The sequence below is a fragment of the Lampetra planeri genome, chromosome 3 (genome assembly GCF_965212315.1).
Source record: "Lampetra planeri chromosome 3, kcLamPlan1.2.h2, whole genome shotgun sequence".
Lineage (NCBI taxonomy): Eukaryota > Metazoa > Chordata > Hyperoartia > Petromyzontiformes > Petromyzontidae > Lampetra > Lampetra planeri.
Window position 1 is genome coordinate 6,611,438 of NC_136109.1, and position 121,572 is coordinate 6,733,009.

The 121,572-nt window shown below is 46.1% G+C and overlaps 4 protein-coding genes across 8 annotated transcripts; 3 read left to right on the top strand and 1 right to left on the bottom strand.

The window, feature by feature from the left end:
- Positions 1-4,743: 4,743 nt before the first annotated feature.
- LOC144736944 (uncharacterized) lies at positions 4,744-15,252 on the bottom strand. Its single transcript, XM_078619647.1, has 4 exons — positions 14,680-15,252; positions 10,930-11,071; positions 9,340-9,621; positions 4,744-7,631 (listed from the first exon to the last, which is right to left on the bottom strand). The coding sequence occupies exons 1-4, from the start codon at positions 14,731-14,733 to the stop codon at positions 7,312-7,314; spliced, it is 798 nt and encodes a 265-aa protein (XP_078475773.1). The 5' UTR covers positions 14,734-15,252; the 3' UTR covers positions 4,744-7,311.
- Positions 15,253-17,129: 1,877 nt separating this feature from the next.
- LOC144736955 (uncharacterized) lies at positions 17,130-41,614 on the top strand. Of its 2 annotated transcripts, XM_078619650.1 has the most exons (19): positions 17,130-17,233; positions 18,859-18,925; positions 20,594-20,706; positions 24,082-24,207; positions 25,652-25,737; positions 26,322-26,532; positions 28,009-28,148; positions 29,135-29,191; positions 29,596-29,632; positions 30,773-30,889; positions 31,675-31,792; positions 32,990-33,165; positions 35,698-35,779; positions 36,358-36,542; positions 37,531-37,610; positions 37,966-37,999; positions 38,869-38,982; positions 40,283-40,400; positions 41,371-41,614. In XM_078619650.1, the coding sequence occupies exons 1-19, from the start codon at positions 17,224-17,226 to the stop codon at positions 41,597-41,599; spliced, it is 2,100 nt and encodes a 699-aa protein (XP_078475776.1). In that variant the 5' UTR covers positions 17,130-17,223; the 3' UTR covers positions 41,600-41,614. The 2 variants fall into 2 exon arrangements, with proteins under 2 accessions (XP_078475776.1, XP_078475777.1); XM_078619651.1 differs by lacking the exons at positions 17,130-17,233; positions 18,859-18,925 and adding an exon at positions 19,139-19,255.
- Positions 41,615-42,747: 1,133 nt separating this feature from the next.
- LOC144736981 (uncharacterized) lies at positions 42,748-74,705 on the top strand. 2 transcript variants are annotated; one of them, XM_078619652.1, is made up of 20 exons: positions 42,748-42,855; positions 43,382-43,539; positions 45,042-45,118; positions 47,098-47,134; positions 49,486-49,552; positions 51,064-51,176; positions 52,257-52,367; positions 53,372-53,488; positions 54,184-54,301; positions 57,040-57,173; positions 58,314-58,385; positions 59,220-59,337; positions 60,622-60,797; positions 62,838-62,925; positions 64,866-64,992; positions 66,297-66,347; positions 68,062-68,103; positions 68,766-68,792; positions 69,675-69,746; positions 73,458-74,705. In XM_078619652.1, exons 1-19 carry the CDS (start codon positions 42,842-42,844, stop codon positions 69,744-69,746), a joined length of 1,719 nt encoding a protein of 572 aa, XP_078475778.1. In that variant the 5' UTR covers positions 42,748-42,841; the 3' UTR covers positions 73,458-74,705. The 2 variants fall into 2 exon arrangements, with proteins under 2 accessions (XP_078475778.1, XP_078475779.1); XM_078619653.1 differs by having other exon boundaries at positions 57,067-57,173.
- A 9,125-nt stretch (positions 74,706-83,830) lies between these two features.
- Positions 83,831-102,624, top strand: LOC144737007 (epithelial-stromal interaction protein 1-like). 3 transcript variants are annotated; one of them, XM_078619657.1, is made up of 13 exons: positions 83,831-83,955; positions 84,272-84,451; positions 86,393-86,451; positions 87,183-87,266; positions 89,784-89,857; positions 91,881-91,964; positions 92,820-92,893; positions 94,203-94,284; positions 95,009-95,098; positions 98,051-98,124; positions 98,526-98,653; positions 99,407-99,464; positions 101,091-101,357. In XM_078619657.1, exons 1-13 carry the CDS (start codon positions 83,849-83,851, stop codon positions 101,218-101,220), a joined length of 1,224 nt encoding a protein of 407 aa, XP_078475783.1. In that variant the 5' UTR covers positions 83,831-83,848; the 3' UTR covers positions 101,221-101,357. The 3 variants fall into 3 exon arrangements, with proteins under 3 accessions (XP_078475783.1, XP_078475799.1, XP_078475793.1); XM_078619673.1 differs by lacking the exon at positions 98,526-98,653 and having other exon boundaries at positions 101,091-102,624; XM_078619667.1 differs by lacking the exon at positions 83,831-83,955 and having other exon boundaries at positions 83,986-84,451.
- The last annotated feature ends 18,948 nt before the right edge of the window (positions 102,625-121,572 follow it).

The window sequence follows — 121,572 nt, forward strand, 5'->3', positions numbered from 1 at the left end:
ATTATAAAAGTATGCACATCACTAGTACGTACGTATGTTTAAAATAATAGTGCCGATGGTTTAGCCAAGACTCATTTAGGAGTATTCAACTTCCCAGGCAATTTTTTTTGTATTAAATAATGAGGTAGTTGGATGACTCGGGGGTGAGGAGGCTGAGCTGGCACTGCTGATATCGCGAGTGGAATCCAGACACCACCCGTGGTTTAGTTAGATTCTCATGCGTGATGAGCCAGTGTTCTCAACTTGGTGACACTTAGCTGCACAACACCCATCCCATTATATTAAGCTTGATTTTGAACATTATTTGAATGTATGTATGTTGAACTTCTTTCCCGCCGTACGTAGCTAACCGGGCTAATCGGAGGTGCGGAGGAAGAACAGACTGAACACGAAAAGAGCCCTGCGAATTGCAAATGTGTTTTTACACGCTTTTATTTAACCCACTGTCTGTTGTTGTATCCTCAAATCGTGTAACTCAATTTTTACCCACTTCCCAATGTGGTATCGACTGCAAAATTAGTAAACGTATGTCATACTGATGACAATACTATATTCTATCATAAACATTTAATATTTTTAAACAATCTGTTTTATATGTTATGTTTCGGTTTGGGTCTAATTGTCCACGCTCAACTAACGTTGGCTGTAATTGACCACGGTCCCTTACGTTATGGCAAGTTTCGGGGCCACTTCCTGGAGTCTTGGGAGTTATTCCATTACTAGTACGGTACATTTCATTAAAGCGTATTTTATTTATTTATTTAAATATAACTTATTTATTGCCATTTGGCTAACGTTACGAACGTTACTCTTTCTAGAAGGATGGGGTTAAGTGGGGGGGGGGGGGGGGCTTGTCCCCCCCCCCACTTAACCCTTCGGTAAGCAATTTGAGTGCGAACCCTTACTGTTCAAAAAATTATTAAATTAGTACGTGGTGCAATGTGTAAACATTAGCACTGGGAACACAACGGCAGCCGAACGTGGTTTTTGCCACAACACTCATACGGACCTTGAAACAATTATATATGCGCAGAGTGCCCACTGGTAATCATGTGTGTGTGGTGCTTTACAGGGTATATTGTTTATTGTCTTTGTGTTTTCAATCTGAAGCAGAGCCCCTGAACTTTGTTTGCAATGACAAGTGTCAGATGTGTGGTGCAGTGAACATCCGAGCTGGGGATACAACATGGGCTGTTTCCATCCTATCCCGGTTTATACTTGGATCGTCCTCTCTTTAAAGTAGAAGCTGTCCTTTAATAAGTAATATATATAAAAAATATTTTTTTTTAAACACGCTTTAATGAAATGTACCGTGCTAGTAATGGAAGAACTACACGACTCCAGGAAGTGGCCCCGAAGCTTGCCATAACTTAAGGGACCGTGGTCATTTACAGCCAAAGTAAGTTGAGCGTGGACAATAAGACCCAAGCTGAAACATAACATATAAAAAATGTTTAAAAATGTTTTTTATGATAGAATATAGTATTGGCATCAATGTCATAAGTATACCAAGTTTGCAGTCGATACCACATTGGGAAGTGGGTAAAAATTTAGTTACTAGATTTGCGGATACGACAACAGTGAGTTAATAAAAAGTGTGTAATAAAAATAAAATGTCTTTCCGGGACATGAAAAGGCCCCGAGTGTTGTCATTTGCGCAGTAGTAATAATAATACACCACTCAGGACAATGCATATTTATACGCAGCGATCACTTCCCAATGTATCGTGAAATAAGCTTCCTCTTTTGGCGACTACTATAAATACCCACATATGATAAGCCACTTCGATGTGCTATCATGTATTTCAAGGTCGCCTCGTGGGCTTTATCTGGTAAATACAAGTTTAGATTTGAGTTGTGTTTACTGTCACGGGGTTTTTTTGTATAGTACTGTAGCTCAGAAGTGGCACTCATAGACACAGGTGTGGGCATGCCAGAGATTCATAGATGTTCGATAATTGCGTTTTCCCATACAAAAAAACATGCATTGTTGGGTCAAAGTTCCACGTTTACTGTGCAAAAAAAGTTCAGGGTAACCCGGGGTGTGTCTACGCATCTCTTACGTGCAACTGTTTGAATACGCATTACATTTGAGCGATGGCGCAGTGGTAAGCGTACACGGGTCTAGAATACAATCCCGACCACTGCTAACGTGCGTGGCGGCTGATAAGATAACTAAACCCGTTCTAAGCCCTTCGGCATCTTCACCAACCCGCACGAACCAGTGGAGTGAAGTATGATCAAAACACCTCCTCCCCCGTTGCCAACACGGCGTTGGGATGCCTTCAGACAGCAGGGTTGCTGTACATTTCGTCCGAGCACCCGGGTTAACCTCAAAAGGGGAATCCCCCGATCGACCGCGTGGCATGCCAACCGGCATGTGGTAATCTCGGTCGTCTCAACGACACCCGCTGGTGCTGTTCGGTACTGAACCCATGGCCCCTGCCAATTACTCTGGGTTCTCTTATTAAAAGTTGGGTCCCGCAACCTCTGTAGTTAAACACCCACAACTGCTTTGTCAACATCTCAGTGAGGTAGTTGAAAACAAGGGAATTAAACGGGCTTGTAATAGCACGTGGTGAAATGCATCACTACCTAGTACACATGGAGCGTTGTTGGGCTGACGTTGCATGTTTACTGGGTACAAATCAAGGGGCGGATCGCTTGAAAGTCGAGTGTCTGCTGCGAGCAACCGGTTGCGCAATGGCTTGCAACTGGTTGTCGAAAAGTTCACACGTAAGCGATTGAGTTGTAGCCAATCCAGTTGTGGAGCCGGCAACACGGGAAGTATGGAAAAGAACGCAGCTTAAATGTCATTGCGCGAAACTCACAGGTTCAATGAGTTACCGCGATGACATTTTTTACGATACATGACATTTCACGATGACTTATTACAGATGTTGTGACATCGCTGTTTGTCAACATGCTGGGTGCAGTGCCGGCCCCAGAGGGGCATGGCGTGCGGTGTAGTGACATCGCGGATACCACAATGGTGTGGGTGTAGTACCGGCCCTAGAGAGGCCCGGTGAGCGCTGAATAGCACTCGATGGCACCACGATTGACGTGCAGTTCCGAGCCTACATGACAGGGTGTGTGGATGCTGGCCAATGGATGAGGTTATGCGAGGCCATGGCACTCTGGTTTACCCGGGAGGACACGTGACCAGTTAAGTTGACAAAGGGACCCCAAGAGGGGGCTAGGGGTGGTCATGTGATTGGGACCCAGATCCTTCCCGAGGATTCTGGAAGGTGGACGTGGCCAAGGTTGGAGCCGGCCACGCCACAGAGAACATCAGCCGGGTCCCGAGAGAAACCCTTCGTCTACGTTCTCCTTTTAACGAGTCTCCAGCACGTGGACCTGGGCTGAAGCTGTTGGTCCCGGTCCGTAGTAGTTACATTGTAACTATTGTAGTTAGCCTGGTGGTCACCACCATGTTGTTATTCTGTGAAGGGGAAAGTTAACATGTGTTGGAACTGAATAATTGTGTTGCCTCTCAGTCTCCATCTGCGACTCAGTTGAACCCATTACACATACATTCGTAATAACCTTTAATTTGTTCGTCTTGTGTTTTGTACTTCAAGTATTGTACTGTTGTTCCCTCCCAGCGAGCATGAAACGTGGGCGCAAGATTGCACGTTTACTGGGGGAAGCACTTCTGGTAGATACAACACATAAATTCCATAGCCTCCAGATGTACATTCCTTTTGTACATGTGTAGTGACATAGAATGGGTCACTACGGCACGTAGCGCTGGTTACTGACAGGGGAATTGTAGGCATAACAGCTGATCTGCCAGCAGAGCAGGGTGGAGCAGCCGATCTGCCAGCAGAACATGCAATGCCATGGAATGGGTCACTAGGGTGCGTAGCACTGGTTGCTGGCAGTAAGGGGCATATGAGGATGGAGCAGTGCCGCTGGCTAAGAGGGCAGGTGATAGGCCGGGGGTAGGGGATGTGGGCCAAAGGTGACTGAGGGGACACGTGGGGTATAGCTCATAACCTTCTGGTGGGTTCCAGAAGGGGGCGTGGCCGAGGGCAGAGCCAGGCCACACCAGGGGGCATAAAAGGAAAGTCCCGAGGCTGGATCAGGGCTGTCTGTCGTTGAAATGCAACCTGTCGTGCTTCGTCCGGCGTCGTGGGCCAGGCAGCGTGCCGACTGTCCTGACCCGTTTATAGTTATCCCGTGTGTGAACAAGTGTTTAAAGTGTAGAAGAAACGTGTGTTGCCTTCTACTGTTAGTGTCTCAGAAGTGACTCACTACACATGCAGGGAATGTTTCTCAGAAACAACCTAAAACGACGACAGTGTATAATCCAGTATGTAATATGACTAAGCCACTATCAATGTCTCATGAGATTCCAGAAGCTAAGCCTGGTTGGTACTTGGATGGCAGACTGCTCGGGAATACCATGTGTTGTAGGCATGAGTTGAAAAATTACCTAGAGAGAGCGGTACAGCAGCGGATTCCTGAATTTGTCCTTGTGGATATTAGTGTTATGCCCCTTGTATGCGTGGCGATGTCTCCGGCACTCGGGTTTCCCCTCGCATGTCAAACATGCGTTAATGGTAACCAGCAGACATATCAATGATGGACTCTAAAAAAGTGTCGAGAATTGGTGAGGCATTTGCTGGGTAAAGGGACTTTAAAAAAAAATATTGATAGCGCCCTTTTGTCCTAGGAATTATCGTTATTATATATTCGTTTTAACTAAAACTGTGGCAATAAAGGAAAGAATGCACCGACTGTTTAAATAATTGTATTTAATGCACTTTGTATATGCTTTGAATTATTCGGAAGTAAATGTCTTGTACACGTTACATTTGCCAGTGCGGCCACAACCACTGGATTACGATTTCAACTTGACTGTGCCTATCGGGGTGTACCCCAGTCAGACAACACATAGCACCTGGGTCTGTCTCGTGACCTGCAAGCGAGAGTTTGACACTTCACGTAGCCTCAAGGTGCACCTCGTCTGGCACAAGTCCCGTGGTGACGTCACCACCATTTCTTGGCGAACGGCAGTTCTACTCCTGGGTTCGATTCCAAAAAAATAACGCATCAGCGGCATGCAGTATGTGAACATGACTTGGGTCTCGCCTAGGTCGAATCAGCCTTAAATTAGTACTTTTAGTTCAGTGTGCAAAATATCAGCAATTGGAAGACAAAGGTGAGTGTGGTCCTGGCAACACACCATCCACCCCTCGTGCCCTATGCCAGCTTCAACAGGCGCTCGCTAACAGCACTGAATCAGCATGTAAGACTAAATGGAAGATCTTTGAGGGCACAGTAAACATACAATTTGACTAAAGCAGCAGATTATAAGTCATGGTATATGCACACACATACATTTTGTTAATAATTAAATACATCGCAGTATTGCAACTGGTATAAAACACAGCAGTGGTATTCTCATGACCAACTCAACTTCCAGTCAATTTGCAATTCATGATTGACAACACGACGCCTCTGTCTGTCCAGTACATCCAGCAGAGCAATATCATGACGTAATAATATTAATAAGTCATGTTCTTTGCCGAGGAAAACCTCACTGTTTAAAGACTCTTTATTCAAGTGAGAAGTTTGACCAATTCTCTTAAAGAGCCTTTGGCATGTACAAAGAAACTAAGCGGACATATAGAGACATCAACCACATGAGCGAATAATGCTTAAAGATGGATACAACAATCCATTTGATGTGCAGCCATCTTCTGGCCACCTCACAGCCAAGTGGATTCAGAAAAGTTTGAGATCTCGACACGATTCATCAACCCTTGCCCTCCCCCCCCCGGCAAGCGCTGGATTGCAGACGTTTGCCAAGCCCGACTTTGTAAGACTCATTTGCATCATTCACAAGAAGATCACACGATGTTATACAAGGTGCCATAGCTGAAATCCAAATGTTACCTGTAATTAAATGAACAATGATAGGGCGAAGTAAATAATTGTCTTAACTGTGGCCATTCAGGTCCTGCAAAAAGTGCTCCAGAACGTATGTAGACTGACACTTGGTTCGATAAAATGGTTGGACTAATGATGCAATTTCAGGAACCTTTAAAGTAGTGTTACACAAAAGTTGATGAATGCTCCCGAGAAAGAATATACATAATTTTGGTGTTCAAATAACTGGCCAGGTGGCTCAGCGGTAGTGAGCAGCTCGTGAATTGGAAGATTGAGAATTCAAATCACGTTTGAGGGTCCACTCAGCCCATCATCCGTCCACAGTCAATACATGTATTATGATAAACTTCTTTTGCACCGTACGGAGCCAACCGTGCTAAGCCATAGAACATCACATTGCTGGAGGTACCAGAACTTGACCGAAAAAAGATTGTTTTTCATTTCTGAGAATAATTTCTAATTCAGTACAAATACATATTATTTATTGTAGCATCCAAACCTCGGCACTCTAAACAGATATCCAAGTGCATCCAGAGGAACACTGCGCACCACACTACTCGACTGCCTTATCAACAAAGCCAAAATTATGAAAAAAACCCATTATTGAATTGAAGTGTTCCTAGAGTTGAAGAAACACAAGAGATTCCTACTTTGAGAATAACCTTCCCACTTCTCACTTTGCCCAACTGCAAGGATCATGCGCACCACGTGTTAGTAAACAAGCCTCAAGGCACAGGGATTCTCATCACATTGCACCGTCCATGAGATATCTCAAAGTGAGCACGGCAACACATTTTCGCGCACACACATAAATGAGACCCAACCATTCCAATCCTCAGATCCCTAAACTGGCCCCAGATCCAGTCCTAGATCAATTATAAGATCATCCTCAATGTTGTCCTCAAGATCTTCTATGGACTCCTCCCTGCATACCACCCCCCCTGTCATTCTACTCTGCCCCCCCTTCATGTGTTCAACACCCCAGCAATGAAGGCTCTCTCCAAAAATCCTTTGCTCAATGAGTCGCTCCTTTTATGCTTTTGGCCATGGGCGTTGCCACACTATGAAAGTTGGGGCATGTCCTACGAGGAAACAGACCCTAGTAATTATTGGTTAGATGGCTGATACAATCAACGGACTTCTCTATTCAAACGATGGGAGGGCACTTTGCGGAGAAGTCAGATGTTCAACTTCGTTTGGTCATAAAAGGTTTGCACCAACTTCACTGCCCGACACAAAGACGTTCCTACGGGCCAATAAGCATTCTCAAAGCAGTGTGCAAATTACAGATGCCAAGCATTTGGGAATCTCGTCCTACTGTCTCCAGACTCTCCCCCCTGCTGATAGAGCCACACTGTGGACTGCTCCACCCAAGCACTTGGTTGCCATTGCCACCTTTGGTGCAGTGTCAGCCTATGAGGGGTGACAAGGCCACGGATATCCTGTGCCGCTGTTACAACCCATCCTGCTGTTCTCTGGCCAGCTGCTCCCGGGTGCGCGGACGGGCAGCTTGCCGCGCAGGTACGAGGCCGCCGCCATTATGGCACTGCGGTTCTGCCGGCAGTCGTAGAGGCCGTGGTGCTCGAAGAAGAAGCAGTCGAGGATGAGCTGGAAGCCGGGGCTACGGTCTCCGCTCTCGCTGCCGCCATGGCACGACAGGTGCAGGCTGCTTCTGGGGTCCGTGTGGTTGGGGTTTGGCGTGTGGTGCATCACCACGAGGACGGGTAGCTCACCTGCACAGCCAGGGAGACAGCGCCGAGCATAGCCAGCATCAGTATAATGAGCGGGGATGGGGGAAGAGGTGGCCACGCCTACGTTCACCAAGTCATGTCGCAGGTGACAAATGATTCGTGATCTCTTCTGCCTGGGAGTTTTATGTAAATATAGTAAGGTGTGCTAATGAAGACATGTGCAATGTTACGTATGATTGCACCAATGTTCTCGCCTGTGTAAATATAGGGGCAGCATAGGCAGTTGTTGGCATGCGTGCTGCATGATGACCGTGGCAACTCGAGTTAGATTCTCACCCATGGTCAACTCCAGTAGCGAGTAACACCTGAACCAATCCTGAGTACTCACCTACACCACCCCGCACTGACCAATGTAGTGAAATATGATCGAATGAACCCCCATAACTGAGAGGACATGGGGAGGCCTTCCTCCAGCAGTGGATTGACAAAGGGATATAAATTATTATTCTTCGGTATGTAGAACTAACAAGGAACTTCTAGATTGGGTTCAGGAGAAACGTGCAATTATAATAAATGATGGAAAGCAGAGGATCTGGATGGGACATACTGTGAGAGGGGATGGCTTGCTGAAGGATGCTCAAGGAGTAAGAAAACTGGGCAAAGGTCAAGAGGTAGAAAGGAAGGTGGTACTTTAAGAGAGGGCAGTCATGTGAGAAAACCAAGAGAAAAGTGCATGCTCTGACAGGAAGGAGCAACTCGATCCTACACTCAGGCAGATAACTCATGAGAGAAAGAGTTAAACATAGGCTACATCACAAGTGAAGTAAACATAATAAATATTATTTTAAGCTTCCTATTTGAGATTTGGACTGTGACAATAGCAAGCCCTGGTCTACTTTTGTAAATAATGCGAACGAGTCTTAAGCATACATATTACAGCAGGCAGCTGTAATAACAGCATCACTACGAAGCCAGTGCACAGTGGCTTTGTCGGCATGTCGCAGACCACTTGCCAACAATTAAAATCCAAATTCAGCTCTGATCCAAGCATGCTTTACAGGTCACGAGCACCGATTATATTCCATGGTGTACCACATGTTGCTTCCATGCTGGGACTAAGATGGGCACCCTAATCAAACCAATCCCATGGAATCTCAGACCTGGGTCCTCAGGTTACCTTCTGACATCACTCACTTTGTTCAGCTTCAGGGCCATGTTGGTGTGCCACACACGAATAGAATTAGAAAACAGATTTTAATTTACATAGTCAAACCTAATACTTGTCTACATTAAATATATGAACTTTCTTATTTTTTCAAGAAAGCTCCCATGATGGAGTGTAGAGACCCGGGCGAGCGTTTCTTGATCATTCCTGGGCCATTGAAGCCCCTTTTCCCAGCAAAAGTTAAAATAATACACAAACGATTCATGGGGATAAACGTAATCCTGAGTATCGCTTAAATTATGAATTGATTAAATTGATTAGATGTTTAAAGTTAAGTGAATTTATTTTTAAATAATGGTACGTGGGGAATATGGCCTCTAGACTATGGAAAAATCACTGCTGTGCGTGCCACGCGTGACGCGGACATGGGCGATGATGGTGATTGCATCACGTTTTGAGCTTTCAAATTCACACAAATCGATTTACCGGTGAATGGAAGCAGTAATCTACAGAGTAATTGATTATTAAAACATCAGATTATGACCAAGTGAGGCGAGCCGTAGGGAGCAAACTTGCTGCATGTACCTGGGCTGAGCTCACGGCGTGCCGGCTCCGTGTCGCTGGCAACGCGCGACACGTTCACGCAGAACACGAAAAGCGGCAGTGCAGGGGAAGCGGCGGGAAACTGCGACGCGGCGTTGGCCGGGAGGGCACAGGGTGACCGCTCAGCCGACGCGGGTTGGTACGTGGGCCTGAAATCCAAGCCTTCCGACCTGAACGGCTCGGTGAGCCAGCTCAAGAAAATCTCCGCAGCCCCAAACATCTGCCCGTAACAGCGGTAGGGGAGTGGCACTGGAAGAGGCGGCTCTGTGCACATAGGAACAAGTCGTAAAGTCGTTCATGTGCTCATATCACAATTGTCATCATTGCCATGAGCATCACCTTCATCTTCAATTTAGTTTAGAGTTATCATTCTCAAAGCAATCGCTGAACTGTCAGTTTCAAGAATATATATTTTCGTGTCTCGTTTTTACCATCAAATTGATCTGAATTATTTTCGGTTTTTATTTTTCTGAATGGAGCCGGCTGGGCCAAGTGCTGCCCACTTCTAATGTCAAGGGCACGGCTCTGGTCCATAAATAACACTGAGTAACACCGTGTACAGCAGACACTTAAAGGAAAGGAAGCAGATTCAAAAGAACATGTTATCCATTCTTTGACAACCTATTTAAACCCCCCACCCACCCCTCAATCGTTCGGGACCCCTGAGCCCAACGCCCCTTGAGGCATCATCTTGTTAATTGTATGAGATCCCCCTCAACTAACATGCGCAGTTCGTTACTCTATCAAATGTCAGCCCCTCCATCAGAAAAGGGCAGTGTAGTGAAAACAACTTTTGTACTGTACTATGCTCCAACGTACATGCATCCCGCATTCACAAACCCGCACTGAAAAAAAATTCAAGTATGGTTAAATAATCTTCAACCCGCATGGCATGGGGAGGCCCTCATCCAGCAGTGGATAAAAAAGAGGTATAATTGTACAAATAGTATTGTTTTACCAAGGTCTCTCTTTAAAAAATAGAGACTTAAATTGGTCGAAGTGGGCTCTCAGCCAACTACAAATAAAGCACATGTAGACGAGTGTCGGTGTAATAAATTATAAATCTAAAGCTTCTACCGATTCCTCGACCATCTTTAAAATATTTCTGCCCTTAAAAAGGCACCTCCTCTTTTGAAAAGTGGCGACTCCACAAGTCCATCATAGTATTGATGACCCGCATTGTATTTGAGATTTGAGTCCCAGGTGTTTGCCAACATCTTGGCCATGATTGTTTCAAATGCCTCTGCCATGTGTTTGGGAAATTCTGGATGTGCAGAATCAAGCCAACGAATAAACCGTCACTGTGACTTCTTATTCCAGTCACAACTTAAACAATTACCGTGAGCTTTGTGGAGTCTTTTCATTTGAGCGATTTCATTTCTTAAAATGTTTCTTCAAACTCTGAACCAGGCAAATTATCTTCAATTAACGACACTGGGCGTTCCACCTGAAGATGCTGACTGGAGGCAAATAATCAAGCTCACAGTCCTCATGAAGCCCTCTCACTTGTACGAGTAGAGATATCCACAAGGCAAGAGACTCGAGCTCACAGCCCTCATATAACCTGCTCACCTGATGTAGGCAGGGATGCTCTCTGCAGGCGAGCCACCTCGTTCCGCAGCTCTCTATTTTCCTTCGTGAGCAGCTCGATCACATGATGCTGACACTTCAACATGCACAGAAACTTCTCTCCGGCCACCAATGTGTCCTCTTCCTGCCAGGCAAGTGAAAATGGCACATTGTTAAAAATAAGCAAAGCCATAGACAAATTAATTGATTTTGGCCAATCCTTTGATTACCTGGTCGTCTATAGAATAAGTCTTTTATAGCAACACTACTTTTATTAACTTAATATTATTTACAGAAGATCATCTTTTTGAGAGCTATTGTTTCCCCCACACCTCAGGATAGCCAGACGGATGGACAGCGGTTATTCATTAACACTTACACCCAAAGTTGGTAAGTGTTAAAATATGAGATATAAAAACAAGCTGGTAGTAAACGAGACAAAACGAGAATCGATTCTTGAATCTAACGATGACCCCAAATCCTGGCAGTTCATTGTGGTGGGAAAATCACACCCCTAAGTATAAATGAACAAACCTGGTCATCAAATATACTTCATAATGACTGAGGTTACCCTGGCTGCGACAGGCCTGGACATTTCCTCTAAGTCTCTAACATACACTGTCAGGGTTATGGCTAAGTGCATGCGGCTGTATTAACTGTGATAATACTACACATACTCTGCTTCACAGTGAACTTTCAAGATCCCATGACATAATTGGCAAGAGTAGGTCATTATTTGCCGGTGTCATAGTCCCAATTTGTTACATTTGAAAAGTTAACCACAAGCGTAGAAGTCATCTCCCCCTCCTGCAAAAAAACATGTTCGGAGACTCAGGCTCTCTTGAGTAAACAGGCATAATAGTTATCATACTGGAGTACAGCAAAAAAAACAACACCATGAAAAACGAAATACATTTTCAAATTTATAGTAAACTGATATCGTAATAATCAGATCGTGAAATATGACATCGTTCTGTGAAAAATTATATCGCAACAACCCTACGAGCAATCCACCACTGTGTTCAATCTCATCTGTGTGGACGTGAAGAAATCAGGGCTGTGTATATGTGCCTGGCTGTCCCACGTCACCTTTTTTTAAATCTCGTTTCCACCGTCTAAATTGTATTGTCAATTCCTTCTGCAACCATACACTCGTGTTCACTCCATTCACCTGTGACACCGCAATGCTATGTATCAGTCAAGCAACACCTAATTTTACACACGCGATTGAAAGCGTATTCTGAGCTGTTAGAACGAATATTACTCTATGAATAACTTTATCTTGTATATCTAAATTAGCTCAAGCCCAGCTCTGAATGCCTCGCCTCTCCCAACCACCCCCCCCCCCCCTGTGAAAACAGATGCTGCTCCTCCGTAGAACTCACTTCTTGCTGCTATCCTTCCTCTCTTTTCTCACCTCTCATCACGCTCTGATCCCTGACATAATGTCCCCGTTCCATCTCTACCTACACCTCTTTCTGCTGCTCATCTTGAGCCGTTGCCCTCTTTGTCTGTTTTGGGACTTCCGTACCAGAATCCCTTCCCTTCTTTTTCTCATAGATTAGAATATTACATTTCAACTTAGAACGTGCACAGTATCCTCTCACTCTCATAAAGAGAGAATGACTCTGAGGCATGAGGAACCACAGACAAGCAGGAAAGTAGCTACGCGGTGAGCCGGCACTACCAACAATTGCGGTCCTCTACACAAAATATGAAGGTGTTAGCGGCCAATTATTGAGTGTTTACATGTGGGAGGAAACCGTAGCATCTACAGAGAACACATGTGCTCAGGGGAAACACTCAATCCCATACAAGACAGAACAGGCGGAGTCCACATTTGTTTTCCTCCTCGACGGCCACGAGAAGGGAGTTTCACAATCATGTTTGCGATCTACCAAAACCCTCACTGCCTCGACTGTGCTGGATTACAGGCCACGCGCATAGCCACCACTGCCCGGCTATAAAATATCCGTGACTCTACTGTCTCTCTCCGTGGTGTGCATTGGGCAGGCTCGGACTGGCCATAGGGCAGTCCGGGAAAATGTCCGGTAGTCCAGTCCATTCCGACAGTCAGTGTGCCGGTCTGTATCGGGAAATTGCAAATGTGATCAGAGTAAAAAAATATATTTCTCTAACTAAAATAATGCATTACCTCTAATATGTACGCTTCATTGCTTATTTACGCTCTTAGTTGGCATTACGTCCCATATTCGGCAGCCCCAAAGATTATTCCTCACTGGCCCATTCGTTTTTCGGACCCAGCCCAAATGGGTCAAAGAGATCGCACTTAATTTGGACGGGTGTGTTTAGATATGCCTGGGCCGATTTTTTTGTCCCAGTCGATCACTGACTACGGGATAAAAGGTTTCTTCTCTTCTACTCCTTGCATTCATCGCTACAACATGAAACGTTCTTTCCCACCCACGGCACGGACACGAGGTGGTCACAGTGAAAGCAGAAGCAAGCCCACATCTCACGGCGTCACTCCACCACCAAGCAGCAAGCTCAGCACACACAACAACCGCCGTTCGCCGCTAAGTGTTGGTGACGTCACCACGGCACTTGTGCCAGGCTAGGTACACTTTGAGGCCACGTGAAGTGTCGAAGGCTCGCTGGCAGGAGGTCACGGGGCAGACCCAGGTGCCACGGGTCGACTGAGATGACTGACAGATTCACCAACTGTACTCCCCACACAGCCACTGCTGTAATGTTACACTTCTCGCTGAGCAGAAACCGCCAGTCGAACTATAGGATCGACATCTTCAATAGAGGAGTCCTTGTCTATACTGTAACGTCTGTCAGTTCACCGGTATTGATTCAAGCAAGCCTGACTTATGCTGCTGCTGATGAGACGGACTGTCCAAACCGGTCCGGAGTTTTGCTTGTGCTGATGGGCTTTTGTAATGATTTATTTTTGATGACTGATATTTGAAGGAGACAAAACGTATTTAATGTTATTTATATTTTTCACAATTATTTAGTAAAATGTCCTTCATTCACATCTAACCAACAGCTCGCAGCTTGGCTGGTTGGGAAGTTTCTCAACTCTCGGCGTGATTCACCAACCCTCGCCTCCAAAGGCGACTGGTGTCAAGGGCTCCCCATTCTTGCATGCGGCAAATTGTTCAGAAGCTAAATGGCAATATCGAGGCATGCTAGCTACGGGAGTGCTTCAGGAGGAGCGCAGACTCGTGGTTTAATTACACGGCCCATAGTTCGGGTTGCATGGCCACAACCGCCTTACCGTGGCCTGTCCGTCTTTATTTTCCCCATTTATAATATAATTAGCATGTTTGGCTACGTACGGCGCGAAAGAAGTTTTTAAATATGTAATTACGGAATGCTTTGATGGTGTCTGCTTTCCCAGTCGCCCTTGAAAAGCGCTTCTCGGCTCAATGGGGCATTTTGCTCGGGAAATAAACTTCCGATTTCGACGTTCTGCTGCGTTTGAGGGTTAACCCCCCGACAGTGTCTTCAAGAGGGGGGTGGGGGACGTCAAAGCCAGCGCCGTTGTGGGTTTTGAATTCGGTGTTTATTCCGGAATAACCCATACACCATGGGGGGAATAGGGGCGTCCCGTGCCAGATGCGCGAACCGACGACGGAACCCGGCGAACGACCCATGCCTCGAACCCAGCAAAATCGCCCGCTGGCGAAGAGCCCTCCGGACAGCCCAAAAACCTCTGATGACCGACGACCATCCCCGTGTCTTCTCCCTCTCACCACCCCCTTGCGGGTCCGCCTCGCTCACCTTCAGCTGCAGCAGCAGCCGCTGCAGCTCGGGGTTCTCGCCCGACGCCGCCATCCGCGTTGCGTGCGCGGCGACTCTTCCGGGGTGGCGACTCGTCCGGGAATGGGGCGGGTGCCTGCAACTGGCCCACGGCCACAACGTCGACTTCCGCGTGACTTCTGGCTGCGAGTTAAAGCGCACCGAGCCTGGCCACGAACCCCGGCGACAAGCGCGGGTTCGGATCCCACTCGCGTTCCAACGCCGGTGACGATTATCTGAACCAGTCCCGGCGCATCCCCATCGGTGGGTGTGTTAAAAGTAAAAACATCGCAAGATCGAGAGACACAGCGGGCTGGGACCTGGTTACTGACCGCCCCCGTCCCCTCGTGTGCCGTGCCGGCCTTCATACGCGCTGCAAGGGCATCTGTACACGTGTGAGTCGATGGGCGCGGTGTCACAGTGTGTCCCTCTCTCTCTGTGTACTAGCAAATGAATCAGTTCTCTCGCCATGCCCCCTCGTTGCGAGAGAACGGAGTCCCCGGGGCGATCAACGCAATGCAACCAAATGGGGCAGGGAGCGATTGCCACAAAAACACGAACCCTCCCCCCCAGGGTCGATTCTCACGAGAATTGTTGCAACGATTCACAAGGAATCGAAGTCGAGTGTGATGCAAATCGCTAACGTTTGCGTTATGAATTCAATGCAAGTGTAGTTTAACACGTAGGGGCTTTCGCGACCAATATCAATCATCCATAATGCAGGTTTCTTTTTAAAATAAATATGTCGTTGAACCCGCCACCACCTGACAGCCAATGAGTAAGGGGCCGTCCATAAAGACGTCACGTGATTTTGGACGATTTTTTACCCCCCCCCCCTATCGTCACAGGGGCCGTCCATAAATGACGTCACGCGATTTTGGACGATTTTTGACCCCCCCCCCCCATCGTCACACGGCGACCACAAAAAGTCGCCCCCCCCCTCAAATATGACGTCACAAAGCTCTGCCCCCACAAAAAACATGCTTCAAATCGCTTAAACTATTGTCATTGTCGTGCGTATTTAATGTGGCGCTGCACTCTGATGTTGTAAGAGAATACATTCATTAAAAAATATATTTAATTAAGTAGAACGCGTTGCCTATATTTAAAGTTTCGCATTTTTATGTGACGTCACATTTCTCACCCCCCCCCCTCGTCACACATCGTCCCAAATGTCTGACCCCCACCCCCCCCCCCCCCCAGGTGCGTGACGTCATTTATGGACGGCCCCTAAGGTTTGCCACGTAAACAAAACGTGTCAATTCGTTACTAGTACAGCAACACCGGTGTGTTGGAGAGCAATGCCACAACGTTTACGATCTGAGTACGACGTTTTCGCCAGTAATTACAACTAGCACCATCTGATGGGATATGCAAAAATTTGTATACAGACTCCACCCCTCCCTCCTCCGTGTCCCAGCCTGGAAAGCCCCTGGGGCAGGTAGCCAAGCGAAGTGAAACTCCCCGCCCCACTCGCACCTCCCCGCCTCACTGGGCGAGAGACGCTCACTCAGCGTTGATGAGCTGGTGAGGAGGAGGAGGACGAGGCGAGAGTAGAAGCGGAGAGCGAGCCAGAGCTCAGGAGAGAGTCGCCCGCACTGAGCTCATCGCTGCGTCGCCTGCAGATGCCGGGACAGGAGCAGCAGGAGCCGCCGCTGCTGCTGCTGAGAGCGGTGAGAGAGCTCCGAGTAGTTCCAAGTCGGGGTTGACCGAATCGTCAAACCCGGTGGCCCGGTTGTGAGCTGTGTGCTTTTAGTGGGGGGGGGGGGAACCTGCTGTTTGTCTGACAGTACCTGTTGGACCATAGTTTAATTAATTCCGTGTTCAATTGGCACAGCCTCTTGTCACAGTGCAGGTAAAAGCCACAGTTCACCATTTGTCAGAGTTTAAGCTCATGTTATTATCGATGACAAATATTGATGACAAGTCATGTGAGTACGTCGTTGAAATAGGAAGAAGTTACATTGGCACTATTAACATTCCAATTATGGCTGTGCCTTATACTGGTAGGAACCCACTGGTTCCACCAGCCCACAGGGGATTATTGTGTCCGTCCGTCCGTCGTGCAGGGAGGGGCTGGGTGGGGAGGGAGGGGCTGGGTGGGGGGGGAGGGTGGGGAGGGGCTGGGAGGGGAGGGAGGGGCTGGGTGGGGAGGGTGGGGATGGGCTGGGTGGGGAGGGTGGGGCTGGGCTGGGTGGGGGGTGGGACTGGGTGGAGAGGGGCTGGTCACCCCGTGGTGCCCTTATAAAACTCAACGTTTAATCTACTCACGCCGGCTTGTGCTCGCCCTCACAGTCGGGCATATTTTCGGAATACACCACGCCGCCGTTGACCCTGGCCATTGACCGAGCAACCCGACGTTCCTACCAGCTCCCTCTGCAGGAATGTGTTGCTCTCCCACAACTGTGCCACCCCCTGCGTCGCTGGAGTTCTGTCTCCCTCACTGAGTTCTGTCTGTTCCCACAGCTCTGTGGAGGAAGGACCGAATCCCCACCCCGACAACGCGAGCTGAGCACGCAGAAAGCCATGGCCGCAGGTTTTTGTGCAAGAACACCAACGCAGGGTCACCTGGCTGAGCCTCCTCAACATATCCCCATGCCTCCACTCTTGCCTCTACGCACAGCATGTGTGAACATATAGCGTGTTCGTGCACGGGCCTGCATTTTATTAAAAACTGTTTTTTTATTTTATTTTACCAGGTAGGACATTAAAGTGGCTTATCATGTGGAAATTTATAGCAGCCAAATACTCTAAACACATGTTTATAAATGTGGAGGGCAAAACCGGAAGACCCGGAGAAAAATCCACGCGACCACGGGGAGAACATGCAAACTCCAAATATACAGGCGTCAGGGTCGGGCTCAAACCCACAACCGCCTGTATACCAGGCGAGGTAGTTAACATCTCGCCACCATGGCGCCATTCATACATGGCCTGAGCACAAAGCCCTGAACATGAGCACAAAGCCCTAAACATGACCTCCACACACGGACCTGTTCATGCATGGCCTGTGTGTTTTCACAGCCCTGTGAACACAGATAGCCCAATGATCTAAACCTCTATGTAGACATGGCATCCTGTACAAGTAGCCATGAATTCATCGTATGAATCACATCACATTATTATTCTGACATCACATGTAAAACATATACAGGTATCCCTCGATTCGTTCTTAAAAAAAAATACACGTGTAAAACGACACATTCATTCAGAATGGCTTTTCCCATAAATTTAATTAAAAAAATAGGGATGTCTTTCAGACAGTCATTGCATCTCTACTGCTAACCTAAAAATATACACCTATATCCCTTTTCACAATACAAAATTAATAATGAACATAAATATAAAAACTAATGAATAATAATGAATAAAAAACAAAAATAATTTACTTTTTCAGGGAACTGACCGTAATATATCCATGTTGGAATGCCTGGAAAGGTCCTCACAGCTCACTCAGCACTGGGCACTCACAATCCGCCCGGCCACTCGCAGGGGCCTTTCGAGCAGTCCCATGCATCCTACTGTGGGTAGAGTTCTTTCTCCCTCCGTGCGAGGCACGCTGCTCGCAGGCTTGGGGGGTTGCGCTCACGCTGTTCTCCTGCGGCTCCCGTATCACGGCGCGACGCGGTGTGTGACGGTGTTGCCACCGGGAGTTATGGGGAGGATGTGGCCACTGCACATGGGGGTGCAAGCATATCTGTACCACGTATGGCCTGTGGAGGGCACTTAATGGTGACTCCAGTTCCTTTGCATGCTATCGCAAGTGTCGTGTTGAGCTCTCAGAGCCCTACCCTGAAAAACTCGAGCCTTGTAACTGGGGCCTGGCTGGGACCCTCATACCATTTGAGCAATGGGATTGGTAGTCAATGCTGTGGTAGCAGTACTGCATTGAAATTGGGTCCATAATTTTGAAACACCTTGTAGAATGCGACTGGAGTTGTAAAGTTGAGATCAAACCTTATTGGCAACAAGTTGTATTCCTGTTGAGAGAATCACATCTGCCATTAGAATGTGGAATTTCTACCGTGAGCTCAGGGTCCTAGTGGAGGTGAACGTTGTCCAAAACTCCATGAAGATAGGGGACTTGAGGCAATGGACTCGAGTGCGACCCCAGTAATTTGGCTTGAGTTGACTTGAGTGCTTGCGCTGTTGCTGTGATAGACGAGAGATTCAAGAAGAAGTCGGAGCAGGTGCGGATTCTTCTGGACGACCTGAAGAAGCTCTCCAGGTGAGAGGAACAGTCTCCTCACCCGCAAAGGGCTTAACTGCACCTTACATTTTATTCTAATTAATGCAACTGTAATAAAGCACTTCCACGACGACTTCTGACTGGCGTCTTTCTTTATTAACAATAACTGCACAGCTCTGCTCCTTCTCTTTCTCTCTCCGGATGACTCCTCTCTATTCTCTGCCATGGCTTGAGTTGACTTGAGTGCTCTCTCTTTCACTGTCGCGGATCGCCCCTCTCTCGCTCCGGTCCCGCCGCTGGCTGGCGGCGTACTGGGAGGAGAGGAGGCTTCGCTGGAGGAGTCCTCCACGTGGTCGGTGGCGAGTAGAGGTTGGCGGTGCTGCAGTACGGACTCGAGGCTTCCTACGCCGACCACGAGTCCTTTCCTGCGTCTCCTTATATTGCGCCCGGCGGAGATAAGCTCCGCCTCTAGCCACGCCCCCTCGTGGAACCTTCCCGATGGTTCCCACACGTTCTCGCTAACTCCGCCGTCACCTTTGGCCCAGATGGAATCCCCACTTTGGATTGGATACCAGTTAGCCGAGAGTGCCCATGCAGCTACTCCTTAGCATCCAGCAGATGGCGCTTTCTCATTACACAAGCATTTTAGATTGATTCAGTGTGTATGCTGAGAACTGCCTCTTACATTTGAATGGCAAATTACGTTACGAGCGCAGAGTAGTGCCTGGTAAACTCTTGGTGAGAAGCAGGAGCCAGAAGTTAATCCAGAAGCAGCATGAGCTGGAGTCGCACAGTGCGGCGCATTAACGGGTTGGGTGAGAAAGTGCATTGGGGAGGCTGCAACGATCAAGGCAGAGAAAGTGCAAAGGCCACTGTGGAGGATGTGGCAAGAGATGCAAGGAAGCTCTATAGACATCGGGAAGACAACGGGGTAACTCAGGTACACAAGTTAAGAAGCAGTGACTCCACTCGTAATGTGCAACGACAGGGAGAACAGTGGGAAAGACGGATAGACATAAGTACATGAAGAGAGATATGGGGACATGGGGAGAATGACAAGAAAGAAACAGGGATATGAGGAGAGATATGCAGAGTGACAAAGAGATATGAGGAAAGACATGGACACAGAAGAGCATGCGAAGAGACACGGGGCCATGTGGAAGGAAATGGGGCAAAGATTGATTCACAGAAAGAATGTAGAGAGAATCGAGAAAGATAGATGATTCACATGGTGAATGGAGAGGAATGAGATGTGGTGATATGGGGAATTTATGGGGAGAATGTAGAGCAATGAGACAAATAGAGAGGGGAACGTCAGGAAGTTTGAAACTGTGCGGAAATCAGCTTCTCAAATGATTGCAGGGCGCTTTCGCTGAGTTGAGCTGTGTGAGTGACAACTGTGTAACTCCTAAATATACATACTGCACATTTATGATCATATCACTTTGCAGTACTTAATTGTCTCAATAAAATAGAGTGTTTTTGTCTGAGTGGAGAAAGGTTTTTACCAATATAAAACCTTAACATGTAGGGTGGCAGATTTTATAGTTCATGAAAACACATTGAAACACAATTATATAAACAATAAATAATAATAAGCTACATACACGTTGATGATTTTTCTTAAATGAATAATGTGTATATTGGCATTCCGTTGTCTTTAAATAATGTCAGTTTAATCTTAAACTGCACCGCTTGTTTTTCCAGGTATGACAATTCAATCGTCCCAACCCTGCAGATGATTGATGGCATAAAAGATGCATACAACCGGGAGGAGCGGCAAGCGCTATCACGAACCTTCCACAAGGAGGGGGGTGTAGGTGAGTGCTGCCCTCACTGCATGTCACAACCATTGTGTAATGCGGGCGTAAGCGACCTTCCGGATGTGACGTCACGGGGAGGTGGAGTCATGTGACGTGGGAGGAAGGTTCGGGTCCTTAAGCGGTAAAACCGGAAGGAGAGGGGAGTTGGGTTGTGACTGGAAAAGGGTGAGGCCACGCGGGCGAACGAGAGGAGGGGTGGCACCGTCGGCCAGCGGGGGCCAACCCCAGAGACAGTAGTGGGCTACTGGGTGGTGTGAAGCTGCAGAGAGTACAGCCCGGAAGGCTGTGTGATAGAGGCAGTGGTGTGGCTGCCAGGAGTTGCGGGGGCGACAGAGAGAGAGACAGCCACGAGGCTGTCAGAGTCTACGGAGTGACCGAGAGAGAGGAGCTGCAGCGAGTACAGCCAGAGAGGCTGTGTGAGAGTAACAGCAGCGGAGCTGCCACGGGTGCTACGGGAGCGACGGAGACCAACAGCGGGGCTGTTGGCGGTGACGGGAGCAACAGCGGAGTCAGCACCATGGGGACTGAACAAATAAGAGACAGCCGTGTGGGAAACAGAGTACGAACCAAATAAAGGACACTGAGCCAGACATCGTGGTCAAGTCTTTTATTACAATTGTAACAAAACACCTGTGGATAATGTCCATCTTTCCATGTGAACGAACCCTTGACAATCGGACGTTGACATCCACAATAATTAAAATCTCAACGTGTAATACATCACGCCTCCTCCTATCCCAGCCATGGGTGGCCAGTGCAAGGGAACTAATACAAAAACACGGAGATTACACAAAAAGATGGACTCATTTTGTTAAAATAGTCTATAGTCCTCCCCCCCACCTCCAGCACGGTTGGCTTCGTACGGTGCGAAAGAAGTTCAGCATACATACATAACGTGCCACACAGTATTCGCTCGCTCTCGAAGAGAAAGAATGATTTGAGGCACGAGAAACCACAGACAAGTGGGGGTTGGTAGCCACTCGGTGAGCCGCTGTCAACGATTTACCAAGATCTGCGGTCCGATAAATAATAACATATGTCCATATGCCTCCAGGTTACCTCAGTGGCACTGGCAAGGCACCACTTATCATGCTTAAAATATTGAACGAACAAATTATGCAACAATTTTTTTTATTTTACCAGGTAAGGCCCACTGATCTATATAGCTATTTTTCAGAAGCGACCTGGCCACAAATGATAGCCTATTGAAGTGGCTTATCACGTGGAAATTTATAGCAGCCAAGTACTCTAAACGCATGTTTATAAATGTGGAGGGAAAAACTGGAGGACCCGGAAAAAAATCCACGCGACCATGGGGAGAACATGTAAACTCCAAATATACAGGCATCAGGGTCGGGCTCAAACCCCCAACCGCCTGTATACCAGACGAGGTAGTTAACATCTCACCACCGCGGCGTTATGCAGTCCCAGCAATTTGGCCTTCAGAAGCTCAAGATGTGAGAGCAATGGTGGTCAACGGGCCTCACTGCAGCTTTTCCGCTTCAACGAGCTATAGCTCTCACCTAGCATTCAATTCTCAGCACCAATAACTGGGAGCTATTGTATATAGAAGGTGCAGGATTTGTAGCAGTTGTTTGCAAATAGATGCCTGTATTTTGTACAAGTAAAACATAGTGTCGTTAAACTTTGTCCCAGGGCACAGAGGATGATAATGGTGGTTACTTAGGAGTATTGTTAAAGCTGTTGTTTTTTTGCATCACCAGTAACCGCATGAAATAACTGCGTACATGTAAACCCCAAAGGGTTCAAATTAGTGAGACCCCTACTGATAAACCTCAGGAAAAACCCCCACAAGAAACAGAGGCAGAAACACAATGAATTGAGAGAGAACCACAAGAAACTGAGGCATTGTAACATTTAACTTTCAAGCATGCATGGGTGAGTCTACTTTTAGAGAAAAGGTAGAGAGGGGATGATTACTAAATATGTGTATGTAGCAGCAATGGGCTAATGCCCCACCATCACTTCGTGAACACCCCCGTATTGAATGCAATAATAATAACCTTGAATAGTTCTAACTCTATTTGTTTCCCGCTTATGTCTCATTGAAAGGCTGTGAGAAAAGACAACATTTTTGGAGATAACCCTTACACAAGACTTGAACCAATGGGCAGCAGCTGTCAATGCAACGCAATAAACAAATTTATAGATCTGAGTTCATTATTTTCAGGTCAGCAACAGAAAATAAATTAAATAACTGTGAGTCTCAATGATAATCCTTGAGACTTGACATGTATGTGAATGGTAATAAACCACCTACTGTTTTGCCACACATAAACATGTTTCGCAAATAAACATCACATTTTTATCTGTTTAACTGAGGAACAAAGGGGGGCTGCAATGGGGTAGTGATGGGTATCAGCAGCACATTTGAGTCGTGATCCAGAGATCGCTGGTTCGAATCCATCCTCTGGCACGGCAGTTGAAATAAAGGCGCAAGCTTCTTATATAACTCCACCTGGCCACTGAGCAGTATAAATGGGCACCCCAAAGTCGATCGGCAGATGTTGCCATTGGGGCTATGCACTTTTTAACTCTAGGTTGAAAACTCATTTCTTTAGAACTGCTTTTTGTGTTTAGTTTGTTGCCCTTGCCCCGCACCTCCGAATAACAAGGTTGGCAACGTACGGTGAAAAATAAGTTAAACATACATACATACAGATGTCTGGCCAGCATGGAAGTGTAGGCCAAATGCCCTCTAGAGCTTCCTCCAATGGAGGCCCTTCCACGAGCAGTGTTGTGAGCAAAAAAGCAAGCAATTGTCGAGTTGCACCTTTACCTTTTAACTGAGAAATGAGGGAAAATGTACCACAGGGTCACTCATGTAGGCCGCAATGCCATTTGTATGTTCACACGAGCCAACCAGTGCATTTATTACTAACATTTGAATGGAAATGGTTGCTGGTTTCTGACTTTCAGAATCGGTGATCAATTCTGAAGATGGTCACCGGATTACCAGTTATCATTTATCAACCCTACTCGAGAATAGAATCACAACCAGGGGAGTGAGACCCTGCTGAGATGAGCATATCCAAGCTTCTCACTGCTCCTGTTCCTATCTGCAGAATGGAATAAAATCCTAGAGGACACGTGATCCATGGGTGCTCATTGTTGTGGTTTCTGGACAAGTTTCACCATGATCTTCAAAAGACTAGTGAGGCAGCAGATAACCTTGCGGATGTCAGAGGTTTCATTTATTACAAAATAAAGAGAATATTTATAGATATGTCAAATCTGTTCATTGTTCAAACATGTACATGGAACTTCCCTCTTTAATATTGTACATAATACATAAATGAATACTATATCATGAAGTTTACATTTTGTGTGATGAGTCGTATCATCTCGCAGAGCTCTACATGAAAATTTTAACGAGCCTCTCCCCGGATGGCTCGAACATCCCGGACTCCCTACAGAGACCCATGGAGTGGAGTACAAGGAACGTACTGGCTTATGTTCAGATGTACTCCGATCCGAGTGAGTACCATACCCACACGGCTTGTGGCACATGCCAGCACTTTGGAGGCAAGGGTTGGTGGATCACACAAATTTGTGAAACTACTTACCTGTGGGTTTTGAGCTCATGATCTCTTGACTCGCCAGTGTGCAGTAGTACAGCAAGTGGATTAATTTCGATCTGTATAAGGATTGAGAATGTGACTCAAGAGTTGTAAAGTTGAGCTCAAACGTTATTGGGGGGTCGACTCTGTGGTCGCTAAATTGAGTACTGTGTTTTGGGAAATAAGTTATCTTATTGAGAGACTGTCCTCCTCTGCCAAAAGAATGCAGAATTTCCACCGTGAGCTCAGGGTTCCTAGTGAAGGGGACTACTGTCTCATCGTCCTTGAAGCCGGATGACTTGAGTCAATGGACTCAAGTCATCTGGCATGTGCAAACCCTTGCATGTCTGGGTTTCCATCCAGGTACTCTAATTGTCTCCCACATTCATAAACACACATTCATAGACATGGTTAAAACATCCGAATATGCAGTAGGACCACAGAGTTTTGGCGTTGGTTGGCGCCAGTTCTGGGTCCCTTCCCGCTTGTCTGTGGGTTTTCCCGCACCTCTGCGCATGTTATAATTTCTACAGAGTTTTAAGATGTAATTTGCATGATGCTATGTAAAATACAAATATTCTTAACTGTAATTGTATTATGCTTGTGAATTTTGCCTTCTTATCCACTTGCAACAGTGGAGACCCCAGCAGGTTCCTGCATCAGATTTCCTATGCCTGGAGATTGTGTTAAAATCGGTGTCGATGCCGGCTACAAAATATCCTACTTAACGTGTTGTTGAGTATGTTGTGTTAATAGATTACAGCTATTGAGTGTAAAGTAGTCTGACGATATTATATGTATACCATATTGATAGTCTTGTTTGTTAGTAATGCCTGGATAGTTGAGGCTCACACAGCTTACATGTAACATGTTCGTAAAGAAATGTCTAAGATCGCCATCAGCGGAAAGGTTTCACGATTTTGCTTGTGTTTGACATGAGCCAAAGCTCACATGGTTTATACAATCTCACTGGGTCTGTGTCACCCCATATCTGCAGTGCTGCTCTAGAGTGGGTGATGCAGTAGACTACTGTAGCTCCTATGGTTTACAATTGTTAGGCTCTTAGCTCCTTTACCTGGTAGAGCGCACACAAAGTTAGTAATGGGCATTGTGTTAATAATGGACATACTGAGTGATTACTGGACACAGGTTAAGTGTTGGACACACTGAGTGAGTACTGGGCACACAGTACTGGGCACACATGTTGAGTTCTGGACACACAGGGTGAGTACTGGATAAACAGGGTGACTGCTGGACACAGGTTGAGTACTGGGCGCACAGGTTGAGTGTAGGACACACAGGGTGAGCACTGGGTTGAGTGGAGGGATCTCTGAGTCTGGTTCTTCTCTGTCTGGTTACAGTGCAGGCCCTCGTGGACTGCGGGGGTATCAAGTACCTGTTGGGCTTGCTCAAGCATCATGCCTGCCAGGGCCTCATGCTTCGCTTCGTGAGTCTCCATGGGGGTTAGGGGTGAGGTGGTGGTAGTGTTAGTGGGGTTAGGGTCTGGTTGGGCTGTGGGGTTAGATTATCAGAATCTTTATTTATCTTAGAGAAATCCGATGAGCTATGAAACTATTTTTCACAGATGTCCTGTAGGGGTGGACATTGGGGAGGGGGGTGGGGTCTGAGTTAGTGGGGTGGAGGTGTGGTTCATAGGGTTGGGGTGGGGTTGTAGTAGGGTTGCGGTTAGTGGAGTTTGGTTAATGGGGTTCGGTAAGGGTGGGGTGGGGGTGGTTTGGGGGTGTGGTGGGGCCCTGTGCATGGCTGCTGGATGCTGCTGGACTCTGATGGGGTCAAGACTGGCACTGAGCAGCGATTTCAGTCCATTTCAAATGTATATAACTCTACAAATTATCCCATTTCCCCATAACACTCCCTCTGTTCCTCTCAAACTCCTATTTAGATTAGTTAGAGGTAGCAATAAGGAGGATTGGGGGCTCGTTTTACGATTTAATATTAGGCATCGTTACACAAACATATAAAATTAAGCTTTCAAATGTAGCCGATGCACTCTGTCTGGACTCATTTCAGGAATCCAAAAACACACTGAGGTACGCGGTTTCCATTCTCGCGAACCTGACCATGGAGCCAGAGCTGAAGTCGTGCTTCCATCAGGAGAGGGCGGTAGACGTGCTGGCCTGCTACCTGGACGTGCCCGATGCTCCCTGCAAACTCTCCGCGCTACACAACCTGGCCAGGGTCGCCACTGAGCAGGACCTGGACATTATCTGCAATGCACAGGGTGAGGAGGGGTAGGCACCAGGCCCAGACTGGCCATAGGGCAATCCTGGGAAATGCCTGGTGAGCCGGTCAATTCCGAGGGCTGGTGGGGGCTGGTCTTTGTGGGGAAATTGCAAATGTGATCAGAAGATTTTTTAAAAATTAAAATAACCTAATGCCTCTAATGGGTATGCTTCATTGCTTAGTTATGCTCTCAGTTGGCATTAAGTCCCATATTTGGCAGCCCTAAAGATTATTCCTCACCGGCCCATTTGTTTTTTGAACCACCCCAAAAGAGCCAATGAGATCGCACAGAAAAATCACACTAATATGTCACACTGCAAATCTAGCTACTATACAGTTTGTCACACAAGCCATAAAAAAATGCCCAAAGCCCGAATTTTGGCCGGTGTATTTACAAATGCCTGGGCCGATTTTTTGTCTCAGTCCGTCACTGGCAGGCACAAAGAGTACGTTGCCCAGTTTCCCTGCAGAAGCTGGGCGATGTACTCTTTGATTGCCTCTTTCTATAAAAGGGACTCGACTGAAATGTATACATTTTACATTGAAAGTCTTGCAGCCCCATCAATGCAGATCCATTTCTGGTTCATTCGTGCATCTTCATCGATCATAATTGGGGAAGAATTCATAAGAGGCTGCATTACCAAGCAGTCCTCGATTTCCCTCTAATGCTGGGGTGGGGAACCTTTTTTCTGCCAAGGGCCATTTGGATATTTATAACATCGGGCCATACAAAATTATCAACTTAAAAATCAGCCTGTTATATTTGGTCAAACATTTAATTAACTCACCCCTAATGTGATGGCTGGAACTGCTTCTCTTTGGTGAGGCGTGTGATGTTAGCTGGTATTGATAATGTTGCTACTCACAACTGCTTTTACAGGTTTGCGCCTAGATTTATTGAATTTAGAGTCCCGCCTACGGTTGCCTTGGCAGGGCCAGACTAAATTATTTTGCGGGCCTTATACGGCCCGCGGGCCGGATGTTCCCCACCCCTGCTCTAATGTAACTCAAGTCTGAACATGAATTTACATGTAAAGGCACTGCTGAGTTTAGTCTAATGTCACCATGATAATAGATAATAGAGTGCCGGATCACAAATACTGCAGTTGCAATTGCTTCAGCATAAATATATGTGTATTTGTGTATGTTTAAACTACGTGTGCTGCTACACGTTCTGCGAGCATCCTCTGTGTGTGCTGCGGGTCCTGTCTGTGTGCGCCGCTCATGTCCCAACACCAGTGACGATTATATATCTGAACCAGTCCTGGACCTCCCTTAGGTCGACTCAACCTGAAATTACTACCTGGTGCGGGGTGTAAACATTGCCACTCGGGAGACAAAGGCAAACAGGCATGTGCCATGCCGGCCTTCGTAGGCGCTCGCTAACAGCACTTGCCCCAGAAATCTGTTTTGGCTATACAGCAGATTTTTGTCTATGTGTGAATGGTGACTGTGTGGACTGTTACTGCTGTAGGAGCCATCTCGCTGCTGACGGACATGGTGAACCGACCCTCGCATAAGAACTTTACGGCGCTTGAGAACATCGTGTATCCGGCTGTAGAGCTAGTGAAGATTCTCACCTTGATCTCCATCACGGCTGGAATACGCAGGAAGGTAAGGCCTTGCGCTTCGTTCCGCTGACTCCTGCCCAGGCAATATCGGTCAGTCTCTTATTCAGATGAGAGCCCATTGAGCAAACATTGATCTTTTAGAAATAGAGAGCTGAGGGAAGATAAAATGTACAGGATTTAAAAATTGGAAGATGCAATGTTCTGTATAAGGGTACAAGGATTCAGGGGAAAATATAAATTGTGACAGATAAACAGCAAATGGTACTATATTTAAATACTATATTCATTCATCATGCATAGTCAGCAAAGGACCATTGCGCCAAATGCATGACCTCTTGCGAGAGCATTCGCATACACTGCTCTTGCTGCCATACCAGTGTCTCGAGTAATTTGTTTGAGTCACGCATCGTGGTGGGGGCGACCATGGGGGTGGCGCCATTCCTTAGAGGGTCGCAGTCCACTTCGAACGTCAATCGCCAACTCAAGTGCGCAATTTGCTGGAGTTTGCGCATCGAAATGGGCCACGTGTCCAAAAGTGACAGCCGTCTCCCTCGAACTAAGCTCTCAATCGCTAGGAGACCGGTCGCAGATGCATAGGTGACATTCCCGATGAAGTCCAACCATCGGATGCCAAGAAGGCGTCTTTGGCATCGTATGTGGAAGGACTGCAGCTGATCCAAATCAGCTTGAAGCAATGTCCAGGCCTCTGTACCGTACAACAAAACTGACAAAACACAGCACTGGTAGACTCTCAATTTGGTGCCCAGACTTAAACGTTTCTGGGACCAATGCGGTTCACAGCTTCATGCACTTAATAATATTACCTGTTCAGCTGATTGATACGTGGATTTAAATAAAGTAATTATGTATTTCTAAGTATTGTTACTACAATTGTTTAACATCATTTTCAAGTGCAAATACAGCATAATATGATTGAGAGGAAGAGGATTACTCGTCCTTTGCTCACACCACACACGGATCTCTCCGGGTAGAGAGGGGGAAGATGACTCGTCGCTGTTTTGCCCTCAGATGTTGAAGCCGGGAGCCGAGTTGGAGGAAGAGGCGCTGCAGGAAATCCTCCCCGAGGTGAGACGGCTCCCAGGGCTCCCGTAGCTCCACCAGTCGGGCATCAGCAGTCATTAGTGGAGTAATGTGTAATTACGATTTATTTACAAATGAAGCAGTTGAAAGTATGGAAAAGATGTTAGAGGAACTTTCGAGTGCAAATAATACAGCAGCACTGGCAATAAATATAAGTGGTGACATACATGTATGTATTCTAATTTCAGTCTTGATTAATCGGGGCTCGTGATTAACATTATTTGTATTATCAATTAGAACTAATGATGCATCTATTAGCCTACAGGCATGGTAAGTGCGACACTTGGTCATAGAATTACGTGGCCTAACACGAAAAAAATATTATTAATCATGTCCTGTGTCTCTAAATCTTAACTCTGGTACTCTCTCTCTCTCTCACGTGAGTGCAGCTGAGAGAGAAACTGAAAGTCGAGGCTGAGAAACGTGGTGAGGAATCCTATATAGTTTGTGTGTGTCTCTTGCAATCAAGCATTGTCACACAACTATCAGAGAGCACTCAGTGTGTATCACTTACAATCGGGAATAGTTTTTTTTTCCTTTTTTTATTCTATGGTTCTTTCGGTAAAGTCACGTAGATAGAAAAATTATGATAACAATAAAAGAATAAAAATAATAAAACATATTTTTCTTTTTTTATTGTTATTATATTTTTTTCTATCTACGTGACTTTACCGAAAGAACCAAAGAATATGAATTCCTGCAGTCAAGAAAGTTTTAAGTCAAAATGTTTTTTTTGTGTTTAGTTTGTTGTCCTTTCCCCGCACCTACGACTAGCTAGGTTGGCTGCGTACGGTGCGAAATAAGTTCTAGATACATTGGCACACAACTATCACAGAGCACTTGGCGTGTAACACTTACAATCAAGCATTACCACGCAACTTTTTACGGTTACTAAGTGCTGGTTTACCTGAAGTAGTAACGCTTATATTCCATCTGTCACAGCTAATGTGTTGTGAGTGTTTCACAGTCCAGTGTAGTGAGTCTCTTATAGTGAGTGCAATACGTGTCTCACTCTGAGCGGGGATTTCTTACGCATGCAGTTAGCGCACTCCTCAACTAACCTGACCACCCACGCTCATGACCAAGTATGTGAAGAATATCTAAACCGGTTCTGTGCCTCCCCAAGGTTGACTCGATCATATAGGAGTACCTAGTAAAGTCTTTAATGGACAGCAGCACAGGGGAGACAAAGGTGGTTGTGCATGGTGCTCATCACACCAGCCCCTCGTGGGCCATGCCAGCCTCCAGAGGTGCATGCGAACAACACTTTCCCAACAGTCTGTGCAGTTATTTATGGGTATCTTTGTCATGTGGTGTTTCACAGTGTGAACGTTATGCCTCACAGTGAGTGAATGTTTCACAGTGTGTGTGAAAGAGAGTTCAGTGAGTGTCTCACAGTGAGTGAGTGGCGTTCTCCCTGCTCACCCAGACCACACGCTCGAGTGGGGAGACACCGCTGTGAATCCCATTGTCACAGTGAGTGTCTCACATTGGGTGAGTGAGTGTAGGAGTGCCAGTGAGGGAGTGTGAGTGAGTGAGTGAGTGGAACTGTGCCGTCTCACCCAGACTACACGCTCGAGTGGGGAGACATCGCCGTTCACCCCATGCGCCGATCCGTGCAGAAGTGGCCCAAGGCCAGGGATGGCCGAATCTACGTCCCGTACAAGGTGTCCCTCGCCTTCTGTGAGTGGCCTCCTCCTGCTTCTTGATCCCCCAACTCGACCTCACTCTGTGCTCCCCCTGCCGGAACCCCCCACTCACCTTCACTCTGAGTGTCCTGCCTCAAGGGGTCTCTCTCAGCATACCGACGTTTAATTCTGTTTGTAGGCATAGCTTTCTCACTGTGTGTTTTCAAATGTCACGTATTTTTTCCCAAATTCAAACAAATATGCGTAAAGTCGTTGCGTGTTTCACGTATTTTCCTCGGGAATTATGGTTCACCGCTTCACACATGTGGTGGTTAAAATGTACACCTCTAATTCCTTGTTTCGCTTCCATTGTAAACATAATTATCCACGACCATGTTATTTCATTTATGCATACATATTTAGTGAATGCTGCTAAAATTTGTTTTAACAATTGGTCCTGCTTCTTTGATCATGTCAATGGTTATAACATTTTATGCAGGAGCTTTCCCCATCTTCTTAAAGCAAAGATTAGATTTTCTTCAAGTGTGAGATTTGGAACCTACTCCTCTTCATCTGAAATACATTCTGCATCATGGGCTATATGAGATTTGCATACACATGTAAGGGACACCAAGAGGTGAACTCTATTAATAAATATTCACCGGCTATATGAGATTTGCATACATGCAAGGGACACCAATAGGTGATCTGCCCTGTGGTTCACCCTTGCTCACCTTTGCTCACCAAATGGCTCTCACTGTGCTGCTCTCACTGCCTGTCTTTGCTGCTATTCTACTGAATAAGGTCACCAGGCACAGTGTCTTGTTGCGTCTCCTGTAGACGACAGCGACGTCAAGAAGATTGAGGAGGCTGCGTTGGAGTTTGAGAAGAAAACGTGTGTCCGGTTCATCCTACGCTCTGGCGAGACCGACTACATCTACATCCATGCGTGGGATGGGTGAGGCACGGATACACGGACATACAGAGACACGGACACGACAGAGACATGACGAATAGAGAGACACGGCCAATACAGTGACACGGACACAACAAAGACACAGCCACTCCAGAGACAGAATCGTGGAGGGGAGTAGAAGCAGGGGATGGGGTCAGGGCGGGGTCACGGCTTGGGGTTCATGATTCATGAGCTCCAGCAGCAGCGGGGGCCAGGGATGCTGAGGCCATTAGGGTCCAGCACCACTGAGGCCTAAAGCATCGACAGGGTCCCAGTGAACCAGGCACATACAGCGTGAGTCAGCAGTAGCTCTTACAGTTCTATCCATCTGTCACGAGCATAATGATCAATTTGAATAAAATATTTGCTCCATCTCTATGATTATACTCGTGGAAGTGGCCGTCTTAAAGAATCTGAACTGCTGTTGATTTGATGTTAATTTATCCGAGTGCATTCCTAGGTTAAATATATTGTTTTAAATTACATGTAAAAATGATATACAAAGAACAGATAATATAATTAATAATTGATGTATGGGTCAGATTGCGAAAGTTAAATTTCTGTCATCATCATGCTGTAACTACCATCGTGAAGCTGTAACTACCAGCAAAACGTACCTAATTGTTAAATTATATTAATTGCTCTCCAACACACCAGAGCAGTGCGGAAGCAGTAATACATTGCCATGTTTGTTTACGTGACAACTGTAATAATTGGCTGTGTCGGCCGGACGAGTTATGACACACATTCAACTCTCTCTAGCTGATCCAAAAATCAATAATGAATTATAATATTGATTGTGAAAGCCTACGTGTTAAATTAAACATATGGATATGATGATACAGAAAATGAAGATCGGGTGGACTGGAAGCTCTAATGCTATAGAGGGCTATTTAAGCAGAGGAGTTTGAATAGTCACATTCAAGGTCTTGTGTCTGTGTGATGAGTTCTGAGTGAATGGGGCCCGGTGCTCAGGCTGGTGTTTTCTCTGTGTGATGAGTTCTTGAGTGAATGGGGCTTAGTGCTCAGGCTGGGGTTGTCTCTGTGTGGTGAGTGGTGAGTGAATGGGGCTCCGTGCTCAGGCTGGGGTTGTCTCTGTGTGGTGAGTGGTGAGTGAATGGGGCTCCGTGCTCAGGCTGGGGTTGTCTCTGTGTGGCGAGTGAATGGGGCTCCGTGCTCAGGCTGGGGTTGTCTCTGCAGGAATTGGTCGTTCCTGGGCCGTCAGGGCGGGGACCAGGCACTGTCCCTGGAGCCCGGCAAGGTGACCAAGGGCGTCGTTCTGCACGAGTTCATGCACGCGCTTGGCTTCCACCACGAGCACTGCCGTAGCGACCGCGACGACCACGTCTGGGTGCTGAGTGACAACATCGATCCAGGTGGGGTGCGGGGAGAGCTGATGGATGCACATCTGCAGCAGTTGGTGTCTGGACCTGATCTAAGCGTCCTCTGAGTAAATTGAACTCAATAAAGTATTTTCCACAATGTGCTGTCATCTCAACTGGAGAGACATAAGTCATAAGGAGTGAAGCTAATCCACCCCCTCAACATGTGCTGTATCTGCTATACTGTTTTTCATCATAGGCCCTTGTGTATACAGCTTAACATTCATGATATAAAATCAGTTATGTTTTTGTGCCTTTTTAATCTGATATTTTGTGTGTCCGGATACCTTAATATCTTTTTTATACCTGGATATAGCTTATATCTATGGGACTTTTTTGCCAGTATCAAAATGATGAAAAAATAAGAATATGCTTTATCCTTCAGACAATAAAACAGGTGTCAAGATGTTCAAACACAAAATAGATACCTATTGCATTGTCATTTAAACTGATTGGCCTACACGTTGCATATATTATAAGAACATAATTTGTTTGCATATTTTGCCACAAGTATGTGTGGTTAATGCAAACCCGATGCCTTTAAATAGGTTTATAGTTGGTGTTTGAACATCTTAACACCTGTTTCCGTGCCAGAAAAGGTAAAACCTATTCTTAATTTTCATTCTTTCATACTGGCAAAAAAGGTTTCATGATATACTGCTCATCACACATTTTTTTGATCATTTGGATATAGCTTAAAAACATGAGCCATGTATAAAGGCTGCATCATCGCTCTGGCCCTTTTTCTGCCTTTGCCATCGCCTGGATTGTGTCAAGATGCTTGGGGGACAGAACTATTCAGAGACTTTGACAATGCCAATGATGCGGTCCCCTTTATGGAAAGCCCGATCGTGTTGACCTTTACATTAGCTAGCTTCGACCCAGTGGCCAGCACTACGGGTATCCAAAACGTTGGCTACAGTACCGCACTGTCTCCTGTTTCTGTGACTGGCCAGGCAGTTGAAGCCACAGACAAGTTCACATTGCTTGGGTCCCGACATCCATCAACGGATAATCATCTATAGTGGGACAGCTCGATAATTTGTGGCAGTGAAAGTGGTTGAGCCTCACCACAAAACTACGAATGTATGACAAACTGCGTCGTGCTCATCGTGCTCTTATGGGACCAAGACATGGAGGCTACGGGAAGCCAATGCGTTAAGCTTGGAGGTGTCCCACATGTAATGGCTCAACTTCGTAACTAACGACGCAATGACAGCAGAAACGTCAACCACGTGACCGTCAAGAGGCAGTTAAACTCTGTTCGGCCATGTGAGATGGATGCGGAGAAGACCCTGTCCGCTAACGAGTCTCTACAGGCTAGTAAAGAGCATTCTTTCTACGAGAATTTGCAATAACGAGCAATTTGAATTTAGACCCACTTTTTCCAGAAACAAGCAAAATGTTCGCTTAGCGAGCTGAGACCGTGGCGGAACCGGGCGCACAACGGCCCACTGCTGTTTGTTTACCAGATTTCTTGTGCTGTGTTCCCACAACCTGGCCATGAATAATAGCTCAACGAAGTGACTTATCATGTGGAAATGTATATCAGCCAAATACTCTAAACGCGTGTTTCTAAATGTGGAGGGAAAACTGGAGGACCCGAAGAAAAATCCACACGACCACAGGGAGAGAACATGCAAACTCCAAATATGCAGGTATCAGGGTCGGGATCAAACCCACGACCTCCTGTCTACCAGGCGAGATAATTCATATATTGCCACTACGGTGCCCTGTACTCATACTAATGAGTGGGGGAGGGGCCTCGTGGTGGCACTGTAATGGGTGGATGGTGTGAGGGGTGAGTGGCGGCGCCAATTAATTGCAGACTTTAATGAGGACAGGGAGTCGAGCTCCATCTCGCATCCCCGTATCGTGACTATGAACCAAGCAACCCTGGTTTGATTCTCAGCCACTGCTAACACCATTGGAGAGTGATATTTAAACCAGCGGTCCTGCATGGCTTCTGGTGCTCCCTCCCCCCACTACTATATACCCTTCAAATTACATAAATCCCAGGCTCTTGCAAGAACTGTGGTTCTTTATGTGTGGTGTTACATTTGATGTTCTCTCTTGTTAAGTGAGATACGCCTGTACAGCCCGTGTTGAGTTGAGGTGCGGAGTGAGACATCTCGTGGCGGAAACTGGAAGCATCATGTGGACATGGGCTACTCTCTGCTGCTGCGGAGGCGTGGACTGTTGCAAGTGACTGGCTGAGATGCAGGGTGCCACGACTCTTTGCTGGCCAAGCACAGCTGTAGTAGTAGCCTTTGGTAGGCGGTGAGGGCTCATTTGGTATGGATATGAGTTACTCCATTATGCAAATCCATATCCCCTTGGTCTGTCTTATGATCCATCAGCGAGCCTTCACCGCTAGTCCACCAAGCCTAGCACAGACACCGTTGGAGGCGTCGCCACCATTGTATAGTGAATGGGGAGCTCTGATTGTATGCGTGATTTAAGATATTCCAATGAATGTGGTGGTTTGTGCAAGTCTGTATACGCTGTGTTTTGTGTATGTTTCAGAGTGGAAGGATGCGATTGAGAGGAAAACGTCACAAGTTCATACGACCCCCTACGACTACAGCTCCATCACCCACTACAGCACGTGAGTCGCACGGTCTTGGCTTACGGGCGCACGTAGGGTGACTGTAAAGGGTTGTCCGCTAATATCCACGTTGACGTCCCCAAACCGGTGTTAGAAAGTCCACATTCCCATGGCAGGCGGAGCCAGTCTCTTCTTTAGTGCAACTGCTGTTGATGCATCACAAAGTTTTTTTTTTTGTCAACCTCGGAGTAGGGTTGCCAACTCTGAATGAAGCAATTTCGGGATTTTTTTTTCTCAAACAACGTGACAAAATGTCATCTATAGTTATGGTAGTATGTCTGGTTTAGATTACGTGTTACTTCATCACGCTGTCAAGGGACGCAATCAGATGACACTGTTATGTTTTCACAATGAATGAACATATGTTTGAATTATCTGCATTCATTATATTAATTACATTTCTTAAATATCCTATTCTTAAAATCTCCAGGATATTTTTCAGTCGTCACCAGGATATTGATGCCATATCTGGTAGAGACTCCCAGCCAATCTATGAGGGTTGGTGACCCTACCTAGGAGGGATGATGGACCGAGTGACTCCCGACCCTGAGTTGCACTTCTCATCCTTGTGCCTACAGAATGGCCGGCTCCAGAGATGGGCAGAGCCCGACCATGCTTCCCAAAGACAAGAGCAGCACGCGCCGCTTTGGAGGCGGCCACAGCCTGAGCGACGGAGACGTGGAGAAGATCAAGGAGATGTTCGAGCGAGCACCGGCAACAGCGACACCCAGCAGAGCCGCGTCACAGCCTGGCTCCTTTACAGGTGCGGGGCAGCAGCAGCCACTGCAGTCACAGCGGTGGCAGCCATAGCAGCAGCAGCAGCCATAGCAGCAGCAGGTGTAGTCAAGAGTGGTAGTGGCTGTGGCAGCAATAGCTACACCTGCAGCAGCAGTATCTGCAGCAGCAGCAGTAGCAGTCATAGAAGTCCATAATAAAGGTTTTTGGGGTAAATTGCAGAAGGTTTGTCACGTAAATAAAATGTGCCAATTAGTTACTGCTTCAGCACACTGGGGTGTTGGAGATTAAACCCACGTAATTTTCAATTTTAGTACGAAGTTTCGCTGATGGTTACAACCTTACTAGTTGGCTGTCTCGGGTGGTGGTGTGTCAATAACACATTTATATTTTAGGCGATCTAACACAAAAACCTGTATTATGCATATTATAATTGGTCGCAAAAGCCTACGTGTTAAGCCACAGAAGTAGCTGCAGTAGCAGCAGTAGCAGGAGTAGCCGCAGCAGCCGTAGCATCAGCATCTGTGAGCTCAGGGAGCAGTTCCAGCGTGACTGCCCTGCGAGATAGTCACAGCGTCTCCTTGCTTCATGAACAATGGCACGGCGCTCACCACTGCTGGTGGCCCTGAGCCAGTGGTGCACTCGCCATCCCCCCACACACAGCGGCTTCCTTGAGTGCATCGCATTGTGCATTACATTTGGCGTGTGCGTGTGCGCGTGTACGTGTGTCGAGCTGTGCTATGAACCCCGCAACCCGAGTTCGATTCCTGCTTATGGCCAACATAGGTGACGATTATCTGAGCTGGTCCTGGACCTCCCCTAGGTCGACTCAGTCTCAAATCTGTACCTGGTGCGGTGTGTGAACATCGTCACTGGGGAGACAAAGGCGGTCGGGTGTGGTACTGGCCAACCTACCCCCTCGTGTGCCGTACCAGCCTTCAAAGGTGCTTGCTAACAGCACATGCCCCAACTGTCTGTTAAGGCTATACAGCTGATTTTTTTCGTTGTGTGTGCAGGAGCCGGAGCAGGAGCCGGTACCACGCACAGAGATGCTGGTGCCTGCACGAAGGAAGACGCGATGAGATTGTTTAACAAGGTACGTGCACGGGTGGTGTCGCCTGGGCTCCGTTCATAAGGAGCCGGTGTACCTCATTGTGGGGCTACATCGTGAGCAGCAATGGGAAGTGCAGCAAAACCCATTGTTGTACTGTACTTCTACGCCCCCACGTGTATGCTTCAGCAACCCGCACCGACCAGCGCGGTGAAGTATGGTCCAATGACTCTTACGGCCCGCATGGTGTGGAGAGGCCCTCATCCAGCAGTGGAGTGATAGAGGGTTCGACACGTGCACACCTCGCCACCTCTTCTGTACAGCAGCGCTTGCAGTGGCTGTGAGCAAGTGCAGCAGTCACGTGCGTTTGTGTTGACTCAGCTCTGTCTTTGTTTTGCAGCTGCCCCAGGAGGTGAAGGGTAGCGGCATGAGAGGTACTCGCAGTTATGGTTATTCTTTAGTTTTAAGAAGCTGATTTTGAGGATAGCCATGTCTGCAATGAACACATCACCACCACTGCACAGCAATAGGCAGTGGCACTCAGGTGCAGGCAGTGCTTTCTTGTAATACACAATTGTAATCTGTACTGTTGTCATTTTTTGTTTATTAAATGGAATGAAACACACTCTAATTTTAGCGGTATTGTCCTGCTACACTCACATATTTTATATCATCCGTATTCAAATGCCCTAATACCAGAATATAGAATTCTTCAGGACACATACATTTACACACATCTCATCATTTAAAAACCTTTCGCATCACCCCAATACTTCTGCATGAGGTATGCATATCACCAAACTGTACAGATAACAATCCTTCTGCACATTGTAGCTGCACTGACATTTTCCTTAACCAAAAACCTCAGCACATGTTCTGGAATCTCACAGCACATGACACAAACTGCTTGTATGTATGTTAAACTTCCTTCTCACTGCACATGGCCAACCGTGCTAATTGGAGGTGCAGAGGAAGGACAACTATCTTGAAAGTACCCAGGCTGTATTGCACAGCCGTCATGTCGCCACTACGACCCCACAGGCTGGCAGCGATCTGCCCCTCAGTTCCGGTCACCTTGAGCACAGAGTGCAGTGACCCTTGAACCTCGCTCCCAGGTTTTTTCCTCGTCGCTGGCTGGGAGGGCAGAGTTGCTGTACTAGTTGAGCGCGCTGCAGGGCTGTGGTGGTGAATGTCGCAGTTATGCGGAGACGCTCGCTCGCCGTGCCACCGCTGCTGCCGCTGTGGTGAGAGCGGCGCTCTGGAGTGCGTGCCGAAGCCCTCCCCGTGTGCCGTGTCTCGGCAGGAGCGCCCTCGCCTTGTGGAGTCAAGGACGGCGTCTCCACAGGCAGAGTGGGACGCTGGCCCCAGGGCCCGGGTGGCCAGGTGTGCATCCCGTACAAGCTCTCCGCTGCCTTTTGTGAGTGCCTCCTGCACCACAGCATGCTCATTCTGCTCCATGCTGCAGGGTTAACACTGCACTCATCTCCTACTTTATGTTTCAGTGTAATCACTACAATATCGCCTTGAATCCAATTAATTGTTGATGCTGGTCCGACTTTTGGATGAAATCACATTTTTATTTAATGGCCAGTCCATCCATGGCACACCTGCTGTTGACATGCAACAAAACAATTTTCACTTAATTTACCCAAGAGGGATGAGGGGCTAGTTGACCATCAGTCAGCTTGATGTTGAGCAATCCAGCGTCCTATTGTGTGCAATGCGCTTTGAGTACAGGGGCACCCGGCCTGGTGTAGATCCCAGTTGCATATTGGCAGGGCCATTGCCGTTTTGTGTTGAGATACAAAATAAGTGACTACTTTTATTTTACCAGGTAAGACCCACTGAGCTATATAGCTCTTTTTCAGAAGCGACCTGACCACAAATGATAGCTTAACAAAGTGGCTTATTACGTGGAAATGTAGAACAGCCAAATACTCGAAAGGCATGTTTCTAAATGTGGAGTGAAAAACTGGAGGACCCGGAGAAGGATCCCCGCGACCATGGGGAGAATATGCAAACCCCACATTTACAGATGTCAGGGTCGGGATCGAACCCACGACTTCGTTTATACCAGGTAAAGGAGTTAACATCTCGCCATATAGGGGTGCCATGACCATGAAGAGCTGTCGCAGCGAGCGACATGGAGTGGCGCGTAACCTCGGGGATGGCTGCTCGATAGCCGAGGCCCCTTCGGTCAGCATATTGCATCCCACACTGCATGGCACTCGCTCATGTCCTCATAATCTCATGGCATCCCAGTGACGCCTGTATTCATCATTGCGGTTATATACAAATATATACCCATGTAGGTCAAATCCCAAATACAGGTACATTGCGATTGGGTTTCATGACAGCTATGAGTGTTCGGGTAGAAACCATTACCTCACGACACTTGAGAACCCAGTTTTATCATGGGTGACTGAAACCCAGGTTGGATCCCAGGTTCTCAGTGCTGTTGGATCAGCATCTCTAAAACAGAAATCACCTCTGAGGCACTGAGCCACCACCACCATAACTTTTCATGGCGATGCCAAAGCCAAGAAAGCGAGCTTTTGCCTCTCACTGGAGTTTTTTTCTGTAAGAGTGGGGCTCTAAGGCTACGGTCCTGCATACGAGTGGATTCTAACACAGCTTTAATGATTCTAACACTATGTCGGTGGACATACCACTCATGTGCCAGTAATAAATATACTTGGGCATTGTGTTTTTCTCAGACGACTATGACGTGGAGGCGGTCGTACAGGCGACACAAGAGTTTGAGAAGAAAACCTGCGTCCGGTTCCAACCCCACGCTGGTGAAACGGACTTCATTCACATCCAGGACTTGGGCGGGTGAGGGATTCACATCGAGCATCGACATCCAGCATTCACTCTCAGTATTTACGCCCACCACTCACACCCAGCATCCACTCCTAGCATTAACTACCAGCAATCACTTCCAGCAATCAGACCTAGCATCCCATCCAGCAACCACATCCAGCATTCACTCTCAGTATTTATGCCCACCAATCGCATCCAGCATCCACTCCTAGTATTCACTACCAGCAATCACTTCCAGCAATCAGACCTAGCATCCAGCAACCACATCCTGCATTCACTCTCAGTATGCATGCCCAGCTTTCATGCCCAGAATTCACACTGAGCATTCACACCCAGTATCCACTCGCAGAATTCACATGCAGAATTACCACCCTACAGTGTGGAGGGTGGGGGGGGTCTCAAAACAGGTATTACACCTGCAAAGTAAATGCCCTAGACCTTTGGGGATTTTGGTCAAGTGTAAGATTGGTGTAACGCATCCGAGAAGACATCGACCGAGAAGATGCAGCGATAGAATAATATAATGTTCAGGTGGATTGTTGCATCGCAAGATCGTGAGAGGTGTTGGTGGCTTGGGGAGGCCTTCATCTATTCTTTGGCTCATTACTGGCTTGTCTGCTGAGACTCTGATGTGAAGAAGAAGATCAGAATCTGTATTCATACTGGAGGAATCTGATGAACTATGAAGCTCTTTTTCACAGCTGTTGGTTAGGAGCGGGTCAGCAAGTTGCATAAATAAGAAATACTAGAGAGGATACAAGAGTAAAATAGAGAAAAGTCAAGCAATTCAATAAAAAAGGGTGTACATACAAGTTGCACAAGTATATACATTTTGAAGATTTCTCAAGATCAAATGGATGCTTGGGAAATGCAACAAAACAACAATAACAGAAATCAAAGACCAAACCAAGACAATAACGTCTTTCGATTACATATCAATCCTAAAATGTAAAAATGGGTAATTTTCCCCCATGCCTCTCAGCAAGAGCTGGTCACTGCCAGGGAAGCAGGGAGGGGAGCAGCCACTGTCCCTGGAGCCTGGGAAGGTGACCAAGGGCGTCGTTCTGCACGAGTTGATGCACGCGCTCGGCTTCCAGCACGAGCACTGCCGTAGCGACCGCGACAACCACGTCTGGGTGGTGCCAGAGAACGTCAAGGAAGGTGAGAGACATCAGCAGCAGCATCACCCTCAGCAGCCACGGTTTGTCTAGTGAAGGTATTTTATGGAGAGAGATGTATAGTCAACACAAAAAAATACATGTATAGTCGTACCCCGATTTATTTCTCCCCCTTTTACATAGTTTCGCAAATATGTTGCCGCTTATTTTAATACTGCTACCTGATTTGCGTCACCTCAACCCACACTTCCTTCGCTGACAGCATCCGTCTTTTCTCGTATCCATCGCCTCAGCCTTTGCATCCACCTACCCTGTACATGAACGACTTTGCATCTCGCATAAAGAAATGTACTGTACTGGAAAATTGCTTTGATTTGCGTCGTTTAGATATTCGTCTCACCTTTTAGGAACGCATCCCCAATGTAAACCGGGGTGTATGTTGAATTTCTTTCATACCGTATGTAGCCAACTGTGTTAATTGTAGGTGCGGGGACACAGTACGGTACTACTTTACTTGATTGGAAAAGTCATTAACATCACCTTCCTTTGGCTCATTACAGTTTTAATTTAACTGAGAAATTGTCCAACCATTCATTACAGTACAGTCATACTTTGAAAAAACGAAAGGATAATAAATGGCTCGACAATTTCTCAGTAAAGCTAAAACTGTAATGCGCCAGAGGAAGGTGATGTAAATTAAATGTCCAATCGCACCTCACAACACACATTGGCGCTACTTGGCCGATCATCAAGTGTAATAACAGAGTTGCAGCCATTAAATGGAATGCATCCCAGAGGATGAAAGATCAGTTTGTGTGGAGGTGATGGCTAATAAACCAATACTGTAATGAATCTCATTGTTCTCTAATATGGTAAAATAAAGAACAGACAGATATAAGCAACATGATGGGTTCTGAGATGGTTGAATGAGATGGTATCAGTCCTTTGAACTACCGGGCCACCTCGTAAACTTATGAAATAAATAAGCAGTGGCACCTGCTTCTCACTCTTGAGACAATTTTTTTTACAATTTAAGCAAAATAAACTTAAACTACACAAAGCACAGGTTCCTGCGGGGTCAGTGGACTGGTTTCGAGGCTGCGTATGCATCTGCGAACGTGAAAAATGCAGCACGGTTCCGTGCACTTGTCACCCAGTGTGCATGGAATGCAGGGAATCTGAACAAGATGCTTATCTGTGGTGTACGTGGCATTTGCAACAGTGATGATGCGATATCACAGGTGTTCTTTGTTTTTCATAGAATGGAAAGAGCAGATTGTGGACATCAATTCAAACGAACAGGATTTGGGAGCGCCCTACGACTGCAGCTCCATCATGCACTACAGCATGTACGTATGTGTGTGTATTCGCGTGCTATGCTATGATCATGGCGAGCCGAGTTCAATTCCTGCTCATGGCCATCACCAGTGACGATTATCTGAACCGGTCCTGTGCTTCCCCTAGGTCGACTGGTATGGTGTACAAACATTGCTACTAGGGAGACAAAGGTGGCCGGGTGTGGTGCTGGCCACCCACCCCGCCTTGTGTGCTGTGCCAGCCTTTATAGGTGCTCACTTACAGCCCTCGGCCCAACAATCTGTCAAGGTTATATTGGGGTTATTTGTGTTTGTGTGTAACGTTACTCATGCACAAAAGCATGTACGTGTGTGTGTGCATAACTTTACTCATGCACTATAGAATATACCTGTATGTGTATGTAAGATTACTCATGCACAACAACATGTATGTGTGTTTTTAACATTACTCATGCACCACAGCATGTACGTGTGTGTGTAACATTAATTATACACCACAATGTATCTGTGTGCGTAACATTACTCATTCACTACAGCTCGTACGCATGTGGTCTTCTAGGTTGGCAGGCTCCGTGGATGAGCGCAACCCAACGATCATCCCCAGGGACGTTCTGTGCATGTTGCACATGGGTCAGAGCAACTCGCTGAGTCCCTGCGACGTGGTCAAGGTGCAGAAGCTGTACGGCTACGAGGCGGAGGTGCATGCTGCTTCCGCAGGTTGGGCCACGTGGTTTACGGCATTGGCCTCTGTGTTGGGTTTTAGTGAGGACAGGGAGGGTCTCATGATTAGCCGTGTGTCCGTGCGTCCATTCGTCTGTCGCATTCTTACCTCTACCACGGTAACTCCAACCCTGAACAGATGCAATAATACCTTTCACAAAGCATACCCACATATTTGAAAAGTACAATTTTTGCACGAATGGCATGAAACAGACACAAAACATAGTTGATGAGCTATGAAGCTTTTTTTCACAGATGTATAGTATGGGCGGATCAACAGTAAGCTGATTGATAATAGGTTTTTCCCCTTTTTTCTGACAACAAAACAGGTGTTAAGATGTTAAAACACCAAACTGAAACCTTTTTACAAGGAATCATGTCTGCATTAACCACAATGCTTGTGGTCAGAATGCAAACAAAAAACATACTCTGATATAATATGCATTGTCCTTGAAACTGATTGGTCCACACCAGAGACAGCTTTCTTTTGAGCCTCGTCTCAAACGTTGTTTGACTAGATGACGCCTCTGCTACTGTCAAAGGTGGTCCCATGAAGTAAGCTGATTGTTGTAAAGCTGTTACTAGAACCAAACCAATCGTGCATCTATGTCTTTAACTCAGCTCAAGCACCCCATAAATCCCATGACTTCCCCTTTCCCCTCTCCTCTCGCCCTTCTACTCCAATGCTCTTGCACTATGTCCATCCCACAGGCCTCTGTTATACCTCTGTAGACATCCTGTAACTTTACCGTTGGAGACTCCGCTCTCTTCTGGATGATAGCAAGGCTGGCCGCGGTTCCTTCATGGGATTTAGTTTTTGTCGCACGCATCGTGGATCCCACCGTCAGCTCATTTCCCAGCTCCCACTCTTTCTGTCCAGCTCCCACCCTCCCCAGGCAACTCCACCTGGTCACCTCTCTCTCTCTCTGCTTTAAACTAAACTACTTTTATTTTACCAGGTAAGGCCCACTGTGCTATATAGCTCTTTTTCAGAAGCAACTTGGCTACAAATGATAGCTCGACGAAGTGGCATATGTAGAAATTTACAGCAGCCAAATACTCTAAATGCATGTTGATTCACACTACCACGGGGAGAGAGACATGCAGACGCCAAATATACAGCAGGTTTCAGAGTCGGGATCAAACCCACGACCTCTTGCATACCAGGCGAGGTAGTAAATATCTCACCAACATGGTGCTTTCAAATTTCTCCTCAAAGTTTTCCCTTTAACCATGTTTTCGGACCTCTTTCATTTGTTATTTTCTCTTTTATCTCCTTTGCCCGGTCCGTGCCATTCTCTCCCGTTTCCTCATTTGTATTTCCACGCTGTGAGACACTTGTTGTATGTTATGGGTGCATTAAGATTGTGAGTTATTGTTGTATATGAGGAATTCTGGCTATGTGAACTTCAGACGTTGTTCCGTGGCCGTGCATGGTGCCGTGGAGTTGCTGGGTGCCCCCCATGTGTGCTCACCTGGCCCTGTCTCTGTGTCGGCAGCAGTGGCCAGGAGGAGCAGAACCTCGGCTGATGAGGACGCGCCGCTGGACAGCAACGTCGGCGTTTGGAAGGCAAAGGTAAAACAGAAGCTGACTTTGTTTTAGGGAATGACTTATTTATAATCCATTACTTTATCATAATCGTTCAGCATACATACAAACACAATTATAAAACTGCATGGCTCACAATTAGGTTCTGGGGCGCCGTGGTCAGATATTAACTACCTCGTATGGTATACAGGAGTTTGCGGGTTCGATCCCGACTCTAACACCTCTATATTTGGGGTTTGCATGTTCTCCCTGTGGTCCCGTTGATTTTTCTCCGGGTCCTCCAGTTTTTCTCTCCACATTTAGAATCAACATGCGTTTAGATTATTTAGATTATTTTGCTGCTATCAATTTACACATGATAAGCCACTTCGTTGAGCTATCATTTGTGGCAGGTCACTTCTGAAAAAGAGCTATATAGCTCAGCTTACCTGGTATAATAAAAATAGTTTCATATATATTAATGATGAAATCAAGGAGCCATCCTGTTTTCAACCGGCGATACTTAACATTATTCACTCGTTCGTGGGATGATTCAACCAGATTTGCAAGTGGCAGGGTTTTAGGTTGCATCACCATTGATCGGAAGATATGTGTGCATGCTTCACCACACTGGTTAGTGCACACTGGTGAACTCACCTGACATGGGGAAATACAGGCCCATTAGCCTCTGGTGACACTTATATAGATTGATCTAAAAAATAATTGACAACGGAACATGGAAAATAGAGAAGGGCAGCCAACCAACGTGAGCAAGCAGCATTTAGGAACATGTTATGTGGATACTGGTAGAGAAGTCTACCAATCACATTTTGGAAAGAAACGAATGAATATCAAAGAGCATTGTATATAACCACTGTAAACCATGGAAGATATTCGACTCAGTGAAAATGTATGCAGTCAGCCACCCTCTCACAAACCAAGGCCGAAATAATGCAAATATTTAAAAGTAATATTACATTAAATAAAAAAAGTGTGGCTGGCTGGCTGGTTGCCTTAATGCCTGGCTGGCTGGTACGCCAGCAGGCAAGCGTGCGTACACGATGGTGACATGATTTAATTTATTTAGACAAATACTGTAATGTCCTAAGTAAATAGCTAGACGACCACCGGCTGGGTATTAACCAACCTGTGCAAATCGAATGCTGAACACCGCACCATTCTTAGAACAAATGAACCTTATGGCGGGACCCTGGGGTCCCATAAGCCCCCGGCTCTCGCATAAACTGCCTTGCGATGTCATTTTATGTTTGTTGAAGGCGAACGATACGGCAATCTATTCCTCTCGATGAGCTCTACACGATGCGCTAATCAAAATTCAAAAGTTTTGTTTATGACTACGGCAATTTTGGCAACGACGGGTGCTTGGTGAAGAACAAGAGGATTGATTTCTGGTTGGTCGCGGCATTTATGTGCGCGGTGGGATGGAGTCGCCAAAAATAAATAAATTAATTATGATTTTGACTTCCGTTTATTCGGTACCCCGGGATCCCTCCATAAGGTTCAAATATTAATCAGTTAGCAAACATTGTTTCTGCTCCAGTTTTTTTGGTTCAATTACATTTTTGGTGTGATTTTATTATTTTTTGTATCCAGTTGCAAGAGGGTTTTCCGTATCGAATTACATTTGAGAAGGGGAGTTAGACAAGGAGATGCAGTAATGCATTGTTTACCATGTAGCAATTATTTAAATTTCCACATTACACTGTAAACTATCTTAAGGCATTCACACTGATTTTTTTAAAGCTAATAATCACATTTCCTAGAAACTTGATTTGCATGCAAGATTTTCAAAATGGCTCTGACCATAATCACAGTGGTCAAAGATGTCGAATAATAAGCGTGGCTACTGATGAACACTCTCAACCACTGCACTATTTTTTTGCACGCACTATATAAAAAATTGTGACTGCTGTAATGCAGTTTACGGGTGTGGTTTCATGAGCCACTGTAATTTTCTTGTTTTACAAATTAATCGTTTTGCATTTCCGTGCGTTTTCTCCATGAAGACGAAAGAGGAAGTTGACGAGGAAGCCAAGAAGAAAGGTAACGGCTGGTGGGGATCCCATGGTCACAGGGTGCAGGTTGCCTCAATCAATGGCGGAGCCAGGATTTTCAGGTAGAGGGGGAAACCCCTCCAGAAATTAAAAATGATAGGAGTTGTTAGTAAGTAAGGACTTTCGTGACTGCAGGGATCCATACTCTTTGGTTCTTTCGGTAAAGTCACGTAGGTATAAAATAAAATAAATCAAGAAACAATTGCTGTGGTTGTCCCACCTGATGACGGATGCTTGTGTTGCGCCCGAAAAGTCGTGATTTAATTTATTTTATTTTATACCTACGTGAGTTTACCGAAAGAACCAAAGAGTAAGCAAGGACTTGTCGCTTGATTTTATTCGACACGTGTGCGGCGATGGCGTAGCCATCGATCAAGGGTCGAATTTGAACCGTGTGTGATCGGCATCGTGCTCGCTGAAGGTGAATGCCTTCAGGGAAGTTGTGTACTGTATACGCAACTGCGCACAATTCTGAGTCACTTATAGCTGCTTTGCCGTTACTTATTGCCAATTATGAACTCAGAATATTGTCCTATCATCTCATAGAGTTCCTGGCACATAATAATATGCTACACAGTGGCAGTGGGGGTCGCAAAATGCCGATTTATTTCTAATAAACCCCAATGATCCGATCGAAATTAGGGATTTCAATCGGACCCCCCCCACTGGCTCTGCCACTGGTCTCGATGGTCTTGCTGACCACTCGATGAGATTCCCACGCCATGGCAGAGTGCCTAGAAAAAATGCACGGTACTCTCAGTTGAGCACTCATATGTTATTTCTCAATTTTGATAAACTCTATTGTCTCCACTTAAAGCTTTCGTGACTGCAGGAATTCATATTCTTTGGGTCTTTCTATCTACGTGGCTTTACCGAAAGACCCAAAGAATATCAATTGTCTCCTTTTTATAATAAATGCACATTGCTGTGCTTCAGCACTATCTTTGAAATACATGTTTTATATTTTCTGTAAAATGAAATGTAAATACTCCCCTGTATGCTGGTTTTATGCCGGGACAAATATTACGTGGAGATGGGTAAATCTTAGTGAAATGAACAAACCCTCATCTCGGTTGTGGGATGAAGCTCTCTAAGAAAATAGTTTTTTGACCATAGTGCGGGAAGCTCCATGAGGTCATAAACACTTAATATATATGTCATAACTCATCACATTCACCAATGGTAAACATATGTATTTGTTGATTTGAAGCTTTCGTGACTGCAGGAATCCATACTCTCTGGTTCTTTTGGTAAAGTCACGTAGATAGAAAAAATAATAAGAAATAAAAGAAAACACGACGTTTCGGTCGCAACACAAGCGTCTGTCTTCAGGTGTGAAATAATTATCTGCTGTTGGGGCTTTATATAGGCACGGGAGTGGAGAGGGAAGGGGGGAAGGAGTTTGTCTGTGGGAGTTCACAGGGGAGAGGGGGGAGGGTTTGTGGCGTGCATGGACGGGTGGGGCTAGAGAAATTGGACAACGACAACCGGGTGGGTGAGAGAGGACGACGCCAACCGGGTGGGTGAGTGAGGACAACGACGACAACCGCCAGGTGGTGAGTGAGGAGGACGACAACGGGGTGGGTGAGTGAGGATGACGACCACCAGGTGGGTGAGTGAGGAGGACAACAACGGGGTGGGTGAGTGAGGAGGACGACAATGGGGTGGGTGAGTGAGGATGCCGACCACCGGGTGGGTGAGTGAGGATGCCGACCACCGGGTGGGTGAGTGAGGAGGACGACAACCGGGTGGGTGAGTGAGGAGGACGACAACGGGGTGGGTGAGTGAGGACGACGACACCCGGGTGGGTGAGAGAGGACGACGACACCCGGGTGGGTGAGTACGACGACACCCGGGTGGGTGAGTAAGTACGATGACAACCGGGTGGGTGACTGAGGACGACGACAACCGGGTGGGTGAGTGAGGAAGATGATCACCGGGGTGGGTGAGAGAGGACGACGACCACCGGGTGGGTGAGAGAGGACGACGACAACCGTGTGGGTGAGAGAGGACGATGACAACCGGGTGGGTGAGAGAAGACGACGACCACCGTTGCAACCGAAACGTCGTGTTTTCCCGTGCCTATATAAAGCCACAACAGCAGATATTTTTTTCACACCTGAAGACGGACGCTTGTGTTGCGACCGAAATTTCGTGTTTTCTCTTTTTTAATAATTTTTTCTACCTATGTGACTTTATTGAAAGAACCAGAGAGTATATATCTTTGATATGGTGGTAGAGCTGCAAAGTTTTACAGTAAAGGCCAATTTTTTATGGGCTTCATCCCACTACCTCATCATAAAAAAACTCGCAACTACAATTCTTGTCTCACGCTGTCAGGGCTCGAGTGGAAGGAGAAAACGGACCCCCTTAGGAACCTCATTAAAGAGCTGATGGAGATCCGCTGGTGAGGAGCTCTCTCTTGGGCTGTTTGTACCCCCCTCTCCCCATTCGTGGCTTCTCTTCTGGCCAAGGCTTTTTCTGGAGTCGGTATCTACTGCTCAAGTCAGAATTGGGCAGCAGTCGTCTCTAAGCTCTCCAGTGGGAATCTGTCCACAGGATAACCCCTCTTGATATACAGGGTAGCTCAAGAAGCAGGTCACATAGGGCTTTCTATTTATTTCAACATCACGGAGGATTATTTAATTTATTTTTACAAAAATGTTCAAAATGACTTCCAGTAACATTAATGTATTCATTAATTATTTGTAAAAAATAATTTAGGGCTTTTTTTACAATTACAGCAGCATAACTAGAAACGAATTAAATTTGTTAATCTTTAGTATTTTTTTTTACATTTTTAAATGTCACCTGAAATAGATATGAAAAAAATATAATTGATCAAATATTAACTTAAAGAATAATCAATGAAAATGTTTTAATGCCATTGTTAAAATAAATTAAACAACCATACGTGTCATTACTTTGAGCCATCCTGTACTGACAAAGCAGTTGAATCATTTCTGATGGGATGATAGTCTGAGTCAAACTTACAACCTAACATTTGTAAAATGCACCATCAGAAGATTCTGCTACTTGGCTGGATTATCAAGCTTGTTTTCATATGTAACAGATATTAACTTTACATTTTTGCATGCTTAGTGAACCAAACGATCATGTTAGTCTTGTTTCACTTTGTTAAATGTTGTTCGTATTACACTCATCTGTAAAACGTAAGCGTTGTTGCTCTTTGTTAATGCCAAAATGTACCTTAAAAAAGGAAGAAATGTCATGTATATGCACAGATTGTGTAATGCTTTCCAACATGAATATATATTTTGTATGAATGCGTATGACCTGTTATGGGTCAGAAACATGGATGGAAACAGAGAAAATGGAAAAAGAAATTCAAAAGCACATCAATTAACTTGGAGAGTTGCACAAATGGCATTACATTGAGAGACAGAAAGAGGAACATATGGAACAACAAATGCAGAGTAAATGCATCATATTGACTGTTAAGAAAAATAAGTCAGCTTGGACAGGATGCATCGCTGGAAAGGATGATGGCCTCTGGGAATGCGCCCTTGAGGATGACCATCACAGAGATGGAGCAATTAAATAAGCAGGTATACAGATGCTGGATGGATTGTTACATCACAGGCAAATAAGAAATGGCGACAAGTTGTGGAAGCCTTCATCCAGCAGTAAAACTATCGTGGTTGATGATTAACAACGTTAGCATCCTAGTCGCATGATGGGATGATGTCATGCGACATATACCATGACATCACATGCAGGTAGAAATGAACATGCTCATTTGCATGCTCATATGAGTTTGGAGACACTTTTTGCATCACATAGCTGCTTGCTTCCAGGAATGAATAGCTTGTTTGTAATGTAGCCAATGCATTATTTATGTGAATGCAATAGATTCTGTTGTGCTTATTGTAATACCAGCGTGCGTCTATTTGGCAGGTATGACAGCTCCTCACTGCCACGCCTGCAGAGTCTGCTGAACATGCTGTCTGCAGAATGTGTTGAGGACAGAGAAAAATTGCTTAATGTTTTCAAGCAAGAGGGCGGTCCAAGTAGGTTTTGTATTCTGACACGTTTTTCATTAAACGATTATTTAATCAACTCAGTACAGAAAAATCATATCAAGTTAAGTTTATATATATATATTTTAACCATGTGAAAACCCAAGAGACCAGGATAGTCTCATTTGCAACATAGACCTAGGCCACCAACGTGACATTGCAAAACAAATCATATAAAGTACAGCAATGAAAAAATAGAAATTAGAGCAAACACAACCGTGGCACATGAGAAATCCAAAATATGATGCAAACATAAATAAATGTTAAATAATACATTCCCTGTAATGGAAGGTGGCTCTTGCAGATTATTTTTAGACTGAACAGAGCACAATTACGAATTATTTTACAGACACATTACACAGATAGAGGGATATGACTAATAAGTAAACAGACGAGGATATATGAGTTAAATGGCCAATGTTAGTATATGTGCAATGTAAGTCTGTGAGCAATGTCAGTTTATGGTGACTATTATACGAAATTGTAAGCAGAAAAAGACATACGAAACAAATTCCATTGGAATTGAAGTGAACATAAATGTCTAGGTGTCTATATGCTGTAAAACAAGAGGAAGGATGGGAGCTTGTGAAAAAAGAGCGAACCATTAATGTGGCAATTCAAGTTCAGGAAACTTGTAGAGGGTTTTAATCGGGTATCAACGACCCGTTTTCACGTGCATTGAATTTCCCTCATCTCTGCCACTAATCACCACACAAAACAACCATGGCAGAATACAACTTTTGGATTCCAGTTAATTCATTAAGGTGTTTTAATCAAGCGTTTTTTTAATGAGCAGGGTGCAGAAAGTCTCCTCTCTTTTCATTAAGAATTATTGTGTGGTGCTGGATTAAAGTGACCCGTTGTTAATTAGGTCCCCCACTCCAAAAGCAAACATGCACAGACATAGCACAGACTCATGTATCACCAATTCCTACCATTATGTTGATAATGAATTATATAGTTAGACACCTAGGAACTAGCCACACCGCATTAAATTTCAACATTTGTTCAAATAATACAGCTTGTGCGATGCCATAATCTTACATGGGTCTCTTGTAACTTATTTTCTAGCTCTCTTACAGAAGATGATTGAGTCTTGCAGGCTTGACAAGTCACGAGTGCAGATAATAACGTTGAGGAATAAGATTACTCTGCTTCTGTCAGAACATGAACTCTTCGAAGGTAAGATATCTATTCTTAGCCTTGACTTTAGTTAATCTGTATAAAGAATGGCCAGAAAGCCTAAAAATATGCGGCTTATTCGCCATTACCGTTATTCCCCCATGGCTTCTACTCTGTGTTGCACAATCTTCATTTGTGTCATGCATTTGGTGAGATCTCTGCATTGCATGTTTGCATCAAAACATCTAACCGTCATATTTTTTCAGTTTTGTACCACCTGCTATGTCGTTGCTGTCCTATGTTAACATTTACGAATAAGTATGACATTGATCCTTGTTTACAATACGTACACGGCTGATCTTAAATGCCTCCTGGCTGAAGGAGCAAGTGTTTTCTTGCAGAACTCACATGTCCCCACTGCTATGGTGTTCAAGTTAGAGTTTTCCTTCAAACAGATTAATTATTGGACAATGCAGTGTTGGCCAACCGATGCCATATAGACTTTGTAGGCTGGCGCTCATGGCTTTACCATTTACACGTTATTGTTTCAGGTTTCAAGTTCTTTTATAATTTGCATGTATGTACAGTAACTAGTTTCCAATGTACAGTCTGTTCTCCTATAACGCGGTAGTTGCGTTCCTGAAGAACACAAGCATTGTGGAAAACCGAGTTATAATACATGATATCCAATTTATGGTGAAGCCCAGTCCACGATAACACATGAGATGCATATACAGGCTGAACAAAGACAGGCACGTGGGTAGCATCTAGAAGCATCCAGCAGTATCCCACCTTGTGTGATGCTACGCCGAGGCAGTCGTACAACTGCTTATTTCTACTCGTGCGACGTAATTCTGTTAACTCAATCGCATTATATCCAGTTCGCATTATACAAAATGTGTTCCCAAATACATTCATCACGTTATATCCAATTCGCGCTATGAAAACACCTGGCGTTATTGGACAACAGACTGTATTTTGTAATGCGGCCATTAGCTGCAATTGATTTAGAAAAATAATTGTACTTGCCTTTCGTCACACTTTATCTTCTTTTGGTGTAATAGTTGGAAAACAGTTCGAGAAGACTGGAGACATTGCAGGAGATCCCTCAGACGAAATCAAGCTGTGGCCCGAGCAGAGTGGCAAGGTGTACATCCCCTACAGCGTCTCCATCGCCTTCAGTGAGCGCAGCGTGCACTGCCTGGCCGCACGTTTCATTCCACACAATGGGCTTCACGACCAATATTATTATTATTGGTTTCTTTTGGGTTAGATCGTATAAGTGTTGTTGAATTGGAGCTGTAAACTCTCAACCGTCCGACTAAGCCAAACAAATGAAGTGGTAATGTGCTACTATAGCCCACGTGACAACTTGGTTATGTTGAAAAGCATGCTAAATTGTACCTTTAGTTACACGATGTTTCGCTAGAAATTACCCTCAGCGTCATCAGGTTTCAACAAGATCTCAACTTTCGAGTGAAACGTCGTATAAAATTGTCAAGTTTTTGCTTTGCGTTGTTCGACTGAAACACTGTTAATGTACTTTTGTGTAACATTTTCAGACCACGCATCATACTTGCCTATGCTATATTTATTCATTTATACCGTCACAAACCTCACATTATCCTTACCCTTGTGACACTCCTCTATATAACCACGCCCAATATATCCATTGTGGTTCCACCCAACCTGAATTGCATCGTTCCTCACCATTTCCCTGTTGAACATTATCTTGAGAAATGTGCGTTTAGATGCTTTCTCCTTCCACTTGGTAAGGTTCGTATCGGTCTCTTCATTCATAATGTTTTGCTACGGCATGAAGGGAGTAAAACTACTAGTAAGTGGCATCAATGTGAGAGTAGCATTTTCCTTTCAGATGCCAGTGACAAAGAAGCCATTCAGCAGGCCTGTGATGAGCTGACGGAGAAAACGTGCGTCAGACTTATACCCAAAGACCCCCAGGAGGACTACTTTTACTTCAGAGCGCTGGGCAGGTGTGTCTCCTAGTTTTCTGATCTGCTACAAATAAAAATAACATTCTCTGTCACGAAATGTACTCACTGTTCGAAGTTATTTTATATTCATAGAGCGCCTTCACTCAAGGCGTTCAATGTAAATAAACCGTGACAAAATATAATAATTCATATGGTAGGGGCGGGCAAAATTTTAGAAAAGAGTGACCGCGAGGGTACTTAGGGGTCACGGAAGGGTAGGGGATTAGTCTTAGGGGATTTTTTTGTTGAAATTGTAAAGGTACGAAATTTTGTAAATGTACAGATGTCTCCGTTACAAATTAGTGGAGCAAATCGCCCGACATAGTATTTTCATCCAGTTAATAAAATTGAGAACATGGCCCGAAATGTTCTAATCTACAATGAGATTTTATCATAATCTAACTAAATCTTGACTTAAAGCTTTCGTGACTGCAGGAATTCATATTCTTTCGGTCTTTCGGTAAAGCCACGTATACACTACTATTATATCTTGTCAACAAACTTTGAGACAAGAAGACTCATTTGATCGAGTCCTCACTTTTCTGAAGAGATGCCACGACACTAAGGTAATACCGATCGCCTTTACACTCACATCTGCTCCTGTCACTTCTCCTAATGCTAAACGGATCTTGTTCAGGGCCAGCCTAGCCCTGATCTCAGAGAGAATAAGACTGCTCCGATTTGAACTAGACAATTTAGACAAGACCCTCTTGCAATGACACTTAACATTGACAGAAAAAAATTCTACATCTGATTGGGACCATGTAGATAACATGACATCCTCTTCAGCCGCCTCAATGTCAGTTAAATGCAAAGATAACCTCATTTCCAAGTTCAACCTCCTCTCCAAGAAGAAGCCAGATCCAGACAGAAAGTTAGATGGTGACAAGATTGTTATCAATCAGAGCAACATCCCAATTTCCGACAGCCTAAAATCTGTTCTGGCTAAAGGGTTGAATTTCGCAGTCACCCATAAACACATCCCAGTTAATGATATCATTGCCCAGGTCGACGTAGCCCTTAACGGGTTGGGACACCTTCCTGCAGACGTAGCAAGATCATAAATCGCTGCAATTCTCAAAAATGCTGAGACACCTATTAGCAACATCAGCAAGGATGAGCGCCTTGAACTCTCTCAACTAAAAAAAGAGAGATTATATAGTCATCCTCTCAGCCGACAAGGGCAATGCCACTGTCATCGAGGACAAAAGCACATACAATAACAAAAATCAGGACCTATCTAATGATGGCAGCTATACCAAAATTAGTAGAGATCCTGCCAACCGCCTGGTAACGTAAACCAACAACATCATCACTGATTCGACGTCTTTAATCGAACCAACCACACGGCTTTCCCTGAAACCCTCTGCTGCTAGACCACCCAGATTTTATGGATTACCAAAAATCCATAAAGAAGGTACACCACTCCATCCTACTGTCTCCACCATTGACTTACCCACCTACAAACTGGCACGATTTCTGTCTGAGAACTTGCAGACACAAAATCCAGGTACGGTTCAACACAGTACATTAAATTCGTAATTGTATCCCATCTCGATTTAAAGCTTTCGTGACTGCAGGGATTCATCTTCTTGGTTCTTTCAGTAAAGTCACGTAGAAGGAAGTAATAAAATAATAAAAATAAAACATAATAAAATAATTCTCACGACGTTTCGGCCACAACGCAAGCAGCCATCCTCAGGTGAAAACCAGGTCTGTCGAGGCGACAGCGTCTGAATGAAACAGCACCATGCTTGGAGCATATATTTAAGCTGGGTTGGAAGGGGGGGGAAAGGGCGCCTTGACAAACAAATGTGCATATCAAGAGGAATTTAGCATATTTATGGGAATTGCAGGTATGTGATTAGTACTACTTATGCCCGTGCATTATGCAGGATTAGCAGCATCCACAGAACCCTGGCAGCAGCATTAGTTGTATAACAAAAACACACACGTGCTGTCCAGGAGTCTTCAGTGCTGCAGCTTTGTCTACTCAATCTAGGCTGCATCAAGTCAAGTGAAGGCCACTACTGCGTGCTCACTTTAGGCTCAGATGACATGGTGGAGATCTTTTACAGGCCACAGAGATGGCTCTCTGTGCAAAATTACAACGTCTTTGGTAAAATTTACAGATCATGTCACATGTTTCACAAGAGTAGGCCTTCGTGAGTCTGTATCATAGCCCTCAGCTGAAATTTAACAAGGAAGGGAAATCATGGAATCCGTAATGGTTCGAACATTCTTTTGAGTTTTTTTTATGAATGGATACTACCTGCTATTATATGGATCACAAACATGGGCATGTGTGACATGATCGCATTGGCCAAAAAGGTTTTTCTATTTATCGCTGGATTTAATCGCCAAGTTTTGGGAAAGCCTTTGATCAATTTGCTTGGTTTTCTCGAATAACATTTAACTTTCATTTGATGATCTCCCCCAAAACCCCTGCCCTGCTTCAGACAGACAGACACAAGGACAGTTATAATGCATTTATGATTTCAAACTTAGTTGGAAAGTGTACAATATAACACGTATCTAAAACACACACATATAACTGTCCCCACATTGTTATTCTATTAGAAAATTAGCTCTCACTTTGTTAAAATCTATTACTTAAAAATATCCTCGTCACTGGTGCAAAAGTGCAGTGCTCTAGACATTTGGCCTCTGTAAAACGTGTCCAGTGTTTTGAGGTGCCGGTGAGGGATGTTGCTGTGAAACACGCGGTTTCCCATCAGGGACTCCTCCTCACTGCTGGGTGCCAGGGCAGGAGAAGCATCTCGGTCCATCGCCCTGGAGCTCAGCGAGGTTGAGAAGGGCGCGGTGCTTCATAAGCTCATGCACGTGTTCGGGTTCCATCGCGACCAGCAGAGTGAGTCACCTTTACAAGCGGGACACATGCCCTTATGATGACGACTTAGTTAAAATTAATAATAATGATGCAATTTATAATGTGCACAATATTTTACGGACATGAAAGACTGCGACTGCTGCGCGGATTCAAGATCAGTGTCGCTCAAAAGCCAAGGCGAAAGAGGCTGGGCCTTCAAGTGTCCCTTAAAAGTCGGTCTGCGATTGTGCAGCGGAATGGCTTTCCAGACGGCGGGGGCTGCCATGGAGAAACAATGACCGGCAGTGATGGTCCTGGTCCATGGTGTTGAGAGGAGGTTATGAGTCGTGCGGCGGAGAGTTCTACCGTGAGCTGTAGTGCAGGATGACAAGAGTGAATTAACAGTGGTTTAACTCAATAGTCCAGCAAGTAGCTTGCCTTGCACGATGGTGTAACTCAAATTGAAACAGTGTTTTACATATGTCTTATATTTTATTTCATAGTATGTTTCAAAAAGTGAGTGCAAACAATCAATACAAACTTGAAACGTTATTCTTCATGTTGGATCACCATTGATAATGTGAACAGCGTTCAGGTCTACGGTTCCAAGAGGAAGTGCTGGCAAACAATGATCGTTGCTTCTGAACCCGGAGCTGACACGGATGGATGGAACAAGGCCTGTGTGTCATGCCAGTCATTGCCATCAGTGGGGAGCGGTAGTATAGCGGTTTGCACCCGCAGTGAAGTCAACGAAGTGGCTTATTACGTGTACATTTATAGCAACCAAATATGTAGGGGAACCTAACTGTGGCAGATGGGTCACTTCCTCCGCAGGCTCTTGGGGGTCTGTGTTGCTATGGGAGAGGACGAGCAAACCATTGTATCTCAGTGGCAGGAGATTATCATGATCCCGAGCCCAGAATTACCTTGGGATTCTTGCAATTACATTTTTACCGAGCCCAGAATTACCTTGGGATTCTTGGAATTACATTTTTAAAAAGGAACGCACTCATCAACGATAATGTTGTAATTCTCTCGCACATTCGATTAGCATGGTTTGCTATGTATGGTGTGAAATAATTTGAACATGCATACATACACAGAAGCAGCATCATCGTGCATGATACCCAATTATTTAGGCTCCACTTTATGTGATACTGAGCATGCTTTTTGGTTGTCTAGATGGAAGCCATGACTGGGTCAAGCACCGAGATGGTAAAGTCTACGTTCTCTACGATGTCTGCTCTGGTTTTGGTGAGTGGATCACACACAGCCGGCAGCCGTAGCTTCAGATTGACGCTTTAGGGCTCTTTATGAAATAGAGATTATTATTATTATTGCTTTAGCGAGAGCCCCAATCTGGAGCTACAGTACTTCAGCTGGGACTGCTGACTCTACACAGGCCCTTGGCACATCACTCACTCATGGTTTTGCACATGGAGCCCTCTCGGTGAGATTTTTATTTTTAGCGCACGAATGATGCCACTTTTTTTAAAGGAATTAGATGAAGCACCCAATTGAATGTGTTCTTCAGCCATTTCTAAGATTTCATGGTTTTCATTGAAATTCATGATTTCCATAACCACCGTGACCTCTGTGACAAAATTTTCATCACCATAGTCCTTATCAACCAACTTATCGCCATCATCCATCATCATTCATCATCATTCATCATCCGCACTCATGATAACGTAGGTTCTAAGAGTTGCACGTGTATACATGTACTTACTTAATACATATCATCCATCTTATCCATCTCCATCCTCACCAACATCTCATCATCTCAATCGAGCCCGCACCTCGCCCCCCGCTCCACATCGCCACCAGAAGGGAAGGAAATGTTGTCCCCTAGTTCCCCGAATCAAACGCCCGGGATAAGCTTTGTAACACAAGGATTACAAGGATTAGTGTCATTCTAACTTGGGGATACTATAATCATATGATTGTAGTTAATTATATTAGAATACGTATATTTAGATCATATGAGGATAATTGGATTCTCATGAGGATCATTTTAGAATGAGGAAAATATTATTATAATATAAACACAGTGTGATTCTAATGTGAGGACATGCTTCTCTTTTTTAGACACCAATGACAAGGAGAACATCCAGAAAGCAGTCAATGAGTTTGCAGAGAAAACCTGTGTTCGGCTCATCCGGAAAGACAACCAGGAGGACTACATCAACTTCCAGGCCCTGGACGGGTGAGCAGCAGTGAGCGGCGTGGAGAGAGAGAATGGGGTGCAGAGAGAGAGCAGAGTGTAGAAAGTGAGTGGGGCATAGATGGTGAGCGGTGCGTCAAGGGTACATAGAGCTGATAGAGAGTGGGGTATAGAGAGAGAGTGGGATGTAAAGGGTGAGTGTGGCGTAGAGAGAATGTGAGGTGTAGAGTGAGCGTGGTGTGGACAGAGAGAAGAGAGATTTATCGATTCAGATCTCTGCAGGGCAGGGCAACCCTTCGTGTTAGAAAACCCACTGAAGGGGATATCACAGAACTACCTCTGAGATCCCCTAAAGTGACCTCTGATCCAGAGTGGAAGGCAGCACTTTTTCACCTGCTCTGCATAGGAGACTTATGTTTGCTCTATGACTGTGAACCACATGTTTTAAATCTCAGAGCTAAAAATTAGCCAAATTAAGTACAAAATTACATTTAATGTAGTGAGATTGTTTTGTGTGAATTCATTGTTCACCAAACTGAGACCATCAATTCATTACACTTGAGAATGTAGTTTAATCACAGGCAGCTGCCTCGAATCAAAGCCAGGATCTAAGCAGTGCCCCTCAGCTTCTTGAGGTTTCACTTGCAAGCAAAATGAACTCTTGCCTGGCTCTAAAAGGGCTGATTTACTGCATTTGAATGTATTATTTGTTTGTGACATTTTTGTCTTCTGTTGAGAGGAACACACATCGGTAACGGCAAATTCAAGCTTAGAAAGGCAAGTAATAGTATTTCTTGTGGAGTGGATCTTACTGAGACCCTTACAGAGTGCAGACGTAGAAATTTAACCCCTTCTCTGAACCTAGATTATCACACAATACAGTCTTTTTTTATTTTGAAGGTCATCTTTCGTATGGCATTTAAAAGCAACTGAGATATAATTTTAACTCTATGTTCAGTTTGGTATACCATTTGATGGCATCAATAGTTGCTTAACATATAGCGTGTGTGCATCCTGTGTAATTGTCTAATGGGCAGTGCTCAGTTATGCGATGAACAGAATGCACATTGACAATTTGGCGACTCATTCATATTCCATTTATGAACAAAATAGCTGCACTAGTGTGCGTTTTTCAAACAGCCCATTGCCTTCTACGCAGGCTTACGCCAGGTACTTCCTGCGTGGGGTGTTCAGGTAGTGACTTGCAAGCCATTCAGCTTTCACGCCACCCGCCACCAATAGCAGTGTCTCCACATAACGCAAGGTAATCATGACGTGAAGGTCATGGGGGTGATCGTGAAATTCCGTGGGAATTTTCGCCACCAGGAGCTGGTCCTTCCTGGGCAAGAAAGGAGGGGCCCAGTCTTTGTCCCTGGAGCCCAGGAAGGTGACCAAGGGCGTCGTTCTGCACGAGCTCATGCACGCGCTCGGCTTCCACCACGAGCACTGCCGCAGTGACCGTGACCAGCACATAAAGGTCCACGAGGACAACGTCAAGGAAGGTGAGTGGTGCCACTAGAGTGAGTAAAGCATCCAGGGGTAGGCGTGCTATTCATTACTAGAAACGGCTTGTATTGCACAAAGAGCACATTAATTCGATGTCCAGTGTGTAGTTTACTTTAACGAGGAAGTGTCAACACAGCAGGTGCAAGAAACTGCCACGCAATCTTCCCATTGCTCGTGTTGCTTCCTCCAGTGCAGTTTTAGTAACGAACGTACGGATGGGCAGGCGAATGATCGTTTTTGTATCTAAGACAGTCCTCAATGGCTGTGTCGCGACCCGTGGTGGTGCGTGTGCTGCCACACATGGGGCGCAGTGGTGTAACGGTTAGCGCGTTGCGCTATGAATCCAGCGACCCGAATTGAATTCTCGCTCACGGCCAACACCAGTGACGATTATCTAAACCGGTCCTGGGCCTCCCCTAGGTCGACTTAGCCTCAAATGAGTACCTGGTGTGGTGTTTAAACATCGCCACTAGGGAGATAAAGGCAGCCGAGCGTTGTGCTGGCCACCCTCCCCTCTTGTGTGCTGTGCCAGCCTCCATAGGTGCTCACTAACAGAACTTGCCCCAATATTCTGTTAAGGCTACACGGGTGATCTTTGTTTTTTTTCACATGCGGCTGGCAGCACCGCAATCACGGTGCTCACAGTACACACCGATGCAAGGGCTCACGTGCTGCTCATGGGTTGGCTCGTTAAAACAAGTACCACTTTATGGGATGTCCACAGTGGTCATCCTATAGAAGCACTGGTCTCCATCATAGGTTTGTGGAATATCCACCACACTCCCAGAGCCACCAGTGGAGATAAGTTCCACTCTACACGCATTTGAGCTGGAGAAACTTCAGCACGAGTTTGTTTTAATTAAATTATGTTATTCACCGGTAGAGTGAGTGTCCTCCACTCAGAAGGTAATGAGTTCAAATGCCGGTGATGGGGTTGATTCAGCCCATTATTTCTCTCAGGTAAATGCAATGAGTACCACCTTGTGGAAAAGTCAACAGTGGTCGTCTTATAAATGGACCTGCCCCCACAATAGCAATGTGGAATTTCCAACACTGTCTCGAGGCTCTACATGGAAGATGAGTACTGCCTCCATGCTCATTTGAGCAGGAAATTACTTTGAGTTTCTCATCCTTGCTTCCATATAAATAAACAGTGCTGGGCTAAAACAGTCACAGCAACAGCCTCGTATAAATACTGGTATTATCACTATTAATCCAATATACAGCTCTTGCTAAAGTTTAGAATGTCACATTACACAATATAGCACTGATGCTAACCCTCAGTACGTACCGCTGGGTAAAACATCGCACTGGAGGGCTGATATTGGAACCACATCTTCCATGCAACTGGTGCTGTTTGTGCATTGAAGTTACTTGAATAAAAAGAACATCACCGTTACACTTTATAACGATCCCTTTTCAAGATAAATAAGGGATCTTTTAACGCCATGCCTTCTCACAAATAATTGTGCAAAATATTACGTTTAATTTATCATCATTAACAAATACACATCGAGTCGGGAAGAGCAATACCCAAGTTAGTATTCCCGGCCATAGTTAACACCAGTGCACGACGTTACTGACGAACGTATTGGTTTTTTTTTGGGGGGCACCCTCTTTCACCATACTACAATCCTCCAGCGTGAAGTACGGTCAAACAACCTCCACGACTGACATGACGTCGTGGGGAAGCCTTTATCCTGCCGTGGATTGACTTAGGGCCTTTTATTATTTTATTTAAGCACTGAGCAATATTACCGTCCATTTACTCCAACAGCTCACAGCACTCGAAAGAAGTCAAGCCACTTGTTGCACACGTTCCACTTACCAAAACGCTACCCCAACAATCTAACTGTGTGCGCTCTTGGTAGATCCGGTAACAATTTCCGCACCTCCGATTCGCACGGTTGGCTATGTACGGTGCGAAAGAAGTTCAACCTACATACATACAACATGATGAAAGGTGTGTTTTGTAGATGCGAGCATTAAACCAATGTTGTCGGTTAATAAGAGCCACGTGTGCCTGCTGCCTGCAGATGAGCTTGGGCAGTTCAAACGGCTGGAATGCAATGGCTGTGGAGAAGATCTGCCCTATGACTACCTCTCCATCATGCACTACGGCAGGTGGATCTCACACAGGCTGTGGCCTTCACTAGCATGAATGCTGTAAAACTTCTCAAAACCGGATTAATTTGGGGAAGGGAGCCTTTCTGGTTATAGAGGGATGTCTGGAATACTGCAAATACAGTAAAACTCAAACTAACTGAATCCCGGCTAGATGAACCCAGGCTAGCAGTTTGGGGTGTGTGAGGGTCTAATGGGCAAGGAGGGTGGACACCACACCAATAAACTTTCATCTCATATACTTAAACAACAAAAAACAAGCATGAAAAGCAGGAATCAAGAACACCATGAGATAACAATTTTACGTAAAGCCTATTTCTCCCAGATGGCACATGAACACTCCCGCTTGCTGTGCTGCGAGACCACACAGAAGGGCAGTAACACAACTTCCTTGGAATTTCAATTCTTTGGGCATCCAGAAGTTTACCAGGAAGACTGATGGCGTTCTCCCCTGTGAATAGGGGAAGTCATCTTGAAATCCTCCAACACGGCCTGATGATGCTCTTAATAGTCACCACCTCATTCACATCTTTTTCAGCCTCTCCTTGGCCTGGCTATCTGGATTTACATTTAGCTGGACCAACGCTCTTGATTTTTTTCGTTCCACATTTGTGCTTATTACTGTTTATGTCTCTTTGGTGCAGCATCAACAAACGTCAAGGATGGGTACATAACAACACCACACAATACAGTCATCGCAACACGTAATTCTGTAAACGCAAAACAGTAGTTTTTTCATTTATGTTTTTCCATAGTGTTGTAAATTAGACTAAATGTATGAAGAAATGTATTTTTCTTCTTGGTTCTTTCGGTAAAGTCACGTAGAAGGGAAGTAATAAAATAATAAAAATAAAACATAATAATATAATTCTCACGACGTTTCGGCCACAACGCAAGCAGCCCTCCTCAGGTGAAGAACAGGTCTGTCAGAAAGACAGCGTCTGAATGAAAACCACCAGGCTTGGCAGCGTATATTTAAGCTGGGTTGGAAGGGGAAGAGCGCCCCGACAAAGGAATTCGCATATCAAGAGGAATCTAGCATACCAATGGGAAATGCAGGTATTATTTTATTACTTCCCTTCTACGTGACTTTACCGAAAGAACCAAGAATATGAATCCCTGCAGTCACGAAAGCTTTAAATCGAAATGTATTTTTTATTATTTTTAAGTGTTGTTCATACTAGGTATGTATTAAGGGGGGTCGTGAGCAATGAATTACGTTGTATTCACAGCTGGCCAGAGTTTTTGACTACCCGGACCAGGGCTCACTCTTCACAGTGCGGCTCACCGAGAGATTTTACTGTAATTACATAATTGAGAAAATACAACATTTTTATTACATTCTTCAGAAATTATTTATACTTAATAACAAATTACTAAATATGAAAAATATTTGATATGTATAATTCAATAGCAAACAAAAATACAGTCATACCCCCACTTACACCGTCCCGTTTTCCGAAGCTTTCGCTATTTTTTCTTCTAATTAAATAATTTCAATTAAAATTCTGGTTTTCAGGAACGCATCCTGGGTGTAAATCGAAGTATGCCTGTACGAAACTGTACAGTTTATTCCGAGTTACCATCGCCTGTGAAGCTTAAGGTGGATAGTTAAGACTCAGTGCAGCTCCTATAAACAACACTTTAGGCATGAAACTCTCTCCTGCAGGGAGCAATGCAGGGTCTGTTTGGTGGTTGAGATGAATAATACATCGGTGTCCCCGGCTACATGGGAATAAATGAGTTGCAAATGAAAACTCGGCAGGCTCGTGTTTGGCACTGATGTACGCTTGGCTTACAACCTGTAAACTTCACCTCAATTGGTCGTCATCTGTGCTAAGGAAGGAATTGATTACAGATGTGTTAAGTAACCGGTAAATGATTTAGAGTGGTAACCAGTCACTCAAGTCCAGTGTGTAACGCGCTGATCTCTTCTCCAGGTACGCCTCATCCTCGGACTACATGAGTGAGACGATCACCCCCACGACAGCAGCTAAAGCTCCCATCGGCCAGAGGAGCGGCCTCAGCCCCCTGGACGTGCTCAGGGTGCAGCTCAAGTACCAACCGGTTCGTCACCGACACCTCGATGTTTAGTGAGCTCACAGCACTAATTTTACATGAACATAGCACGGTGTTAGAATCTGAGCCATGCAACACGTGTTGCCATTTAGTTGCCATAATTGCTTTGTTCTTACAAATGTCTGTGGGAACTTGTTTGTGTTTAGTTTGTTGTCCTTCCCCCGCATTTGCTGTTAGCACAGTTGGCGACGTACAGTGCAAAATAAGTTATACCTACGTGACTTTACCGAAAGAACCAGAGAATATGGATTCCTGCAGTCACGAAAGCTTCAAATCAAGATGCATACATTTGTTAACAGTTTGACATATTGCACTGCTTAAAAATGTTCTTCTGCAGGCATATTTGGTATCTTTCTTTTTATTGTATAATTAAGTTTTACAAAAGCACTCCACCTTGCTCGCGTTCGCTCGTTCATTTAATAATGTTCTCGATCCACTTTAAGTAACTACCCTATATATAGATATATATGAAAACAATCTGCTGTGTTTTCCACGTGTTTTCCTTTCAACAGTTATTCCCATTGGTTTAGCAAGCTCTTTATTCATGGCGTTTGTTTTGCTCATTCATCTTGAGCCCAACGTTGCAGCCCTCCTTGTTAAGTTATTCGAAATTGTCCATTGGTTGTTATATAAGGACTACATTGTCAGTAAATCTGACATGATTAATCCTTTCTCCGTTTATGTTTATGCATTTTTTTTTCAATAAAATTTTGGAAAATGTACTATCATGTTTTTTCGAATATCCTTGGTAAGAGCGTATCTTCATGTCTGACTCCTGCTTTGTATTTTACCTGTTCATTAACTGTTATGTTTGTTCATGACTCTTATTTTGTTAAGAACTCCCAGGGTTTGATCTTCCCCAAGAAACAGTGGTCAGCCCTAAGTGGCTGTAGAACAGTGTATGGCAGATGCGGTCCCCTTCATCGATGCAAATTGATGCATGATTTACAGATTTTTAAATCGATATTTATTTCAAAGTCAACTATTCAGCCTTCTCTATGAAGTTTAAAAATCATTTCCACTTTTTTAAATGAAATGTTATTATTATCATGACTTTCATCCATCTTTCCTTTTTTTCAAGTTCACGTGTATATTTTTCCAATGCAGATTTAATAAAATACATTGTAATGTTGTGCATAGCCTTGAGGATAACATATCTCTCCGCCTGCCTCTTCTGATTTTTAAGGCTTTTACTCTCTGCCTGAAATTTCAATGTAGTGGTTCCTTCCATGTAAATAGTTTTGATAATCACACTCTGTAAGTTGTTAATGCACGTGACTGTTTCCTTTCAGAACCTGGCTGGTGTGTCGGAGGACAAAGCCTTGAAGGTCGCTCTTGCTAAGGTATGGAGGTGAAGAGGAGTGAATCAGCGCAAGCAATGGGAGTGTATATAGGTGTTTATTTCCTCATTTTTAATAATTCACCCTTTATACGAAAATCAACAAAGTGTACACCTCTAACATTGCCCAACAAAAGTAGAAACCATACATGCGAATCATTGGTTCCTCCATAAAGGTCATACTTGTATTTTCAATAGATAATCATAAACATACAGTCCAAAGCTGTTTCAGTATTTAAATATCATTTGCATGTAAAGGTAATGGGCGCTGCAGTGGTGAGATGTCAACTACCTCGCCTAGTACACAGGAGGTCGTGGGTTTGATACCGACTCTGACGCCTGGATATTTGGAGTATGCATGTTCTCCCCGTGGTTATTTGGATTTTTCTCCAGGTCCTCCGGTTTTTCCCTCCATATTTAGAAAAATGCGTTTAGAGTATCTGGCTGCTATACCGTTCCACGTGGTAAGCCACTTTGTTGAGCTATCATTTGCGGCCAGGCTGCGTCTGAACAAAACCTGTATAGCTCAAGAGGCGTTACCTGGTAAAATACAAAATAGTTTAGTTTATAGTTTTATTTAATAGTTTTCAAATCTGTCTGTGCATTTGCATTAAAATTGTACCTTGAACTGGCATGACATCACTACTCAAGTGTTGTATTTTTTTTACCCAACTGCACATTGCTTGAAAAGCTATGAGTTCACATTAATTGTTCAATCTATTCATGCACAAAGACAAGTAGTGAGTGTTAAGGATGAAGCTGAAATACGGTGACAACTGTCATTAGATTTAAGAAACAAATGCATACATATTAATGGAGCAAATATTAACCATCTCAGATTTTTCGACTTCATTGTCATTGCAACAGCCAATTTGGAAATGATTTACGGGACACGTTATAAGAACTTAATCAAGAAGACTGAAACGTTGCGTATGAGATAGATATGAGCAAAACAAAGTTCATGGACAAGTTCACTTAACAATCAGACATTTATTAGATAATGTATGCAAATTAGAGATGTCATACCGACTGTTTACATAATAATGGGCTTGCGCAGCAAGCACCATTGGAATGGTTTATGGTCGTGGTTGAGACAAACAACAAAGTGGCAGCCAGAGGATGGAACACGGCCAAGAGGAGGACGTCCATTGTTGAGATGGAGGAATTCGTGTGAAAAAGCTAGATGGATTTCTGCATCGCAAAATCATGAGAGATTGTGGTGGCTTGGGGTGGCCTCCACCCAGCATTGCATCATGATGAAAATACCATTGTTACAATGACAATTTCTCCCTTTATCTAAGCCACATGCTAGCTTTAAACCAGAATCTTATTTTTCTTCTTTTGGATGATGTTGTTGTAGAAAAACAACTATCATTTACCATTGAGGTGGTTGAGCCAGATCATTGCGTCGGAGTAGCGGAGTAGTTTATTGCTGTGTTGATGCCTCCTTCGTGTTAGTGAATTGGGGACTGAGTCGTGATACGTTCCATGGGCTGTTCTGGGTGACAACAATAGCACATCGGAGATGCTTTAATTCACCCTTCGTGCATCAAGTATCCGCATCAGCTGCCATGGTCAATGCAGATGCGGTTGTAATTGTGAGGAAAACAGATGAGGGTTAATGCATGCGATGTTTTCCTTCATGGCCTTAGAGTGTACATGCACCATGGTGACATCACCACCACTTAGTGGCGAATGTTGTTGTTGTTTCCCTTCAGACGGCCGCTCTTTGTGAAACCCTGCAGGAGCCTCCCCGTCCGGTGAGTGTTTCCTGAGCCCTGGTTACTTGTACAGCAACGTGCGCCTCTCAGGCATTCACGTTGTCAGCCCCAGTTAGACAGTGCACATGGTGGTGGTGGAGCAGCCGGCGACAAGAGGCGTGGACACAACCTCAATAGGGTCCTGTTGGTGGGAACAGGGATTCCCCACGCTACATTTTACTATTCGAGTCACAACATTACAACTTTCATAGAAGCTCAGGTATTACTTTTATTGTTATATACGCTGAACTTATCACTTAGAGTAGTGTTATTAATATTGTGAATTGAGGTGTAAAATGAAAAATTTCGCATCAAACTAAGACCCTTACCGTAAAGAGAAGGCCCTTGCCTGTAAGATCGGCAGTTCATCAGAATTGATTCAAGCAAGCCTGACTATGCTGGTTAGACATTTTGTTGTTGAAACCGGTCCAGAGTTTGCTTGTCTTGAGGCTATGCTGCTGAAATTACACATTCCCAGAAGGCCTTTGGCGTGATGAGTTGTGTAAGAATTTCTTTTTTTACGTGGAGTGATGGATATGTGAAGCAGACATGTCTGCTTATTTATGTTGTTAAATATTTCGTGGTTTAACTTTGACACTCGCTATGTTGTGTTCATCATTGTGGACTAAGTTACGACATTGTTACTTATCTCTTTTTGGTAGATACAAGATCTTGCAGTACAAGCGGAGGTAAGCGCATTTGCACCACAGGGAAGGACAGAGAAGCATGACATGCAAGAGCAGGCATGCACAGCGTGCATGAGCAAACATGTGAACCAACACTCCTAAACAATCTACCCCCAAACCGACATTAGTTATTTATTATTTGTGTGTAACTTTGTGCAGACATCAGCGTATTTCTTCCCATGTTGTCAGGGTATACGTAGATTGCAGAGCATTCATTGCCCAGTTATGTCTGCACAGATCTTTGAGAACTCATCTAGCATCGGGGTGACAGGATCACCGACAAGAGGAGTTCCCTTGGGTTAACGACGACCATTCATGCTGCAGCCATCCATATTTACTGGCTGCTTGACCTTTCCCACTGGTTGCCCAAGTTTATTGCCACTTCCTGGCCATAATATTTTATTGTGGTCAGGAGGTGGCATTGTAGCGTATGGATGGTGATCTTATCTGTGTGGAACTTTGTGTGTTATTTCGTTGTATATGTGAGTTTTCTCTGGATACTTTTCCTCCAAAATGAAGCCAAACATTCCATTGCAAAAGAATGACAAAACTCAGTGAGGCTTTTATTGAAAAATAGATATTATTACGTCTTTGACATATTTGTATCATCCCAATTATGGCATGATTTACTTTGACTGTGACGAGTAAAAAGTAATTGTAAAAGCTAGGGAACATTTAGATTGCAAATTTGTCACAATGGGAACTTGTGGATGTCAAAACACAGTTACACTGTTTTTTGTCCATCTTAAAAATACGACGCACCTCTACTATAAAGTTATTTCTACTTCTCAAAATAAATGCACATCCAAAAAAATACACTTCACTCGATTTTGTGGACTCTCCATCGACATGTGTTGCTGCTGTTGCGTTTTTTTCCCCCAATAGATGATTGAGCAGATGCTGACGCACCACTGGCAGGGGCTCCAATTGGAACAAATGGAGGCTATGAAGAAATAAGTAATATTAAAAAATACTTTTTTTTAAACACGCTTTAATGAAATGTACCATACTCATAATGGCAAAACTCCACGACTCCAGGAAGTGGCCCCGAAGCTTGCTGTAATGTAAGGGACCATGGTGATTTACAGCCAACGTCAGTTGAGCGTGGACAATTAGACCCAAGCCAAAACATAACATGTAAAAATATCTTCTTAGGTTTTTTCGGTAAAGTCACGTAGAAAGTAAAATAAAATAAAAACAAAAATCACGACGTTTCGGAGGCAACACAAGTCTCCGTCATCAGGTGGGACCGTCACAGCCAGATTAGCTGTATCAAGTGAGGCAATGATTCAAGATGTAATCCCTTAAAAGCGTGTTGAGGGGGGAGGGAGAGGGAGGGGGGAGCTCATCAGACTATGGTAGCCAATGAAAGGAACGTATCGGGAGGGAGGGGGGGGCGAGGCCAAAAGGGTGGGCGATGGACGTGGAAGCGCTTGTGCGCAAGCGGCCAATTACTGCACACGCCAACACAATGGAGCGATTGCGCGCAAGCGGCCAGCCACTGCACCCGCCAACACAATGGGTAGAGAGGAGGAGGGGAGGTCTAATACACATGATAGACAAAAGAACGAAAATGATGATGGGTACAAACTTAGGGGGAGCTCATCAGACTATGGTAGCCAATGAATGGAACGTATCGAGAGGGAGGGGGGGGGGCGGGGGGGGGGCGAGGCCAAAAGGGTGGGCGACGGACGTGGAAGCGATTGTGCGCAAGCGGCCAATTACTGCACACGCCAACTCAATGGAGAGAGAGGGGGAGGGGGGGTCTGATACACATGATAGACAAAAGAACGAAAATGCCCATGTTTATACCAATGCTGGCTGAACAATGAAGAGAGTACTGTTAAAATAACTGGGGATGTTAACACTCGGTAAAGTCCCCAGTTATTTAACATCCCCAGTTATTTTAACAGTACTCTCTTCATTGTTCAGCCAGCATTGGTATAAACATGGGCATTTTCGTTCTTTTGTCTATCATGTGTATCAGACCCCCCCTCCCCCTCTCTCTCCATTGAGTTGGTGTGTGCAGTAATTGGCCGCTTGCGCACAATCGCTTCCACGTCCGTCGCCCACCCTTTTGGCCTCGCCCCCCCCCCGCCCCCCCCCCTCCCTCTCGATACGTTCCATTCATTGGCTACCATAGTCTGATGAGCTCCCCCTAAGTTTGTACCCATCATCATTTTCGTTCTTTTGTCTATCATGTGTATTAGACCTCCCCTCCTCCTCTCTACCCATTGTGTTGGCGGGTGCAGTGGCTGGCCGCTTGCGCGCAATCGCTCCATTGTGTTGGCGTGTGCAGTAATTGGCCGCTTGCGCACAAGCGCTTCCACGTCCATCTCCCACCCTTTTGGCCTCGCCCCCCCCTCCCTCCCGATACGTTCCTTTCATTGTCTACCATAGTCTGATGAGCTCCCCCCTCTCTCTCCCTCCCCCCTCAACACGCTTTTAAGGGATTACATCTTGAATCATTGCCTCACTTGATACAGCTAATCTGGCTGTGACGGTCCCACCTGATGACGGAGACTTGTGTTGCCTCCGAAACGTCGTGATTTTTGTTTTTATTTTATTTTACTTTCTACGTGACTTTACCGAAAAAACCTAAGAAGATGATTCCTTGCAGTCACGAAAGCTTCAAATCTAGAATGTAAAAATATGGTTTAAAAATGTTTTATGATAGAATATAGTATTGTCACCAGTAAGACATAAGTATACAAAGTTTGCAGTCGATACCACATTGGGAAGTGGGTTAAAATTGAGTTACAAGATTTGAGGATACGACAACAACAACAGTTAGTAAATTAAAAGCGTGTACAATAAGGAAGAGCAAGAAAGACAAGGTGTTGTGTTTGTCCCCACACCTGTTGACTGCAAAATGAAGGAAGCCTTAGAAGCTCCTCCCATTTCCTCATAAATATCCCCAGGTTTGATTAGGGCTGTGGAAAAAAATGCCTTTTCAGTGGCTGCTCCCTCATTATGGAATAATCGGCAGGGAAGCAAGCGCGATCACCAATCTGTATGGATCATACTTAAAGTTCCCGGTTACTGATTGTTTGCTTGGCTAAATTACATTTTTTTGCTTGCTTTATTTTTGTCCATAGAAAATGTAGTTATATTTTTATTTACATTTTCAATCAGTTCCCTATCCCTGTAATATGTAAAGCAAGTACTGATACTCGCTGTTTGTACTGCGACCTAAGTAAACATGATTGTAACTAAAGAGTAAGACTTGTATTTCGATTTAAAGCTTTCGTGACTGCAGGGATTCATCTTCTTGGTTCTTTCGGTAAGACAGCGTCTTTCCGACAGACCTGTTTTTCACCTGCTTGCGTTGTGGCTGAAACGTCGTGAGAATTATTTTATAATGTTTTATTTTTATTATTTTATTATTTCCCTTCTACGTGACTTTATCCGAAAGAACCAAGAAGATGATATTTTATTATGTTAAAAATTGTTTATTTTATTATTTCCCTTCTACGTGACTTTACCGTATAGCATCTGCCCTGTCGCGCGATGCCCATGAAATAGAGCCGAAAAGCTCATTAGGCCCTTCCTGCTGAAATTAAATCAAATGTATTTATCTGTCTATAATGAAGCACATGTTGATAGTACCTCCATTGCCACTGTTGTGTACGGTTGCCTGGTGAGTATTGCATTCAAATTAAGTCCGTATCAAACACATGAAAAGCTGCCGGGATTCAAAAACTAAAATAAATAATACTTCTGTAAATCTGTCTTTCCGGTAAATGTGTAATATAAATATTCAGTAGTATGAGTATTTTAATACTCACGGTACATTTAAGAATATTTTAGACATGTTTTAAGAACATTTATTAAACACTAGTTTTAATCAGTTTATTTTCTTGAATTGCATTATCAGTGGTGCTTAAGCACAAATAACAAGAATTAAACGAATTCGTCAATAACGCGGCCCTAAAAGGAAAATATATTATAGGTGACATTTAGAGCAATGGCTCCTCTTCATAGCATAGAGATGAATCACTATTATATATATTGAAAGTCAAATCCCTCTCATAGCTTTACTGATTATCTATTACAATCCATGGGCAGCAAAGGCATAGCAAAGATTGAGACTCTGCCCGCGCTGCATTATCCCAGCTATTATTAGTTTCAAGATCCAGGCTCCTTTTGTGCAACTTTGACTTCAGCCGTATCCATTACACACTTGGTTTCTGGACATCTCTAAGCCAGGTAACCAGCACTGCCCAAAGCAGCTGCGTCACTTGCCTACAGTCCACACACTGTGATCACTCCAACCACCTCCATTCCCCATTGAGTGGCAGGGACGCACTTCACCATGAAGAGTAGGGAGCGTCGGTGCTACGAACAAAGAAGCTTTGGATATATTTCAGGCCAAGGCTGCTGTCTGTCGTGGATCGTACTCTCGATTGACTCAGGAATAAATCAGGACATAATGTGTAAAAATATAAATGTACACAGATACACACTACAAATAAATTCTAAACTACATTTCATCAAATATATTACATATTTAGTAAATAATGAATGCCTCACACATCCCAAGAAAATAATAAGTGCCATCTTGATCCAGAAAATCACATTGTTTGGAATGCTTCTGCTGTGATGAATGCAAGTGCCCTTGATGTGAAGCAAATGTGTTGAGATTGCTTATTTTCCTATTTTTTTCAGCTCTTGAAGAGTAGCTGCTCGATTTGGTGGCTTTACACAAATGAGCATCAGCGAACTGCTAATTTCCACTGCTGACTAAAAAAATGGAACACCTCCACTTTGTTATACTCTTTCCAAAAGTTATACGTTTGCAGTTGTGTTACTACAACGTCACCAATGAACACTTGCCACAAGACGGCAGTACAACAAAAGTATGGACTCCACGTGTTCTGTCTTAACACAATATTCCCTCGTTCTTCACGAACTTTATATTCGCGATTTTGGTTATCCACGAATCGCATCGGGAACTCTAGACGACTGCATCGAGAGAATGTGATGAGATAAAGTGATGAGAGAGAATGGAGTGATATGTATTATCTATGTATTTAAGATAATTCGTTCAAACGATAGGTTTTCTTAGGCCAATATCCGCAAAATGTTCTATCACAAGCATGTCTATCCTTCGCGAATAACGAGGGAAACTGCATGATTCCTTGAATGCTCATGTAAACGCTCATTAATTGGCTGAAAACGTCTTAATATATAGGAAACCACACAGCTTTGGCAGTTGTTGACGCCAGCTCACCGCCTGGATGTCTTTCTGCTTCTCTTTGAGAGTGAGCATATACTGTGGCGTGTATCAAGTTGAAATTAATATTATTTCTTAAGCACTAATTTATCTACACTGTAAATGTTGGAAATGTTTATTTTTCAATAGGATAACTTGACCCCAGCTTGTGTTTTGAAATAATAAAAGTTATGAAATTACACAAGTGTACATATTGGTTACCACAGGACCATATTACATTATTTGTACTGTTGCCTATGCATACTTGGTAATCTAGTCCGGTAAATGACAAGTCATATCCATCTGTGTGCAGGTTAGCTTTATGATTCCACTCCTTGCTAGGAGGGTTTTAGCTTTAAAAAAATGTACAGCATAATTACTGGCAAATGATTTTTTTTTACCTTCCTGGGAAGATGGAATATTTTTACAATTGAGTGAAAGGGAACTATAGAGTAATACACAACACAGGCCTTGCCCATACTTTGCGTTTATTACCAGTTCTGAATTTCAGAATTTATCAGCAGCAAGGAGTACACTGAGCTGTATAGGTAAATATATGTTGGCTGGTCTAGTAGTGTGTGATACGAGGTGACTATACTTTACTGATGAGTTCTGATAACGATGTAACAAGTCTATAGTTTTCCACCTGTCGGTAAAATTTTATTAAATAAATGTTGTGATCTAAAACAAGAAAACCACAATGCAGTTATGGTTTTTGCATAATGCACAAAGGCTGAGTGTTTTTTTTACACGTTTTTGCCTGTTTGTGTGGAGCTGGGAGGAAGGTAGAACTCAGGCAGGGAATGAAGTGGCTAATTGGTCTAGCGGAGTGTGATATTGGGAGTGAGGTTAGAGCTCCAGAAACACCTGGGACAGGAGTGCGGTGTCGTGGCCACTGCACTGCCGATTCTACTGGAACGGCTAACTGGTACAGGGGGCTTGAGATTTATGTTGCTGTTTATCTCGTCGGTCTTCATTCAAGCTTCTTGTCTAGTGTAATGCGGGCGTAAACGACCTCCCGGAAGTGACGTCATGGGGGGAGGAGTTACGTCACGTGGGGGAGAGGGTAAGGGTCTATAAGGGGGGTAACCGGAAGCAGTCGGGAGTGATCGGGGACTGGGAAAGTGAGAGGCCACGCAGGGCGAAGGGTGAGAGAGAGTGCCGAGGTCGCCACACACCCGAGCCACGAGGATCGGCACCGTCGGCCAACGGTGACCGACCCCGGGGCAGGAGGAGCAGCGAGGAGGCTGCAGAGAGCAGCGGGTCTGCAAGGGAGGAGTCGGGCAGCAGGGGTCTGCACGACGTGACAGCGGCGGGGCTGCTAGGAGGGAGTTTGGGCTACGTGAGCGACAGCAGCCTGGGGCTGCAGAGTGGAGAGTATATAGGGGAGTACCGTGAGGGAAAAGAGATCGAACCCAAATAAAGGACACAGGACAGAGAGAAGCGTCCGAGTCTTTTATTACACTGGTGTCAAAGTGTAACGGTATGGCTAAACAACTGAGAAAAAAGAATATTCCTTCTCCGGCATCGGCTTCATCTTCCGACGACGATGACCTTCCTCCTGCGGTGGACCCGACTCCGGTAGAGGAGGAGATCCGTGCTGGGACGAGTGCGGGTCCAGGGGTCCAAGATGTCGCCGCGTCGGCGGACCAGTCTGCACCAAAGGACGCGGATTTGAGATGGAGTCAGATGGCGGAGCAACTTGAAACTCTCAAGAACGTGCTTGCACAGTTGTGTGCGCTCGTTACGCCGAGGACGGCGTCGGAAGGCGATGTTGGTGGTCCGCATGAGCCCGGGTTGTCTTCAATGTCGACGCCATCAGCCACGCGGCATGAAGACGCCATCTTGGGCGTGGCGCACGACGAAAGGCGGGAAGCCGCCATTTTGGGCCCTCCGCGACGGAAGGCCGCCATCTTGTCGACACCACGCTGCGACGCCATGTTGAACATGCCACCGGAAGAGTCAGCGGCTGGAGGGAACGCGCCAAGGCGTCGCAGTTGTCACCTAACGACTGTCAAGGAATTCTCCATCGGGGGCGATTGGAGTGCATGCGCCTGCAGATTTTTGGCAGCGGTGCGCTCGGCGAGGTGGACTGACGCCGAGGCATTAGAAGTTCTTCCGACTCTCCTTGATGATGAGTCCGTTAGATTCTTTCGCTCTATAAAAGCTGCGAAGAAGAAAACATTGCGTGGTGTGTTCGACGAAATGGCAGACGCTTACGAGCCGCCGGATGATGCTCATCGCCGGTTTGTGCAACGACAACGCGCACCCAAGGAGTCTCCGGTGGCATATAGGGGCGCGGTACTGGAGCTGGCAATGGCCGCATACCCGGAGATGGAGCCTGACCTGTTGGAACCTCTCATCCTGGGGAAGATGTTGGAGTTGTCCCGGGATCTCGGCATTCCCATGCCGGTGTGCGGTCACGAGAAGCTCACATCCCGGGCTGCGGCTAAGTGTCTGGACACCCAGTTCAACCTGCGCCGGTGGAAGCAGGTTACGGCGTGGACGGGTGGGCCCATCGTCGAAGGGGGAGCTGTGGGTTGGGACCCCAAGAAAGCTGTTTATGTGCCGGACGACAGGAGCCCGCAGGAGCTGTCGGCTGCCGCTGCTCCGTGGCCGTAGCCGCGGGCTGCGCCGCCGACACGGCCGCGTCGGGACGGGGCGCCCGCAGCAAGGCACAACAACATCGACTGCTTCGCATCGGATGAGTCCGGCTGAGAGAGAGCATGTTCGAGGGGCAGTGGATGACATGTTGGCTGCGGACATAATATCTCCGTCTAACAGCCCATGGGGCGCACCTGTTGTTTTGGTCAAGAAAAAAGATGGCAAATTGCGATTTTGTGTAGACTTTCGTAAATTAAATAAGGTGTCGGTGGCAGATGCGTATCCCCTGCCGCGTATGGACGACTCTCTCGATGCCTTGTCGGGGGCGAAGTTCTTTTCAACGCTAGATCTCTCTTCGGGCTTCTGGCAGCTTCCCCTCGACGAGTCCTCGCGAGAAAAGACTGCTTTCCGTACGCCGCAGGGGTTATTTCAATTTAACTGTCTTCCGATGGGGCTGAATGCGGCCCCTGCCACTTTTCAGAGGTTGATGGAGTTGGTATTAACGGGGTTGCAGTGGGAGACATGTCTTATATATTTGGACGATATTATCGTTTTCAGCCGCACATTTGACGAGCATTTATCGCGGTTGGAGGCCGTGTTCACCAGGATGCGTTCCGCTAATTTGAAATTTAAGCCCAAGAAATGTCACCTGCTGCAACACTCCATGCGTTATTTGGGGCACATCGTCAGTGCGGACGGGGTGGCCACAGATCCGGACAAAACTGCGTGCGTCCGTGACTGGCCAACCCCTGCCACGGTGGGGGATGTGCGTCGGTTTTTGGGGTTCGCCTCATATTATCGGAGGTTTGTTCCAAATTTTGCTACGATCGCGAGGCCTTTGCATCTCCTGACGGGTAAAGGACACAAATTTGCTTGGGGACCGCCAGAGGAGGCAGCATTTCGAGGCCTACGCGATCTATTGGCTACGGCACCGACGTTGGATTATCCGGATTTTGCGCATCCCTTCATTCTGGATACGGACGCGAGTGACACGGGTATTGGGGCGGTGTTATCTCAGTCCAAAGGTGGTGTAGAACGCGTGGTCGCGTATGGTAGCCGGGTTTTGTCTCCCGCTGAAACCCGCTACTGTGTCACTCGCAGGGAACTTTTGGCTATTGTTTTTTTTCTCCGCCAATTTCGACCGTATCTGTACGGTCGTTCGTTTATTGTTCGCACGGATCATGCGGCCTTGCAGTATGCTCTTAAAATGGACCAACCATCCGGCCAGCTGGCGCGATGGTTGGACACGCTGCAAGAATTTTCCTTCCAAATTCACCATCGGAAGGGAGTGCGTCACGCTAATGCGGACGCACTTTCCAGGCTGCCGCAGCGATCCCCTTGCGCATGTGCGTCGGGGACGCATAGGTGTGGCCCGATTCAGCAACCCTCTCCGCCTGTCGCGCTGGCAGTCGAAGTGCCGGAAGCTCCACTTGAGCCGGGGCCGGCTGATGCGGGGTCGGCTGATGGGGGACCGGCTGATGGCATTCTACATCTCCCGAGGTCTGTGTGGATTCGGGAACAGATGTTGGATGATTCCTTGGTAACGTTACGTAAGCGGCCTGTCAAGGGGAGTGGGCGACTTTGTGCGGGTGGCGTGCCGGAAACCACTCTCCGTGATGGCTTGCTGATGTGGAGGGAAGGGATGCAGGAACGCTGGCGTCTGGTTGTACCGGCATCATTGCGGTACGAGTTGATTAGGACTCTGCATTGTGACACGCTTTTACATCTGGGGGTGCAGAAGACGCTATTGACGCTGCAGCGAGACTACTATTGGCACGGCATGACGACGGATGTCGTCGGGCACGTTCGCGCGTGTCCCGATTGTGCCCGCCGTAAGCCGCCTAAACATCCATATGTGCCGCCGATACAATCCATCCAGGTGTCTCGAGTTAATGAGTTGGTGGCGTTAGATATTTTGGGACCCTTTCCGCCATCCGCTAGGGGAAATAAATATTTGCTGGGAGGGGTGGAGTACCTCTCCCGCTGGCCGGTGGCCTGGCCTTTGCCTGACCAGTCAGCGGCGTCTATCACAGACGCCTTTCTTTTTGGGTATGTTATGGACAAAGGGGCGCCGGAGAGGCTCCTTACAGACCAAGGCCGGAATTTTTCCTCCAAATTGTTGGGGGAGGTGTGTGCGGCGCTGGGTACAAAAAAAATACGGACATCTCCCTACCACCCACAAACGGATGGTATGGTGGAACGGCTTAATCGGACCCTGTCCGCCATGTTGTGCCATACGGTTAGTGAAAAACAATCGGATTGGGATTTGCATATCCCTGGGGTGCTTTCAGCGTACCGGATGACGCCGCATGCGGCTACAGGATATTCGCCGTTTTTTCTAATGTACGGTCGTGAAAACGTACCGCCGATTAATGAACAGTTGGGAACCGAGGCGAGGGGACCTGTCAAGCCTCTTCCTGATTATATTCAGGACACCGTTCGCCGAGTCACTGAGGCGCGGGTGGAGGCTCGCATGGCTATGGCCAAAGCCCAGGCTCGGAACGAGCGGTGTGCGCGACGTTCAAAAGGGGAATGCCCTTGGAAAACGGGGGACCTGGCCTGGCTCCATTGTCCACAGGTGCGGCCAGGTACCTCCCCTAAATTACATAAGCCATGGCAAGGGCCGGTTCGCCTCATCGAGGTTCCCAACCCACAGTCGGCGCGTGTTCGGTTTGGTTCTCGGCGTTGGTTCGTCCATACATCTCGGTTGAAACCATACGTGGCCCCTCGACCGGATGCGTCATCTCCTGAGGTTGCCTTGCCGGGGTCTGTTGCTGCCGACTCGCCCTTGCCTGTGCCTGCTGACTTTGCTAGAGCGCCTGTCGTGCCTTTCACAGACGAGCCGGCCGTGACGCGGCAGGGGAAAGCAGACCCAGCTCGGGGTGCGCCTACCACGGCTGCGGAACCTTTGAGACCCGCAGCCCTTCCTACCCCGCCGCGGACACGATCGCGGGACGCCTCTGATGCTGCGCCTTCGAAAATAGGGGACCGGGAAGTTGCCAGGCCTCCAATAGCGAGTGACGAACTTCAGCCTGTCGCTCTTAAAACCCTGCCACGTTCCCGCTCGGCGGGAGGGCTACCGACCGTCCGGGACGGCCCGGCGACCCGCACCTGCTCGAAATCCCTCACATTTCGTTAATTATTGTGTTGTGTTCTTGTTCTCTCCGTATATTATCGTGTGTTCTGTGTTCTTTTTCGTATTCGGTCGTGTTCGCTCGCATTGCTTATTGGAGTTGTGTTCAGCCGAGGTCGGCTGGATTTTCTCTACGGGGGAGGGTGGTGTAATGCGGGCGTAAACGACCTCCCGGAAGTGACGTCATGGGGGGAGGAGTTACGTCACATGGGGGAGAGGGTAAGGGTCTATAAGGGGGGTAACCGGAAGCAGTCGGGAGTGATCGGGGACTGGGAAAGTGAGAGGCCACGCAGGGCGAAGGGTGAGAGAGAGTGGCGAGGTCGCCACACACCCGAGCCACGAGGATCGGCACCGTCGGCCAACGGTGACCGACCCCGGGGCAGGAGGAGCAGCGAGGAGCCTGCAGAGAGCAGCGGGTCTGCAAGGGAGGAGTCGGGCAGCAGGGGTCTGCACGACGTGACAGCGGCGGGGCTGCTAGGAGGGAGTTTGGGCTACGTGAGCGACAGCAGCCTGGGGCTGCAGAGTGGAGAGTATATAGGGGAGTACCGTGAGGGAAAAGAGATCGAACCCAAATAAAGGACACAGGACAGAGAGAAGCGTCCGAGTCTTTTATTACATTAGGATAGTGAAAACAGTAATAATGAACAAAGACATCGATAATGGTTCATGTATGCTTTCATAACTCCCCTCTGTCTATTGGTCTCTGTCACATTGGTACATAACTGGCAACAACCTAAATTCGAGCCAATTTAGACCGTTAATGTTTGCAAAAATATGCCAAACATAGACAATATTTCATTTTGGTGTTGGGTTGTTTTTTAAAGTAAATATGAACAGGTACTTAACGTGCATATATTACTAGTAACTTGCTCATTATAATGTAATTCACAGCTCATGTTAACCATATAATCTATAAGCCTTAGAAAAGTGTAGCATATTGAGATTCCAAGTAACTCTTGTGTATAAGACTGTCACAATGAACAATAAACTATTGTCTGAATGTTGCCGATTAAATCATGTCTGTGAAGCCAAATGATTGTGACTCTTAAGGCGTGGGGCCAAGCTCAAGTGTCGCTCGAAAGCCAGTCGAGATTTGGGGCCTTAAGAAACAGGTGGGTATTTAAGAAACAGGTGGGCCTTCAAAAAAGAGGTGGGCCTTTAAGTCTGTCTTAAAAGTCCCTGTAGATTGAAAGCTGCTGCAATTGTGCAGCGGGATGACGTTCGAGACGGCGGGGGCTGCTGTCACGCGACACGAGCAGGGTGGGGGAATTGGGGTGGCAGCGCCACCCAAGGCCTTGCTGGTGAACATGCAAACAAAGACACTGGTAATACTGTATATGCATTGTCTTTAAAGCTGATTGGTCCACACCAGAGACAGCTTTCTTTAGAGCTGTAGTCTTAAACAGTGTTGATAATGGTTTCTCTCTCTGTGTATTTTCGGTACAGGAATCGCGGATCAATTATGTTATTCAATTGTAATTAAATACAAAAATGTTTTAAATATAAAACTATTATTTGTGTTAACATCCCCGATCGTAAATTTTCTTTTGGCCAATCAACTGGACGGAAAGAAACAGCGTTACATTTTGGAGGCGAGTAGCGTGTGCGGACGCCGCGAGTGCGCGGACGTGCGTGTTGTGGAGTGCTCATAGGGGCGCACGCGTAATAATCCCAGGGTGGTGGTGAGCCAGCCAGTGAGCGATGTCCCTCAGAGAGGTCATTGGCGCGGCGGGGGGGGGGGTCCGATCACCCGATCGGCGGGGGCCCGACGAGAAGCGGCCGAGGAGGAGCGGGGAGTGAAGGGGGTGGACGTCGCGCCCCGCCCGCTCACGGGGAGCGGGGAGGTGGGCGTCAGCCCCCCAACAGACGCATACACAGAGAGGGAGACAAACAAACAGAATCAATCACTAGACAATTGCAGGCATAGGCATGAAGAAGGGTGATAGACAGGGACAGCCAACGAAGGACAGACGCAGATACAAGAAGAGAGATCAAAGACACGCAGAGATCCGGAGACGGACAACCAAAACACCTCTGGTTCCGAGAGACACGGTTCAAGAGGAACGGAGCCACACACCTAAGTTGAAGTCCACCCCCCTGACCATGGTGAAGTATGGGGCCGTCCATAAATGACGTTACGCGATTTTGGACGATTTTGACCCCCCCAACCCTTCGTCACACGGCGTCACAAAAAGTCAGACCCCCCCTCAAATATGACGTCACAAAGCTCTGCCCCCCCCCCAAATAAAACATGCTTAAAATCGCTTTAAACTATTGTAATTGTAGTGCGTATTTAATGTGGGGCTGCACTCTGATATTGTAGGAGAAAACATGTATTAAAAAGTATATTTTATTAAGCAGAACGTGTTGTCTATATTTATTTAAAGTTGCGCATTTTGATGTGACGTCACATTTCTCAACCCCGCCCCCTCGTCACACATCGTCACAAATGTCTGACCCCCCCCCCCCCCCTAGGTGCTTGACGTCATTTATGGACGGCCCCTATGGTAAAGCAACCCCTATGACCGACACTAAGCGAGGAAAGTTTTTTTTTAATCCAGCAGTGGATTGGCAAAGGGCTTTATGTACCTGAATGTTGAACTTCTTTCACGGCGTACAGAGCCAACCGTGAGAATCGGAGGTGCGGGAAAGGACGACGAACTAAACACAAAACATTGCTATAACCATTATTATTGTCGTCGTTAGTTTGCATTCGTTGTTAAACTTACCAGCAATATCATCCCACCCCTTGCCAGTGTAGCTCAGAAGCAAACCCACTCGCAACGCTACCGTGAAATGACGAATTCGTAACGCGTCACAGTCCGCAGGCGATGTGGTGGGTGGGGGTAGTGGGTGGGTGGTGTTGGGGAGCGGTAGTTGCAACCAGAGCTCGATTCCCGCTCACGGCTAACACCTGTGACGATGATCTGAACAGGTCCTGGGCTTCCCCTAGGTCGACTCGGCCTCAAACCAGTCCGTGGTGTGGTGTGTCACAGCATCACGGGACTGTGACGCGTCACGAATTCGTGACGCGTTACAGTCCCCGTATGCACGTGAGTGGCTCGGACTGAGCTGAGCTGGCGTTCAAGTTCCCCGCAGGCGATGTGGTGGGGTGGAGGGGTGGGTGGTGGGGTGGAGGGGTGGGTGGTGGGGTGGAGGGGTGGGTGGTGGGGTGGAGGGGTGGGTGGTGGGGTGGAGGGGTGGGTGGTGGGGTGGAGGGGTGGGTGGTGAGGTGGAGGGGTGGGTGGTGGGGTGGAGGGGTGGGTGGTGAGGTGGAGGGGTGGGTGGTGGGGTGGAGGGGTGGGTGGTGGGGTGGAGGGGTGGGTGGTGGGGTGGAGGGGTGGGTGGTGGGGTGGAGGGGTGGGTGGTGGGGTGGAGGGGTGGGTGGTGGGGTGGAGGGGTGGGTGGTGGGGTGGAGGGGTGGGTGGTGGGGTGGAGGGGTGGGTGGTGAGGTGGAGGGGTGGGTGGTGGGGTGGAGGGGTGGGTGGTGGGGTGGAGGGGTGGGTGGTGGGGTGGAGGGGTGGGTGGTGGGGTGGAGGGGTGGGTGGTGGGGTGGAGGGGTGGGTGGTGGGGTGGAGGGGTGGGTGGTGAGGTGGAGGGGTGGGTGGTGGGGTGGAGGGGTGGGTGGTGGGGTGGAGGGGTGGGTGGTGGGGTGGAGGGGTGGGTGGTGGGGTGGAGGGGTGGGTGGTGGGGTGGAGGGGTGGTTGGTGGGGTGGAGGGGTGGGTGGTGGGGTTGAGAGGTGGGTGGTGGGGTGGAGGGGTGGGTGGTGGGGTGGAGGGGTGGGTGGTGGGGTGGAGGGATTGGTGGTGGGGTGGAGGGGTGGGTGGTGGGGTGGAGGGGTGGGTGGTGGGGTGGAGGGGTTGGTGGTGGGGTGGAGGGGTTGGTGGTGGGGTGGAGGGGTGGGTGGTGGGGTGGAGGGGTGGGTGGTGGGGTGGAGGGGTGGGTGGTGGGGTGGAGGGGTGGGTGGTGGGGTGGGGTGGAGGGATAGGTGGTGGGGTGGAGGGGTTGGTGGTGGGGTGGAGGGGTTGGTGGTGGGGTGGTGGGGTGCTGGAGGGATAGGTGGTGGGGTGGAGGGTTGGGCGGTGGTGACGTTGACTGATCCGCAAATGAGTACCTGGTGCGGCGTGAAAACATCACCACGAGGGAGACAAAGGTGGCCGTGCGGCGTGGTGTTGACCACCCACCCCCTCGTGTGCCGTGCCGGCCTTCAAAGGTGCTCGCCAACAATACTTGCCCCAACAGTGTGTTTAGGCTATACGGGGGGCATCTTTGTCTTTGGTGTTGACGTGGTAGGCCGGTGGGGTACCTCCCTGCTAGGAAATCCCAGTGACGTCCAAGCACTGCCCGGCGACGTCAACTCGTGCGCTGTTCTTAGCCAACAACAGCAGTCGGCGTAACGACACGCCGCGAGACGTTCGCTCGTACACTCGCGTGGACCATTGCTTTGTATACATATTTTTGTTAGCGCCGGTGGAAGGCTTCTAGTAACTCGGGTCAAGGAAGCGGTGCTGTTGCGTACGTTCTGGCAGCATGTCCGGCCGGCGAGATGCGAGGGGGGTGCACATGGAAGCCGAGGATGGGGATGATGAGGAGGAGGAGATCGGGAGGCCACGGGACGTCGGCATGGCCGGGCGCGGGGCCACTCAGTCTGCGAGCGGAGCAACACCCGGCAACCCGGGGGGCGACTGCCCTCAGGAGGGGCCCCAAAGGTGAGTTCCCCTGACTGAGTATTTTCTGGAGGGCCCCAAAGGTGGGTTCCCCTGAATGAGTATTTTCTGGAGGACCCCAAATGTGGGTTCCTCTAATTGAGTATTTTCTGGAGGGGCCCCAAAGGTGGGTTCCCCTAATTGAGTATTTTCTGGAGGACCCCCAAAGGTGGGTTCCCCTAATTGAGTATTTTCTGGAGGACCCCAAATGTGGGTTCCCCTGAATGAGTATTTTCTGGAGGGCCCCAAAGGTGGGTTCCCCTAATTGAGTATTTTCTGGAGGACCCCAAAGGTAAGTTCCCCTGATTGAGTATTTTCTGGAGGGCCCCAAAGGTGGGTTCCCCTCAATGAGTATTTTCTAGAGGGCCCCAAAGGTGGGTTCCCTTGAATGAGTATTTTCTGGAGGGGCCCCAAAGGTGGGTTCCCTTGAATGAGTATTTTCTGGATGATGATCATCAATGCGTGGCGTGGGGGTTGCTTCATCCAGTGATGGATTGACAAGGCCATGTACATTTACAGTAATTCTCATTAATTAAGTCTGGAGGGGCAGTGAGGGACGCAGATTTTGTGCAGTAATTGAGCAAGTGAGCGGTGAGGGTGAGGGTTGGTACAACTGGGTCTGTCCCGTGGCCTGTCACTGAGTCTTCTGTCACTTCACGTGGCCTCAAGGTGCACCCAGCCTGGCACAAGCGCTGTGCTTTTTGTGAAGCTGGGATGATCTCGTGTCCCTGTCATGATTGAGCGCCTCTCTGTCTGTCTCTGCGTTTAGTTTATTTGACCTTCCGTAGCCATTTCTGTCTCTTAGTGACTCTGTGTGTCTATTTGTTTCGTTGTGTCCCTCTATATCGCCGAGCCTCTCAATGCATCTCTCCCAGTCCATGTGCGTCTCTGAATGTCCGTTCATGTGCGTACGTGTCTTTGTGTCTCCATCTTTGTGTCTCTTAAGTATGTCACTTTGTCCTTGCGATACAAACCCAGCTACCCGAGTTCGATTCCCGCTCACGCCCAGCACCAGTGACGATTATCTGAACCGGTCCTGGGCTTCCTCTAGATCGATTCAGCCTCAAATCTACCTGGTGCGGCGTGTAAACATCGCCGTTAGGGAGACAAAGGCGGCCGGGCGGGGTGCTAGCCACCCAGTCTCTCGCGTGCTCGCTGACAGCACTTACCCCAAAAGTCTGATAAGGTTATAGGGGGATCTTTGTCTCTTTGTATCTCCATGTATCTGTCACCATATGTCTGTCTCACTCTCTGTGGGCTTATATATCTTCGCCTCGCTCTGCGAGTAAACACTCGTTCGCTACCGTGAAATGACGAATCCGTGACGCGGCACAAACCCCGCACTGCCCGGTAGGCGTGAGTGTCTCGTACGTAGCTGATCTGGGGTTCAAGTTGCCCTCAGGTGAGATGGTGGGTGGGGGTAGTGGATAGGTGGTGTTGGGGAGCGGTAGCTGCACTATGAACCCGACGACCAGAGCTCGATTCCCGCTCACGGCTAACACCAGTGACGATTATCTGAACAGGTCCTGGGCTTCCCCTGGGTTGATTCAGCCTCAAATCAAGACGGGGTGCAGTGTGTGATTGCATCACCACTGGGGAGACAAAGTCGGTCGGGTGTGGTGTTGGCCACCCACCCCCTCGTGTTCCGTGCTGGCCTTCATAGGTGCTTAATAACAGCACTTTCCCCAACAGTCTGTTAAGGCTATAAGATAGATCTTTGTCTTTGGAGGGGTGGGTGGTGGTGACGTAGACTCAGCCTCAAATGAGTACCTGGTGTCGTGTGTAAACATCGCCACAAGGGATACAAAGGTGGCCGGGCGTGGTGCTGACCAACCACCTCCTCGTATGCCGTGGCGGCCTTTATAGGTGCTCACTAACAGCTCTTGCCCCAACACTATCTTCAGGATATACGGGGGATCCGTGTCTTTGTTTTTGTCGTGGCAGACAAGGAGTGTACACCATGCTGACGCCTAATGCAGAGAAGCACCAGCGTCTGAAGACACGTAAGTTGTTTTGCCATCACTGTGTTTTTTTTAAATCATAGATATTAAGCAAGGGCTCAAAAGACCTAGAACACAACGTGGCCCAAACAGAAAGTGTGAATAATAATAGGGCATTTAAACACGTGTAATAAACGACTTCCATGACGAGTGTCCTTTTATTAACTAAATTACTGCACAGCTCCGCTCCTTCTCTCTCCCGGCTATTTCCCTTTATCACTGCCATGGACGAGGCGTACTCTCTGTCCCACCTATGAGGTCCGCCAACCTCTCTATCCGATCCCGCCACTGACTGGCGGCGTGTCCGGGATCCGCCACGTGGTTGATGGCGAGGAGAGGATGAGCAGCGACGCTGTCCAAACTCGAGGCTTCCCACACCGACCACGAGTCCTCCCCTGCCTCTGCTTATATTCCTCCCGGCGGAGCTAGGCTCCGCCTCTAGCCACGCCCCCTCGTGGAACCTTCCCGATGGTTCCCGAACATTCTCTCTGACTCTGCCCGTTACCCTCTAGAAGAGGGTCTGTCTAGAGCTCTCTCTAGTGGAAGCCTAGTGGAGGCAACTTCCTCCATCCATAGCATTACGAAGTATTTTCACGGCTGCACCTTTACCTATAACTTCAGATAATTCCCCCCGAATGCATTATCTGGAGTTACATTGGTGTGAAATAACAAGAACAAACAAGATGGCATGGTACTGTGAGCTAGCCAACTCTCCCCGCATGCGTGTTATAAAGGTGCGGCAGAGGAGGAGGCAGCGTTGGACCGGTTGCGGAGCGAGAGGAGGGCTGTGGGAGTACGCATCACCCCATCGCACGTCGGTGAGTTTTGTTAAAATCCAACGCTTGCTACTCCCGAGGGTGTGCACATTGGACTCCATGGATTTGGAGCAATGTATCCGTCACTACAACACAAATAATTAACCACACTGTGGCTACAGCTCCCAACAGTGGAGGCACAGGGAATCTAAGCAAAAGGTAGGGACCCAAAATAGGTCAAGGATCCACAGATTCATGAAAGGATAGGGGTTCACTAAAAATATAACTCAGATCTATATATAAGATGTATTAACTCTCATCTTTAAAAAAAATGCGCCTAAAATAGTTGCAATTAGTAAATGAAAGTACACATGTTATATTTTATCTTCCGTAACATTTGTGGCATTTATTTATTTAATTTCAGCTCATAGCCCCCAATAGGCTGGCACCACCACCGACTCATTACATTGTACAATGGATAAAGATCGTATTCCACACTGACGCACTCAAAACACTTCCTTCTATCTCCGTTTCCCTCACACTCTGCCATAATAAAGCCTTGCATATTCCCCTTTAATTCGAATCATTTGGATGCAGTGGGACATGCCTGTGATCAAGCGATTTGAAGGCAAGAAGGGTTGTTTGATCACATAGGGATTTGGGAACCGTGGACTAACCACTGTGCTACCGCTCCACCCTATAAATAACTATTCTCAGCATTTTAACATACTGGCGGTACACTGGTGCGTGGTATAAAAAAAGCACATTTTTGGAAATAATAATTTATTTTCCTGCGATTCGCAGTCCTGGTCATAAAATCTTGCGGGGTGTGTCAAAATCAGTTTTCGTGATGTCGAAGCAGTTGGAAGGTGAATGCCAGTTAAAATTTAGATTTTCGACTTTAATGAGAACTGGTGTGTTATACTGCACCGGTGTACCGCCAATATGTCCATTTATCCAGGAAACCTCAGTGAGTGTCAAGACTGTTTTTCCAGAGGGCCCTGCACTCTGATCTTTGGCCGATTCCGTTCATGCCTGTTTTGCGTGTTGGAGCAAACCGAATCACCCAGAGAAGACCCAGACAGTGAGGACATACCATTTAAAGATCTGCGTAGATGGATCCAATAACGTACTCTGGGTACTGCCATCACTTGGAAAACCGAGAAGCCCAGCCTGTTTGTGAGTTTCACATGCCTGCGTGGTGATAAAAGTGATCATACTACGTTTTTTACAGAGCATTACTCATGAAAACTGAATCTCACAATGCTGCACAATCCACAACCCACGAAGTAGCATATATATTATGATGTTTTCAGCCAATTAATGAGTTTGTATATACCTGGAGAAAACCTGCACGTGCAAGGCGGCAACACTCTGACAGTCTGTACCATACAGATAGGAAAGATTACTTTAGGTCGCACTTTACTGAACCGCATTCACCTTGCAAGCCAGAATATGGCACCTCGACAACCATGGGAAGGGAGTTTTGCAACTTGTGTGTGATCCACCAACCCTTGCCTACTAAAGGACTGGATTAAAGGCGTGCACCACCATCGCCTGGCTAAATAAGATACAGTGAATATTTCCACTGAGTATTTGGTTGCAAATAATAGTGGAGCAGATAAATTAAACGATTAAACTATAAACGAAACGAAACAGTTTTATTTTACCAGGTAAGGCTATCTGAGCAATATAGCTCTTTTGTAGAAGCAACCGAGCCACAAATGAGAGTGCACCATAGTGGCTTATAATGTGGAAATGTATAACAGCTAAATACTCGAAACACATGTTTCTAAATGTGGAGAAAAAATACCAGAGGACCTGGCGAAAAATCCACACGACCACGGGGAGAACATATCAACTCCAAATATACAGGTGTCGGTCAGAATCAAACCCACGACCTTCTCTATCTATACCAGGCGAGGGAGTTAACATCTCACCACAGCAGCTGTGTCAAAGCTCGTTCGCAGCATGCTATCAGTTTCTTCACAAACCTGTGGTTTCCACCGACCTTTGCTTCTGAAGTGGTGGATCACAAATGTGACTCAACACGAACTTGGCATGCTGTCTGTTTACATGGTCAGTGAAGTGAACTAGCGGGAGCACATTTGTCGCTTGTTACAGAGGTTCATAGTTCGAATCGAGTGGTCACCCTGATTTTAACGGCAGGTGTATTAACCATATGAATACTGAATGCCATCTCCTTCACAGAGGATATTAGAGACCCCGTGATGTCATTCCCAAGAGTAGGGACTGTGTGCTGGAGTCGGGGACTAAATTTCCCAAATGCAAGACTGCAACTTTCTCAATTGGGATCATACCTTGCAATAATCACACCCACTGGCAGACTAATGCCCAACACAACTCTTACAAATGAGCCTAACATTGAATTCTCACCTGGTTAAACAAAATGTTTTTAGAAATGAACTAAACATGCTGACAGTGGAATGTGGCATATTGCTGTGTGAGTGAAAACTTCGCTGGAGAGGGTCCTAAGGTAACAGTTTCACGGTCCACATCCGTGGTTGCTGAAATAGTGCCCCCTTTGCTTGTCATTGACTGGCGCGGTCATGGTCACAGGCGGATCCCTGTCAGAGGGGGAGGTGCGAAAGAATCAGCAGCTGACGACGAGCCGAGCCAAGATCCAAGCCAGGGTGAGAGGATCCTGCAGCACACTGCTCGTCCATACACACCCTCAATGGGGATATCGTACCCATGCGACCTCCACCCTTTGTGAACAGACCCAATCAGCTACTTATTGCCGTGTACACGCACATGTACGGCTCTTTTTCAATCCACTCCTGGATGAAAGCTCATCCACATTGTACGGGCCATAGGCGGTGTTTTTCCACGACGCTTCACCATGCTGGTCAGCGCTGGTTGGTGAATGTGGGCAGCGTAGGCGTAGGGGCATTGAAGTAAAGTACAGCAGTGGATTTATCCTGCACTGTCCTCTGCTGTCCACAACATAACTTGCACAGCACCTGTAATTATCATACTAATATTACGCGTTGTCTGCTTCACAGTGGATGTCAAAGATCCCATGACGTCAACCGCAAAAGAGTAGTCCACTGTGTGCTGGCTTCATGGTCCAAATTTGCCAATATTTTTAAATAACCTGAAAATTACTTGATGGCAATTTACATATTAATCATCGCTACCTCTCTCTAGTTCACTATATTGTATCTTTAGTCTTTCTTTCCCCGGTTGCTTATTACTTATTTTCCACCTTTAAATGCATAGCACTCTGAGATCTGTTCTTTGAGGGCACCTTATAAAAGTACATAATTATTATTATTACTGTGAAAACTTGTGTAACCAGTGTGGTTATTTTACTATTAAATGACGCATATATTCACACTATCGTATTAGAGAGGGTGTAATTAGTGGGTTTTAAACCTTGTGGATGTTGTGGAGTTACGATTGGCTTAGGATAGATGGGCGGTATGTTAGGCCACGCCCTTCGTAAAACGAACGTTAGGCAGGCGCGTGACTTAATTGCCAGAGTCACGTGACCACTGGATAAGGTTAGTTGGTATACAAATTTAGCTTAACTATTACAATTTAACAGTAGCCATCCTTCATAATAAAATAACCATGAACACATTTATATTTTGTAATACATGAGATATTAGTGAACTTGAAAAATTAGTTAATTCTTGAATTTTTATATTTTAACATAAATTAAAATCTGTAAAATTAATGGTGTGAGATATAATCCCTTGGGATCTTGAAGAGAGGGAGGCCCGTATTGAGGACCAATCGTGACGCTAGCACATTAAGTTTACAGAAAGTCCTTCGTGTGCACGTGGCCGGTGTTAGGAGTGAGAGCAGGTCGTGTCGCAGTTTACGAAAAAGATGATCTGGCAGTGGAACCAAGGAAAACAATGCAGAAGTGCTACCAAAACTTTTATTTAATCATTTATTGATGACCACCCTGTGTCGTCTAACAATCAAGGCCAGTAAAGATCGAGGCGCAGTGGTCACGGGTCACACTTGGAAGGACCCTCCTAAAAAAAGTCACGAGATTCAATGAGGCTTTCCTGGGCAAATGAGCATAACAAATAAATATGCCTATCCATGCGTTCACCAACCCGCACTGACCAGCCTGGGGGCTATCATTCATCACTGGATTAACAAAGGGCTGTACATGTATCCTAAATGCAATATTAAGCATATAATTTGCCTATAATTTCCATTCATTGTAAAAAAAATATTCAAATAATCGATGTATGGCTTGATAAAAGTGTGTAACAATTTTTTTTGTTCCTGGGTAGTAAGTGTTATTTCCTAATTGCTTATACCTCAGAAGTACACAAAATGGCTATTAGTCTCCACAGAGTATGGAGTCCCCACAAACTTTGCTTTTGTGACCAGGACAGTGATATTTTGAAATTTACCTATTTTCAATGAGAAAACGGGCGAATTTGTGTCTTTTCGTAAATTTCAAAATATCATTGTCGGGGTCACAAAAGCAAAGTTTGTGGAGAATAATAGCCATATACTTTTTAGGCATAAGCAATTACGAAATAACCCTTACTACCCTGGAACAAAAATTGTGTTACGTAGTGTAATAAGATGTGTAATAAACAATTTCATGTGACGAGTCGAAGCATCGTTATTCGCCAAGAGGCTTCTTGGCCTCCTGAATGTGTCTGTCTTGCCGCTCGGTGACAGATGGATCGCGAGGAGCGTGAGCGTTGCCGCAGAGCCCAGGATGAGGCCGAGTTCCAGAAGAAGAAGGACATTCAGAGGCAGAAGGTGAGACCAGAGCAAAATCCTGGAGTCTAATTTGGGTGTCAGCCACCTCTGTGTTTAAACCAGGGTTCTCAAGTGTATTGAGGCTGATGGTCTCAGTCTGGTGACCAATATCTGCACAAAAACACATTATATAAAATTTGGTTTTCACTTATTTTGGATAATTCTACAGCTCTGAAGCCTACATTTTGGATGCATGTACTGTATATTGAACTTCTTTCATAACGTACATAGCCAACTGTGCTAATTGCAGGTGAGGGGAAGGACAACAAACTAAACACAAACATTTATAAAGAAATCAGTTTTCAATCTAGATTTAACAGTGCATAACTCCAGTGGCTTATCGGAAAGAACAGCATTCCGAATGGCTGCACCATGCAATGCGGTCACCATCTTTGTTCAAAGGCTAGCCAAAAACTGCTGCGAGCAAGACTGGAGTTTGTGTGATGGTTTATGTTCCTTGACAAGATTAGCAAAGTATTGTAGATTGACTGCCATTTGACAGATATAACTAAAGCACTTCACATGATCAAATTCAGGGCTCTATCTCCCCCCACCCCGCCGCCAGTCCCCCAAAGGATAACAGGTAAGTCAATAAATCTTCAAACTAGTTCCATGATGTCTCCTTCCACACACCATTTTTTTACATAGACCAATGCACTGATTTGCAGGAGTTCGATATTGACATTCTTTATCTCCTAGCATGTTATTGTTAAGCAAAATTTCAACAAAATAGAAATGATTTTCTCATTTACAAAAAACTTGTCATGAACGTGTATGTTAAACATTTGTTATTTCATTGTTTATTTCAAAGTATCAATGTCCATTGCCATGCATGTGTGTGTGCTCGTTTATTAGGCTATAGAAGCAGAAAGTCGACATAAGCAGAGAGATGCCCAAAGGAGGAGATCATTCGCAATGGATCACTCCCGGTACAATCACTCGCAATAAAACTTCACCCGGCAAGTCCTTAAGAGACCTTTTTCTAGCTGTACAGAAGATGTAAAGAAGCTGGTATGAGTTCTATCAACCATGAATTTATATTTATGCGATGTAACCCAAAAAACCTTTATTATGGATAATATTGGTCGTGAAAGTCTACGTGTTAAACTGAGTTATATCAATGGTTCTGGGCCTCCCCGAGGTCAACCCTGCCTTAAATGAGTACCTTCTGCGATTTTTAACATCAGTACTGGAGAGACAAATGTGAATTTGTAGTGACAATTTACACCATTGGTGAGTGATAGCTGAACTGGCCCCGGACCCTTCATCCCACAAACACGCACTTACCGGCGTGATGGAGTATGTTCAAACAATCCCAATGACTTATGTGTTATCTGGAGGCCTTCATCCAACAGTGGACTGACAAAAGCCTATGAAGTTATATTATTTTTGTACTCAATTATTAAGTACTGAAGTCGCAGGTTTGATCTGTCGGCACGACAGTTGCAACAATGGGGTGTTTTAAAATCTCTCCACCTGTGTCCACCCAGCTGTACAGATGAGTTCACCACAGTTAATCGATTGGCAGGCCATCATAGAAGAATAGGGCAAGATATCTTCTCCAGGGACTCTCTGTAGCTCCCTTTAGTACAGGGGTCAGCAACTTTTCAAAGAAGAAGAGCCATTTTTAAAAAATCTTTGACAAAAATATTTCAAGAGCCGCACCACACGCAGAGCTACTTGTACACAAACACAGCAGGTATACAACAGGTGCCAAAAAAATCCTGACGAAAATGAACAAAAATGTTATGGAATAAACTGCATCTATTTAGTTCTTTCCCCCTTCGTTATTGTTTAAGAACACAGTTTAACTGTATATTTTGCCATCACCAGAGCATTCCATCGTGTCCCATTCCATTCCATATTTAATAAATGATCTCTGTTAAATTATGCTTAAGATTTAAGTAAAAAAATGGCTGCCCGCCAAGGGGGCAGCCAAAGAGCCACAAGGGAGAAGCCAAAGAGCCACAAGGGGGCAGCCAAACAGCCACAAGGGTGATGCCAAACAGCCACAAGGGGGCAGCCAAAGAGTCACGATGGGGAAGCCAAAGAACCACCTAAGGCTTCGGAGCAGCAGGTTGCCGACCCCTGCTCTAGTCGAAGCTCTTCCCCCCAACAGTGGCATGAGCAAATCATTGCAGGGCTTCACCTTTACCTTTTCTTTTTACTGTCCTGCGAGCTTCAGGTGGGAGAGAAGGTTTGATGAACAACTCATATTTGTCCTCACTTTTTCCCCAGGACCAATGAGCACTTCTTGAACAAAGTTGAGTGGAGCAGCCAAAAAGACACTGCTAAAGGACCTCAAGCAGACACAGCCATGGTAAGGCACTATATTTGATTCTCAGTGCAAAATCCAGTGCAGTTATTTGTGTTTCATAACAGTATTGTGAAACATATACAGCCCTTTTGACCATCGACTGCAGGATGAGGACATTAATTAACATCACAACAATAATTTTACTGACCATCTCTCCTCACATTTTACTTCCTTCAGTGCACCTTAATAAGAAGAATGTCAGTAAAACTTAATAGGCTTGACCCTATCTGGCAATAACACAGGAGATGTTCAAACATCAAATAGACACCTATTGTAAGGCATCAAGTCTGCATTAACCAACAGAGCATGTCTGTATATTTTACAAGCATGTGTGGTTAATGCAGACTTCATGCCTTGTAATAGGTGTCTAGTTGGTGTTTGAGCATCTTAACACTTGTGTTATTGCCACAAACATGAAGCCTATTTTGATGTTGGCAAAAAGGTCCCATAGAAAAATGTCAGTAAGTTTTATGGCAATGCTCGTGATGGGGTTTGTTTATCGATGCTTCACCACATTAGTCAGTGTGAGTTGGTGAAGGGGAGGAGCACAGAGAAGTATAGAACAATGGATGATGTTGCAATGTCCTCTGCTGTCCACCACTTAGCCTTACAGCTGTCTGACTAGAAAAAGTGATTCCAAATAAGTATTGTAAGTAACTTTTTAAGTTTTGTGGTTTATTTTTATTGGAATTTAAATGAATGGTGATTGAATGTGTTATTTGTTCAGGCTAGGAGTAAATTCAGGGACTACAGAGATTCCCAGCGGAAGGAGGAAGAGGAGGCACACAGACTGAAAAAGGAGACACAGAGAAGAAAGGTATGGATTTATAAATTACCCTCCAGCTCCCAGCAAAGCAGCCTTTACTCAACAACACAGCCCTCTCTCACTAACCACTCAAGTGTAGCCATCACAGCCAATGGTGGTGATACCAACATACCTGACCATTTCGTCCTTCCTTCTTAATCCAATAGTTGAACCTTATGGTGGGACCCCGGAGTCCCCAATAAACAGAAGTAAAAATCGTAATTAATTAATTTATTTTTGGCGACTCCGTCCCGCCGCGCATATAAACGCCATGACCTACCAGAAATCAATCCCCTCGTTCTTCACCAAGCACCCATTGTTGCAAAAATTGCCGTAGTCATAGACAAAACTTTGATTAGCACATCATGTAGAGCTCGTCGAGAGGAATAGATTGCCATATTGTTTGCCTTCAATAGACATAAAATGACGTCGCAACGCAGTTCATGCGAGAGCCGGGGGCTTAAGGGACCCTGGAGTCCCACCATAAGGTTAAGCTGTTGTACAGCAGCAATGGCCAACACTCCATGCACTCTGATCCATGTTAGTGGATCTCAATTGGAACTCCCATCCACCAGAAAACTACGACCAATAATTATCCATCATTAATTTAACCCTGTAATACTTGATACAGTACAGTAGACAAAATATTCATCTTCTTGGTTCTTTCGGTAAAGTCACGTAGAATGGAAATAATAAAATACTAAAAATAAAACATAATAAAATAATTCTCACGACGTTTTGGCCACAACGCAGACAAAATATTGGCGGAATTTATTGGTAGATCTTATATTATCCTTTAATATACAGGTATCCCTCGATTTATGAACATTTGGTTTACAAAATTTTGCTTTAACACAATTGACAAATTATGGACAATTTTCAGTTAAAGAAATCGAATTTCCGTGTTCACAAAATTTCACACGGCACGCACCATGAGATAACATAGCATAAACCGCAGTCACCTCATAATGCACTGCACGAAACAGCTGCCTGCTGAGTAGTGCATACAGTAGTACATACAATGTTGTCCCACGTCTGACTGCATAGCCGCATGTGAGTGAATTCAAACCGCATACTGTATATCAAATTTTGGGTAAAAATAGATGAGCCACATATACGCTTAATCAGAAAAACTGAACCCGCATACAGCGAGGGAAACCTGTACAAATAATTCTTAGTTATTTGTTTTCCATGATTTGTAACTAAATTTGTTGTACGCTTATGCCAACATTTGTTGTCATTTGTCCTGAGAGCCACAATAAAAATTCAGATCCATCCATGAATCCTGAATCACATTTTGGGCACCACTGTTGTACAGTCAATGGCTCACCTTCAAGGTCTATTCTTATGATCAAAATGAATCAATATTAATTTATAAATACTGCCCAACTAGGATGAACACCACATGAGGATGAACACCACTGGAATAAAGTGCACACTGTAGTACTCCCTCTACCATAGCCCAACTGGGTTTTGTTTCTTTCCATGTTCACTGACCCCTTCCAATGCCTCTCTCAGCAACCTGACATTCTATCCTGTACACACGTCCCACCCATCACACGCACCTTTATTTCCCAATTATCTACACAACACTTTGTTGCGACGTTTTATTTAGAGCTTCCAAGTTGCTTAATCTATTATTACATGAATCACTGGCATCCTCTGCATGCACTCAAATTCTAAGTTCAGACATATTTTGTTGTTGCTTCCTTGAAGTTGAACTCTCTGACCCATATGGTCACGTGATAATTAATCTCTACGGATGTAATAATGCATTGATTTATCAACTAAATATTACTATCGCATTCATGATGCAGGTATTGTATTGTGTAAAAGTAATACATTTGTATTCATTCAGTTATATATATATTCTCATAGATTATTTTTGGGCGTGTAGTGCCGCTGACACAAGTTCTTGCTTACTATGAGCCTTTATTTTGGACACAACACTAATTCTAGGCCCAGGCTTCGATTCTTGATGGTTGACCTTTGTCTTCTCTCCAACGGTCCCTTCCCCTTGTGCTCTACCCTTTTATATTCCTCGAGCCCCCTTTCTCGAAGGTTCGCTCACCCCATTTCCCTCAGCCAATTCTCGTCCTCTTTCCCTAACGGTTCTCAACCCTTATCCCGACAGTCCACCCTCGTTTTTCTGCCTCTTACCTTTGAATTTTCCTTGCAATCAGTTTAATTCTCTGACCATAACCAATCCTCGTTGAGGCCTCCCTATACCAATAAGAGGCCCCTAACACACTTCCTGACTGTCCGTCTGCATATGTACAGTACCCTGTCAGGCAAGGGTCTATTGATTCGGTCTTTATATACGTAAGCTTTCACGACCAATATAATGATTTATAATTTGGTTTCTGGTGGGTTAGATCATGTACATATAATATTAGTTTTTATTTCTATAATCCTCCACCACCTGACACTTAAATCAAGTTATCACATGGGCAAATGTGCACATTGATTCGTTTTATCAGCAACCTGGAGGAATATTGAAAAGAAAGCAACACTTTTGATAATTCTGTATGAAGTTTCACTGGAGATTACATCCAGTTTGATTTTTAACATTCCGGATTTCTGAAAAATAAAACCCATTCTCATATTTTCCCACATGACAGTTGGATCTAATTGGATCTGTCAGGTGGTGCAGGATTATTGTAAAAGAAAACCTGATACCGACACAATCTAACCTAAAATACACTAATTACGAATCATTATAGATTCTCTAAATGTGTGTATTCTCTACATTTACACAAAACATGTATTTGAGTTGTACATCGAATTATGACCTGAGGTTGGTGTGAAATTCTGGATCATTTAGAGTTTGGAGACGAGGGTTTTGGCGAAGTCATTACATGCGGTGATAAATTGGCTTTGAAATTGCATTTTTCCCTATGCTATATCTACTGCCGGTGAGCTTGTGGGATGAGTGTGATCACTTTTTTTTATTCTCATTTCCAGGCAGAAGATTTGGAGGAAAATAAGAAAGCCGAGGAGAATAAGAGAGCTCGGCAATTGCAGATGGATCACAGGAGGTGCGAGAGAGAGTGATCTTACTTACACGGTCTTTATGCAAAAACGGATTGAATAAAATAAACTTATATTTAAAACAGACAAGGGCCTGTTTCACTTTGCAAATATTAAATCAATTTGATCCATCAGTTGATGGGTATTTTTTGGACCGAATGTTTCCCAGTAAATTCTATGAAAGATGCAGTTTTTCCCTCCACATTTGTAAACATGCGATCGATTATATCGCTGCTCGAAATTTCTACGTGATAAGCCACTTTGTTGAACGATCATTTGTGGTCAGATCACTTAATAGATCTGTGGGGTTTACCTGGAATCAAAGCGGCAACCTATGGTGGGCTAACCATTACACTATGGCAGCGTCCCTAGTAAATATTGAAGACTGATTTGGTTATTTGATCATCAGAGCAAACCAGGCTTTCCTGGACAGGCTGGAAGGACGACGCAGCGGAGAAACGACCAACATCCCACAGTGCGAAGGCACCTGGCATGAAGAGAGCAGCACTCCCCCTTTTAAAGACGGTGACAACATAGGTATTTGTCATCATTTTCATTTCTATCATGCACTGTATTTATCAAGATTGGTGTCATTGGGTGCAATGGTGCATTGGTTTATGTTCTGCACGATGAACCAGGCAATATATTTTTAAGTGATGTTTACCTTTCTATACTTTGAATTCCTATCGTGTTTTTGGATTGTTGGTTGTTGTAACGTTCTGACTTGCCCCTACTAGGCATTTGTGAAAAAGACCTTTATAGCTCATATTCCTCCAGTTGAAATAAATATTCTGATTCTAATCCTAGTAAAAATCCCGGCCATGGATAATGTCAGCATCGAGTGATATCTGATTTGGTTATGAGATATCTGTGCAGAGTTTGCTCTTTTCTCACATGTGTGGGTTAGTTTCTTGGCTCTCTGGTGTTATCTCACTCGTCATAAAAAAGAGAGAATTGGTTGAGCATCCGGGATGCAGAACACTGGGAAGTGGTGGTGTGGTTAACCAGGATAATACGTGCCAAAGCACGGAGGCAGATTATGTGTTTGAATACAGGTTTCAACTACCTGGGATTAAATCAAAATCTCAAATATAATGAGTTGACCGTCTCGGTCTACTAATGACAGTAAAGGTCACGGTAAGTTTGGTTTGTCACTCCAGCATATTTGGCTTTGGCTTGATTGAAGAACTTGCATTACCAACAACGTTGATTAAACACCTTCAGGCTGTGGTGAGGCTGAGCTGCCCATGCCCATATGAATGTTCCTGTGAATTTTGCATAACTGCGCAGGAGTGTGGAGGAGCAGTGGTGCTGATTCCAGGCCCTTGGACAGCTTCAGCAGCAGAAAGTAAGTTAATATGAGGAGGAGGGAGTGCGTGAGTGAATGAGCCGTGGGCTCTGTGATGTAGAGCTCATGTATGGGTGTTTTGTCAATCAATTTCAAGATGAGGGCTCCCCACACCATGTAGATTATGTTTTGTTTTCTACTATACGTCACCACGCTAGTCAAGTGCGGATTTGTAGAGGTGGGAGCTTGGATTTTGCTCTACCATCCACAGCTGCTTATGACAACATATTTGTGCATTGTGGTTATCCATCTAAGCACAAACCAGCCTCAATCCTAATTGGCTTTTAACAGCCAATGAGATCGGGTGCATTGCCTGTGGTCTGGTTTTAAGGAAATATGTCGCACCTTTGTGAACATAATTAAATACAGTATTTCCTTGTTATCTGGACAAGGGATACATTTCAGAGATGCTCGTAAATAGAAATTTTTGCGGATAATGATATTGGCATACGAATATCATTTTTTTAATGAATTACCTTAAAGAAATACTTAAATAAGCTATTAAAACACGAAAATTATCAACAAAAAATTGGTTCTAATCAGTGGTGGCTCCTGCAAAATCTCTCAGGGGAGGCAAATGTCTGGATGATTGATAAGGATAAGGTCCATCCATGCAATGGATACATTAACAGCTTAAGCATGTAAAGGCAACTTCACTTCTTTAATATTAATGAAAAATAAAGTGACTCTTACAATACATCTTGTTTGTTTCTATACTCACTATTAAAACAAACCACTCAAGTTTCTTTTATTAAAGATTCCACTAGGTGGCGACAAATTATATTGTTGGATGAAACGTGCTTACGTATGATGACGTAAGCACGTATGATGACGTAAGCACGTTAGTGCGAGCCCTCCCGGAAGCCATAGAGAATGCATTGCAGCGCCCACCCCGTTCGAAAAAAACATCTTTGAATGTAAGTCTATGGGGCCACTCGGGGCGATTCTCAGCCGGAGTGAAATCGCCCAAAAAGAGGCGGTACTCCACAGAACGTGACATGACGCTGATTGGACTATATCCAGAGGCACAGTGACGGCTAGCGTGACTCTGTGGTTGAATGACATTGGTGGTGCGTCGCCCAATCGCCCTAATGAAGAAACCGCCCCTGGTTCTAATAAACATAAAGTAAATATAACATTAACTTGTGAAATAATAGTTTGTAAATAAAATTTCCTTAAATTATGATGTTGCTGCGCAGTAGTTCCTCCATGATACAGGTTTTTTCGGTTAGATCACGTAAATATAAAGTGTCGTTAAACCCGCCACCACCCGATAAAGCCAATTACTACGGTTTGTCACGTAAACAGAACATGCCGATTCGTTACTAGTACAGCACACCGGCGTTGGAGAGTAAATCCACAACATTTACAATCTGAGTACAACGTTTCGCCTGTAAATACAACTAGCATCATCAGGTGACAGCCATATTTGTGGAGAAATCCTCCTGTCTCGTTCCTTAAATAGTGGGATCAATGTGATGGCGTCACTTGAGAGCCCTTCACGTACGAAGGCCAGAGCAGGGGAGTTAATTAATGTATATAAATTACAATGGGTATCCATTACCGGTTGCGTTATTCATATGGTAATCAACATACATTCCCAAGTGCTGTTTTATTTTTCCCCAGTGATGCGGCAAGCTCCGACATAACCCAGCTGCGGGATAAATTTCCATGGTACAACGAACAAGCCCTGAAACAAATCCTTGATGAATGCTGTGGAGACATATCTCGCGTCTGCAGCCTTCTGTCTGAATGATGGGAGATTTTGCATAACAGAAAAATGGATCAATGAGACACAAATGAAGCTTTCGGCTTGCTCTTTTTCCTAAAAAAAACACAAGACAATATCGACCGATTTAACTATTATGGGTTGGACCTCGTGGCGTAGCTATTGAGTGTGCAGGAAGTACAACTTTATTGGAGTCCATGGGCTGAACGTTCCCATGCAACGGGCCACAAATAGAATAGATATTAGATGACGGGCCCCAATTATTTTCTTGCACCTGGGCCCATGCCACTGATGCATATGCCATTGGATGGACAACTATTATTGTGTGGTTGCTGGTATAATGGTGGCCTTTTAGAGAAGCATTTTGTTGTAACTTAAGGGGTGTAATGATTAATTGATTCAACGGTTAATATTGATTTTTAAGTAAAATTTTGAAGTATCAAATTGTGTCAAAGAAACCTGTATTTTTTGTTGTTGCATATTTTGTATGTAATAGCTTCAGATGACTCCTCCAGTTTCTATAGGGCGTTATATTCACAATGTAAAAAAATAATTGATTTCCGGATATGAAACGCACATCTGGATTACGGCAAGTCAAGGCCTATGACCAAATATCACTCTAAATGCGCCTAATCTCATCAAATCTCAGAAGCTACGTCGGAATTAGCTTGGTAAGTATTTTAATGAGTGAACACCTCAGATTTCCAGGTGTTGTAGGCATGGGGCTACAATGTAGCTTAGCGATGGCTGTCAACTCCTCGTATGCATGGTGGGGTTTTTCCCAGTTTTCCTCCTAGATGAAACCATTAATGGAATCGACCAAACATCCCAATGGAGTACTTTCCTAAATAGGGGTCTTTAAACCCAATGAGGCTTTCCTGGGTAAATATTTGACATTTTGAATATGAATATATAATTGCAAAGAGGGTGATATGTTACACTCATATTTCCTTAAGAAAATGCAGAATCACGACTGTGGGCCAAAGAAACTCGTGCGTTTCTAATAAGCAGCTTATCATGGCTTATTTGAACTTGTGGTTATTTTCAGTGTGAAACTGTTGATGTACTGCTGCTACTTTTAATTGCAACTTTTAAATATATGTACCTTGCCTTTGAACTGCACTTAGTTTATTTTATCAATTACTGCAAAATAAAGCACATTCATGAACCAATAAAACTTAAAATATATATATTTGCGCATTTGTTTACGTGGCAACTTGTATCAGGTGTATGACACGCAATGAAATTGTAACTTTCAAAATAGGTGTTACGCCTATTTATTAAATGTGCTCTCACAGACCTTAAAATAGTTGTCAATGCCATTGTTATGAACGCGATTTTAACGTCTTTGCAGTGTATTAATCATTGATATCTTCGTGTATGTAAACATGCATTTAAGAATTTATGAATTAAAATGGATGTTATACCCATTATACGTAAACTAAACTTTTTATTTTATCAGGTAAGACCCACTGAGCTATATAGCTCTTTTTCAGAAGCGACCTGGCTACAAATGATAGCTCAACGAAGTGGCTTATCATGTGGGGATTTACAGCAGCCAAATACTCTCCAACGCATGTTTCTAAATGGGGAGAACATGCAAACTAGAAATATACAGGCGTGAGAGTCAGGATCGAACCCATACATGTGTAGTGAAATAGAATTAGCTATGTAGCAGCATAGTGCTGGCTGCTGGCAGGGAAGGATCTACAGCTTACAGCAGCCCTGACAGCGGCAGGCCAGGTGATACACCAGAGGGGGATCTAGGGGAAAGGTCGCGGAAGGGGCACACTGGGAACCCGCGGGAAGCTTCTATAAAGGGGGCGTGGCCTGGGCGGGGCCAGGCCACGCGGACAGTAGAAGAGGGGCCCCGAGAGGGGACCTCGGGCTGTCGTTTGGAATGGGATCCCTGTCATGCTGCTGGAGTCTTCACCATTCTTCTTCTCGTCTCCATCTTCACCATCTCGGCGTCGCCAGTCAGGCAGTCTACCAACTATCCTGCCTGGGAACTGTAGTCGACTATAGACGGATTTATTGGATGTGTTAACCCGTTGTTTGCGTGTTAATAAACAGAGTGCCTCCAACTCTTAGTGTCTCTGATTCAGTCACTACACATGTGTAATGAGACGACTTCTGAGACACGATTTGTAGATGATTCTTATTTATTTCTTGATACTTTAAGGACAGGGTCACGAATAACATAAGTACTGAGTTACTTATAACGTAACCACCCATACAGCGACATCGGCGACATACAACTATATAGCTGACTGGCTATATAGTGATGACGATGATGAAGACTATACCTGGCTGGCTACACAGCGACGATGACAACGAAGAGATGGCAGCGATGACAGCGACGACAGCCAGGACCCGAACCCCCACGACAGCCCCTAACCCCCACTTGCCTCTCCCTTATATTCATCCAACGTGATAAAGCCCCGCCCTTGGCCACGCCCCTCTTTTGGAACTCTCTCGTTGGTTCCAGGAGCTTCCAGTTCGATCCCCTCCTTGACCTTTGGCCCAGTTACGCCCCCCTTGTGGACGCCTACATGTGTCGTTTTACAATGCACCCATACCTGTAGTTAGTCCCCCATGGCCACCAGATGGTATCCCATCACTACACATGCATGAAATTATGTGTGCGTGTGAATCGTACAATTTACGTAAATATATGCTGGTAGATTTAGGTCAATGCAGCAAGCTAGCCTTTCCAAACAAAACAGAATCAATGAGATTTCAACCGAGATAATATAAATGCGGCAGAAAAAATAATATTAAATTAAATCGTGAATTGTTACAGGATGTTCGCAAGCCAGAGTTATTTAATATCATTGGTTTTCATAATCGTTTTTTGGGTTAGATCGCATAAATATGAATGTATCGTTAAACCCGCCACCAACCGACACAGCAAATTTTTAAACATTGTCACGTAAACAAAAAAATGTACTCTTCAGTATGCGACTGTGATCATCCAGAACAGACCATACAACACAATGCCCGATCCACAAATACAAAGGAGACATCAAAGCAATATACTCCACAACTCCTGATGTGGTTATCTGGCTTGACCACCTAAATGTGAAATTATAGTTGTGGCTCTGCATCTCCATCAGTCATACGAAAGAAGTGCAACGTTATTCAAGTGTATGACCTTGGCAAGCTGAACGTGGAGTCAACAGTCTGCAGTTCCTCCTGCAGAAGTGGTGTCAGGTTATCAGTGGTTTCTGAGGTCTACTTAGAATGTTTACTTTTTAACATGATCGAACGCAAACAAAAACTATTATTAATAATACTGATCGCGACAGCCTACATGTTAAACTTATGATGAGAATGTAAACGAGCTTTGATATCAAGCTGAACTAAAATCAGAAATTGATCCAATCGGTCGACCTGAATGATGTCCAAAATAAAAATTGGGATTTGTGCTGAAAAAAATGTCCAGTGTATGTCTGCTCTACGGGTTAGGCCATTGACAACTTGAATATACTCTAGACCAGTGGTCAGCAACAAAAATAACAAGAGTCAATATTTTTGAATGCGGTAAAAACCCTCCACATTGCAAGAGCCGCAATGCACGTAAATACGAGATGGTCTTACTAACGTCACGAAGCAGTGCTTAAAGCAGGTTGCCGACCCCTGATCTAGACTAAGCATATTATCTATGAACTGGCAGACTAACTGGAGAGTCTGCCCAGACATTGGTATTAAGGAACATAGGACTTGAGCCAACACGTTGGGACATTATCTAACAGCTACCCGACCCGTGAGAAATCATACAATCATTATACTGCTTAAACAATCCTTATTATCTATGCATAACCACATTCAAGGGAAGTACAGGGTTCTTACATTTTTTTTTACTTATATGGGACTATCGTTTTTAATGGACAAAAAACGTATACTACACTGTAACATGATAACAAATGTATGTTAATAGCTTCAAAAAGTCAGAGTCTCCACTTTTTCGCCATCATTGTCAACACATGCCTGGAATCTTCTGCAGATGGTCTCCAGAGCCCGGAGGCACATTTCTTGTGGCGTTGTTGCAAATTCTCAGAAGTGTTCACATTGTTTTAAGCACCCTGTATTATGTTCACCATCGTTTCCTGCATGCGTGCGTTGCTTTCTCTGAACTGGTTGTTCGGGTTTGTTTGCATTATAACATGTTGATCTGCAATGCTGATGGATATTACGATTTCCTTATCTTATATTTAAAAGTCTCCGCGCGGGCTTGCGAGGGATTTGGCTCTCGAACGGTGGGGTTGATGTCGAAATAAATTTGCCGGCCAGCACGCCCTAAGCCCCGCGGTGGAAATAGGCTATTCCTTTTTCATGTCCGTCACCTTTAAATTAGTTAAATTACCGATTTAGTGTGATTTAGCTATATTTATTTATTTATTGCGCGACATCGCCTGTAGCACTCACGCCAATTGCGTGGGGGGGGCGGACCCTGCCAAGTGATGCGCGTTCTGTCGAGCTCACAGGGGACATTCTCTTTTACGCATTTAACATGCAATAAATATACACATAACGCTGCGGCTATTTCTTCACAGTGTGATGTCCTCTTCGTCCCCACCCAACACGATGCGTGCAGTTACTGCTATAAAGTCCGGAGATATTCATATTATTACAACGCTTACATAGTATTATTATAGTATAATTGTTGACTATTATTAAACAAATACGTTGGCAGATATTACAATAATAATGTTTGTGTGCACAATAACTGATTATTCATTATTAGATTGCTAAATATTCCCTTTTTTTGCTGTGCTTTTATGACGCTGCGACGGTATATTGCCAGTCTGTGATGTGGCCTGCTGCCTGCTGATTAATTAACGTCAGTGCACTGGCACTCTTATCTACACTGCTAAATTTCCTTTTCACCATTATGAGTGTATGCCAGTCTATAATCTGTTGCCTGCTTTTTTACCTCACTCAGTCTACTGCCAGCCGTTCATGTCGACTGTATTCTGCTTTTTCAGCTGCTGCCCGTATTGCCAGCTTTTTATTGTGACTGTAGCAATGCTTATGTCATTGAGTCGGCGTATTGGCAGTCTATAATCTAGACTGTAGCCTGCTTCTCAACTTACCTGTGCGTACTGCTGCTCTTTAATTTACACTTATTTATGCTTATTTCTTCAATGCATTTCTATTGTTTCGATTGCTCACGTCATGCTATTTACTCATACGTAGTACTGCGATACTGATAGCTGTGCCATCATCGGGGATTGCTGTATACGTCGATGTGTGTGTGTGTGTGTCAGTCCAAGTGTGCGTGTCAGTCCATTTGTGTGCGTATCAGTCGCTGTGTGTGTGTTAGTCCATGTGTGTGTGTTAGCCGATGTGTGTGCATCGCTCCATCTGAGTGTGTAAGGCAATGTGCGTTTGTGTGTCTATGTGTGTCAGTCGATGTGTGTGTGTACGTCGATGTGTATGTGTGTGTCAGTCCATATGTGTATGTTTAGTCCGCATGTGTGTGTAAGTCCATACATGGGTGTGTGTCACTCAACGTGTGTGCATAAGTCAATGCGTGTGTGTGCGTCGATTTGTATGTGTTAATCCATGTGTGTGTATCTAAAGTAGATCTCTGTGTGTCACAGTCCATATGTGTATGTGTGTAGGCCAATGTGTGTGTCAGTCTATGTATGTCTGTGTAAGTCCATGTGTGTGTGTCTTAGTCGATATGTGTGTGTGTAAGTACATATGTGTGTTTATGTCAATGTGTGTGTGAGTACACGTATGTCTGTGTGTAAGTCGATGTGTCTGTGTGAGTTGCTGTATGTGTGTACGTCGATATGTGTGTGTAACTCCATGTGTGTGTATCTAAAGTGGATGTCTATGCGTGTGTGAGTCCATATGTGTGTGTGTGTAAGTCCATGTGTTTGTGTGTGTGAGTCGATATGTCTGTGTGTGTCAGTCCATGGGCGTGTGTGTTAGTCGCTTTGTATGCATGGCTCCATGTGAGTCAGTGTAAGTCCATTTCTTTGCGTGTCTGTAGGTCCATGTGTGAGTGAATGTGTGTGCTTTATTGACCTGGTCAAGGCCAATAATACCATGAATAGGCCTAGCCTCTGGGTTGTTCTTCATGCTTTCGGAGTCCCTCACCCTTTGCTCACGATCATTAAGGACCTTCATGATGGTGAGCGGCCCCGCGTCAAACTACGTGGCCGTCAAGTCAGAGCCATTCCCTCTACACCTTGGGATGTGACAGGGATGTCCTCTGGCTCCCACATTATTTAACATATATATTTGACCACGTAGTTCGTGAAGACTTCAATGGCTGTACCGGAGGAATAAACATATGGCACAGATACGTGTCGATTCCAAGAATCGACTTCGCCCCCACCGACACAACTTTGCCATTTGTTTTGCAATGACGACGACAATTTCCCATTCTCCCCGCATACGCTATCACAATCAACAAGTCGCAGGGACAGACGTTCCATTACGTTGGTAAGCGCACAACTTTATCTTTGGTATCGTGAATGCGCATGCATCGTGAATGCGCATGCATTCTTTGGTATCGTGAATGCGCATGCATTCACGATACCAAAGATGCATTCACGATACCAAAATGCACTTTTAGCATTCTAAGGTATTTATGTAATCAAGTGCGCATGTCTGTCAGAAGGGAAAAGCACTTGACTGCTAAAATCACAACCTGCAAACAAGTCCTTCTCTCAAGATCGTGACGGTGGGTAATGCAGATAAGACCAGTTTCATAGCAATCTGGCCTGCTGGCAGGGCAACTGCATCAGGGACCCAGGGGACAAAGTGGACAAGGACCCCTTTGAATTCCTTGCACCAGAGCCCATATACCAACCACGCTTAGTCAGGGCAGATAATCTCTTTCTTGAATCTAAATATATAGTAATAGAATAAAAAAAAAATTACACAATAAATAAGGAACAGTAGAGTTGTGATTCCCATCTCAACAACATTAAATATTCTTCAGATAAAAAAACCCCATCAATATTGTTTCACATTAACGTTTTAAAGATAATTTTGCCTGATGTTGATGTAGCACTTTCCGAATTAGAGAACCTATGTTCAGGTCGGCGGTTGCACATTTATTATTTTAAAAATAGTGTGCCAGTAGTGTTGGTGTAAACACAATGATGGACGTGGATTCTTCCTCCAGGTAGATTCATGTACAGTATTCTCAAACTCCAACTCGAAACCTGCACACAAGAAGTGTCACACTAGGTCTCTCAGTTCACAATGCAGAAGCATGCCTTAATCGTCCAATGCTCTCAACTGGTATTGACTGGTTCCAGCCAGATCAGAGGCAAGACTGCAAGACACATGCGTGGATGGGCGGAGCCTCAGTCGTACACTGCTTGTTTTTGTAAACACCTCTTCAGTATTGTAGTATTTCTATAGCGTCATATTATACCTTTTTGTTGTGTCCTCAGCGTTCAGGAATGCAGTTGTAAGTTTCGTTTTTATGAATGCATTATTGATTGCTACACTCCTCGACTATTTTTTGTAGGAGTTGAAAAGCACTTGAACAAATAGGTCAGAGCCTCAGTTTAGTTGGCCTGAATGGATACTTTAAAACATTGCAACTACTTTTAATAGTGCAACACTGGACATCTTTAACATCTTGGCATGTAGTGATAGCACAGTCGTTAGTGCACTGCATTATAAACCCATATATCTGAGTTTTATTTCCAGCTACAGCTAACTTCAGTGGCGAGTGATATTTTAACCATACCAATGTAATGCGAGCAAGGATTGAGGGGGGGTGGAGTCTGGGTCACGTGGGGAGAGGGAGGAGTCAGGGTCACGTGGGAGAGAGGATTTAGGGGGAGAACCGGAAGGGGAACGGGGAGTGGAGACGGAGTGAAACGGGAGGAGGCCACGCTGGGCAGTACGGGGAGAGTGGCGCGGTTGCCACGCGGTGGGAGACGTCGACACCGTCAGCCATCGGTGTCAGACGTAGGGAGCTAGCGGGCTGTGGGAGGCTAGCTGGATACGGGGCAGCAGTGAAGCTGGAGAGCGGAGCAGCGGTGTGGCTGCAAGGCGGAGCAGCAGGGAGACTGCATATCGGAGCAGCAGAGTGGCTGTGGAGTGATCGTCGGGAGAGACGCGGGCCTGAGCGAGGACGCCGTGGTAACGAGATTCTACGAACCCAATAAAGGACAACGGAGATCAACATATGAGAAAGAGTCCTTTATTACATTGGTGTCAGAAGTGAAACGGCATGTCAAAACAGCTCAGAAGGAAGAACGTCCCTGCACCATCTTCTGCAGCATCTTCTGACGACGACCTCCCTCCAGTGGTGGCGCTACCGACGATGGAGGAGGAAAGCGACGCTGGGACGAGTGGGGGTCCAGGCGTGCAGGACGTGGCCGCCTTGGTGGGCCCATCCGCGCGAGTGGACGTTGACGAAGGATGGCGACAGGTGGCGGCCCAACTGGAGGCACTGAAGACGGTGTTGGCGCAGTTGTGCGACCTTGTGACGCTGGCGACGACTTCGGGGAGGCCCGGCGGGGAACAGCGGGCCGGGGCCTTGCCGTCGCCATCAGCCCTCTCGACCACGCGGTACGAAGACGCCATCTTGGGCGTGGCCGAGGAGGAACGGCGGGAAGCCGCCATCTTGCGCCCTCCGCCGCAGGAAGCCGCCATCTTGCACACGTTGTGGAGTGACGCCATCTTGTCGCTGCCGCGTGAGTCACCATCGGCGGAGGACGGCGGAGCAAGGACCCGCAGCCATCATTTAACAACGGTCAAAGAAATCTCCATCGGCGGCGACTGGAGCGTATTCGCCTGCCGTTTTCAAGCGGCCGTACGATCCACCAAATGGACGGACGCGGAGGCCCTGGAAGTCCTACCAACACTTCTCGACGGCGAGTCCGTCAGGTTCTTCCGCTCCATCAAGGCCGACAAGAAGAGGACGCTGCAGGGTGTCTTCGAGGAAATGGCGGATGCGTACGAACCTCCGGACGATGCCCATTGTAGATTTGTACAGCGGCAACGGGCGCCTGATGAATCGCCGGTGGCTTTCAGAGGCGCCGTTCTGGAACTGGCGATGGCAGCATACCCCGAGACGGAGCCGGATTTGTTGGAACCCCTTGTGTTGGGCAAGATGCTGGAATTGTCTAGAGACCTGGGGATCCCCATGCTGGTGTGCATCCATGATAAGTTGACGTCCTGTGCTGCGGCTAAGTGCTTGGATGCTCAATTTAATCTCCGACGCTGGAAACAGGTGTCAGCTTGGACGGGGGGCCCCATCGTTGAAGGCGGTGCTACGGGGTGGGATCCTAAGAAGGCGGTCTACGTTCCGGACGACAAGGGTCCGCAGGAGTTGACAGCCGCCTCCGCCCAGTGGCCTGCTCGAGGGGGAACGGGGCCGAGGTCCGGCCCGCTGGCGCGGGAGCCACGCGCCGAAACGACGTGGAGTGTTTCCACTGTGGCCGTAAGGGCCACTTCGCCAGGGCCTGTTGGGCTCGCATCCCGGGGCCGCTCCAGCAGGAGGCCTCGACCACGGACGTCGCGCGAAAAGACCAGCCAGGACAGGCAAGTCGGTACGCATCAGACACCCGGCAAGGCCTGTCACCTCATGCATCACCATCGCCGCGCGGTCAGTGTGTCGTTAACAACGAGGTGCCGCCGATTGACCCGTGTTGCTCGCTGACGCAATGGCGGCGATTGGCACGGAGGGTAGTTGCGGCCGCTACTGGGTCATCCACGGTACCGGGTTCTATTCAGGGGGTCGAGGTGCGTATTTTGGTGGACTCCGGTGCGTCCGCGACCATTATTTCGGATGTCATTTTCCATCTTTTGGGCATTCCGCCAGGGAGAGTGCGAGCGGTTTATGATTCGTGCATAGCGGCGAACGGGGGAAGTATGGGAATTGTGGGCCAGGTGGACGCCAACATATCGATTGGGGGGGTGTCGGCTTCAGGGACCGTTTTGATCTCTAGGTCCCTCGCGGTACCCTGTTTGTTGGGGACTGATTTCCTGGCAAAAATGCCCATTCAAATAAGGGTTGATCAAAATTGCATTGAATTACCGGGGGGGTGGAAAATTTCGTTCTTACCATCGCCATGGGGCCGGTCTGCCCCTGTTTGCCAGGTACAGGCGCTGTCCGAGGTATCTGTTGACATTCCACCTGGTTCACAGATGCTTATCCCATTGAGATATCGGAAGCCAGTACCTGGCGTTGAGGGAGCGGAGGGGGTTTTGTTATCGCCGTCCATGGCTATAACGGGTGGCTCGGCGCTGGTTGGGGCACAAACGATTGTCCGGCCAGGCCAGCTCCCGTTCTTGCAGGTGCTGAATGGGAGTGCGGAGAATGTTAGTGTCCCGGCCGGAACGGTTTTGTCTCACGCCACGACGGCGTTCACGGCCCATGACAACCGGGGCCGCCGGGACATGGTAGGGGGGGTTTTGGGGCCTACGGGGCAGGATGATCGTTGGGTTGCCGAGTTGTGCGGGGAGAATTCATCCCTGACTGGAGAGCAACGGTCCGCGCTTCGTGCGCTGTTGCTAAGCTATTCCAACGTGTTCAGCTCGGATGATTTTGACTTGGGACGCACCTCCTTGCTTTTTCACCACATTGATACGGGGGATGCCGCTCCGATTCGGTTGAACTCGCATCGGTTGAGCCCGACGGAGCGGGATCAGGTCCGCGGTGCAGTGGAGGACATGCTGGCCGCTGACATAATATCCCCGTCTAACAGTCCATGGGGCGCGCCGGTAGTCCTTGAAACTGCGATTTTGCGTCGATTTTCGAAAATTGAACAAGGTGTCCGTCGCAGATGTGTACCCCCTGCCGCGTATGGATGATTCCCTCGATGCCTTGTCCAGGGCGAAGTTTTTTTCAACACTGGATCTCTCCTCGGGATTCTGGCAGCTTCCCCTCGATGAGTCCTCGAGGGAAAAGACGGCTTTCCGTACGCCGCAGGGATTGTTTCAGTTTAATTGCCCTCCAATGGGCTTGAATGCGGCCCCCACCACTTTTCAGCGGTTGATGGAGCTGGTGTTAACGGGTCTGCATTGGGAGACATGTTTGATTTATTTAGACGATGTCATCGTCTTTAGCTGCACATTTGACGAACATTTACAGAGATTGGAGACGGTTTTTGCTAGGATGCGCTCCGCCAATTTAAAATTCAAACCGAAAAAGTGTCACCTACTGCAACGATCCGTGCGTTATTTGGGACACATAGTCAGTGCGGACGGGGTGGCCACGGACCCAGAGAAGATGGCGTGCGTCCGCAACTGGCCAACCCCGGCCTCGGTTGGGGACGTACGTCGCTTCCTTGGGTTCGCCTCATATTATCACAGGTTCGTTCCGAACTTTGCTATGATCGCTAGGCCCTTGCACCTCCTTACGGGTAAGGGTCGGAGGTTCAGTTGGGGTCCGCCGGAGGAAGCGGCGTTTGAGGGCCTACGCGATCGGTTGGCGACGGCGCCGACATTGGACTATCCGGATTTTGATCGACCTTTTATTCTGGATACGGACGCTAGTGACACCGGGATCGGGGCCGTTCTGTCACAGTCCAAGGGCGGCGTGGAACGCGTGGTAGCCTACGGTAGCCGTGTGCTGTCCCCAGCAGAAACCCGCTACTGTGTTACTCGCCGCGAACTATTGGCTATTGTCTATTTTTTCCGCCAATATCGGCCGTATCTATACGGCCGTTCGTTTATTGTGCGCACGGACCATGCGCGTCTGCAATATGCCCTGAGAGTTGACCAACCATCTGGCCAACTTGCACGATGGTTGGAGACCCTGCAGGAATTTTCCTTCGACATTCAAAATCGGAAGGGGTCGCGTCACGCGAATGCGGACGCGCTCTCCAGATTGCCACAGGGGTCCCCTTGCGCTTGCGCGTCGGGTACGAATAGGTGTACGCCGGTTCAGCTACCCCCTCGGCCTGTCGTATCAGCTGTCGAGGTGCCTGGGGCTCCGGTGTGCCCAGGACCGGCCGATGGGGTTCTGAACCTGCCGCGCTCGGTATGGATTCGCGAACAATTGCTTGACGACTCGTTGGGGGCTTTACGGAGTCGGGCTGCGAAGGGAGCGGGGGGATTGCTGTCCGGTGGTATGCCGGGGGCCACTCTCCGGGATGGTTTGCTCATGTGGAGGGAGGGATTGCATGACCGCTGGTGTCTTGTAGTACCGTCGTCGTTACAGTACGAATTGATTTGGACTCTGCACGGCGACACTTTATTACATCTTGGGGTGCAGAAGACTTTGTTAACATTGCAGCGAGACTACTTCTGGCACGACATGACGACGGATGTCGTCGGACACATTCGGGCGTGTCCCAAGTGTGCCCGGCGGAAGCCGCCTAAAACCCTTATGTGCCGCCGGTGCAGTCTATACAGGTGTCTCGAATCAACGAGTTGGTGGCACTGGATATTTTGGGACCTTTCCCGCCATCCGCTAGGGGTAATACATTTTTGCTGGTCGGGGTGGAATATCTTTCCCGTTGGCCGATGGCTTGGCCCTTACCCGACCAGTCGGCGGCGTCTATCACGGACGCCTTCCTGTTTGGATATGTGCTGGACAAAGGGGCGCCAGATAGGCTACTCACGGATCAGGGGCGAAATTTTTCTTCTAAATTGTTGGCGGAAATGTGCGCTGCTCTGGGAACCAAGAAGGTTCGTACGTCTCCTTACCACCCGCAGACGGATGGCATGGTGGAACGGCTTAATCGGACGCTGTCGGCCATGCTATGTCACACGGTTGACGAGAAACAAGCTGATTGGGACTTGCATATACCTGGGGTACTCTCCGCATATCGGATGACGCCTCATGCGTCCACAGGGTATTCTCCACTTTTTTCTAATGTACGGCCGCGAGAATGTGCCGCCGGTGGAAGTACAGCTGGGTACAGGGGCGAAGGGTCCTGTTAAACCTCTCCCCGAGTACATTCAGGACACTGTTCGACGCGTCGCCGAGGCACGGGAGGGGGCCCGATTGGCTACTGCCAAGAGTCCGGCGCGAAACGAGCGTTGCGCCCGGCGCTCGACTGGTACATGCCCCTGGCGAGTGGGGGACATAGCATGGCTGCACTGCTTACAGGTGCGGCAGGGGACCTCCCCTAAGCTTCACAAACCATGGCAAGGGCCGGTTAAGCTTATTGAAGTCCCTAACCCGCAGTCCGCGCGGGTTCAGTTTGGATTGCGGCGCTGGTACGTCCATACGTCTAGGTTGAAGCCCTACGTGGCCCCGCGGACGGATGCGTCATCCCCTGATGTTGCCTTGCCAGTGTCTGTTGCACCCGACGCACCTCTGCCCTTGCCTGTTGACTCTGCAAGCGCGCCTGTCGTGCCTTCTACAGACGAACCAGCCGTGACGCAGGCGGATGCGGCGAATCCTGCTCTGGGTGGGCCTACCACGGCGACGGGGCCACTTGACCCCGCTGCCCCTCCAACCCCACCACAGACACGGTTGCCAGAGACCCCGGACTTGGGTCTCTCTGGGGAACGGGACCTTGGCATTGACGGGCCTCCATCAGCGGCGGGCGGTTCTTCTCCCGTCAATCTTAAAACCCCGCTGCATTCTCGGTCTGTGGGGGGACCGCCGCCCGTTCGGGATGGGCCGGCGACCCGCACGCGTTCCAAATCCCTTTCCTTTCGTTGATTGTTTTTGTTCTTGTTGTTCTTGTTATCGTTGTTATATTCTCCATTGTCCAGTGATGCCAGATGGTTAAAATGTTGCTCGCATTATTTTATTATATTTATTGCAGCTGGGGACGGCTGGGTTTTCATCAGGGGGGGGGGTCGTGTAATGCGAGCAAGGATTGAGGGGGGGCGGAGTCTGGGTCACGTGGGGAGAGGGAGGAGTCAGGGTCACGTGGGAGAGAGGATTTAGGGGGAGAACCGGAAGGGGAACGGGGAATGGAGACGGAGTGAAACGGGAGGAGGCCACGCTGGGCAGTACGGGGAGAGTGGCGCGGTTGCCACACGGTGGGAGACGTCGACACCGTCAGCCATCGGTGTCAGACGCAGAGAGCTAGCGGGCTGTGGGAGGCTAGCTGGATACGGGGCAGCAGTGAAGCTGGAGAGCGGAGCAGCGGTGTGGCTGCAAGGCGGAGCAGCAGGGAGACTGCATATTGGAGCAGCAGAGTGGCTGTGGAGTGATCGTCGGGAGAGACGCGGGCCTGAGCGAGGACGCCGTGGAAACGAGATTCTACGAACCCAATAAAGGACAACGGAGATCAACATATGAGAAAGAGTCCTTTATTACACCAGCACGGTCACGAATGGCCAAAACGTCAATGTCAGACAGGGTGTGGAGAGGCCATCTTTGAGTTATACATTTGACAAAGGGACTCCAATCATAACATTCTTACCGTTTTACGTATTCAGGCTAGGACGTTGTAGTTGGATCACCTAATTCACAATGAGAAGGCTGTGAATTCAAATCCTATTTTATTCTGGCATATGGCAATACAGGATGTTCAGGAGCTAAATATCGAGGTCTGCTAGCCACGAGAGGACGTCAGGAGTGATTCGCATACTTTTTTACTCTATCGTCCATAGTTTGAGTTCCATGGCCAAAGTCGCACTGAAGGCAAGTGTTTAGTTTTCCATTTTTGAAAGAGATGTGCACAGTGGCCTGTTGATGTTCTGATGGTTATGTTGCAGTTGATTGTTAATTATCAATGGGTTCCAATTATGCGTATGGCCGGGAAAGGGACATTATATTATCATATTGGGGTTCTACTGTGTCTTGACAACACCCGCGGATAGGTTTCCTCGCCTGGGTGGGGGTGGGGTTATGTAATGGTCCTCCATAGTGGTCCCCACAATACCAGAATTCCCTGACGGCATTTCCTGCACCGAGTTAACCAGGAGTAACCCCGCAGTATGAAGAAAGGGTGGCAGGAGATGAGTTTGGTGGCTGGGAATGAGGTGCCAGGGATGAGGGGAGGGAATGGAAAATGGGATCGTGGGGTTATGAGGGCACTTTTGAGGAGGGACGGGATGAGAGAGTGGTTCATGAAGGAGGGAGCTGTGTGATGGAGGTGGAATAAATGGATTAGAGCCCTTAATTGTCTCTTGGTGAGAAGAGTGTCCACCGCAGGTACATCAGTGTCTTTGAGGAATATCGAGGCCAGGAGGTGCGATGTTTGGGTCTCGAATGAGCTGTTTAGTCTAGATGTCCAAGTTCCACTCTGTTCGCCAATATTCTTCCAGCCCTGGGCAAGATTCTAGAATGGTGACATCCCAGAACGGGAATCGGGACTAGAGTCAGCAGCAAGGAGGATTGTTTTGGTCTTGGTTGAATTGGAGGTGGTTGTTGTTGTTGGCAATAAATAATTTAAACTCCATGGCAGTTTGAATGTATCTGCGGATATTTGGTTGCATAATTTTAGTAACAACATGGAGCCAGGGGATTGGTGTTAGTTTCAGTCTTCCTGCTATGATGTGAATTGAGTTTTTTAATTGTGCAGCTAACAGTTTTGAGTATGGCCAGGCTGGTGCACAATACTCTGCCATTGAGGAGATCAGTGAGAAGGCATCAGTTCGTGAAAATATTATCTGAGGTATTCCGGTCAATCCTGCAAGTTTCTGTAGCAGAGCGATTCTTGATTTGGTCTCTTCACAGATCTTCTATCCATCATAACCTCTAGATATATTTTGAATGGGGGTCAGAGCGATTACTCTTTTTGTCCAGAATCCTGATCTGCTATTTGAAACGTCCATATAAGTATTCTTATAAGTGTCCATAACGAACTCATGTCTTCCTTTCAAAAGAGATAATAATAAATCGCTTCTTGGCCTTTTGGCAAATATGTACGTATGTTGAACTTCTTTCGCACCCACCGTGCTCATCGGAGGTGTAGATCAAGTGTAGTATCTTTTCTTATCAGTTTAAAAGAGATACTTAAATAATGTTTAACCCCTAGACACAATATACCACGATGCAGTTCTACATTTAAATTCGGTAACTTTACTCTTAACTTAATTTAGTTTATATGCAATTTTTTTTACCTGCGAAGAGTTTGTTAGATACGCAATGTCTACTTACGACTGTGCAGGTTTTTGTGGCAGTGTTGTATAGTTATTTGACGTTTTCTGGATATTTCCTTATTCATTTAACTCTGTGTAATGGGAACTTTTTGTCTTTCTATAGAAAACTACTCTTGTCAATTCAAAGCTGCTAATTTGTCCATTATCCCCAAGGTTATTGCCTGAAATGTAAAATTACAACTGTATATATACTTTTCGTACAAATTAAAGCTATTGATTAACGTGGTGAGTGTAGTGCACCCAATGCACTACTGGCAACGCAGTTCCTTATTTTAAAAAAATCTAATTTCGAACAAAATAATTTCTAATTCTAATGTGCAACACGTTATTCACTCACTCGATAAAACAGATAATGACTCAGAGGGCAATTAACCACAGATAATTTAAGTTTTCAAGTTTCATATATTAGGTATAGCCCTGTGAGCCATGCGGCACTTGAGTCGGGTGTGTGATGCCGCCGCCACGAAGCCGTTCAGCAGGCGCCCTAGCTACGACCTCGCCACCACCAAGCGACGGAGCCAACCCCGCGTTCCCCTCACCTCACCTCACATGAACACACCCGCACGCATTTCCCCCCCCCCCCCCATAGAGCTCCGAGGGGAGGTCACCTGGCCGACCGGTTTTAATCCGAGAAGCCCTTATCGGGATAACTTTCACGGTTTCCGGTGACCAGGGAATTGGACGACCTCCCCCGATGCTACTGCGCGGTGCTGCGACCGGCATTAAGATTGCAAGGTCGCAGCGAGGGGCCCCTCGGCCACCGCGGTTGAAACGCACCACACAAATTCCCACGTACACAAATTCCCACGGCGAGCCTTTGTGATGGACGCCGCCGCAGGATGCGCATAACCAAGGCACCCTGCATAAGAAAGCGATTGAATAGCATATGCCCGACACACATGGCAGGAGAGGGAGCGAAGAGTACGTGGGAAGGGGGGAGGGGCCTGAGTCCGGGAATTAGGATAAAAGGGAGCGTAGCAAGGTAGAGAGATCTGACTTCACTTCAAGCGGCCCGCGTTCAAGTCGGCTTCCAGCTCTGCCCTCCGAACGTCCGCGTGACGTGTCCAGACGAGCATCGAGGAAAAGCCACAGGACGCCGAATACTTCGAACCGTGAGTAGCAAGGTGAAAGGGTATTGTAGGCCGATAAATAGGGAATAGGCCCAGGGGTAGTAGGATAGGCCAGCCTCGTCGATACGTACTGATTTAACAACAAGTCCCAGGTAGCAGACAATAAATCATTAATAGCTGATCGTGGCCTCGTGTGATCTCGTTGAGAAGTGTGAACGCGTGTGGTGCTGCATATACAGCGGCTCGCCTCGTGGGAGCGCTGCGCAGAGTGGCGCGAGAGTGGGTGTCGCGTGTGGAGCTGCGTGTGTGCGCGTGCGTTCACTCCGTGTATGATACAGGTGCGCGATTGGTAACGTGGTTATCCGACGTGGAGACGAGTGCTGCACAGGGCGGTAGATGGGCACACGCTCGCAGCGTGCGAGAGCTGTACGTAACGGTGTATGGCGTTTGATTGATTATGCTGTGCGTACGTATGCTCGCAGTGTGAGAGCGCTGCGCGAGGCTGTAGGAGTATGGGCGTCGCGTTCGAATGCCGGCAAAACCCTAGCGGGTATTAGGGCGGTGCGGTAACCCAAACGGAATAGGGGATGCAGGCAGGGGCGACCCCGGGGGCCAACGGCCCCCACAGGTGCAACCGCAACAAACAAAATATGAACAGAGAACATCTTAAAGCGACGACGCGCAACAGAAATATCCTGGATAAACCAGCAAATCTTCCAGAAAAAAAACACCGTATTACAACACTGTGTGCAAAAATCCCAGTGTGATGCAAGTCAAACAATAACAACCATAAGACAATTTAGATTCAAGTTATCAGGCCAACTCCGCACTTCCGCAAGAAATATGGCTTAACCATATGTTTAGGAAATCACCAAAATAAAGCTATAAAATACAATGTAGCAACAGTAATCAACTTTGATTCAAATTTAACAATAAACGATATACATAACATGTACGACCAAACTTGCAGCCATATCTGGCAGCATGACACTCCCAGTGTATGATGTGTGAGTGAGTCAGTGGTAGTGTGTGTGAGTGTATGATGTGTGAGTGAATCAGCGTATTATGAGTGAATCAGTGTATGATGAGTGAGTCAGAGTAAGATGAGTGAGTGTATCACGGCATCCTCCCCGCCATCGCGGCCTCCTCCACGCCATGATGGTGTTAGGTTAGGCAGCTAACGAGGTGAGCCGTCGCCAACAATTTCTTAAGCTCTGCAGTGTTTATATAGTAAGGTGTTATAGGCTAATTAATTAGTGTTTACATGTGAGATGAAACTAAAGCACACTGGACTACGAACCTGGATACACGAGGTAAATTCCTGGCCATGGCGAACGTCGGAGATGATTTATATCCATGCACGGCCCTGAGCTGCCTCCTTCAAGCTTTGTCAGCATATGCTGACTATCGTGATGAAGAATTGTGGTCATGTTCAGTGGCGGCTCCTGCAAAATCTCTCAGGGGGGGCAAATGTCTGGATGATTGATAAGGATAAGGTCCACCCATGCAATGGATAAATTAACAGCTTAAGCATGTAAAGGCAACTTCACTTCTTTAATATTAATGAAAAATAAAGTGACTCTTACAATAAATCTTGTTTGTTTCTATACTCACTATTAATACAATCCACTCAGTTTCTTTTATTAAAGATTCCACTAGGTGGCGACAAATAATATTGTTGGATGAAACGTGCTTACGTATGATGACGTAAGCACGTTAGTGCGAGCCCTCCCGGAAGCCATAGAGAATGCATTGCAGCGCCCGCCGTTCGAAAAAAAACATCTTTGAATGTAAGTCTATGGGAACACTCTGGGCGATTCTCAGCCGGAGTGAAATCGCCCAAAAAGAGGCGGTACTCCACAGAACGTGTAATGACGCTGATTGGACTATATCCAGAGGCACAGTAACGGCTCGCGAAACTCTGTGGTTGAATGACATTGGTGGTGCGTCGCCCAATCGCCCTAATGAAGAAACCGCCCCTGGTCATGTTATTCCCACGTCCGAAACAGTATGAAGAGCTCTTCGTCCCACAGTGGATTGGATTGACAAAGAGCTGCATATTATTATCAGTGGTCATCAACATACATAACATGTATTTTATCTGCTCTCCACCTTCAACAGACCACACTGACCAGTTAGGTTAATAATTGTCCTGCTAAAGCCCGTAACGGCCTGAGGAGTCCGTCGCTCATAGAGCAGTATATTGACAAATGGGTTGTACATATGCATAGCAGAAAAAAATGAATAACAGGGGATTGATGTTTTGGATAACGTGCCTACTTCGAAGCAGAGGAGAGTTCATTGCGACAAAAAGAGGGGATTTTGTCGTGTTCGTGATTGTGCACCACTGTCTACACTATCTCCTCATGTTTTATCTGTACGTGATTTTACAGCTGTAGCGTTTACAGGCAATTAAACGTTGCATGTTTAAGTACTTTAACAGATGGTATATATTAATAGTACAGTACTGTAGTATAACATCCACTGGCCTTTGTCAGCCCACCCCAGATATATTTATCACAAAATAAAGCATTAATGTTCATCATCTGTTGCTCAATTTTCGCCTCTTTATTATTGTCTGTTTCACTCTTCATCTGTGGTATATCCAGTTTAAAATAGCAACCCACATCACCAAAACTATATATTTATTTGTTGCAAGACCATGGCGCTTCAGCGATACGCGCGTCATATAAGTAAACATTCCCATTGTCTCCTTTAAGATAAGCAGAATGAAAACACACTTTGAGTAAGCACAGCAAAGACTGAGAAAAAATGTTCATTTTAGTTAGTAAGGTTACTTGGTTAATAGCAAATAAAATATATTTTTTCTGATGCTGAAATAAAATAATGTATTTTTATGTCTATGAATATTCTTACAGCTGATGAGTGTAGGAATAATGCAATCATGCAGCAAGTTCGAAAAAAACGGTTTAGTAGTAACACAATAATTTACATTAACAATTTGTTATCAGGTTTAAAGACTTAAACATGAAGGCATATTTCTATTGTACATGCATTAATTGCGCATAATGTTCGCACTACATTGTGTCAGGACAGGAGAAAACAAAAGTGGTTTGTACAAGAACCGAAATCTAGTTACGTGATAAAGTAGCTCCCTTCATTAAACACATTCTTTTGGACATTACAGGTTCAATTGAGGTGATCCATCATCAAAACAAAATGGTTCACAGTGCTTGGTGTATTGGCCACAACTGACCTTTGCGATTGTGCATATGCAATCCAGATCACTACTACACGTATTCAAATGCTATGAGTTTAAATTATTAATTATTATAACATTCAATAT

What these genes read in the sequence shown, in the direction of transcription:
- LOC144737007 (XM_078619657.1), top strand. Translation starts at nt 83,849, where the DNA reads ATGAGTACCTGGTGCGGCGTGAAAACATCACCACGAGGGAGACAAAGG. An exon ending in GAGCCAAGATCCAAGCCAGG is followed by an intron (nt 89,858 to 91,880) that starts GTGAGAGGATCC and finishes GCTCGGTGACAG; the next exon opens with ATGGATCGCGAGGAGCGTGA. An exon ending in TTCGCAATGGATCACTCCCG is followed by an intron (nt 92,894 to 94,202) that starts GTACAATCACTC and finishes CTTTTTCCCCAG; the next exon opens with GACCAATGAGCACTTCTTGA.
- LOC144736981 (XM_078619652.1), top strand. An exon ending in GAGCTGATGGAGATCCGCTG is followed by an intron (nt 49,553 to 51,063) that starts GTGAGGAGCTCT and finishes TCTATTTGGCAG; the next exon opens with GTATGACAGCTCCTCACTGC. An exon ending in AGAACATGAACTCTTCGAAG is followed by an intron (nt 52,368 to 53,371) that starts GTAAGATATCTA and finishes TTGGTGTAATAG; the next exon opens with TTGGAAAACAGTTCGAGAAG.
- LOC144736955 (XM_078619650.1), top strand. An exon ending in GACCTGAAGAAGCTCTCCAG is followed by an intron (nt 18,926 to 20,593) that starts GTGAGAGGAACA and finishes TTGTTTTTCCAG; the next exon opens with GTATGACAATTCAATCGTCC. An exon ending in TCCATCACCCACTACAGCAC is followed by an intron (nt 35,780 to 36,357) that starts GTGAGTCGCACG and finishes TTGTGCCTACAG; the next exon opens with AATGGCCGGCTCCAGAGATG.
- LOC144736944 (XM_078619647.1), bottom strand. Translation starts at nt 14,733, where the DNA reads ATGGCGGCGTCGGGCGAGAACCCCGAGCTGCAGCGGCTGCTGCTGCAG. An exon ending in GGCTGCTGCTGCAGCTGAAG is followed by an intron (nt 11,072 to 14,679) that starts GTGAGCGAGGCG and finishes CTTGCCTGGCAG; the next exon opens with GAAGAGGACACATTGGTGGC. An exon ending in ACGCCGTGAGCTCAGCCCAG is followed by an intron (nt 7,632 to 9,339) that starts GTACATGCAGCA and finishes CTGGCTGTGCAG; the next exon opens with GTGAGCTACCCGTCCTCGTG.